The 129,339-nt window shown below is 31.2% G+C and overlaps 9 protein-coding genes and 1 pseudogene across 12 annotated transcripts; 6 read left to right on the top strand and 4 right to left on the bottom strand.

Moving 5' to 3' along the window:
* Positions 1-9,857: 9,857 nt before the first annotated feature.
* On the bottom strand, positions 9,858-12,138 carry LOC129903303 (U3 small nucleolar RNA-associated protein 18 homolog; annotated as a pseudogene).
* A 9,975-nt stretch (positions 12,139-22,113) lies between these two features.
* LOC129903939 (probable WRKY transcription factor 7) lies at positions 22,114-23,876 on the top strand. The gene is made up of 3 exons (XM_055979461.1): positions 22,114-23,037; positions 23,140-23,265; positions 23,401-23,876. The coding sequence occupies exons 1-3, from the start codon at positions 22,295-22,297 to the stop codon at positions 23,561-23,563; spliced, it is 1,032 nt and encodes a 343-aa protein (XP_055835436.1). The 5' UTR covers positions 22,114-22,294; the 3' UTR covers positions 23,564-23,876.
* A 3,961-nt stretch (positions 23,877-27,837) lies between these two features.
* LOC129903220 (uncharacterized protein At4g06744) lies at positions 27,838-29,297 on the top strand. Its single transcript, XM_055978729.1, has one exon. It carries the CDS (start codon positions 27,953-27,955, stop codon positions 29,105-29,107), a length of 1,155 nt encoding a protein of 384 aa, XP_055834704.1. The 5' UTR covers positions 27,838-27,952; the 3' UTR covers positions 29,108-29,297.
* A 9,105-nt stretch (positions 29,298-38,402) lies between these two features.
* On the top strand, positions 38,403-41,840 carry LOC129904461 (probable inactive receptor kinase At5g67200). Its single transcript, XM_055980032.1, has 2 exons — positions 38,403-40,003; positions 41,009-41,840. Exons 1-2 carry the CDS (start codon positions 38,593-38,595, stop codon positions 41,626-41,628), a joined length of 2,031 nt encoding a protein of 676 aa, XP_055836007.1. The 5' UTR covers positions 38,403-38,592; the 3' UTR covers positions 41,629-41,840.
* A 1,924-nt stretch (positions 41,841-43,764) lies between these two features.
* LOC129902733 (uncharacterized) lies at positions 43,765-48,417 on the top strand. Its single transcript, XM_055978109.1, has 2 exons — positions 43,765-44,183; positions 47,733-48,417. Exons 1-2 carry the CDS (start codon positions 43,998-44,000, stop codon positions 48,096-48,098), a joined length of 552 nt encoding a protein of 183 aa, XP_055834084.1. The 5' UTR covers positions 43,765-43,997; the 3' UTR covers positions 48,099-48,417.
* A 345-nt stretch (positions 48,418-48,762) lies between these two features.
* LOC129902732 (kinesin-like protein KIN-4A) lies at positions 48,763-60,184 on the bottom strand. 2 transcript variants are annotated; one of them, XM_055978107.1, is made up of 26 exons: positions 59,618-60,184; positions 58,572-58,718; positions 58,322-58,471; positions 57,294-57,547; positions 56,443-56,621; positions 56,243-56,367; positions 55,395-55,431; positions 54,676-54,767; positions 54,481-54,591; positions 54,245-54,358; positions 53,879-53,966; positions 53,592-53,704; positions 53,229-53,327; positions 53,024-53,137; positions 52,826-52,942; positions 52,671-52,751; positions 52,417-52,488; positions 51,810-51,903; positions 51,616-51,647; positions 51,428-51,525; positions 51,227-51,325; positions 50,857-51,078; positions 50,416-50,569; positions 49,717-49,863; positions 49,299-49,610; positions 48,763-49,205 (listed from the first exon to the last, which is right to left on the bottom strand). In XM_055978107.1, the coding sequence occupies exons 1-25, from the start codon at positions 59,738-59,740 to the stop codon at positions 49,383-49,385; spliced, it is 3,090 nt and encodes a 1,029-aa protein (XP_055834082.1). In that variant the 5' UTR covers positions 59,741-60,184; the 3' UTR covers positions 48,763-49,205; positions 49,299-49,382. The 2 variants fall into 2 exon arrangements, with proteins under 2 accessions (XP_055834082.1, XP_055834083.1); XM_055978108.1 differs by having other exon boundaries at positions 51,825-51,903.
* Positions 60,185-78,966: 18,782 nt separating this feature from the next.
* LOC129904215 (SUMO-conjugating enzyme SCE1-like) lies at positions 78,967-83,155 on the top strand. Of its 2 annotated transcripts, none has more exons than XM_055979757.1 (5): positions 78,967-79,144; positions 79,242-79,325; positions 81,940-82,092; positions 82,199-82,312; positions 82,856-83,155. In XM_055979757.1, the coding sequence occupies exons 2-5, from the start codon at positions 79,290-79,292 to the stop codon at positions 82,916-82,918; spliced, it is 366 nt and encodes a 121-aa protein (XP_055835732.1). In that variant the 5' UTR covers positions 78,967-79,144; positions 79,242-79,289; the 3' UTR covers positions 82,919-83,155. The 2 variants fall into 2 exon arrangements, with proteins under 2 accessions (XP_055835732.1, XP_055835731.1); XM_055979756.1 differs by having other exon boundaries at positions 78,968-79,161.
* A 2,416-nt stretch (positions 83,156-85,571) lies between these two features.
* Positions 85,572-88,696, bottom strand: LOC129904526 (protein SSH4). 2 transcript variants are annotated; one of them, XM_055980088.1, is made up of 3 exons: positions 88,280-88,358; positions 87,523-87,698; positions 85,572-86,353 (listed from the first exon to the last, which is right to left on the bottom strand). In XM_055980088.1, the coding sequence occupies exons 1-3, from the start codon at positions 88,333-88,335 to the stop codon at positions 85,848-85,850; spliced, it is 738 nt and encodes a 245-aa protein (XP_055836063.1). In that variant the 5' UTR covers positions 88,336-88,358; the 3' UTR covers positions 85,572-85,847. The 2 variants fall into 2 exon arrangements, with proteins under 2 accessions (XP_055836063.1, XP_055836062.1); XM_055980087.1 differs by having other exon boundaries at positions 87,523-88,696.
* Positions 88,697-110,075: 21,379 nt separating this feature from the next.
* LOC129902817 (ethylene-responsive transcription factor ERF010-like) lies at positions 110,076-110,917 on the top strand. Its single transcript, XM_055978227.1, has one exon. It carries the CDS (start codon positions 110,270-110,272, stop codon positions 110,717-110,719), a length of 450 nt encoding a protein of 149 aa, XP_055834202.1. The 5' UTR covers positions 110,076-110,269; the 3' UTR covers positions 110,720-110,917.
* Positions 110,918-126,587: 15,670 nt separating this feature from the next.
* On the bottom strand, positions 126,588-128,449 carry LOC129902769 (WUSCHEL-related homeobox 4). The gene is made up of 3 exons (XM_055978161.1): positions 128,128-128,449; positions 127,408-127,695; positions 126,588-127,065 (listed from the first exon to the last, which is right to left on the bottom strand). The coding sequence occupies exons 1-3, from the start codon at positions 128,389-128,391 to the stop codon at positions 126,892-126,894; spliced, it is 726 nt and encodes a 241-aa protein (XP_055834136.1). The 5' UTR covers positions 128,392-128,449; the 3' UTR covers positions 126,588-126,891.
* Between the last annotated feature and the right edge of the window lie 890 nt (positions 128,450-129,339).

The following is a 129,339-nucleotide window of genomic DNA, read 5'->3' as shown; positions in this document are numbered from 1 at the left end:
AAAGTTGAACAAATAAACACACGCGTCCTATGTGGCATCCTACATGGCAATTTGAGTCATATGTGGCGTTCTACATGTATTATGTCACGTATGATTCATGTGTCTACTTGTTCAATTTTATACAAGTTTAAGTGCTTATTTATGCATACCCAAAGTTGAAGAATATAAATGTAAAATAGTTCTAAGTTAAAGGCATATTTATATATTATGTCATTTTTGTTAATGTGCAGAGATTTATTACCACTAAAAATTATTTTATCGTGATGAATTGATATATCTCTTTAATTTGCTTTTCAAGTAATTGGGCATGTTCTTATATCATATTTAATTATAAAGCCATGACATCAAATAATAGGAAAAAAAACACAAAAAAGGAGAGTTAGAAAAAGAAAGATGACAAAAGCCATGCTTTACCTATATGATTGTTGGATTCCATTTTATTCCATTATTAAATTCTCCAATATAAAATGTTATATTGTTAAATATTACTCCATAAAAGAAGAAAAACCTTGATCAACTTAAAATTGGGTATAGTGGTTTGACATTTTTTACCATTTAAAAGACTGACTCAAATTCAATGTTAAATATATATAGTCGAAGAAAAGTACCTATAAAAGATAAGCCTATGATTTTTTGCTAATAATAGACCACGGCTAGTGCCTGGAGATGAAAGAGAAATTGAAGGATATGGGAGCCTGGGATAGTAGTGGGAATGCGAACAATATGTGAGATAGGACAGCTAGTTGTATTAGGGTTGTAGCAAGAGAAGTGTTGGGAGTCTCAATAGGTAGTCGTAGTTGGCATCGAGGAGACTGGTGGTGGAATGGAGAAGTACAAGGGAAGTTGAAAGCAAAATAAGATGGCGTATGCGAAGTTGATAAAAAGCAAGGATGAGGTAGAGAAGTGGTCGAATAGGGAACTTTATAAGATAGCAAGGAAGGAGGCGAAGTTGGCAGTTTCAACGGCAAAAACTACAGCTTTTGAACATCTTTATGCTAAACTAGAAGAGAAAGGCAGGGATAGGAAATTGTTTAGGCTAGCTAGGGCATGGGAGAGAAGGGCACGCAATATGGATCAAGTGAAGTGCATTAAGGACGAGCATGAAAAAGTATTGGTAGAGGATACCCTCATTAAACAGAGATGTCAGTCATACTTCCATAAACTTTTGAATGAAGAAGGGGACATAGAGATTGTGTTGGGATATTTAGAACATACAGGGAGGCGTCATGATTTTGGGTGTTGCAGAAGTATTACGGTCGAAGAGGTTAAGGGTTCTGTGCGTAGGATGCACTGGGGAAGAACGATCAGACCTGACGATATTCCTGGGGAATTTTGGAAGAGCGCGAGCTCAGTAGGTTTGGAGTGGATGACTAGGTTATTTAATGTCATCATTAAGACGGCAACGATGTCCGAAGAATGGAGGTCGAGCATAATGATCCATCTATACAAAAATAAGGGGGATATCTAGAGCTGCAACAACTATAGAGGTATCAAGCTTCTAAGTTATACTATAAAAGTATGGGAAAGAGTGGTGGAGATGAGGATGAGGAGAGGCGTGTCTATTTTAGAGAACCAGTTCGAATTTATGTCGGGACCCTCAACTACAGAAGCCATCCATCTTATGAGGAGACTGGTGGAGCAGTATAGGAAGAGAAAGAGGGACTTGCATATGGTATTCATCGACCTAGAAAAGGCTTACGATAAAGTTCCACAAGAGATACTATAGAGATGTTTAGAGGCTAAAGGTGTACCTGTGGTGTACATTAGGGTGATTAATGACATGTGTGAGGGTGCCAAAATTAGGATAAGGACATTAGGAGGGGACTTAGAGCACTTCCCAGTTATGATGGGATTACACCAAGGATCATTTCTTAGTCCATTTTTATTTGCCTTGGTGATGGATGGATTGACGCGACAAATTCAAGGTGAGGTGCCATGGTGTATGCTTTTTACGGACAAAATTTTTCTAATCGATAAGACTCGTAGCGGAGTTAATGCTAAGCTGAAGGATTGGAGACATGCCTTGGAGTCTAAAGAGTTTAAGCTGAGTAGGACCAAGACAGAGTACTTAGAGTGCAAGTTCAATGAGACACCTCAGAAGGTTGGCGCAAAAGTTAGGCTTGATGACCAGGCCATCCAAAAGAAAAGTAGTTTCAAATACCTTGGGTCTATCATGCAAGACAGCGGGGAGATTGACGATAATGTCACACATCGTATTGGGGAAGGGTGGATGAAATGGAGGCTCGCTTCCGGTGTGCTATGTGATAAGAAGGTGCCACTACAACTTAAGGGCAAGTTCTACAAAGTGATTGTTAGACCAGCTATGTTATATAGGGCGGAGTGTTGTCCAGTTAAGGTCTCTCACGTTCAAAAGATGAAAGTTGCCGAGATGAGAATGTTGAGATGGATGTGTGGGCATACCAGGAGCGACAGGATTAGAAATGAGGCTATTCGGGACAAGGTAGGACTGGTATCGATGGAAGACAAGATGTGGGAAATGCGACTGAGATGGTTTGGGCATGCGAAGAGGAGAGACACAGATGCCCTAGTGCGGAAGTGTGAGAAGTTGGCCATGGATGATTTCAAAAGAGGTAGGTATAGGCCAAAAAAATATTGGAAAGAGGTGATTAGACAGGACATGGCGTAGTTACAGCTTACCGAGGACATGACCTTAGATAGGAGAGTGTGGAGGACCTATATTAGGGTAGAGGACTAGTACATAATCTCGTTATTCTTCCTTAGTAGGCGCATTAGCGCACTATAATTTCTTGTGCTCTGATTTATGTTATTATCTATTTTATCTGTGTCACTTTCGTTATTTGCTTTCCCATATTGCTTTGAACTTTTTAGCCTTATCTGACATCTTTTTATGCTTCTATTGAGCCGAGGTTCTCTCAGAAACAGCCGTCCTACCTTGGTAAGAGTAAGTTCTGCTTACACTTTACCCTCCTCAGACCCACGTTGTGGGATTTCACTGGGTTGTTGTTGTCATAGATTTAAATTAGGTCCCTAAATCGTGCACTCCGTGACTTTCAAGAGCTTCACCACTTGAGAAATGAAAAGGATTAATAAACAATACATATAATCAATTAATTAATTCATCTTTGTCACATAATCAACTATCATTTGAGAAATGAAAAGGGTTAATAAGCAATACATATAATCAATTAATTAATTTGTCTTTGTCACATAATCAACTATCATTCCAAGAGTAAAATAAGACACTGCAGCGTAAGCAATGGAGTCGATATTTAAGTTAACAACCAAACAATATATTGAGTTTATTATTAGGCAGTGGAAGTAATAAACCATTAATCACACAATTCATCTATTTAATAAAAGGAAAAATTTGACAAAATAGTTGTTTTCCGATTCATGTAAAATGCTATCCGTTCAAAAATCATTAAAAATATGATATTTTTAAAAAATATATGACATTGTTATTGATTTCAAACTTAAAAATGTAATGCTCCATCACGATATCTTGGACGAGAACAATAACACTGTCTTAGAGTTTCACATTCTTAAAGTTCGAATTTCAAAAATCATGACTCTCTTACAATATTTCTATATAAAAAAAAGTAAACTTTACCTAAATCACATACTTAAAAGGCTCAATTACAATGTATCCTTTATTTTTATGAATTACGCGATTTTCCTTTTTTTTTAAAATTTCTGATACATTACTTGCTGAGCTGATACATCAGTTTTTGGGTGTAAAACAATTAATGTTGTTGGGTTAATTATGGAAAGTAACGTAATTCAAGTTATGATTGATTGTTTCAATCAATTACCATGCTAATTAAGGCAAAGAATTCTTTAAAAAAAGAAACAGATCTTGACTATGAAAGAAAACTCAAAAACAGAGCATATCAATGGATGTCTTGTTGAAGCACGAGAGCTGCCTATAATTGACTTTTTAGAGCAAACGAGAATGTTATTTGGTGCTTGGAACTGCAAAAATAGGGAAATAACAGCTTATACAAAACATACTTTGGGTAGAAAATTTGAAGATATCCTAGTATCAAACACAATGAAGTGTTCGAGAATGAAGGTACACACCAGTTATTTTTTTTAAGTAATTTTGTCTGCACAACAGAGGATCGCAGCAGTTATCTCACCACACACCAAAAAAAGGCTAGTTAACTAAATAAAAGAGATCACAGTTAAATTGGAAAAGTTATCTACTTGATACATAGTGGCTTGATACATAGCTATAGGACACATCAGTTTTGTATTTTCTGTTATCAGTATTACCTGATACATCAGTTCTGATACATATCTGTGATAATTATTTAATGCAGATTGTTGCTTCATAAGAATATCTTTATTTTGTTTATGAGTCAGGTATAAGATACATTGTGTGTCTTGAAAGAAAAACATGCAATTGTGGCAGGTTTCAATTAGACGAGATACCATGTCCACACGCAATTGCAGTGTTGAAGAGCAAGAACATTACAGACATGCACCCATACTGTTCTGATTACTACAAGCCAGAGGCGTTGGCAATTACTTATGAATTTCCAATGGTTCCAATGCCAGATAAGAAAGATTGTTCTATTCTGAAAGAAATTTTGGAAGAATTTGTCTTGCCACCAAGATACAAAAGGATGCCAGGAAGACCAAAGAAAGGAAGAAAAAAGTACTCTAGTGAGAAGATAAGAACGAGCACAAATTCTTGTAGTCGTTGTGGCCATGAAGGCCATAACAGAAAGACTTGTAATTTCATTCTCAAAGAAAAATAATATTTTGTTATGCCAGGATACATTTTATTTGGATCATGTATTTACATTTACATAGTTTTTTTTACATTGTGGTTTGTATTTGATACATATATCAATTAATCAGAATAGTAATTGAATATCAATAATTGATATATGGATGGTTGGTAATTATGTTCATTGTAAGTTACTTGGTATTGATAGTAATTTCAAATCTGATACATATGAATAGCAGATACATAAACATTAGACGTATTAAGGTTGATACTTTAAAGGTTGTTGTATTAGTTTGTCAACTGGATTATGGTTGATACATAACATGTTGTATTGATATAGGTTGTAGATGTATCAGAAGTTGTAAAGATTGATGCATGAGATTCTGATACATAAACGTAGATGTATTAGAATCATTAAATCTTGATACATTACAATCTGATACATAAACAATATGTATCAGAAGCTGTAAAGATTGATGCATGAATTATGATACATAAATATAGATGTATTAGAATTATTAAATCTTGATACATTACAATCTGATACATTAACAATATGTATCAGAAGCTGTAAAGATTGATGTATGAGATTCTGATACATAAATGTAGATGTATTAGAATTATTAAATCTTCATACATTACAATCTGATACATAAACAATATGTATCAGAAGCTGTAAATATTGATGCATGAGATTTTGATACAAAAATATAGATGTATCAGAATCATTAAATCTTGATATATTACAATGTGATACATGAAGTAGATGTATCGGAAGCATTCAAGTTTGATAAATCAAAATATGATACATAAATATTAGAAAAACTTAAAAGTCTACTAAATTGTTGAATAGCCAAAAAAAAATGTTTACTATTGGTGCAAAAATATAATTGTACATTCTATTACTATAAAATTAAAAAAAACTACTCGACGTCCATCGGTTCTTCTTGACCAGGATGTATGAAATCTCTCTTAGGTTTTTTTGGATCATCATTGTCGCTAACATAACCATCCTTGGCCTTCCAGACATTACAGACATGCACTCATACTGTGCAATTCCTCTCTGTTTTTTTGTTCGACCTCAAAAAATAAGAGGCATTTGATGATTTGCCCTTGAAAATTGCACTGTGGCATATCTAGATAGTGACCAAGTATGGTTTGTCGAAATAATTGTATAGCTTCATCACTTATTTATGATTTGAAATCATCAATAAAATTAGTCGTATATGCAGTGTCGAATCTTAGGGAGTGTGAGGGGATCTTCTTGATGACGTACTTCATTCCCTGCATTGACATGGAAACTGATTAAATACAACTTAATTTTTATATTTAAACATGATGTATCAGAAGCATTATATCTTGATACATAAACAAGATGTATCAGGAGCATTAACGTTTGATACATGAGAATCCGATAAAAAAAATGATGTATCAAAAAAAAGATAAGAATCTGATACATAGAATAGATGTATCAGGAATCAGTAAAACTTTAGAAAAATGACATTTAAAAAAATTATATAAACAAGATGTATCAGATTCTCATTAAGCTTGATACTTGAGAATCTGATATATAAATAACATGTATCAGAAGCAGTAAATCCTGATATATGAGCATTTGATACAAAAAGACAATGTATCATGAAATAGATAAGAATCTGATACATAAAGTATATGTATCAGGAATTAGTAAAAATTTATAAAAATGACATTTAAAAAAAATATAAACAGGATGTATCAGATTCTCATGCAAGCTTGATACATACGAATCTGATACATAAAATTATATGTATCAGGAGCAGTAAAAAACCACATTAAAAAAAGGGCGTGCTGAAACTCCTTCAATCTTCTTGTTGGCTTCTTTGGGTGAATGTTGAACTTGAGATTTTAATTTCAATTTCTCACCAAGCTTATCCATCACTGATGGATCGTTACGATGTTTGGATCTAACCTTGTCCGGTGAATCAAGATTTTCTTGATTTTTATTCAACTGAGTGAGACCAACACTAAAAGATGGAGCGGATTCCATGTGAATCAGTGAACAATGTGAGAAAAAAATTACAGAAGAAAACAGAGGAAATCGAAGAAGGTGAGAATGAAGTGAGACACCATTAAAGGAAAAACTTGAATATACCTTACTTGGATTCTTGAAATTGAGTAATAGATGGACTGAAATTAAAAATAAGAAACTGCCATCAATGAGGCTAAAGAATAGGCGTAAATTTAGGTAACTGATATAAGGTAAAAGTGATGTATCAGTGAAATAGGGAGAGAGTTAAAAAAATAAGGATTTTTGATATTTTTCCAACTAGTTGGGAGTATTAGTAAATATGGTAATATAACATGTGTAAGTGGGTAATTTTCCCTAAAAAATGATTAGTTAACAAACTCTGAATATTCTACAAAAGTGAATTCGAAAGTGGCTAGCCGTACAATTCTTACAAACCATTAGGGTTTATAGATGTGAGTTCGCTAGCTAATAGTGAATATATGGGCCTTAAAGCTCATTCAGGAGATGTGCTAAAGTTGGAGAAAAATTACTTAACTATATACTCTTTTTTATGATATTTTTTTATTTTTTCTATCATTTTAAAAAATATCAAAAATTTCTTCCATCATCCCCTTTTTCAGATACATCAATTTAAAATATCATATACATAATATCTCCACAGTTATATTCATTAATCTAATTTTCAATTTCAAATATTTTCTCTTTCCAATTAATGATTTCAAGTTATTCAAGAGGTAGATTGTTTTACCATCACATAATTTATTTATTTTTATTATTTATTTTTTTAGTTTTTTCATCTTAAAAAATTGCTGATACATATGGATGAAGGTCGATTTTTGTTGTTCATCTTTTGATGATACATATAGGTTCACATTTTTAATGTATCTAATTGTTTTTGTTTCTTAAATTAATGTATAATGCCTTCGTTTCAACATTATGATACATTGCATTTGAATTGTATTTTCGAGATGGATAGATTTATCATGATACATACTATTTATGTACCTTATTTGAATTGTTAAGTACATTATTTCTACTAGATACATTAAATAGGTAATTATTGCCCATAAGATGTTATATTCGAGATAGATACATTACTGGTAGTCGTTATATATCAGATACATTTATTATAAATTCAAATTTATGTATCATGTTCAGATTCAAATGTATTAGAAAAAGATTAACAACAAAATATCAAAAATAAATCAACCAGTTGTTCTATCAATGTTGTGTCATATACATAACTATAAATATGATACAAACTGATATTATTATAAAAACATTAGTATTTATATATCAACAATTATATTTGATAATGTCTACAGATACATAACCTTCTAGTTGAATAAGTTAAGGTGTATGTATCTGATAGTAAAACATAATGAAATTTGTAATAGTTATGTATCAAAAAAATAACTATGAACATGATACATGCTAATTTGTGTTTTAATAAATTAAGGTTATGTATCAAAACTAATATTTGAACACAATATATTGTGCATTAAAAAAATATAATGTATCATAATATTGAAATGAAGGCATGATATATTAATTTAAGAAAGAAAAACAACTAGATACATTAAAAATCTGAACTTATATGTATCACAAAAAGATAAACAACAAAAAAATAGAAAAAAAATCATCAATCTGATTTGTTGAAAATAAAAAAAAGTGATGACGAAATCCTTTAACACATTCTTCTTTGCTCTGTACCAACTTTCATAATTTTTTTTCACTTTCAACAATGACGCTATCATGGATCTCGACTCAAAGCCCTTACCAGAGCCACCACCAACTCCCGTATTTTGACCAACAACAATTTCATCACTTTTGTTTCGTTCATACCTCACCTTAATTTTTCAGATTTCGGAATGTTTGAGCAAGATCGACATGTTCATGTTGTATCAGTATAATTTGTAGACAGTTTTGATTCAAAAATTGAGAGCTTTTTTGGAAGAATGGGAAGAAGAATTTTGAATTGTACTAGCATGTTTCAATTTGTCAGGGTTTGAATTCCATTGCCAATAAAGTTCTCCCATAATTTATACTCTCTTTATTTACTTTTTTTCTTTTTAGACGTAACCAAATATTCAATTAACAGATTTTTCATTAATTTCCTTTTTTACCGCAACGGCATTAAAGACATCACTATGTATCAGAAAGATGACTTATGTATCCGAATTTTTTGTAATTTAAAAAATAATAGGGATAGAATGTAATTGACTCTTAACACTATGAGATTTACGTAAATATACTAAAGTTGGCAAGAGTCCAAAGATGTTATTTGGGCCTATCAGTTAGTCCAATTAAGGAGTAATATAGATAGATGGGCCCATAAAAGCTTCATTTGGGCTAGTTATATGGGCCCAAAATATTCTCTAGAGAATGGGTTCAACTCTTGAAATGGTCCGTCATTTATTAGATTGATGAAATTTCAAAAACAGCTAAGATCATAAACATGATCATAAACATAATCAGACGTCTTGCCTATAGTTTGCTTAATTACGAGACAGGGAGAGGGAAGAAGGAGGCAAGCAAGAACTGAGAGAGAGAATAAAGACACAATTGATTTGTATATTTGATCGATAATTGTACCATGAATGCAATTGATACAATTGATTTGTATCAAAAAACCAGTTGCTAGAAGGAGAAGAGAGGCGAACGAGATTGGGAAAGGGAGAAGAGGCGAGCAAGATCTGAGAGAGAGAGGAGAATAGTGAGAGCGATACAATTGATTTGTATATCTGATCGATAATTATATATCTGACTGATGATTGTATCACGAATACAATTATATACAATTGTATCATTGTTGTAATTCGTAACAAATTATATTTATATTCATTTGTTGCTTTGTGTATTATATTTATGTGTTACCATATGTGTTTGTCTTACCATTTCTATTTATACCATTGACTATTACTATTTGTATTTATATTTGGCCAAACAAAAATAGAGGAAAGAAGCAAAAGTTGAAACGATATAAATTCAGAAAGGCGGAAATTGATAATAGCTTCTCAGTTGTTCCAACCAATACAACAAAAAGTATTTTTTCAAACAGTAAATCTCACTCATTGTCGCAAATCCCTGTAGCTGAGAAAGAATGGAGAAGCTCCAAATTCAGTTCACGGACAACAATATATCATGCATAAGAAAAACTAAGGTCAAATAGCAACATATAGCACCCCAAAAAAACCCAAATTCAGTTGGCAAACACAACTACATTTCATGCAGAAGAAAGACGAAGGTCATCACGCCCAAAAAAACAGAGCAAGTCCTAAGCAAAGCACTGCAAGAGACAACCAGAGAACAAATTTGATGAAGACGCTGCAAAATGTTAATGGAGTTCGTATGGGAGAAGCACCATCTTAAGCAACATCGGCATGAAAGCCACGTATAACTGCACTTGAAATGACCAATTTACCGCAGACATGTTGATGACAACTCATCTGCTTCTAGCCGGCTTCTAATAAGAAGTAATATGCATGTGTAGTATAAAGTATATTCAAAGAGGGAATGGCCGAAGAATTCTTTGTAAAAAGTAAAGAGGAGAAAGTCCTTTACCAAATAATCTTGCCATACACTGGAAAATACTGTTGCATCAGAAAACTTGGAAGGGAAAAAATAGAGCATGCCTTTGAATGTCTCATACTAAGCTAGCAAAAACATTTGTGGCTCATAATGCCAACAGTATCCAAACTACCATGATGCAACTTGTACAGTAACACTTTTCCTTCAGCATTTCCCATAGCCATGAATTCTCCGTGAGGACTAAAATCCAAGCACCAAGGATAGTGCACGCCTCGATTAGGAGAGGGCCAGTTTGAAAATACTGTAAATGATGGAACGTGAATTAGCTTTGAGCTGTTCTTCCTCATGCTACAACTGATGGCTAATATTTGAGCATCATGATTAAATTTCATAAAATCCACTTTCGTGGTCAGATTCTCTATTGCCTTGATAGGTTTTCTCTTTCCCCCTAAAACTCTGGTCTGTTATAAATACTTACGATCCCACTATCTGAACCAGAAGCAAACAAACTTCCGTTTGGCGAAGTGCAAAGAGCTGTACCATTTATCGACCCTTCATCAACACCTTTATGAATGCAAGTCCTTGTTCTCAAATCCCAATGGTAAATCTGGCCATCCCAATGGTGAATGCCACTGAGCGGACAGTTCCATTCATTTTTAGTGTCCCAATTAGCTCCTTTGTTTTGGAGGAAACTAGCATAATATAACCTTCGTTACCAAGAAAAGCAATTGCATCTGAATCAGGAGAAACCTCAAAACTTTCCAGGCTCTTTTCTTCCCTGCCGACTAGAGGACCTACTTTATCTACACTTGCTTTGACCAAGTCTAAGACATGGAAGATCTTTCTTCTTCCTGATATAATTACTTGAGACCCATTGGGTAAGAAAAATGCCTTTTTAATTGGAAAGTCTTCAAGAAAGATGTTTTGGATCTTAGTATTTCGTTTCCCGTCAATCTGGAAAAATCTGAGTTTTTTATCCAATCCACCAACAAGAAGCAACTGAGAATTCCTGTGGAACTGAACAGAATTTATCGGTGCTTTGAAAGATCAACTGCATTAGCATCAACCAGTCTTGAATATTCAAGAAGCCTCGGCAACAATTTCATGTGACTTTTGACAATAAGATCTTCGTTTGATTGAAGAATATCATCCACCAACTTGACATCCTTGGAACCATATCCATCAATATGTTTACCTTCCTCGTCAGAATCTTCATCATCAGAACTGTAGCTTCTGCCTTGAGAATCAATTTGGCCCATACAGTGCTTGGATTAAGTTTAGCATGTTGAGCCCTTAGTCTTTCCACGTACGTAGAACCAGATATCACATCCCTCAGCTTCCTCAATCTGTTCACACTTGTTATATTTATACTAGTCTTCTCTTCTTCATCATCTACCCACACAGGTTTCCGCTCCTTCTCCACTTCTATGATGCCTTCTTGCACCAGCTGTGCATCTCCCTCATAAACAGACAATGCACTATCAGCAAACCGGTCCACAAAGAACATAGCAGAATCATTTCCGCCATCATCTTGCTTTTCATCTTCATCATCCTTCCCGAAACCAACAGGGTTGTACAAGGATCCAAACAATAATTTCTCAAGCTTCTCCATCTCCCTCTTATCCTCGATTTCTACTTCTTTATTCTCTTCATTATACTCTTTCTTTCTCTTCCTGTTAATTTTTTTCTCACTTTCTTCCTTCCCTTCACCTATAGTCTTCCTTTTAGACTTTTCATCCCCGATTGAATGAGTAACATTCTGTGATATTAAGCTCGCCATTTCCAAAAAATACTCACTGCAAATACAGGGAGAATCCAAATTATTACACTCAAATTGAACCTAACAAAGGCAACACAAGTACTTGGCAGCAATTCATTTGAACCGACAAAATGGACTAAACAATGGGTCCTAACCCCACTCGCCCAACTTGATCCAACTCTATATTCTCAATTTTTAAAACAAATCAAAGCCCAATATTTTTAAATTTCAGCTTTAGATATTCAAAAAATAAACCGACAGGAATACATATCATTTTTTTTTTCTTTTCCAACTTGCAGCAACTACAACAAAGAAAACAATTGGATTGAATATAATAAACAAGAAGATTGTCAAATTATGCCGTTCAAGCACTGCACATAACAGTGAACCAGCAATTTATGGAGTATAAATATCGAATATACATGAGCAAATAATAGTTGGGTAGTTGCAACATAGCAAATTTCAGTTCAATTCTAGGATTAGATTGTATTATACAGGATATCAATCAATTATGATTTTATATCAAAAATTAAGTATCAGGATGACATGATTATAACCTTGCCCACTGCGATTTTATTGAATCATCGTTTAGCTGGATTCTGGAGGTTGCTCTACTGATTAATCTAATGAAGATATGCTTAATCCCCGAAACAATCAAAAAGGCCCAAATTCAGTTAAATTAGGAACACATATATACACATCGGAAGAGGCCAAATCGCATAGAAAAAGAAATAAATTCGACCAAGAGGCTGGATTAAACAACCCAAAAACATAATAAGAGACAACTGATGAAGGCGGCGATGTAAAAATGTTAACTGTGAGAAACACAATAGCAGAAGCGACGCCTGTGCATGCTTCTAAGGACCAAAATACAGTTGCGTCTGCTTTAGTTAGCTCTTGTACCAAGTTGAATATAAATAATTATGTATTATTGTTACTATTAAATAATATTTTCTTCAATTATTACTACTTGTCACAATTAAAATTGACATAAAGAAAATAATAATTGACATAATTATTTTACTACACTATCCCTATTAACTAATATTAAGTATTAGGTTTTGAAAAATAATTTGAAGAAATAAGTAACTAATGCTAAGGATAACATATAGAAAATAATTTTTTTTTCTTGATATGTTAAAAGTGATAAATAAAAATTAAAATTTATTATTGCATGAGTGGGTAAATAAAAGTGAACAGATGGAGTAGTATGTTAGTAATATCTTATTAATTATTATGCACATATTTTCAAAATTTTACTAGTTTCAAAAAATACTATTAACGTAATTATAATTAAAAAATCATAGACAACTAAATTTGCAGTTACAGTTACTCACTATTTTTCTAACGTATCTAATTCACTTCAATTTGAATCAATCATGTTTTAATATTGGTTTTGTAAAGTTATTTTTCAATTCTTTAATATGTCTTGTCAAACATTTCAAACTCAAACTACTTAGATTATCAAATAATTAATTTTTCAAAAATTATTGTCTTAACTTTGAATATCTTCTAAAGGCAACAAATCACTATAATATTAGTAATCTAGACCTATTTTTGTAATTAAAAAGTAATTTTTTTAGGAATCACATATCTAAGGAGCTAATTACTATTTGTCCGTACATTTTTTGAATATTACACAATTCCCTTAAAAAATAGTCCATCCGAATACAACTGGATGTATCCAGATACACGGATACATTAATTCAGATATATTAATTCACAAATCAATTGAGCTAACACAGAAATTATGTATTCGGATATATTAATTCGAATACATTAATTAACAAATTAGTTAAGCTAAAAAAAGGAAAAGAGAGTAGCAATTATTCGGATGCATTAATTCGGAAAAATAGTCCATCCGGATATATTAATTAACAAATCAATTGAGCTCAACAAAGAAACGAGAGCAGCAATTATGTATCCGCAAAAATGGGTTTTGGATATAAATGAAGGAATTTTTGAAATATTTTGAAAAGGTAGAAAATATTTTTAAAAATAATAAATAAAGTAGTGTATATAGTTGTAATTTTTTCTTAAATAGTATAAAATATTATACAAGCAAAAAAAGTCACTCTAATTTTAATACAAAAGAAACAGCGAAAGCAACGCATATTTGGGCCTATCAGTTAGTCCAATTAAGGAGTAGTATAGATAGATGGGCCCATGAAAACTCCATTTGGGCTAGTTATATGGGCCCAAAATATTCTCTAAAAGATGGGTTCAAGTCTTAAAAGTGTCTGTCGTTTATTGGATTGTGTCAGCACTCGGATCAGTATAAATCTGACAAGTCTAAAAAGACAAGGCTTTTTGGATCTCTCATCATTTTCTTTTGGAAAAAATTACAGATATATACTATTCAATTAACTAGTTTATCAGAAGTATCAAAATATACACAATATATAGATTATAGGTATGTACCTTATAGTATATGCATATATAGTATAATATATACACAAGTTATATACTTTGTACTAGATGGCTGAATGGTTTAGGTTCGTAATTTTGCAAGGAACGATCTTTACCTAAATAATCGACAAAATTTACTGTTTACAATTTTAATAGACTATACACATTTGTTTTTATACATGTAAAAGAATTTTTTTAATTTGTTTTCGTCTTTCTTTCTAAGCAGTTTCTTCAAAATCAGAAAAAAGAATTGTATTTGTTCTAGAAAGACATTTGATGTGATTCCCTTTGATAAGCATAAAGAGTCTTCCAATGATTATTTTGTCTCTAAAACTAAACAATAAGCATTAATTAAATCGTTAAAATATAACAACATGGCCTCTCATTTCTTATGAGTTTATTGATCTACAAAGAGGTAATTTGACATAGAATTATGCTTGCTTAACTATGCGGATCCTTTGTTTATGAGAAATATATAATATAATACCTCTAAGAAAGTCAACTTCATATTACAATTTTGACCAACGTAATGCTTTTCACGTCTCCTCTTTGTTTTATATTCTATTTTTGGACATTTAATTTATATACACACGTGTGTTATCTATGTATATTGTCAACCCAAGAGGAAAAAAAAAGACAGAAGTTGTAAATGCACGTTGGTCTCTTTCCTTCTATTTTATTTATACCCCGAGTGAAATTAAAGTGTTGGAGTAATTTATAATTATGCGAGGTGAGAAGAGTTGAAATTTTGGGGGTAAAAAGTCTCAATCGGCTCCGCGCATCCAATTGTCATCCCTATTTATATGGATTCAACTATCAAGCTAAGAGTTAAATCTTCGAACAACCAACTAGGTTAATTTTTACACTTTGGCATATTAAAGCACACATCAATAATCTACCTCTAAGTTCATAAGGCTAGTTCAAGTGGTTGAGTACATCCATCATCAATCGATAGGTTGAATGTTCGAACTTCGAGTCACGTATGCAACAGATAAGTGAAGGGATAAGTAAACACGCTATTGAGATCTGCGGTGGGGCAAAAAGAAAAAGCTTTGTAAGTTGTAGTAATTAAAACAACTAACATTGAAAGATTTGAGATAATGTGGGAGACCCATTTCAACTCATTGTAGGACACCAAACATTTTATCCAGGATCCAGCTTTTGACAATTTGGCACAGTTTTGGCCAGCTAGAACAAGTTTGGTTGACATTGACTTGCAAAATACAAGTAGGCGAGCCCAAACCCCTACCTTAACAACCATTAATCAGGTAAAATTTAGGTATAGTTATTTTTCATCCCCTATAATTAAGAAATAATCATTATTACGGAGTTTCACTAGAACTTAACAGCTTGTGTAATACGCTCACCTTTATTTCTAAAGGGGCTTTAACACTCTACTCGATGTCTACTAAACGAGTGTTAGAGGAAATAAGCAAATCTTTCAATTTAGTTAATTGGATGCTCAGGACCTGTAATCCGTCCTAGGAACAACTTTTGCGATGATAGACAATGGCATGATTAGTTCCAAATCTCAATGACAGATAGACAATGGCTAATTTTAAACACGAGGATCCAAAAATCATCGACTAAAGATATTTTCAGTCACTAATAATACTTCACTACGACATTTTATCTATTTATTTATTATTATCATTATTATTTCGAGTTGAAAAGTTTATTTATTTTTTAATAGTTTTTTCAATTATTTTCCAACCAAACAACATTAGAGAAAAGTTTCTTTATGCAAAAACTGAAATCACCTCTTGTAACTATTTTTTAAAATGTTGAAATAAGTGAATAAATTGTCTCTGGTGATATTGAATGTGACTATCCACTATATGTCATGTTAATATTCTACTCTCAGGGGTATATGAGGGATATCACTTTCTTATACATGCACGGACAGATGAATTTATGATTTAAAATTTAATGAGTTTAACTTAAGATTTTCGAAACTTAATTTATTGTATTGTTTTGAAGTTGTGAATTAAGATCTTATATTTGTTAAAAAGTTAGTAAATTTTCAATTTAAATCTATATGTCGAATCGGACAATCGTTTATAAGAAAAAGATGAATTGTTTAAAGAATTTGTGGCACTCTATTCTCCATTTTTTAGCCGTAATGCAGAAACCGAAGAACATTTTTGAGTCCAGATGAAGGCCAAACTTATTACATTAATTTCTTCGTACTTACAAATTACAATTTATAATACCAACTTCTGTTTCAACCCCAAAAGACAAGTTAGATATTTAAATAATTACGGCCTATATGTGAAAACATTAATCCTATAATCTGCAAATTTCTCAAACACGTTTTTTTTTTCTTTTGCATCTTTAACCTTGTCACAATCAGCAAAACCCCAAGTCCTTTTTTTAAATTTTATTTTTTAATGAAATAAACTGGAAGCACTAAAATATACATAATTGATGCTATGAAGTAGGCTATATTTTAAGTTTACGCGGATTTGACTCATTTAAAATTATAGTGAACCCCAAATACTAATGGAAAATCACAATCCATACAGAAGTTTCCAAAATATGAAACGACTTATTCATTATAAGAGTGTTTTGACCACTTATTTTCCATGGTCCTTTTCATAAAGTAGATATACATTTGGGCTCGTTTGGTTAGTTATCAAGTTATTTCGAAATTAGTTATTATACGATTATTATTTTATTTTAAATATTAAATAAAAATAATACTATAATCTCAAAATAAATTATTTTGCAATTTTATCTTATCCAAATAAAGAATAAATTAATTTCGGGATTTGTATTCCTTATCCCTCAACCAAATGAACCCTGAAGTAATTAGGTTAACTATTACTGTCCATTTAGGTTAATTTATTCTCGGTCAATGACTTCACATTCTGGTTAAATGCTAATTAATTCCCTTATTTTACTACACCAAAAATAAACTTGTCGAATTCCCATTTGTCATCATATTTTTACTCTGTCAAACTCCAACTGGGTTGTGTCATCTTTTTATTTTATTTTTTGTCATTTACTATTTTTTCATCTGAATTTATGTGTTAATTTTTTTTATCATTCTTTAAATATATGTCATACTTTTTTACTAAAAAATAATATCATGTTAAATTAGAACAAGAATCCCAGACTTCACTTAATAGAATTTTATTGATATAGACCATTATGGTCGGGCCTTTTCTGGATCCTGCGCATAGCGGGAGCTTTAATGCACCGGATTGACTTTTTTATTGTTATTGTAAATTAGAACAAGAAGTAATAGTTAAAAAGATGTCCACTTTTGCAAACTAGAGAGGCGCTATAAGATTGTGTCAGCGGAAAATAATAGAGATATCATATGAAATAGTAAAAGTGTACACAAATTAACCTATCGTTGTAATAGATACTTTATTTTTTATATTATTTTCTCTGTTCCGTAATACTTTGTCACACTTTTTTTTTAGAGTAAAAAGATATGAATTTTGAACTCTACCTGAAAATGAGACAGAAATGAATGCAACTCTATATAAAATTAATTTAAGATTTTCAAAAATATAATATATATATATATATATATATATATATTCATCATAAATGTTGGGGGGATACAATTTATAGTACTTTTCATATAGTTTTTGAAAATTTAAATTTAATTTTAAAATATCGAATTAATCTAATTTAATTTATCTTTGAAATTTAATCAAATTGACTCTTAAAAAACAAAACGCGACAACTATTTTGGAATGGAGGAGTAGTTGTTTTATCATTAACCAAGAATCGAGAGAAAAGATAGACTATTGCTTTCGGCAAAATAAATACTTTTGGGATTGTGAAGAAGAAACCTACGACAGAAAAGCATTTCTCAACCAAAAAAAAAAAGAAAGATAAAAGAAGTAGATTGACTTTGAAGAAATGTTTTTGGAGTGTAAAAATTCCCTCATAATTATTGAAACCCCAACTCTTAATAAGCAAGCCAACAGAAAGTGGGATCCAGCTTCCAAGTCAATGCTTCATTGCTTTATTTTATGGCTTTTTTTGATGGAGTGATTCTGGTTAGTTTTGTGGGATAACTAAGTAGAATACTTTTCATCTTTAATAAGTGAGTTTGAGTTTGAGTTTTTAGGAATAGAAAAAATTCCGACCGGAAACACTTTTCCCCTTCCCTCTCTATCGAACCCTAAGTAGCGCTAGCACGAACTTGATTAATTAGTCAAATTTTAAAGTAAATATAGAATATCGAATGGAAAATAAAAGAAAATAAAATTTATTGGCTACAAATAATATTTTCTTATGTAATTACTTATATTGATTATTTGGTCATTAATTTTTGAAATTTTGATAAAAAATACATTTAAGGGCTCTTAAAATGGTCGACTGTGAAATCTATCAAGATTCAAAAATTATATACTATTATAACGTTATCGATTAACGATCGTTCAATTTTTTTAAATATACATCTCATATCAAATAATGACTTTTAGTAACAATTATTTAAGAAATTATCCAAGTAAATTCATATCTAAATACAGTTTCGAATTTAATTCAAAAAAAAATCCCCTTTATTTTCAAGTTCAAGGTTGACAATCCACCCAACTACTTCTACAACACCCCTCCCAAAATCTTCACCTTTGTCAACTTTAACTTTTCTTTTTCCGTTTTAAAATCCCTTCTCTTCTCCTCGAGATACGTTACCTTATTATTACATCACTCATTTTTTGCTTTTCCTTCCCTTTTTCTTTCTTTTTAAAGACAATTTAAGCCCCCAATAATTCATAGGTTTGAACTACTACAATTATTTAATCAACAAAAAAATCAACTTGACCAATTAAAGAGATAAAAAAAAGTAATTCTAACTAAAATAAAGATAGTATACGCAAATCTAACATAAAATTATGTCTTTCACTTGTTGACAATTTGTTGAAATGATCCTCAAGTAGATTTGAGAATATTGTGTCTAATAGGAAAGGGGTCCTACAATGTTCATTTGGTGTAGGACAACAATTATTTTTGAAATATATTTTTTAATATTCTGATTAATATTTTGTCAAGATTCACAAGAGGAAATTTTTAACAAGAGTACAAAAAACGAAAGTCACCCTTCACAAAGGAAAGATACAAAAGGGAAAGAAGAAAAAAGAATCCCATGTGAGTTGTGACCTAGCTAGGTGTGATTTTGTGTGGTTTCAATTTCAAGTTTGACGAAGTTGAGCATCCAGTGTACAGTAAAGAAGACACCAAGTAGGTCCCTAAGCTTTCCAACTTATAATAATTATAATTATAGGGTGTTTGTGATGGTCGAAATTCCTTCGATACTCATAATTGATAGCTGAAAGTTAAACTTGGTATTTGTGATGGTCGGGATCCCTCCGTACTCATAACTGATAGTTGAAAGGTAAACTTGAGAGGAAATCTACATAAATTTACTAGCGATGCATGTTTAGAACCAAAATGGAGGACAATGTTATTCCACTTCTCATAGTTGAGGGAGAAATATGATATCAATTCATTAATGATAAAAGGACATAATTAGGACCAAATTTAAATGGGCCCCATAGTTATTGTATATTTCATAATTGAGGGGCAAATGTAAGTCAATCCACTAATAATAAGGGCACATTTTAGACTAAATTCAAATGGAGGATAAAGTTATTTTATTTCCCATTCACTAATGGTAAGGGGTATATTTTGGATCAAATTCAAAATGAGGATAAGGTTATTATGTTTCTTATAGTTGAGGGATTAATATGAGTCAATCTACTAATAATAAAGGCGTACTTACAATCAAATTCAAATGGAGGACAAAGTTATTCTGTTTCTCATAGTTGTGGGTCATCTTTGACCCTATTTTCATGAATTTAATTGAACTTAACCTTTTGAAATATAACATGAATATGTATATGTTAAAAATTATTTATTGTATTATAATTTATGTGATATTATTTGATTGAATATAGATTTTAATGAATTTATTAATTGATGTTTAGTTATATGTCTTGAAAAATGACTAAAAGGGACAAAATATATTGTTAGTATAATGAATACAGAAAAAAGGTTAAAAATATCCTTAAATTAAGTAAAATTGAACAAAAATGCCTTCAGTTAATATTGGTCTAAAAATATTTTTATAGTTATTTAATGGGTTAAAAGAGTTTTTTTTCAAATAAATATGTTGTTTCTTTTTTCCTTTTTAAAATATTCTTTTCCTAATTTCAATTTTTTATAAGCAAAATATTTATTCTGCTTCAATTTGAAAATAATTAAAAAATTAAAATATTTCCTATTTTATTGTGGTACTTTTTTCATCACTATCTTAATAAAAATTAATAATGAAGTTACTATTGTCTTATATATATGACATATATCATTAGTTAAAAAGGTACATGAAGTTATTTCAATTTAAATTGATAAAATGAAATTAAAAAAGAATACAAATTATTTTCTATATTTTTATTAGTTAAAAGTAATTTTAAAAGAAAGAAAATTAGAATAAGGTTCTTTAAAGATAATATTTTTAGGAATATGATGTGCTAAAAAAAAAGAAATAATATATTTATTAAAAAAAAGTATTTTTGACCCATAATATTTCTAAACCTAATTATTAGCAATAAGGATATTTTTAATGTTTTAAAATAATGAGTAAGTAATAATAAATGTACAAGAGTAGATTTTTAAATATCATATGGCTATAAAAGAAAGAAGAAAAGAAAGAAAAAAGACTTGTCTATGCCCCATATGGACTTTTGCATTAAAAGATGTTAAAGAGTCAACTCTACCTTACTGGCTCCAACCTAACTCCCATTTTACCCTATTCATTCATCCAACGGCTCATTACTTCCTTTTGACTTTCTGCCTCTTGCCCCCCCACCCCTTGTCATCTTCCATTTTCCACTGTTTTACCCTTTAACTGGTCTCCCACACACCCTAAAAAAAGATAAATTAGTCAATGCCCCCTTTTTCTCTCCTTCAAAGAAATGAATAATCAACGTGGACACATATCATTGGCTTAATCCTTTAGTGGTAGTTTAATAAATGGCTTTGAGGTGAGCTAGGTAGATATTAAATTTTGTGTTTATAGTATCATGTTTAATACTCCCTCGGTTCTGTGATTTAATTTGAAGATAAAAGAAAATATTTTTGAAATTTATAGATTTAAATAAGTCATAAATGTCGTATGATTCTAAATCATTTTGTTAAAGATAGATTGATATTTCAAACGTAAATTGTTACTAAATAATGAAAAGTGTTAATTTAATTTATTTTTTTAAATGAATCATGTAAATTGGAACAGAGTGAATATTTGATTAGAAAATGAGTTATTCATGTATCGAATTAATTTAATGTTAGATTTGCAATTTATAAAGTAAAGTAATTAATACACGTATAAATTATTCGAGATTTTATATAAAATAAAAAAGGAAGAAACTAAATTATATATTAGTAATATCTATATAACTTTAATGAAATAACAAACAATCACTTCATGAGTTATAGGGTCATAGTTCATTCATTTACTATTTAGATTAATAAAGATTGTAGTATAACAAATTAAAAGTCTTAAAGTTTGAGTTTCAATATGAAAAAATCTTTGTATATATTGAATTTTGTTAATTAAAACCTCGATTTAAAACTCGAACGTCCGGTCAAAAACCAAAAAAAAACAAACTCATTCACATAGAGAAAGCTACCAAATAAAAGGAGAGAGAAAAAAACAAAAGAAAAAGAGAAAAAGGGGCATCATAAGTTTGACTCTCTCCCCCGTTGATTAAAATAAAAATTTTCCCCCATTTTCTCTCTCTCTTTATTTCTCTATATCTTCCCTGCCTTTCATTATCTTCTACCCCTCTCCTCACTCTTCCCATCAACTTTCTTTTTCTCCTTCTCTCTGTTCTATGGTGTTGTAAAAATGGCTGTAGAGTTAATGACCAGTGGTTATAGAAGCGATAATTTTTCATCAAAAATGGAGGAAACCGCCGTTCAAGAAGCTGCCGCCGCCGGCCTTCAAAGCGTTGAGAAATTAATCCGATTGCTATCTCAATCCCATCAACAACAACATCAACAAAAGTCGAATTTTCAAGGTTCGTCTGTTTCTGCAGATTATCAAGCTGTAGCTGATACTGCTGTAAACAAATTCAAAAAGTTCATTTCTTTACTCGACAAAAACAGAACTGGTCATGCCAGATTCCGTCGAGGACCAATTACTTCTCCTCCACCACCAAAACCCCAGCAAAACAAGCTTCAATCACAACAACCCATTAAGAATCAGAGCCCCCAAATAGAAGAAATCGAAAAGCCTACCAAAGTCTACTGTCCGACCCCAATTCAAAGATTGCCTCCGTTACCACATAACCATCTTCAATTAGTGAAAAATGGGTCGAATGAGAGGAAAGAAGCATCAACCACCATCAATTTTGCTTCTGCATCGCCGGCGACTTCGTTCATGTCATCGTTAACAGGGGAATCAGAGAGTTTGCAGCAGTCTTTATCTTCTGGGTTTCAAATAACAAATCTTTCTCAGGTTTCATCCGCCGGCCGGCCACCTCTTTCTACTTCTTCATTCAAAAGAAAGTGTAGTTCCATGGACGATACTGCCCTCAAGTGCAACAGCGCCGGTGGGTCCTCCGGCCGTTGCCACTGTCCAAAGAAAAGGTAAAAATTAACCCCAAGATTTCATTTTTATCACTTAAAATCCATATTTGTACAATAAAAATCTGATTTTTTAACTGATTTGTGTTTGTTTTAATGATTCAGGAAATCAAGAGTGAAAAGAGAAGTTAGAGTCCCTGCTATTAGCATGAAAATGGCTGATATTCCACCTGATGATTATTCTTGGAGAAAATATGGTCAAAAACCCATTAAGGGTTCTCCTCATCCTAGGTTAGTTTTGAGCATTTCCTCTTTCTTGATAACTAGAACCCATAATTTCATATTAGAATTATAGAATACTTAGCATTTGAGTAACCCCATCTAATTTAGTTTTAGAATCTAATTGTGTATCTTGAAAATTTTCAGGGGATATTACAAATGTAGCAGTGTACGAGGATGTCCAGCACGTAAACATGTTGAAAGAGCATTAGATGATCCAGCTATGTTGATTGTTACATATGAAGGAGAACACAATCATTCCCATTCCATTACAGAAACACCAGCAGCTCATGTTCTTGAATCTTCTTAAATCTTAATGATAATCAAAATCCTCCTATTGATCTACTCAACGGCTCAGATCTTCTTTAGAAACGTGAAAGAGTAAATCAGCACTGTCGATCTAATGGTCAACGCCTAAAGAAAAAAAGAGGCAACATTTGTTTAATTTTTATTCTCTCTATGTATTTGTCGTTGAAAAACTTTTGATTATGCGTGGAAAAAATTGAAAGGAGATAGAGAGCAAATTGTGGATTTGGTGGGAATTGAATCATGCAACATTTAGTGGGTACTTTTTTTTAAATTATTTTTTTCCTTTTTTTAATACTATACATATCTTGTTGGAAGATTTTTTTTTTCTTTGTTTAATTTGTGATTTGACGTTTAATTGTTTATACACGTTAGGTTGGTTCTAGCAAGGAAGTCCACTTATTCCATCTTCCACTAAAAAACAATAAAGAAAGAGTTTTGGTTCTCACCGTAATTGTTAGTCAATGGGAATTAAGATTAAAGAATTTAATCAAGTTGGGATTAGTCTATTCAAGAACGTGTCGTAAGTGGGACGTTTGACAAACTTTAAGTTATATTTTTCTATAAAGAATAAATATTTCAGTAATGGGAAAATGGGTTGGTGTTACGTCAGTTTGGACTTTTTTAAGGTAGTGTTGTTTTTATATATTATTCAAATGTATGGTCCAGCTAGTTGTCTATAAATTATTTTTGGCTAATTTGGAATAATAATTGAGGGGAAGATGTTGGTTCGAGATGAATCTTTGGAAATTAATATTTGTGGATTGACCCAAATACAGATAAAGGCTTGGGTGGTGTGCGTGGGTCACAACTTGCACAACTTATAATGTGTGTATATATTGCAAAGTCAATATGGAAACACAATAATTAATGAGGTGCTATAAAAATCACGATAATTAAATAGAGATAAAAAAACATTAGGTTGCTTTACATCCTTAAAAAAATTGATAGATAGTTATTTGGTGTTTATGCTGACTGCTGATGAACGGAAGGAATCGAGATTTGAATTGAATTCTGTGTTTATGATGATTGTCAAATGATTGAGATGTGCCTAAATTTGGTTTTATAAAACAATATTTAATAAAAAAGAGAGAATGATATGTTATTTGAAATAATATATAAATATATCTTTTAATGTGATTTTATCTGATATTTATATCCATTTTATTTTGAGTGTATGCACAGGTATATCATGATATAAATTTTTTTGATCATACTCTTTCATTTCATATTTTATATAAATTTACGTAGAACCAAAGTCTAATTTTGTTTTGATCCGATAAATTGATAAATGGATAATTAATATGAAATGGAGGAGTATGATCATAAAAATATTTACTGGACCTTTGACAAATTTAAGAATTAATATAGAAATACTAGTTTGTAGATGTAGAAGATGGATAACATGTGGAGAGATGAACGTGCCCTATACCCAATTAGATAACTTTCTTTTCTTTGTTTGTCTGGTCAAATTACGAGAACCCTCCTTGGGGTGGTACTCTATTTGGTATCCTATGCTATATTTTGGACTCTTATATGACTTTTCTGAAATTATGTTGAAAATAAGAAGATAATAGTCAATTAAATTTTATGTTTTTAAGCTCAAAATATTGAAATGTTTGAATTAGTTTATTTTAGACGTTTTAAAGTAATTTTGCAATGTTCAGGTAAAATAAAAAAGTGTTTTACAATTAATGATGTACCCTCCTATTAGAGGTCTCATTTGGTTGAACCTACCATGTCCACTCTAGATATACCAAGCACATAAAGTGCGCGACTCAATAACTAATTATCACACTCATAGTTAGGCTAATATGTATTGAAAGGTTTAAACTATAAATAAAATATTTTTTAATAACGTAACCTCATTTTTCTTAGGTTATAAGTTCATCCTAACAAGAATGTTTGAAAGTGAAAGTTAATATTGAAAATTTGTGAGTCAGAATGAAAACAGTATTTTTACATTGGTTAGTCAAATTTGGGCTATAGTGGTGTCCTCTTTCATTGTCGGGACTGGCGATGGGTCAATTTTTTTTTATAACCTTAAAATGAATTTAAATATCTGATCGGTGGCTACACTGTAATTTTCAATTTGACTACTTCGCCGCACAACAAGGAAGTTAGAAATTTCATCAAGATAGTTTAAGGATACTTTTAAGATTACAAATAAATTACATTTGACTTATATATTTATTGCATTATTTTTCGATAAAGAGTTTCAACTAATCAATCTTCACCGTTATTATGCCGCTGCTGGAGAATCCCAGATTCTTAAGAGTCTTGCAATTGGTCTAGTCAATTTATTAACCAAACTTTTCTAACTTAATTCAACATTTTTAACATGTGTCTCATCATACTGTTGCTTTTTATCTATTTGGATGAATTAGCCCATAAATAAGAGATTCATACAAGTGAGATGAACCAGTTTATGCTTGAAGAATTAATAATTAATTATTATTGTTGTTGGGCTTGTCCAATTTACGAGCAGATTAAATTGCTCATTCATAATAAAAGGAAAATTATGCGGTATGACAAATTTTTCTACTATATTATGCGGTATGGATATAGTTTAAAATAATTACGGCTCATTTACTTCTTATGGCAAATCTCGCTACCAGATAAACAATATATATGTATATTAGTTATCATTATACATTTTTCTGACAAATATACATATATAATTCGACAGATATACATATACAATTCGACACTCTCCTCCCTATCTCGATCTCGTTTGCCTATCTCCTCCCTCTCTCGATCTCGTTTGCCTCGCTCCTCCTCTCTCAATCTCGCTTGCCTTATATACATATATAATTTGACAGATATACATATACAATTCACCTCTCGCTCGCCTCTCTCCTCCATCTCTCGATCTCGCTCGCCTCTCTCCTCCATCTCTCGATCTCGCTCGCCTCTCTCCTTCTCTGTCTCAATCTCGCTTTCCAGATATACAAATACATATATATACCAGTGTTTGTATATTTTGGTATACAAATCATTCGTGAGTATAGCGATTGTATAATTCATGAGTATAGCGATTGTATAATTCATGAGTATAGCGATTGTATAATTCATGAGTATAGCGATTGTATAATTCACTACAACATTTATGTAATGATAAAATTTATGTTTTCCATTATAAATAATTAGAAAAACTATACCATATAAAAGTAATTATGCTTTAAAAGTTACCATATCAGAAAATTCCCCTTCATAAAAGTTCGTATTTTAGTCGATGGTCTAGAAATAGTTCGAAACTGAAACTCAAGGCCCATTATCTAAGTACGGGAATTGTTTGAAGTGGATCACAAATCAAACACAAAAAGCCTTCTAATTGATTTTCTCATATGTCATTAAGTCCATCTACTCCAAAAAATGTAGAACCATATGATTAGCTAAGGATTCTCATGGAAACACGTCATCTCCTGCTGACAAAATCTTGGTTAATCCTAAAATCTAAGAATTAATGTCCATTTAATTTGTTGAATGCTCTGGTTGGACCCTACCATAATTCTAAAACCTAATGGGGGAGGGGTAGAGCTATAGACTATAGTATTATGTATGGATTCGGATGAATTTAATTGCTTATATTAGGAAATCTATTAAATATGCATAGATATTCAGTAACTAAAGTGAATTATCAGTTCAATCGCAAATTCAATTCAAATCTTGACTCCACCTTTTCTAATAGATTGGGTGGGTTACAACAAAATCTGATAGTTACGGCCTACAGGAACAAATATTGACTGGAACTTGTAAAGACTTAGGAGGTCCCGGAAAATAATCCTGCTTATACGTGATTAACATTATATTTTATATATATATATTAAATGTTGAAATCCTATTTAATTTTTATTTATTTTTTATATTTTGAACTCCTTTAATAAAAATTATGGCTCTACCAACCAATTTTCAGGCGTTCGAGTTAGTATTTAGTACAAAAGATTTTAGTATATAAATATTGAAATCTGGTACTAGTGGGCAAACAGATAACAAAAAATGTCAAAAAGTGAACATGACATCTTCTTTATGTGCGAGTTTTAATAATGAAAAGCGTTATGTTCCCTGGCCACAACCAAAGAGTGTTTAAAAAAACACTCAGGATTGGTTGGTAAATCAAGTTGTGCGAAGAAAATAAATCATTTCAAGAACTTTTTTTGTGACCAATCACAGGCAGGGGCAGAGCCAGAGTTCATCCTAGATAAAAATTTTTTTTATCTATATACAGCAAATATTTAATTAACTTGAGTTCCTCCTGTATTTATCACTTCCTTAACAAAAATTTTGGCTCTTCGCCACTCATCCGAGGAAAAGCAATTTATCGAGACTATATATATATAGTATTGATGATTTGTTGGTTTGTTCTCTGCTTTCATTTTCTTAGTTTTGAGAGATGATGAATAGTACTATCAAATTTCTAATATTTTTCTTGAGTGTTACAGCAGCACAACCACTAAAAGGACAATACCAATTGATTTTTGCAGATCAAAGGCTTGCTATAGTATACCCCATTATCCAAAAATTCAAGAGTATCATCTCTGCTGATCCTCTGGGTGTTACAAAATCTTGGGTTGGTCCAAACATATGTAATTATACTGGTTTTTATTGTGAAAGTCCCCCAGACAACAACTCAGCAATTGCTCTTGCTTCTATTGATTTCAATGGATTTCAACTTAGCGCGTCTACGCTTGATGGCTTCCTCGATCAGCTTCCAGATATAGCCATTTTTCATGCTAATTCCAACAATTTTGGTGGGACTCTGTCTCCAAAAATCGCGAATCTTCCTTATCTCTATGAACTTGATATTAGTAACAACCAATTTTTCGGACCATTTCCTAGTCCAATTTTGGGCATGAATAGCCTAAATTTATTGGATATAAGATTCAATTCTTTCACTGGATCAGTCCCACCTCAATTATTCACTAAAGATCAATTAGACGCGCTCTTCATCAACAACAACAATTTCATGCAGATGCTTCCTGATAACATCGCAACCAGCCATGTTACATATCTTACCTTAGCCAACAATAGATTTTTCGGTCCTATCCCACGTAGTATTTCCAAAATCTTGTCGAGTTTGTCTGAAATCTTGCTACTTAACAACTTGTTAAGTGGATGTCTCCCTTATGAACTTGGATTCTTGAACGAAGCAGTAGTTTTCGATGCTGGCAATAATAGACTCACCGGTCCACTTCCGTTTTCATTAGGGTGCTTGGAAAATGTCGAAATTTTGAATTTTGCGGGAAATCAGTTGTATGGGATAGTGCCTGATGTGATTTGTGCCCTGGGGAATTTGGCCAATTTATCCTTGTCCGATAACTATTTTACAGGATTCGGGCCAATTTGTTTGAGATTAATAGAAAATGGTGTGCTTGATTTGAGGAATAATTGTATTCCTGGTCTTCCATTTCAAAGATCAATTGCTGAATGTGTTGCATTTTTTGCTTACCCAAGGTACTGTCCACACATGGCTACATATACTTATATTCCTTGTTGGCTTTCCAATTTCAAAACACCTCCTTTGGATCTCTCTCAATTGGCTCCGTAAAAGGGCAATCCGGTGCATAAAGCATCTAACGTTGGCAGTTCGGGAAAGGCTCCTTAGCATTTCTGGTATTGATCATAAACATACATTTCCCTTCTTCGAGATATTTTTGTTTTAAATTAAGCTTGTATTTTCCATTGAACAGAGTGTGATCATTCATGACTTGTAAGTTGTAATCTCTCTATTTGGAGTATGGCTCAGTAGTAAATTTACGTTACTTTATATGGAAAGTCGAATGTAAATAAACTGATCTATTTACCAACATGTCGACTCTATATATAGGACACATTAATTGAGTCCTAAAATGCTTATATATTATGCTGTTGATTGAATAGCAAAGATGGACAGACAGCAGACGTCTCAGTATTGACTAATTTCTTATGTAGTTAAATTACAGATCGATACCATAATAACTCTTAAGAATTAATATTCTTAATTATTTCCTTCATATGTAAAGTTATCGCAAGCAAAATTATCATGAAACAAGAGTTTTAGCAAAGGTCAACACCAACGCATATTCAATAAGACAGGTTCATGATATACTGACACTTCAGAGTTCTAGCACATGTTGATATCACGTTAAAAAGGTTGTTTGATTGGAGAGATAATAGACGTAAGATTTGCATATATTCTATATTGCCTAAACCCTTACTCCTTAGGATTATTAGGGATATATTTAGTGGTTGTAGTCTTGTAGAATAAAATGTGGGATTGTTTTGTCCACCTAATTATAAATATTCTCGAAAGAGCAAGCTATCACATTAAGTTCTACTTGGAGAATTCTGGAAAATACGAAAGTGTCTAAACTAAATTATATTTAATGCACCGCCGACCTACTATTGCCATGGCGCTGGTGGATACCCAGCTCTGAACAGTCCGTCAGATACAATAACTTAAATCATTTGATTATGTATAATAATTAAACGGCTTTGTCATACAATCACTCCTCCTTTGTTTTCAATCGTTTTATTTATTTGGTTAATGGACATATAATATAAAGTTATAAACTACCCAGCGAGAGCCAGAATCTTCTTATCTATATGATCTCACATTTTTTGTTTTTTGAGAATTAATTTAATTAATTTTTAAAATTAAATTAATTCAAATATTCTATCTTATACTATACTTTAACGTTTACTAAGGCTTAATTAGTTATTAGAAGGCCCATTTTGGTTTGAGGAACAAAGCAAATTGAAAATTTCTTAAAAGCTTCCTTGTCCAGTTATTAATCACAGTCATTAAGTTGAACTAATCTTTTGGGAATGCTGCTACTGTTGAATCTCTAGAGCAACTTTATAGAACGCATCCGTTGTTTAATAATTGTAAACATAGGTAGAGCCACCATTTGATATGATTTACTTGAGTCGAGAGTTCATTGAAAAACAATATTTTTATCTTCGTAAATCAGGGGTAAAGCTGTATATATGCTACCGTCCCTAAGTATCTCAATTATTCAAGTAATGTTTCGTTTCTTTTTGAGTAAATGCATCAAATAACTATTAAACTTCGAAACAGAACTTACTTTAGTACTTTAACTATACAGACGTTTATTTACCATCGCTAACAACTTTCAAGTGAATTAAATATCATCCTCAATACCACCTTCACCCGTCACGTCATTAAAATTTTTTTATTTCTTTCTGCTTATTCACGATTTTCTTTGTTTCTTTAAATATATTTTTAGGACTTATGTAACCTAATTAATTAATGTCTAAAATTATGTGGGCTCATTTATTTAACAAAAAGCTTCATCATTAGCTCCAAATTGGAGGTAAACTCTTTAAACACTGGAGTCAAAAATTGAAACTAAAATTTTCCAACAATGCCAACCGAAAATTGAAGCTAATTTCTTTCAACAATGGTTTATTTAGTTATAGCCTCGAGCTTCATATTTGTCAACAAGATTTGTGGCTAAATGATAAGTAAAATCTTGATTCGAGTTTCTACTCTTCATTTCATTGGTGAGATTAAAGCTGCCAGAACATTAATTGAAAATTTGGATCTTTGAATAAGTCTTCCTAATGGGTATTGTGAAATCCATGTGGATTTTGTGATTATTTAAAAATATGTATTCATCATCACTTCATTCTTCTCCATTATTATTGTTATTGGTGGTGGATGTTGTGAAATTAATGGATGTAACCATGATGTTAGTGTTGAGTTTTGTGAAATGGATGTCAACAATAATAAAATGATGTGAAATAGAATAGTGAATTGCTAAAGGGTTGGTAGAATGAAAGTAATGGGAAAAGATATGGATATCTATTGGAGAAGACAACAAAATAAAGAGACAAAAAATTAAAATTTTATTTAAAAATGGGACACACAAATTTCATTATCTATAAATAAGAAAATTCACATTTTAAAAAAAAATTAATATGCCATGAAGTTTTTTTTAAAAAAAAATTATGTATATATTGACCAATAAAAAAATGTCATGTGTATAATTCTAGGGGTCGTTTGGTTTGAAAACAAGTTATGATGGAATTAGTTATGATGAGAAAAGTTATGTTGAGTGTAGTTATAATAGAATAAGTTATGCTGAGATTATTTTGAGTGTTTGGTTTGTTGTGTTCACAATAATATGTATTGCATAAATTTTAAGAATAGGTTGTTGTTTACAAGAATGCCCTTCACTTTATTTAGTTTTTTATATTTTCTTTGCAAACTTTAATTATTCAATATTCATTCTTAAAATAAAACTTTCATCTTCTTTACCTTAAATATTTTTATATGTGCGTTTCCATGATGTCCGTATGTATTTAAAAATAAAATTTTCTTCTTATTTAATTTAAAAATAGAATTTTTATTTTAAGTTTGTTAAAGTAAAAAAGAATTTATGAGAAATCAAAATATAAATAAACATAAGAATTAGCCAAATAAATTTATAAATAAAAATTATATTATATAGTGTAATTTTTTAATAGAAAAAATATGAAAAATTATCATAAAAATAAGGAATGAATGTTGTTATATATTATATTAAAAATAATATAAATATATATGAATGTGAAAAGTGAGGTAAAAAATTATTTAAAGAGATATATTTGTCATTTACCTATTTTATCCCGGGATAAGTTATTCCGACATTAGTATACGACCCAAGAGGAGGGGTAATTTATCCCGATATAAGTTATTTCGGACTTGACAACCAAACACCAACTTAAGTGCTACTATAGTTTAATCCCAAAATTAATTGGTGTTATCCTTCAACCAAACCCCTTATAGTTTTAGTTTTTCATTTTTGCTTCTTCACATGCCCTTAGGAGAGTGAGTTTACTCTGTTGGTCACGTCACCCTTTAGATGGTATTTAGTTCATTTAAAAATTATTAAGGAGATAAATAAATATCCATGTAATTAAATGTTAAAGTAAATTTTATTGCCCAGAGTGATTTGATGTATTTTTTCTTTCTTTTTTAATTTTCAACAAGTAAAATGATTTAGGAAAAATTATACCATACATGTATTTTACAAGTCAATATTTCAAGTTTTAAATATAGTTTTAAGTATGTTTAACTTATAACATTTTATTCTTAGATCTTAACATATCTCTATTTATTTAAAATTAGTTTAAATTAAATTTCTTATAATTTTTTCATTTAGATCATAATTAATAAGAGATAATTATGTAGAGAAAGATGAATACAATCTCACAACGCTTTAATGAGATCAAATCAAATCACTATAATCTTATTTTTTTACTTTCTTTCTTCAACTTAATTCAAAACACTTTCTAATCAAAATCCTACAGCAAATCATTGTTCTGTCGCATGGATTGCTTCACTAGTAAAATTGCTTCCTGTATTTTCAATGACTTTGATTGATCCACCAAAATAATTGATTGTGTGACCAATGAGCATGATGTGTTCATCCCAGGTCATCAATTGACCTTTACCGGTAGTGCCACCAACAAGCACACCCTCAACGCCATTTACAATTTGCAAATTTACTAAGGTGTCATAAGCCTCAAGATCGAATCTTCCATCTGGTAGATATGGGGTTTTGATTGCAGTAATAAATCGAAGAGCTTTAATGTCCTCGGTAATCATCTTATTTTTAACTTCATTACTGTGCATTAGAAGGTGAAAACTTGAAATTACTGCTGCTCTTGATTTAATTTTTGTATGAATACCCTATTATCAAAGTTAATATGAAATTATTATGAATTTAATATATTCTAATTCTTTTAGTCCAAACTTATATATTGGCATGAGAATGGTATTTTTATTTGAATATAAATGTGAAAAATGTGTACAGATTTAGTTTGATTCTTTTTTTTTGTAGTTGTCATGAATTTGATATGAATTTTGTAGTTGTTACAAACTGATACGCAATGTATTTTTGTATATATAAATGGCATTTAATTGACATAATGTGGTATGATTTTGATTTTCTTTACAATTTATACTAAGTTGATATGATATGATTCATAATCAGCGTGAAATTTGTATTTAATTAATACTTAATCTCTAATTCATCTACATTTATGATTTGATATAGTTATAAAATATGTTATTATTTTTTTCGATATCTATTTCAGAGATATATGTGGTATTAAAATGGTATGAAAATTTGATATACTGTATAATTATATAGGTATTTTCACAGTTTGTATGAAATTGGTATGACTTTGTTATAAAAAGTATACATATTTGCGTGAATCTGCTATAAAATGTGTATAAAAGTTGTTTCTATTTGGTATTATGTAATACATTAAATTTATAATGGAACAGGAAAGTATGTTGATTTCCAAATAGAAGAAATTATATATTACGTGTAGCACATGTCGTTGGGAGGGACAAAACAGGAAGACATATTCAAATTATCTTGCTGAAAATTAGTCATAATTTATTTTAATTTTAATTTAGTTATTTAATTGTGACAAACACATATTTTGATGTTTTTGGTCTTTTAACTCAATGAATTCTGATTTCAAAATATTTATTATGTGTAATACTTAATCCTTTGTGTATGCATTATTTTACAAATGTATACTCAAAAACTAAAACTGGTTAATGCTGATAACCATTTGCTATTCACATGGCATCCAATTTGCATCCATTTGAAAAATTAAGTCTATCAATGTATGCAATTGGTATCCAACTGGAAAAGTCTAATCATGTTTGAAATTGGTATCTAATTGGTATCCACTAGAAAATACAACATATAATTAAGATTTCAATCGAGTAAGCCAAACTAAAATTAGTTAATGCTGTATCAAATTGATATCCATATGGATAGCTTAAGTGTAACAAAATATGCAATTGGTATCTGAATTGAATTTCAAAATATTTAATTCTTACTACTTTGTGTATGTAGTATTTTTCAAAACTAAAATTCCAATTTAAATACTTATTTTAATTAAGATTTCATATTATTATCTCCTTATTGAATCAAGATTGAATGAATGTTACCATACTGAATTTTTTTTTATGTTACTTTATATAATTTATATAAAAATAAATTAATTTAAAATCATGGATGAAAACATAAAATTTTGTATTGAAGATAAATAGGGAAGAAAAAGAAAAAAAGCGTGCATGAAAAAGTTAAAGAAAAAATAACTAACTTTGGTACATTAAAGGAGAAAATTGTGTGAGAATATTAAGGAGAGATTAAAAAAATAAAACAAATTTAAATAATAAGAATACTAAATAAAAAAAATGATATCAATTTTTAAAACAATAAAAAATCGTGTAAAGAAGAAGGAAAAAGAAACTAATATAATAGATTGATATTATTAATTATGATATTAATTAGTAGATAGATAATAACCAAAATAGAGTCCAACTAAATGGATCTGGTCATTTATTAAACTCTATATTTAAGGAATTGAGTAATTTAAGAACAGTAAATTCGTTTTACAGTTACAACAAATCAATTGATTGAGGAAATTAAGACTTTTAATATTTATGATTGATGGAAATCCCAAGCAACTAAATAAAATGTCATTTTTTATTCTTTTTTTAATAAATATTTATATTTCATTTTTAATACTTTAATTAATGCATATTATTTTCAAATCTGTTATAACTTAAAAGCTTTTTATTGCTACAATCTAAAAATTTCACAATGATTTATTGAGTGAAAAGAGAAGAGAACCCATGTCATGGCATCTCCAAATTCCATATCATATTTATCCCTTTATAATATTTGGTGTCGTTGTTACTCTCTTGTTATTGTTATTTAACGTGAATATTATTTTGAGTGAGATTATCATTTTTCAACATTATTAGCATCTCTCCTGCAACTTTTGGTGTCTCTCCGGCGATTTTCGCCTTCGACCATAGTAAGCTAGATTAGGGCTCTTACATACTCGCCGACACCATCGCTTCTCTGCTCTTCTCTTCTACTTAGAAGAAGACATGAGTTTTTGTCTTTTTGATTAGCATATCCAATGTGTGTCTTCGGTGGTAGCGGAATTGATCGGGTGTTGGAAGTTGGAACAGTAAGTTGGTTTTCTCGTTTCATTGTTCCACTGATCTCTCCTGTGATTTTCTTCTGCTGGTTCGTTGCTCGGATGCTTCTGCTGCATATTTCCCAAAGAGCTTTTGGGTTGGCGATAGCCAATTCAAATTTTCCAAAGAAGGAGGACCACTTGGTAACCTTCCGGAGTACGGTGGCTAAGACTCAGATAATTTTTTTACTCCTTAGGAAGGATGATAAAGGTCTGTGCAAAGACTGTAAGGTCATTCCAATCGACAACCTTACGACCCGACATAAGTTCTTAGTGATGGATTTAGAGATCAAGATGACGAGAAAGAAGAGGGTCGGAGAAGACCGACCTAGGATCAGATAGGGGAGTTTGATCACGGCTAGAGCCCATGAGATGGGAGAGAAATCGAAGGATATGGGGCCTAGGATAGTAGTGGGGATGTGAATACTATGTGGGATAGGACAGCTAGTTGTATTAGGATTGTAGTAAGGGAAGTATTGGGAGTCTCGACATGTAGCCGTGGCCGGCATCGAGGGGACTGGTGGTGAAATGGGGAAGTGCAAGAGAAGGTGAAAGCAAAGAAGATAGCCTATGCGAAGCTGATAAAAAGCAAGAATGAGGTGGAGAATTGGATGAATAGGGAACTTTATAAGATATCGAGGAATGAGGCGAAGTCGGCGATTTCGACGGCAAAAACGAAAGTTTTTGAACTCCTTTATGCTGAACTAGAAGAGAAAGGCGGGGATAAAAAATTATTCATGCTAGCTAGGGTGCGGGAGAGAAGGGCACGCGATGTGGATCAAGTGAAGTGCATTAAGGACGAGCATGAAAAAGTATTGGTAGATGAGACCCTCATTAAACAGAGATGACAGTCGTACTTCCATAAACTCTTGAATGAAGAAGGGGACAGAGAGATTGTGTTGGGAGATTTGGAACATACAGGGAGGCTTCATGATTTTGGGTGTTGCAGGAGTATTACGGTCGAAGAGGTTAAGGGTGTTGTGCGTAGGATTCGCTTGAAGAGAGCGACCGACCCTAACGAGATTTTAGGGAATTTTAGAAGAGCGAGAGCTCGGTAGGTTTGGAGTGGCTGACTATGTTATTTAATATCATATTTAAGATGGCAACGATGCCCGAAGAATGAAGGTCGAGCGTAATGATCCCTCTATACAAAAACAATGGGGGATATCCTGAGCTGCAATAACTACAGATGTATCAAGCTTTTAAGCCATACTATGAAAGTGTTGGAAAGAGTGGTGGAGATGAGGGTTAGGAGAGATGTGTCTTTTTCAAAGAACCAATTTGGATTTATGCCGGAACGCTCAACTACAGAAGCCATCCGTCTTATGAGGAGACTGGTGGAGCAGTATAGGGAGAGGAAAAGGGACTTGCATATGATATTCATCAATCTAGAAAAGGCTTATGATAAAGTTCCACGAGAGATACTATGAAGATGTTTGGAGGTTAAAGGTGTACCTGTGGCGTACATTAGGGTGATCAAGGACATGTATGAGGGTGCTAAAACCAGGATAAGGACATTAGGAGGGGACTCAGAGCACTTTCCAGTTCTGATGGGGTTGCATCAAGGATCAGCCCTTAGTCCATTTCTATTTACCTTGGTGATGTATGGATTGATGCGACAAATTCAAGGTGAGGTGACATGGTGTATGCTTTTTGCGAATGACATAGTCCTGATCGATGAGACTCGTAGCGGAGTTAACGCTAAGCTGGAGAATTAGAGACATATCTTGGAGTCTAAAGGGTTTAAGCTGAGTAGGACTAAGACAGAGTACTTACAATGCAAGTTCAGTGAGACACCACAGGAGGATGGCGCGGAAGTTAGGCTTGGTGACTAGGCCATCCAAAAGAAAAGTAGTTTCAAGTACCTTGGGTCTATCATGCAAGGCAGCAGAGAGATTGACGAGGATGTCACACATCGTATTGGAGCAGGGTAGATAAAATGGAGGCTCGCTTTTGATGTGTTATGTGACAAGAAGGTGCCACCACAACTTAAGAGCAAGATCTACAAAGTGGTGGTTAGACCGGCTATGTTATTTGTGGCAGAGTGTTGGCCAGTTAAGGTCTCTCACGTTCAAAAGATGAAAGTAGCGAGATAAGAATGTTGAGATGGATGTGTAGGCATATCAGGAGTGACAAGATTAGAAATGAGGCTATTCGGGATAAGGCAGAAGTAGCTTCGATGGAAGACAAGATGCGGGAAATGCGACTGAGATGGTTTGGACATGTGAAGAGGAGAGACACAGACGCCCTAGTGCAGAGGTGTGAGAAGTTGGCCATGGATGGTTTTAAAAGAGGTAGGGGTAGGCCGAAGAAATATTGGGGAGAGGTGATTAGACAAGACATGACACAGTTACAGCTTAACGAGGACATGCTCTTAGATAGGAGGGTGTGGAAGACCCATATTAGGGTAGAAGGCTAGTACATAGTCTCGTTATTCTTCCATATTAGTAGGCGCATTAGCGGACTATAATTTCTTGTGCTCTGACTTCTGTTATTATCTTTCTATTACTTTCTGTATTTTGATTACTCTATTTTATCTGTGTCGCTTTCGTTATTTGCGTTATTCGTTATTTGATTTTCCATATCCTTTTGAACCTCCTAGGCTTATCTGACCTTTTTTTATGTTTCTTTTGAGCCGAGGGTCTTTCGGAAACAGCCGTCCTATCTTAGTAGAAGTAAAATCTGCATATACTTTACCTTATCCAGACCCCACGTTATGAAATTTTATTGAGCTGTTGTTGTTGTATTTTTAATATAGTGAAAAACTAAAAACGGATTTATTTGGAAACGACCCTTGAGTACTGACCTAGTGAGCACTATTAACAATTTCCAGAAACATTATGGCCATGGCTGACACAGAAACCGAGAGAGAAATGGCCCCCACTTCCTTTTTTCTTTCTCAAAAATCTTCACGTGAATCTGACTCTACCTTTTCCATATCTTCCAAGACAGCTTCTGCTCCCTTCACTCTTCCACCTCTTTTGTCATGTATTGCACAACGATTCAATCTGAAAACATTTGTGAAAGAAGATGAAAATACATCAATTCTTAGTAGTTACCATTTTTCTGTTTTTGTCTATTTCTTCTCATTCCAATTGTTCCTTGTTGATTCCTTCAGATGCATCAGCATTGTTAGCATTCAAATATAAAGCTGATTTGAAGAACAAACTTGAGTTTTCTGCTAATACAAGTTTCAGATTCTGCAAATGGAAAGGAGTTCAATGTGCTGAGAAGAAAGTGGTTCGTGTTGTTATTGAAGGTTTAGGCCTACGAGGTACATTTCCTGCAAATACATTGTCTATGCTTGATCAACTGAGAGTATTGAGTCTACAAAACAACTCACTTACCGGTCCGATTCCTGATCTTTCTTCACTTGTTAATCTCAAAGTTCTCTTCCTTGATCATAACTTGTTCACCGGTTCGATTCCAGCTTCCATTTTCACTCTTCACAGGCTTAAAACCCTTGATCTCTCCTACAATAATCTCACCGGTTCAATACCCGTTTCAATCAACGGGTTGAACCGGTTGTACTATCTCCGGCTTGACTCGAACCGGATAAACGGATCAATCCCACCGCTGAACCAATCTACCCTCCACGTCTTCAACATTTCTCGCAATGCCCTTTCTGGTCCTATTCCGGTAACTAAAACACTATCCCAGTTTAAAGCGGCGTCGTTTTCAGCTAATAAAGGACTTTGTGGTGAGATCGTACACAAAGAATGCAGTCCAATACAACCGTTTTTCAGTCCATCCACCGCTGCCGCCACCAAAATTACGCCGCCGCCGTCTAAAACTCCGGCAGAACTCGGCCAAAACGAAGATTCACGAAGGGGGAGCCCTTTAAACCATAAAGAAAAGAAAAACCATAAAAGTTTTTTACTCATTATTGGGGTTTCCACAGCTTGTTTAGTACTTTTGTGTTCAGTTATACTATTAGCATTAGCGTCGAAGAAGCACAGAAACTCGAAGAAATTGGGAGAAACTAAGAAATCCGCATTCGACCCAAGTGTTACTGGCAATGCAGAAGCAGTAATGAGGATTGAGGAAGACAACAATGAGTTGGAAGAGAAGGTGAAGAGAGTACAACAAGGAATGCAGCAAGTGATAGGGAAAAGTGGGAACTTAGTATTCTGTGCAGGTGAGGTGCAGGTGTATACCCTGGAGCAGCTGATGAGAGCTTCTGCTGAGCTTTTAGGTAGAGGGACAATGGGGACCACTTATAAAGCAGTGCTTGATAACCGTTTGATTGTATGTGTGAAGAGATTAGACGGTGGGAGATTGGCGGGTACAAGTCAAGAAGAGTTTGAGCAGCATATGGAATCAGTGGGCGGGCTTAGGCACCCGAATTTGGTTCCTTTTCGGGCTTATTTTCAGGCCCGGCAAGAAAGGCTTTTGGTGTATGATTATCAACCCAATGGCAGCCTATTTTCTCTTATTCATGGTACGGTCCTTATCCATTTTTTCCTTAAAAATATTCTACACATTTGTAGCAGTAGTTAACTTGGTAGAAGAAAAAAGAAGAAGTTCATATCACACCATTATAAATTATTGAGATGTGTATAAGCTAATTCAAACACGATTATAGAAATAAAAAGTTTACTTGAAATTTAAAGATTTACATTAAGTTAAAATTTTAATAATACGTGGTATATCGCATTGATAGAAAAAATGATACTCCATTATTAGTACTCATGATATCGAACCGCTAATTTTATGTACTGTTAAAGCTGCATGCCCCATTGATGAAAGCATTGTTCCAAAGCCTTGCTTGTTTATTTATCATAGACCTATCCAAAAAATAATGTAATTAAAGAGGTGAGTTTATATATACTCAATAAATAAATAATTTTAATATTTTTTTCGTTCATTTTTACTTGTCACGTTTATTTTTTAAAAATCAATTTAATTAATTTTTAAAGCTAAATTAAATTAGATTAATTTAATATTATATAAAAAATATTAAAATTGTCATTCCTTTCATATTAATACGACGGAAAACTAATCTGATTTGACCTAAAATGAACGGAATATTTTGAATATATTGTCCAATCAAATAGGATCCATTCTCCATACCCCCCCCCCGCCAGTATTGTTGTAGTTCCTCAACCCCAAGGTGTTCACAAACACAGAGAATCTTGCAGCTGACTCTGACGACATTGGACACAGATTTCTGTCATCCTAAAATACTTGTATGTTTGTTTAGTGTCCTTATCATAGATTAGTAGCATTATTAAAGTTAATTCTGTCTGAGCTACGAATGTTATTTTTATCCTGTTTCACGTGTGGTTGCGTAACGTGAAGTTAACAAGTATAGTGGTTAGCATTCATAATTCATAAAGTAATATAAAGAATAGTGTTATTGCATATTTAATTCCACGGCGGTACTGAATTTTTGGGTGGTGGCATCTGAAATATAATTTGACTGGTCAACGTGCCACGTATACAGGTTCCAAGTCATCAAGAGCAAAGCCACTTCACTGGACTTCATGTTTGAAAATAGCAGAGGACGTAGCTCAAGGACTTTCCTACATCCACCAAGCATGGAGGCTAGTCCATGGCAATCTCAAGTCCTCTAACATCCTCCTCGGCTCCGACTTCGAGGCGTGCATAACCGACTACTGTCTCTCCGTCCTCTCCGTCCCTTCGGACGATGAGGAACCCGATTCTGTAGCCTACCAGGCTCCAGAAATTCGGAAGTTGAATCACAACAGCCATCACTATCGCCAAGCCAGTACTAAGGCCGATGTCTATTCGTTTGGCGTTCTTTTGCTTGAGCTTCTAACAGGGAAACATCCTTCGGAACATCCATATCTTATGCCAGATGATATGATACATTGGGTGAAGTCTACTAGAGAGGAACATGATGGTAGTATTGGAGAAGATAGTAAATTGGAGATGCTTCTTGAAGTGGCTATGGCTTGTAGAGTGAGCTCACCAGAGCAAAGACCAACAATGTGGCAAGTGTTAAAGATGATACAAGAGATTAAAGAAGCTGTTGTAATGGAAGATAGTCATGAAATGGACCTTCTCACTGGCCCTCCTAATTCTTCGTTAAATCTTAGTTAGTATAAAACTAAAATATATTATATTCACTACAGACTTTTCAATAGTAGTAATTGCAGAAGAAAGTTTCAAAAGGGGGAAAGACTATACTTTTGTTAGCATGTTGATAAGTAGTAGCAGTTTATATTGTCCCCTTATTGGATATCCCTAAATTCTTCATCATCAGTCGAATTGAGTTTGAATTATTTTCTCTATAATAATATATACAATAACTATGTCTCACTTCCATACAAATTGGGATCAACCGTATGGTTCTCACTTCATCATTTGAGCTCATAACCCTTCTTTTTTATTCGGTTTTAAGATCAGCATGTTGCTGGCGGTGCTTTTTTTCCTTTTAAGATCAGGATATCCTTTTAAATTCTTTAAGATGTTAAAATTAGATTGAATCTTGGTAGACAGTAAAGTAATGCAGTATTTACTATGCATCTACTCAAGTTCAAGAAAAAAGAAAAACAGCCAGCTATCTGGTTAGCTGTTGGCTGGTTAGCTACTTTTAGTTCAGTACTTGAATGTTGAATTTCTTTATGTGTTAGGAAGGTTGAAATCATAAAAATAGGGTGCCTTTTACAGTTGGAGGGCGTACATCTTCACTTTGCCCCTATTATTTTGTGGCTTTGACAGAGGTGAGTAGGTGTAACATTTTGTAGGTTAGTTGAACAATTTAATACTATAGCTAATAGCATTGCTGGATGCTTTAATTTCGTATTGAACCATTATTTCCTCCTTATAAATATGAGACTGAATTTAGGTTTGGGACATTTGTGTTCTTTATTGTAAATAGTACTAATACTTCATGGCATATGCTTCAACAATTAACCTAACAACCACGAGATCAAGAATGTGGAATGCTCATTTTTAATTTGAGGTCTCGGGTTAAAACTTTGGATATTGAAAATCCTTGGTAGGAAGCGTGTCCCTATGCCGCACAAATTTGGATTGATCGAATTTCAATGTGATACTTTTCGGATAAAAAAAAAACAATTAACCTAACAATTAAAAGAAAAGAAACCCGTTCACATTCAAATGGTCCCTCTGCCACAAAATTATTATTAACGTGCTTGTAGTTTCTTCGCTTATTATACCTTTGAACAGATTTTGATGTATGCCTGCAAGTAAACAACAGTCGAAATCAGTGTCATTCCTTTTATTTGTACAGAAAAAGAAAAATTGGACCACAAACACCAAACACAACCATTCATCTGCTAAAAACTGGAAACGAGGTGCTTTGACTACTGTTCATTATTAATTTCTAAATATCGTGAGTCAACAAATGTAAATATCCTGACTTGTTTGAATTATGATCAACCTTCGGCGGCCAGAAGTCACGACTCACGAGTTCAAAACTAGCTAGCAGCCACCTCAAACTTTTTTCAAAAAAGTGTTGATAATCATACTATTAATTCTATCTAATTAGTGAGCAAACATGTACGCCTCAATTAGATTAATATATACCTATGGATAGATATGTTTCTTTTTGTCTACTTGACCTTGGGCAAGCAGCCCATAACTTTAATCAAACAAATGTCTTTATATTAGGGTATGGGCCTTTTATTTGTAGCAAGAAACCAAGATAGAGTTTTGAAACTCATTGAAATGGAATACGAGCACTCAAATTTGGTGGGATGACCAATTTTCAGGCGCTTTTACCCTCTGTTTGAATTGCCACACTTTAATGCAAAAATGAAATATCCTTGCTAAATACACAAAAGAAATAATAAAGTTGGTTTTGGAACTTCAAACAAAATTTTGAACCACATTAATTGTTTCTTGGCTTTGTCCAACAATTTTTTGAACAACACGAATCGTTCATTGGGTTCCACTTATCATTCCTTCGAATTCCTGCATCATGTGCTAGAGTTGTACCATACTTTAGTTAGAGGTATTTTTCGTTCAAAACCTTTTTCCATGTCAAAAGATTGGCTAAGTATTAATAAAAACTTTTAAAATAGCGGTTAATATTTGATAAGCAGTGGTTTAAATACCCACTCCTTAGTTAGACATATTGGTCCTTCCATCAATGGGCTTTATGCACTCGCACACACAAATGGATTAATGGGTCATTATTGGACTGTATTTACTTTGGGCCAAGGTGCTAAAAGCCCATTAATTGAAGGCCCAATATTTCTAACTATCGGCCGAGGGGACGATGATAGAAGAGCCAGAAAGGAAAGATGAATGTTGAGGGGGTGGGAAGGGGCAAATATTCCAGAAATTGCTAGAAACGTCTGGTTGTCTCTTCGCCATTTCTCTTTATCTTCATCTTTCCCTAGTATCTCCAATCAAATACTAACCCTTGATTAGTAGAAGAGTCTCAGAAATAGGAAAACACCGGCGACGAAAGTACAGATCGCAACTGTAACTGAAATGCCATGGACAGTACAGATGCTGACATGATGGAGGCGGAGTCCACGGCGGCGGCGCCACCGGTACCTCCACCTCCACCGTCACCTTCACTACTGCATTCAGGTCCAGACCATGACGGCGCTGTTAGAGGAATGCTCACTGTGGCTCGCCAGCTGATCGATCAAGGCAAACCTTCTCAAGCTCTTCAAGCGGTAATCTCATTTCTGAAATTTTTTTAATTTGATTTTGAGTTCTTCGTTTAACTGAACATGAATGATATTTTTTACTAGTTTACCTATTGACTCAGCGGCGAACTCTTATTTAAATGCTACTCTAGCTTTTTTGTGGTTGTTTTTGGATTAAATCCATGAATACCAGATTCTGTGTTCTCTCCTATCAACCTCTTTTCGTTTGCTCTGCCATATCAGCTCGGAACTGATTACACATCAAAAGATGAAGATTCTGGCATAGTAGATGTGTGAATATCACTAGAATCAAGGACCTGTTTTACTTGGAAATTTTTGCCAGATTTAGAGGCCGTTTGGATTGCTGCTTATAAGCTGTTTTCAGCTTCTTCCTTCTTTTTTTTAAGTGTTTGATTTTGTGCTTAAAATAAGTCTCAATAAATAATTGAGTTTATTTGGATGAACTTATTTTAAGCCGTTGAAAACAGCTAAGTCAAAAAAAAGTTGGCCTGCAACTAATTTTTTTTAAACTTATAAGCAGGTTTCAACTGCTTAAAAATAAATCAATCCAAACAGGCTATTAGTTTCAGTTTTTGATTACACTAATTTTTGTGATCACAACAACTATTCTGTTATTTAACAAAAAATTTACCTGTTAGCTAATAATTAACAATCGTCATACGGAAGCTGATGTAGTCCTAATCATAATTCAATAGTCACCAATCTAAATAATGTCAGATACTTAAATAATCCAAACCAGGATGATAAGTACACTGTGATAAATTGGATTTAAAGGACAATTCATTTTCAAGGTACTGTTACAAAGTCATCCTTGATCTGATCAGACTATTTTTAAGGGTTTGGAATTGAGGTCAGATTTATTGTCTTGGGGAAAGTGCAATACTTTCTCTATGGTAACATATAGGACTATTTTGTTCTTAATTGTACTTTCTATTTGTTACACAAGGTGTCGGTAAGAGACTTATATCTTATTATATGTATAGGAATCTATCTGATAATTCTTTTCCTTGTGTTTTTTTTTGGGGGGATAAAAAATTCTACTTTGTGTTTTATGTATGTCTTTTGTTCGTAATTACATAAGCTTTGAGTTTGCATGTATGATGGTTATATCCAAATTCTAGGCTACACATTCTGACGTTCATAGATCACACAGGCAGTCTCATTATAAAGTTCTATAAATTTTGCAAGAGTATTTTGGAAAATGTCGCAGAGATTTACACCTACCTATCGTGGGATGTAAGAAACACTGTCCTCTAATAATTGTCAGTGAAAACTCGCTAAGAGCATCTCTCTCGATGGATACAAATAGATTGCTAGATGTGATAGTCACTTCATGGATAAGTTTCTAGAGTTTAGCTGATTTAACGGGCACTGGGTGAATGTGGTCAACGTACTGCAATACAGGTAGCGCAATGGTAAGACACCCTATCATTGGTACTTCACATTGCCTGTCAATTCCATTGCTTATGGCAATGAAGGATGAATACGTGTTTAGTGGAGGAAGAAATATAGATGACATTTAATATATCATTAAACATTTTTAGTACCGCATATCTGCCACTCCAATACTTTTTTTATGACAAGGTAACAGATTGTATATATAAATCATCAGCACTGAGGCTGGTATCCAAAAATTTACAGCACTGAAACTACATTCAGAGGGAAATCAAAGACTATCCCTAAATCCTTTCTCATCTTATATGGATCCTAGGATGTCTACAATAGAAACTGGGTCATTTATATACTCTGAACTGTATCAATAACAAAAACTTAGAATGCAATTCATTTTAATCCTTTTGTATTGAGCTACTGTTGCCTTCAAAACACCTAGATTTTCTCTCCTCCCAAGTGATCCACCATATTACTGTTGGGACAATTCATCTGTCTTTGTTTGTGCTGTCACCACCCTCAGTATTCCGGCTTATTAGAGCCTGTCCTTTTCTTTCAAGCATACCCACCATATATCTATGCCTCTGTAGCTGGTAAACAGCTTCCATAGCTGGCTAACCACTTTACAATGCAGAAACAAATGGTTAATCGTCTTTGCATTTTGCTCACAAGAGTAGCATCTTGGACACATATGTATGACCCTCTTCATGAGATTCTCTTGAATTAGAACAGCTTCTTTCGCAACCAGTCAAGTGAAAATAGCCACTTTATTAGGAATTTTGACTTTCCAGATAAGCTTCCAAGGCAGAAAGCTGATTTGAGATCCCATTTGATTGATATCCTTATAGGCCTTCCTCTCCATACTCTTTTCTGGAAAATATAAGAAAGTGTATTGGACTCTCTGTTTCACTGTCTTGAGGTTTAAGAACAAAAAGGTTTTGTAGTGATGTTATTGGTAACAATATTCAGTAGTGCACCTCCTTGTGTTTTGAGGCCTACTCGGTATGTAACTATGTTTCATCTAAAATATCTGATAAGTGGTATGGATTTTCTACATTTTTCTATTTTAGCGGATAAGTGACATGTATTGTCCCCATTGGCCCATTGTTTTTATGGATCAGTTAAGCAGCATGTATCATGTAAAATTACACTTATAACTATTTTATCGATAGAAATTGCCATTAGATGAGTGATAAGAAAATGAATCTTTTCCTTCTATAAATAATTAGTTATTTATGAAAGTGCATTCAAATATGTAAAAGCAATCATCTTATGTCAGTTTTTTGTTGATTATACCTGTTGCCATCCGGGAATCACTTCTAGTCTTTTAACATCTCCTTTCAACAATTTATCATTTGTGTTAACTATAAATAATCAGTTGTTATGGAAAATGCATGCAAGTATGTAGCAATCATCTTATGTCAGTTTTAGCTGATTATACCTATAGCTATCCTGGAAACAGATCTAGTCTTTTAACTTTCCCTTTTAACAACTTAGCATTGTGTTAAATATGAATAATTAGTTACTTATGTAACATGCATCCAAATATGTAAAAGCAATCATCTTATGTCAGTTTTAGCTGATAACATCCATAGCCTTCCGGAATCAGATTTAGTCTTTTGGCTTTTCCTTTCACCAATTGAGCATTGTGTTATAACTTGTAACTACTTGTGGATTTTAGCGACGAAGCACCAATCAGGCTAAGAAGAACAGAAAATTCTGACTAAAACAGCTAAATAAACAAAACCAAACAGGCCGTTTAAATTCATTTCTCAGAAAATTTTCCAAGAATTTGGTGTTTGGTGGAACAGTAGAAGTGGATAATTATGTGTAAATCAGTCCAGGAAGATGAGCTTGATGGAATGGATGGCAGGTTGGCACAGTTGCTATCTTTTTCCTTCAATTTGTCCTCTTTTATTCTTTTGGAGGATTTTTTACTGGGGAGGGAGGAATGAAGCTTCGGTTTGTAATCTTGTATCTGTAAGCTTAATCTCATGCAATGGTGCCTGTAGCAGTTATATTGATCTCATGACTCTGCTTGCAAATTCTAGAGGAGCATACATACTATTGTTGCATTGTGATCAGTTCAAGTGTCATATATTCTTGGATTTCTTAGCATTTTCTCCGTGTTCATGTTAATCTCATACTAATCAAATAAGGCAACAGGTGGTGACGGCCATGAGAACCAAAGGCGGTGAGCAGGCGGTATTTCAAGCCCTTAATCGTGCCCAGGAGCTGTACAGAAATAAAGTACAGGCAAGTGTGGCTGCAGATGAGCTGGCTTCTTTGTTTGCTGAGTGTGCTATTGCTGAGGCCATTCCAACCATATCCCAACCTTCTGAACATAATACAGTGGATAAACCAATTGAAGTAGATGCTCATGGAACTTCAATACTATCTGAAACTGGCAGGAAACAGATAATGTTTGATGCATTCTCTGACGGAAGCAGCTTTGTTTGCTTACAATGTGGGGGTCTGGTCAGCACCCATCGCAAAGATGAACACTACTCATTCTGGTGTTGCAAAAACTGAATTAGCTTGCGACTTGAATGGAATACATTTCCTCACCAAGTTATTGGGCTTAGTGCTGCATTTTTAATGTCACTACTCATCATGAAATGCATTATAGCCGGTGGGTTCTAGTATACATAATTTGCTCTTGGCTCCAGACCTATGTTCTTACTAAGCATTACATGGCCGATTTGGTGGCTGGAGTTATGAATGCCTAGGTCGCACCAAAAGTCATATGGTTATAGATATTGACAATAGAAAATATATTCAGTTTTTTGAGTATGTTGTGCATTTTGTACTATCTTAAGATGTTTTGAAATAATTGAAGCATGTCCCCCTAGTGAGCTTGTAAATGATGGTTTCCCTCTGTGAATTAGCAGCATAATTACTGTTTGTACCAATTGATAATGAAAGTGGAGGTCATAAAGGGTTCTAGTAGCATGACAAGTGACTTCCAAAACATATCATCACCAAAAGAAAAGCAAAACAGTATCTGGACTTCCAAAACATACATTTGTGGAAATTTCTCTCGTACTTTGCCAAAACAATAAATCTGTTGAACAGGCATATCAAGTTCGTTTTGCTTGCTAGGCCCAGGTAAACAAATTTATCTGCAGCTGGAATATATTTTCAAGTCGTACATTCACAATGGAGATATGAAAAGGATCAAAGAAATAGGCTCAGCTGCCATGGAAACTGCTGCATTTATCATTACTTTAAACAAAATCAATGTTGTGCTTACACACAATGTACATTACACAAACTTATCAAGAATGACACAAAAAAATTCAAGGCAAAGGATCTTTTAACATTGCTTATGTGACCAGACGGAAGAATTCCTTTTAAGTTGATTGTTATTTGCCAAAATGTATACACAAATCTTAGCCTTGTCCTATAATCAATCTACTAGCGACTATATCATCCACCTTCTAAGTATTGTTCTGCAATTACTCAGGCAATCCTATGTAGCTTCAACATATTCACAAGATGCTGCTGACGAATAACCACGGTTTGAAAATTCAAAAATCTAAACAATTCCCAACTAAAATCCACTCCTGTAAGAACACCTAAAACGAAAATCCCCTTCACGGCTCCCACCACTTGAACTGCAACCTGCATATATAATACCTGTATTGGAAATGGCATTAACCCTTGAAAATAAATTAGGCAGTTGAAATCCTAACAGAAGAAGTGAAAGAAAATTACAACACTATTACTTACCAGCACTTATTTCCAGATTCTTCCTGTACCATGTATAAGGGCTCAAAAGAGATCAGAATAGAATATACAGTTGGCACGAATAAGCTAGCGACCATTTCTGCATATAATATCTGGCAGTGCCTGGGTACGAGGTCGTGACCTCATGATTGTTTCATCACTGTGTCTAATCCACTCAGAGAGTTTCCAGGGTTTTTGCCATTTCCATTTGAACTGTAATAGCCACTGATGATGACTTCTCTTCCACCTCCACAGCTTCCCACCTTGTCCTGCTACTGTTAATTTCTTCATCGTCAATTGGCCTAGTGGTACCATCTGCATCATTAGAGCTTATTGTCAGCAGCCATTTTTGTTAATAATGCTACCTTAGAGTTAGGCAACTGTCAAACAGTAAGAAGAAAAAGTAAAATGTTCAAGCAACCTTTCGTGTTTGATCCATAAAGGCTGCTGCCTCTCTGACTGAAGCATTAGCAATGCCAGCTGAATATTTGAGTTGTTTTTGTGCTGGTACGGGGATTGGAGACGGTGGACCGCCTATTTCGTCAGCGAACTGCTTGTTAGAGTTACCCTGTTTCACATTGCAACATCATCAGTATAAGAAAAATGCAAAATACAAGATACCACTAAAAGTAACAGCTCTAAAAAGGAAACTAACAACAACAACAACAAGCCCAGTATAGTCCCACCATGTGGGGTCTGGGGAGGGTAGAGTGTACGCAGACCTAACCCCCACCTTGAAAGGTAGGGCGGCTGTTTCCGAAAGACCCTCGGCTGAAGTTGATTGCGCACTTGATCCAGCTTAAATCCATTTTGATTTTGTCAACAGATATATTAACCCAAGTGACAGTTCAAGAGTATGCATAAACAACAACAAATAAGGTTCTTTTTCAGAATGGTAATAGAAAAAAAATAAAAAATTGACAGATGAGGATCTGAACATGAGCATACTTAAAATGGAAGTAAATAACCAGATAGATAGAACACAGAAAGTCTTGATCAGCCATGTATTTCAAACTCACGATGCATTATTTAAAACCCTTGCATGCTTCCCAAAAAGAAAGATAAAGCACTTGATATATGATATTGAGACTAAAGAAAATACAAGCAAGTATGATCCTACCGAAGCTGGGGAAGCCAATGCAACTGAAACAGTTTGCCTAAGCTCCTTCTCAACTTCCTTTCTCCTAATTTCACTCTGCCGCAATAGACCAATGAGTTCTTTCATCTGCTCTTTCATTTCCTTGATCTCAAGCTCCTTCTCCCAAAGTTGGCATCTGGATGAAATAATGAGAGTTAAAGGCAAAGAATATTCCGCAGGCTGCGGCAAGATAGAACTAAATGAGATTTCGTGTCTACAAATGTCCTTAGTTAATAGCTAGACATCATGTCAGAAATCTTCCAGAATTCTTATGAACTGTGAGGTGGTGACCATTATCACAAGTACCATATGAAGTAGTTGTAAGCTGGAGTATCGTATACACTCATTCTAGATATCTCTACATATGAAGCTTCAGACCATAACAATTCATACTACAAGATACAAAACACATCAGTACAATACCTTGCATCTCCAAGAGAATTGAACATATACTGGAGTAAACTTTTTGCGTCCCCCATTGAGCGTAGTTGGTTCCAACGTCCACGACTGCTAAAGGCACGCTCCCGTTCTTCTGCTTCTGAAAGTTGTGAAGCCATTGCAACTAGAGAATTGGATGAAATGCCTAACATATTCTCTAGAGAAGCAATTCGTGCCATTCTAGCATTTGGCGACATTAAAGATGCCCTGAACAGATAACAATGAATAGAAATCCATTAGACTGAACTTTCTTTAGTAATTTAACATAATCCTTTAATGCTACTTAGGCTGCATTTTGGAGAACTACTGAATCTATTATTGGCTGATAGAACAGAGATGCATTTAGTATACGTACCTAGAGAAGCCATTTTTACCCCTTGGAGGACTCAGTCCTTTTGAAGCAAATTCATCAACTTGTTTCAAAACTGCTAGCTCTTCACCCAGTGCAGCTCGTCTGAGATGAAAAGAAACCATATTAAAAATGCAACCAAGAACATGCTGAGTGTGCACACATTAAGAGAAGATTAATTTAGGTAAAACAAATTTTACTACATACACTTGACTTTGCTTCTCATACTCATGACGAACTTCATGAACATTCACCATCACTTCAAGCTCATGATCAAGCCAACGTTGCAATGATTTCTCATTGCTCTGAATGCACAAGATACTTGACTAAATAATTTGATCAAATAGGTAGAGAAACAAAGTTCGTTACAGTCCAAAAGAGAACAAGATTAGTACCTGTCCATTTGTTACATGGCCATTGCTTGTAACTGCATGTTAAACAGAACATTAGTAAGTTGAACAAGTTAAAAAGGCAAAAATTAGCATAAATTCAGTGGAACCTTCTATGAGAGAATATATTTTAATAGAAACAGAATTGCACCAGTAATCCACAAACAAGGCATCAGATAAAAGATAAATGTAGAGCAAACCTGAGTTTTCACGACCTGAAGATTTACGCGCTTCTAGCAATTCTTTTAGTCTCTTGGTTGCCATTGCAGCCTCCTCTGTCTTTCTTTGAAGAACCTGAAATAATTCCATGATGCCATATAATATTCAGATATTGACTCTGATCACCACCTTACATGAGCTTGACTCTTGTGCACGTTATTCTAGTAAGACATCAATTTGTCACCCATTTAACAAAAGTTGTCAAAGGTACAACAGCTACAATATGGGCAGGAGGTGTACTATTTCCTCTCTAATACACACTGCATTTTGTTTGAGCTAGGTCTTCAAGAAATACAAGTTCTGTTCTGAACTAATGATCACAGTAAAGCCTTCTAAGAAATAGGCTGTCTTCTACTCTGGTATAAATAGACGTGCAAGTGACTGAATTTTTCTTGAAGGATCAACTCGAATGCCCACTTACACATATCCATTTCATGAAGTAGAATGGTAGCATTTAAGTTAAGACTTTAAACAGCTTGATTTTTTGGAAGTCACAACTAGAATATACATCAACTTTCTCTTCATTAAAACAGTTGGAGAAGAATGAAAGACAATGCAAAGACATAGAGAGGAACGTAAAATGCTCACCATCTTTTGTCGTTGATTTAAAGCTAGCAATTTGTGTCTCTCATACTCATTCCTTCTCCCTTCCTTCTTCAACTGCATTCCAAAGAAATTATTGTTGGTTAACAACATAAAGTAGAATTTCCATCAGAATGAATTGCATTTGCATCATCAGTAATGTGCATAAAGAGAAGACTGTTATGAAAACATGTATAGCACTGAAATAGTAGGCACGTCATCCCTTTCAGTTGGTGAAAAAAGTAATAGTAGGAAACTACCTGCAGTAACTCTTTCTCCCGAGATGCCTTCCACTGACGAAATTGTTCAGCCTCTTGTTTAATTTTATGCTGCAACTGTACCTATAAAAGGAAAGAATATAAGTTGCATCTAAGTGGTACGAATGGCGTTAATCAATGCAGAAAAGTAAACCAACCTTCTGTGCCTTGATTGATTGTATTTCATCTTGCAAGCGCTTTGCTGCGTCATCACTCTTTTGTTTTTGCTTTAAAAGCTGAACCTGGTTCTCTTGTTTTTTCTTAAGTTCTTGTATCTACCAGACAACATGTTTTAGATATTAGAGTTAATCATGACACTGACATCTATACAATGAACATGGTACAGTAGGGCAGACCTGTGCTTCAAGGGACTTTAGTTTCTGGGAATGTGTGTCTTGCAATTTTATTGCTTGTCCATCATTATTGGCTGCAAGGTTTTCAACCTCAGCTAATAATCTATCTCTTTCTTGCTGCATCAAAAGGTCAGTTTAAAAAAGGGAATATCAGTTTGGCAAAGCTCAGATGACAATGTGTGATAATATTTTCATTGCTTTTTAGTACCTGCACCGCTCTTTTCTCCTCTTCAAGTTCCAAAAGTTTCTTTCCAAAATGTTGCTTCAGCGTCATGGTATCAAAGCCTCCATAAAGTTTCATTTCAGACTGAATTATTGATACACAGAAATATACATCAAATCACCACATGCATCAAAGTTAGGAAAACGAGCAACCTGAGAAGGTTATCATCTAACAGCATTGCACAACCAAGACTGCTACCCTATGTTTAAATTCCATATTCACAATTAATATTTGTTATGAATAACTACATTCATAATTAACTGCAAGTATACCAAATAATAAACATCTAAATATGAGTTTATTACAGCAAAAGACAATGTATGTTCTAAGCACAAGAGTCTGCCTTACCTCCTTCTGTTCTAAGCGCCTATTTAGTTCGTTCAATTCTTTGTCCATTGAGTCTTGCAGAAGGGTATGTTCCCACTCTTTTGCTGATTCGTCATCCATATCTCCTGAATCACCTGGCAGTACAGAGATTGGCTCCGAATCAGAATATCTGAACTGCTTAGATATTTAGGTTTCAAATTCTTAAGACAATGAAAATGGCTTTCTTATCCTGAAAACATCCCAGTCCCAAACATACTAATCGTGATATAAATCTCATTGACAATTACCAAAAGTTGAGAGTGGCATACCATTTTCACTCATTGGATAGTCAGACGAATCTATACTTTGCAATCCCCTTTTGAGACCTTCGCTTTTTACTGAAAAGACACCATTAACCTGAAATCAAGATGAAGATTCTGTTATGCAACTAAGTTGGAATAGAAGTCCTCTTTTTTTTTTTTTTTTATAACCAAGAAATCTCCAATGACCAGTGCCCCCCCCCCTTCTCAAATTAAATACAAATTACCAAGCTTTTGTCTGCAACAGGGTTCGACCGTGATGCGCCTACCCACACATCACAAGCTGAACTCTTACCACTAGACCAAAGCCCTGGAGGCATGATAAATCTTCTTTCTTAAAATGGGTTCTATGAATGTGAGGAGCTCAATATATACCTTCACTTCTGCCCCACATTGCTCAGTGCCAGAGCCTCTTCTGCGGTACTCATGCAATTCTCTACTGAGCTCCTCATTATTAGCTTCAAGCCATGATATCCTATCCTTGAGTACCTACACGAGAAATTTCCAATTACATTGTCATATAGTGAAGACTGAAGACTATCAACAGCTTGATTGAATATTTAAAAAGGTTTTCTGCGGACATCTACACCAGGAGCACAACAAAAAGTTACCTGAATTTCATCAGAGGAAGTACCTCCCCCACGGGCGCAGAGTTCTGCCTGCAAGAACTCTAGCTGTTGCCGCATCTTCAGCATCTCACTAGATACAGGATCTCGATTGATCTGGACATTGTGGAGAACTACTTAGTATTCTTGATCCAGAAATGACAAGAAGATACATGAAATAAGGTTTGTCATTGGACTTACAACTGGCTTGTTCTGAATATTGCGAGCCCGATTTGCATATTTAAGTGTGTTCAGAGTTTCTTCAGCATTTATATCAGCAGGACTAATGCATGCTGGAAAACACATAAACCAGAACATAAGCAAGAACTAGAAGAAATCTGCTTGCCGCCAGAAAAAGACATCGCAACATCTCAAAGGCCGTCAAGAAGAAGGATAACAATTCTAATTAAATTCAAAGATACAACTACATATTTTTAACTTGGATAAGCTTTATTTCATTCTGTCACAGACCACTTTTATTTAATTGGTTTTTCTCCTTTAATTGACAATGGAAGATGTATGCAATAAAAATTGTGCCCTCATGTGACAGATAAATACACCTCATGAGGTGTCCCAAAACAACAGTACTTTGACTTGCTAAAACCACGCCTATTACCCACCCACGGCCTGACAGGCTCAAAAGCATGGAGTTATATGTTCATTATATAACATCACTACAAGAGTAACAAACTACCTACTAACAAAACTTTGCACTTGTGCATTTGGCTGTTTAGAATGGTTTATTCTAGGTCCAGAAGAAAGAATATAACCCGTATCACTATATCATGGTCACAGTGCTTTCATTGGCATGATCCAAGTGTAGAGAAGTTCAGTGAAAATAAGACACATAAAAAAAGTTCCTCCACTGTGATATTCAATCCATTCAAAATAGAAAGAATAAGGTGTTAAACTGGAATTACCTATCATGACTGTCCGACTGTTGCCGCCAAGGGAATCCTGTCATTTTCCAGAAACTCTTAATTTAAAAAATCAACAAATAACTCAATTAACATTCTAGAAATAATTCAACAAGGGAAAAACAGAAACGAAGCCACTTAAAAAAATGAAGATATTGCCAAATCCCAAAATATCAAGCGCCCTAATAGGGTATTATGGAAAAACTCACTCCACAGTTTTTTGTTCATTTTCCAATTTAATTCCTCTCCACTGGGATGACTTCTTCTTTCATGTGACAGATTCTCCAGTGAGAAAACTTATAACTAAGGTCAAATTGAAAAAAGTAGAGGGTGGGACTTATTCAGATTGGCCGTTGGAAAGACTTTAAAGAAACCATTTCAGGTTGGAAAGACTTATTCAGATTGGCCGTTGGACTTACACAATAAAGAGTATCAAGGATTTCAGGAGCACCTTTCAATATTAAAAGTCACATTACAGCACTGGAAAAGGGTTGGACTTATTCAGATTAGCCGTTGGAAAGACTTTAAAGAAACCATTTATTAAAAATATTGCATCATAACTATTGACAAATTGAAAAAAGAATAGGTGCCCCTGATGTCAATGACCATTTTAAGAACAAAAAGGTGCAAAGAGAATTCATTTCATCAAACGAATCAAGAGGTGGTTTTACATTATTTTGATCAAATGAGTTGTCATCACACTTGTTCACGCTTCAGCATACAGTACATAAATGAAGAGATGATCAGACAGAAATGACATATTTTTCACATTTCTTAGAACTGGTTCTTCTTGTGCTCAGTATATTAATGACATGATGTAATATTGAAATAACCTAAAACATGAAACCAACCTGCAATAGCCGAGTAAGTTTACTGTCTCGATATGGAACATGGACGCCTTCTTTCCTCTTTTTCTCATCTCCAAGCGCACTAATAACATTTCCAAGTGCAAGAAGGCCTCTATTAATGTGAACTCCTGCAATGAAAAATAGGTCAACAACCATCATGCAAGAGAAACTTTCAAAAACAGATAGAATGTCAAAACAAGAACCTTCTTTAAAACGGAGGCCATCTGATCCCGTTCTTTTTGCTCGCTCTGAACCAGCAAGATCTACCAAATGCAGCTTGGCACAAAGATATTCTTCAGTCATGCATTCATTGCTATTGCCATCATTAGAACCGGTCTTGCGCATCTGCTCCATTGTAATGGTGAATATGGCATGAGAGCGACTGAAACGTGAAAGCAATAGGGAGATAAATTATCTTATCATGTAATGTAAATGTTTATAAATAATTCAGCAGAACTCAATCCTTTCAGGATACAAGCAACAAAAACTGGATTAGTAACTCTTGCTATTAGTTTGCATGTACTGTTAACATTAGATTTTACAAATTCATGTGTCAAAGTATTACTCGTTGAAATATTTTCTTTCTTAACAAATGATAAAGTCCATTAGCAAATTATTGGAACATTAGAAATTTGAATCAAATCATGTGATACACAACAGAGGTTTAGTTAAAGGTCATGGAAACATGGAATTAAAGAAGCTAAAAGACGTGTTTTCCTGTATTTCTTCAGTTTAATAACTTTATTGACATGCAACCACAAAGAAATAAACTTAGATTAATTAATTTGCAGAACAAATTTCAATGTAGTAAGAGCAAATGTGCAATAAAGAACCATGTTCGCTTCAATGGATTTTACTATTCTTAAGTTAATTTCCTGCCTAATATTCTATGAATTAACACTTTAAAAAGAGAAATATAACTATAAAAAGAAAAACTTTAATGTCAACCTTTATTCTTTCTAAGTTTTGGAGTTCAATGTGAGAATCTATCATATTTGAGACCAAAATAAGCAAAGGAGAAACAGCACACACTATACAATTAACTAGTTCCAACCTTGATTGGTTATTCATGTTTGTACTGCCTGTGGCTCTGCTAAGTGAACCTTGCTCCAGACAGTCCGCCATTTCTTTGAGTGTTCTAACACTGCGTTCAGTGGATCCTGCCAATGTAATAACACCATTTGAAGATTCACGAATTTGTATTGGGGGTTTCCCAGGTACAGCTACTTTTCCATTGTGTCCATTTGCTGTCTCTGATTTGTTAACAGAAATAGAATCCAGCAAATCTCGTACTTCTTCTTTGTGTATCTGAAAAAGGAATTATCTTAGTAAAAATGCTACATAATTACTATCACAAAGTATGCATAATGTTATTCAACTGAAAAGCATGCCCAGAGGAGTTTTGTACAAAGAACCACATGATAGGGGGAAAAAGTTAACATCTAAAACAGTTTGATCAATGTGTAGAAACAATGTTTGATCAGTCTGTACGTTCAAAGTGATGAGAACTGAAAGCAGACTATACTGTGATGCTGCATTGACCGGAAACTTCACATTGGAAGAATTAACACGAACTCCAGTATCGTCTAACTAAAAGGAGTCGGGAAAATGCATAACCCATGTGCAAAGTCGATCATGTGCAGAGTTGCCACCACGTTATTTCATCCATCTATTTCAATTAAGGATAAGAGCATATAAATGCAGCTAGAATTTGAACTTGATGTATACTTTAAGTCCATCATGCAAGTATAATCCTACTATGGCTAAAAGAAGACCACATGTTCAATTAACAAAGTCACTCAGTTTTCTTATATGATCAATTACTCCTCTAGTGATCTCAACTACACCAGAAAGAAATAGTGCAGCAATTTAGGGAACATCAGTGCCATCTAGTAAAATATTGAGGATGCTTTGGTTTCAATAGCAATTTGCTTGGATAAAATACTCACCAGTAACTAAAAACAAATGCTTACAGCCTCAACAAAATGAAACGGGATTCACAGGAAAACTTATAAGGGCATGCGTAAGTTAAGATTTCAGTAAACTTAAATACAACAGAGAAAAATAAATGAGTAAGTAAACCTCAATGAAAGACACATGCAACTGGAACTCTGCTTGATCCTTCGAGGTCTCAATCTTGTTGAACAAAGAATTCATAACATGGGGAATTAGTCCAGTTTGGAAACCATCTTTGAAACCAGTTCCCATGGTGTATGTTTTTCCTGAACCTGTCTGCATTTTCTTGAAATGTTAATTGAAAGAATATAGAAACAAATCTTAACTGTAGCCTTTATTACAGACCCACACTTCTAGTATTACCAAAATGATTTACCTGGCCATAAGCAAGAACAGTGGCATTATAACCTTGGAACAAACCATCAACAAGAGGAGCCACACACTCTTGATACATGGCGGCTGAGGGAGAAGCTGTGCTCCCGTAAACATGATCAAAAGTAAAGGAATGTGTACCAATTTGCACCTGCAAGCCCACCAATTATCAACCTTGAAGTCAATAGAAAACAGCAACAACAACAACAACATACCTAGTGTAATCCCACAAAGTGGGGTCTAGGGAGGTAGATTGTACGCAGACCTTACCCCTACCTTGGATGTAGAGAGGGTATTTCTGATAGACCCTCAGCTCAAGGGAAAAATTACGGAAATGAAGAAGCCATGGCTCAATAGAAAACAGGGCCACATTAAACAAGAAGAAAATAACTTCCAGGACTTAAAAGGAGGAGGATTTTGGAGAAAGTGGAATCTACAGTTTACGAGCTACGACTAAATAAATAAGTAACCTTTTTACAATTAAAAAAAATTAGCTCCATAAGGGAATTAGTTTACATGCATGATTCATTTTGGAAACAATAATCTTTAATCAGGTGAATTATATTGCATTTGCTATACAATGGAAAACTACAAAATCATGAAGAAAAGGTCAATCACAGATCTAAATGAAACACAAAATTTCAGAGAAAGCAAATTAAGATTCTAGTGTTTGTATGAACCCCAAATAGCACCAAAGAAATTCTTTTTCCCCAATTTTAATTCTCAAACAAAAATTCTTCTTCCCCAGAACCAAACACAATAAAATAAATCCAATGAAAATGGATTAGCTTTCAGCAATCAGGCTGATTAACAATTGGATTCTTCACCATTGGGCTATCAATAAAATCAGAGTAAAAACTCCGATCACACCAACATGCAGCAGCCATTAATTTAAAGCTTTGAGAGCTTCAGTATCACACAATAGGATCCAGATCTCCACAAAAAAATAGCCAATTCAGAAATAAAAAGCTAAAAAACAAAGGTTGCCGAATAAGACCCAGAACACTAAAGAGTCCAAAAATGGTGAATCCCATAATCACATTACAGTACCTGTGGTTTTCCATGGACCACAGAAACACAATCTTTACAACCCTGAAGCTTCTCATCTCCAATGAGTGGCCTTATATGAACTGCCACTTTAACACAACAATCCTCCCCAGGAGAAGTTTCCATAACAAATCCTCAACAACAAAAACACAAAGTAGTAATGAGGGGTTGTGGGTAGGAAAAAAAAACAGTTAACTTAGAAGATTTTTTTCACGGAATTGGAAAGGAAGTTTTAAGGGACCAGAAAGTGATGCAGCAGCAGCAGCAAAAACAACAGCTATATGAGTCGGTGACAAAGAAAATAGAAAAAAACAGAGAGAAATCAAGAAAGCTAGTTTCACACACACAGAGAGAGAGAAAGATTGAGAAAGAGAAAGAGAGAGAATGGAGAAAAGGGTAGTTGAGGGAAATGGAGAAGAGAGAGCGAGGGGGTGGGGGGCAATGGAGGAGTATTTCACAAGATGGAGATTGCGACTGTGGCTGTGGGTGTTAGTAGTGTAACTACAAGGACAGCAACAATGACAACAACAACCAACATAAAGATGTTTTTTTTTATATATTTTTTGTTTGTTGCCTTACTTTTGAGATTGATTCACATACCAAAAATTAACAATCTAAAATATTTCACTATGGGATGTATTGTTTATCATAATATATATTGCAATTGATTTACAATCTAAGATCTTTCACTATGGTATGTATTTTTTATCATAATATGTATTCAGATTACAAAATCTGATACTTATATATTGAAAAAAAAGTACTCAGCTTTGTCTTATTTTATGTGTCACTTCTTTCTTTTTAGTTCGTTCCCAAAAAAAATACTCTTTCCGTCCTAGTTTAGATGTTGTATTGCGCGTCAATTTGATTAATTTTTAAAATTAAATTATATTACTTTAATTCAATATTATAAAATAAAAAATTAGATATTCAAAAATTATACGAAAAGTACTATAAGTTACAATTTTTTTCATATTAATATAATAAAAAATATATTTTAAAATATTAGTCAAAGTTCATATAGTTTGACTCTCGAAAAGAAAATTATGACAACTAAAATAGGACGGATGGAGTATTATTTTACTATAATTGAAATCCATTTAACTTTAAAATTCCTCTTTTACCTTTAATTAAATGATTCTACGGAAAAGGATCAAATATACCCCTGTACTATTGGAAATAGTTTAAATATACTCTTCGTTTTACTTTTGGACTAAATATACCCTTTCAGTTATACTTTCGGTTCAAATATACCTCTTTCATTATACTTTAGTACAAATTCGCCCTTAATTTTAACGAAATAACACTTGAAAAGTTCAAAATTAAATAATTCATTCCAATTTTAAATATCTGATATTTTTAGGAATAAATAATTTTTTTCAAGTACTAATTTGAGTTTTTTCTTAGAAATAACAATACAAAATGCATTACATAATTTTAAGTACTAATACATGAAATTTTTAAATACTATTTTGAGTCTTTTTTTTAAATAAAATAATAAAACAGAAAATTAAACGATGTCAAATAAAATAAAACCAAAAAAATATATATTTTTACTGATCTATTAAATAATTAAATTCATCACATATAATATATCATATTGCATTCGTGGCTTTTATGGGTGGTTGGAGTCTTGGTCTGCACTACTACTAGAAAGAGTGCACTGTGCACAGGAGCCCAGACGGTTACACAGGAAGAGTAATGGCTTTAATGCTTACATGTCAGAACGCCAGAAGACTTATAAAGTGATCTTTCCTAAAATACCCTTGGCGGCTTCCGCAACGGCCTCTTACTGATTTCCCGTCAAAAACAGTTGTCCCTTCCACTTTTGGTCGTTATTCTACTTACAACTCTGCCCCTTTTTTCTTTCTTATTTTTCTTCTTTATTAAATTATTTCATGACTATAACTTACGAGTATATATATATATATCACGTCACAATTGAGATAATGTAATAAGTATTTATTCGTATTTAATTAAAAATTCTGAATTTAAATTTTAAGCGCAAAATACTTTTAATTTATTTCATAATATAATATTTTTTTACGATGAATCTAAATTGATCCGAAACGAAATACATGAAGTATAGTGAAATTGGAGAAAAGGTGCAGCACAGCGCAAGCCACGTGATATATGGAATCGTATAGGATTACAAGGAAGATGTTGTTTTCATTTTCTTTGGCACGAGCATGCCAAGTGGGTACGTGTTTCTTATATTCTATACTTTACTTTATTATTTTCTTTCATTACTCTTATATTTTTTATTATAATAATATGTTCCTCTACCATCCTATTAATTAAGTGGGGCTTAAAAATTATATTAGCTAGGATCAGTAGGGGCGAGGGGGCAAAGAAGTTCAAGGGTGATTAGTTAAATGATTAACCAAAATATTGTGTTTTGCATATATTAGATAAATATTGTTTTGTCCGTTTTATTTGATGTGTCTTAGTTTAATTAGGCATAAAATTTAAGAAAAAAAAATAAAAAAAATTAATAAAGTTATTAAATATTAAAAGTGATATACTTATTTTAATTGAGCATTTAAATATATGATAAAGTGTTTATATATATTTAAAAAAATGGAATTAAATTTAATTAAGTTAATCACATAAAATATTTGATTTTATGAGTTACTGAGGCTAATTAGAGAAAGATGACATATTTTAAGTAGTTACTTTATTTATGTAATTTACACTTCATAACACGCCAAAATTTTATTTTTTTTCCAAAATTTGAGACGAAAATATCAAATGGAAACATTTTATATGTATTCAGATGTTCAACTTAAACAAATCATAATTCAAGATTCTAAATAAATTTTATTTGTTAATTTAAGAGTTTGTCTAGATATTAAGTTGGGTCGCCGGGGGGGGGGGGGCGGGGGCGTTGGAAGGAATTTTTTTTTTTGTGAAATGAACAACATGGCAGACTGGCAGTAATAGTTTTAAGGATTTACCTTATGCATACTGATAGTCTAGTAATTTACGTTATTATTGTACTTTAACTAGTTAAAGCAGATAATTTATTTTCTAAATTATCAATTAGGCTTACTAACTGTAGATAATAAGATAAATACCTATTTTTTCAAGTACTTTAAATTTCATGATATAAACAAATTATATTGTTAATGTATTGTACTATATTTTAACATTTGCTTGTAACAAGGTTAAATTGACTTTAGCAGTTTAAACTGGATTATAAATCATTTTGCTTGTTGTTTAGTACAAGTACAATATTTTTGTAGGGACGAGAGAGGAGAAAGGTCAATTGCACTAAAATTAAACTAGAAATAGTATAATGGACCCATACTATTAATAGATATTAAATTGAACTTCAACCACCCAACTAATACAGATCAAATGATGGTAGAAAGAGGTTTCACAACTTCACAATATATACAAGCAAAAACTGTATACGAACTCAACAATAATAATATATGCAGTATAATTCTAATATTATTCCATAAATAGAATATAATTGAAGAAAATAGTGTATACGCAAAATTTTCACTATCTTAAAAAAATAAAAGAATTATTTTCAAAAAAATCCTCAACTCAAGAAAACCAGAATAAATCATATATGAAGAAGAAATACAATAGTAATGAGGCTAGGTTGAAAACAATAACCAAAAAAAAGTAGAAAATTGTTTATACTTGTTCTAACAAAAGCCGTATATATATTAAAAATAATTAATTACACTCAATATTTGCATTATTTTCATTTGTATGATACAATCAGACTGTTCCATATATAATAAAACATGTTATTATAATAGCCAATTTTTTGTTAGAATCAATGTTTGCTCAATATCATATATATATATATATTTATTATTATTATTTTTATTTTATTTTAATAATTGATTTAAAATACATTCAGATTGTTAGAATCAATGTTTGCTCAATATCATATATATATATATTTTATTATTATTATTATTATTATTTTTAATAATTGATTTAAAATACATTCAGATAAATAAAGTTGTTATAAAAAGATTTAGGGTTCGTTCGATACAAAAATGAATAACGCAGAGATTAGTAATGTAAAGATTATTTTTTATCAAGTGTTTGGTTCATTGCTTCCCACATAATCTTGTATTTGGTTTAAAACTCTATAAAAAGCTTCTTTCCAATAACATCCTTGAAATATTATGGGATTTTTTATTTCGTGTAATTGGATCAAGGTAGATAATTTTCGGACAATATTTTTTTTTGTGGCATTCTAATTAACTAGCTAAGAGAACAACAATTCTGTCACCATTTTTACTATTTTCTCACTTGAATTATTTGAGATAAATAATTGTCATCTTTCACTCATAAAACGTCAATTTTCAATTTAATAAAAATAGACCATTTATTTTTAAAATCGAATAGACGGTAAACAATAATAAAAGCGAATAAATCATCTACGTTTACACATAAAAATTTGCAAGTTGTAGTTTTAATATGGTGTTAATATTTTAAAAGGTCATTCAACTTTGAGATTTTATCTTGTTAAGTCAATGAACTTTGTTTTGTATCAGTAAAATCACTCAATTAGACTTTTATATCAATAAAACTACTCAAAAAAATATTTTTTATATTATATAAATATGAACCCACAAGTAAATAAAATTTAAAAAATTGTCCTGAAAATTTATATATATATATTAATGTAAATATGAACTCACAAATAAATAAAATATGCAACCTAATTTATTTAAATAAATTTATTAGTACAAAACTAAAAATATAGAACATAAAATCAAGAAAATAAATAAAATGACTAAAAAAATTTGAAGGATATTTTTGTTTTTACACATTTAATCCCATAATATTAAATTCTATGTATTACTAATACCACCAAATAAAAATTATTAGTAATACATCATATAATACCATATAAAATGTATAATTAATACATTATTTCTATCAAATATAATACTAAATAATATCATACATAAATATATAGACTGTTTCTTCTTATCCACGTCAAAGGAACGTTAGAGCAAAATGATTCTACTGATGTTGCTACTTTATTCACCAATCACCACAATAAATTAGGGGTACACGCAGTAGATTTGTTTTTAGACTTCCTATATAGTGATAGGTCATTATCTCTTGGAGATGTAATGCACGTGGTTTTGTAATCAATACGTTTTATAAAACCAAAAAGATTAAAATAAAGTGAGATATTTTAAGGGGGGGAAGGGGGGGGGGGGGTGGAAGGGGTATTTGTGTTTAATCTCATTTTTGGGTCACTTACATTTCACTAACTAAAAACATACTTAGTGAGCAAAATCAAGAAAGGGAGAAATGTAGGTTTGATAGACACGTCTTTCAAGTATGCCAATTGATTGAATCAATTCTACGATTTGTATAGTGTGTTTTTGGAGTCTACCAAAAGGATATATAGAAGAGACTTGAAGGGAAGTCCCGTGATCAAAGAAAGACAAGTCCTTTGGAAAGGGACAATTGTTTTGTGCGTTGTTTGGGATCAAAATATTTTTAATTTTTTTTTTTTTTATGTTTGATCGATCAAAATTTGTAAAATCTATTTTTTAGAAAATTAACTTTTTTAAAAATGAGGAAAATGATTTTCATCACTAAGAAAAATAAATTTTATAAATATCATTTTAAGATGATTGTCTCTTCTCCACCCTTTAACACACGTTTCTCCTCACTCTCGCTTAGAGTGTATTTTCACTTCTAGTGTCTACGTAGATTATTTATTGATACTTTTTTTTACATATTTACTAAAAAATAAAATATAAGTAAAATATTTATTTATTTTATATATACATATAAATGTATGTATACACACTTAAAAATATACATATTTTTTTTTATTCGTTTTAATTTATTAATTCTATATATGAAATCGTCAGCGTGGAGATTTTGTGAAGAGGAAGTAAAGGGAAAGGTGAGGGAAAAAGAGGCCCACAAAAACAAGACATAGCCAGCTGGTGGTCTCCTACCTCACATGGCATATTTAGGCTAATATCATTGGAGCCCACATTCCACTTATAAGTCAGAAAAGCAAAGGCTCCTCATAAATGGTATATTGGTCCTCTTAGTTTTCATCATTTCTTTTTTGCAACTTACTTATTTTATTTATTTATTATTAGTAGTACTACTTATATTTATTGGATGGATAGGGTGACCAGCGAATTGTGATTCTGAAGAAATAATGATAAAAGATAAAATATGACTTTTGATCGAATTAAAACTTTACAAGAAACCTTTGATCAAATTAAAACCTTACACTTCATTGGAGTTGCTATTACAACTCTAACACGAAACATTTGATTGAATTAAAACCTTACACTTAATCATTAGACTTATACCTATGATTCGAATTTATTAGTTTCTTCTTTTCTTATGAGAAGGTTATAGGGATATCTTCAAATTGATAAAAAAAAATTGCTCCATAAGTTCAAGTTACCGAGGAAATAAAAAGTTTTTAGAGAACTCTTAGGGAAAGAAAAAAAGAATACCTTCCAACCAATTTTCAGTTTTCACACAATTCTAGGCTTCTTTTATAATTAATCCAATTCAAAATACTCCATTCATTTTAATTTATGTGAAATTGTTTCTAACCATAAAAATATGACATTGTTTTTAGATGAAATAAAAAAAAAGTGTGTCATATAAATTAGTTATTAGCACACATTTTTTGTTTTTTTTCCACAAACTTATCTAAAACAAACTAATTTATCAAAGTGATTAATATTTAAATTCCGAAAGAATATCCAATTAGAAGAAAAGCAGTCGGCGTGTTAATTGCTAGAAAATGCAACCATGCATGGGCTTTGATTGTGTTCTCTCTAATTTATATTAAATGGATTATTGATGCATGAAAATTCTTTTGGATATTAAATACTTCAGTTATTTTAAACTAGAGAAAATTCCTAATAATTTTTTTGGACATTAAATAATTTAATTATTTTAAACTATCAAAAGTTTGAGTATTTTACTTAATATGAAGCAAAGAAAATATTGTAGTATGTTTTATCGTGAACATGCATGAAGTTGTACAAATGTACAATCTTACCAAAACCAGCTCAGATCTTTGACAATTGAGCTCAATGGCACATTACCCATTGCATACAACATTAAAATTTTCCAAACACAAGCATGGTTCATCACTGACTCATATTCTTTAATTTATTTTTAATGGGATCTCCTTTTTACCGTACATATTATTGGCATCTTCTTCTTCTTTCTTGGAATTTAGTGCTGTGTGTTGCCTTCCTAGCACATTCCCTAGATTCCTATACTACTTATTTATTCTTCTAAGTTAGCTTTTTGTTTTTATTACGTTTAGATACTTTTTTTAAAAAAAAATTCATTACTTATACTGAGGTTTGATTAAGCCTCATTCGAATCGAATAATCTCACATTGAAAATAAATAATTTCATATACAAGACTCGAGCTCGAATATTTTCTTAGTTAAACACGAATTATAACATCGAGGGTAGCAAAAGTACCATAGCTATATCCTACGGTGTGTTTTAGTACCAGAGCTATAACATTGAGGGTGGCGAATAAATTATTCTTAACTGCTTCAAGATGATTCGTTAACTAACAAAAAAAAAAAAAAAGTCATCTACTTTTGAGCAAAATGAGCCTTTTGTCAGTAATAATTGTTAACCTAACATAATTAATTCGTCTTTTAATTTGGTTTTTAGGTACACAGTGAAGCTATTTTAGGTATCAACTTATAATAATCAATTTGTTATTGAGATAGCTAAACTATAGTAGTAACAGTTACCATAACACAACACGCGTTTAGGCGTTAATTAGTGTTTTAGTTTTCTTCATAGACATGCACAAATAGCTAAATGCTCCATTATTTATGGCACAAAATAAGCACATGCCAATTTAATTAATAGGTTGCTAATTATACGTCATTACTCATTAGGCTTAAATTCTGTCGTTAGGAAGAACTACTTAACTTAATTAGCCGTTTACGTTTGAGTTGTTAGATTAACAAAGATATAATTATAGCTCGTTTCAGTAAAGAATGTATGTTACATTAAATAATTAATCATCAAAAAGTTTGAGATGACTTAATCCCTTACCTAATTAAACAACTTAGAATGGTACATGCTAAAGCATTTTCATGACAAGATTAACATGTTAGCTGTTTTTACGAATATGGCTGTTTAGTGGTCCACATAACGTGGTTAAAAGTTAATTAAAAGCACTTTTCTGGACCTAATTAGCATGTACTAACCAAGTTCTTAGTACCTGATTATTGGATATTGACATCTAACCCTATATTTAATTATAGTTCTATTGGCAATAAATCCAGTTCGCTAAATGTTAAATTTAATTAGGTACTGATCAGATCAGATTGGAGAAGTCGGCATTTGATCGTTCAACATATTTTTGGATTTCCACCTTGTGTCCGATATCGCATTGTGGTCCGATCAAATTTGAAATCATTTCTGGGGGTTTGTAAGGGTTCGAAACACAAAAGCTTTAGAAAATTATGAAAAAATCTCAATCATTTCACCTCGATAACATTGATAATACCTCACGTTACTGTTATAACGCAGTGTAGATGAAAAGTAATATGAATATTGTGAATCCACATATCGAAAAAGAGTGTATTTGACACGAAGAAAAATATTTTTTTATATATTTGTAAAATATTTTGAAAGATTATCCGTAGAGTAACGAGTTTTTTAAAAATAAAAAAATGTCTTCCTAATTAATAAAAAAAAAAAAAAAAATTCATAAGTGAAATTTTACGTTGATTGTCACCCTTCAACCCCACCTCCACGTCCAAACTCCATGCCCCACTCTGAGCACACCCTTGACCCCTACTCCCCCACCCCTCATTCCCCTCCACCGTCCACTCCCCACTGACCTCAACCCTACCCTCACAGTTGTGCCTAAATTATCTATATATATTTATTTATTTATCAAATATCATAAAATAAATAAGAATATCATTTATTTATCAAAAAATATTTTGTAGGAAAAGATTTTTCTTCATATACCAAACAATTCAAAATTCATACTACTTGAAATTGGTAGTTACATTAATCAAATGAATATATGATACATATCTTCAAATACACTCTTATCACTAAAATATAATTAACTAATATATATTCCCACATTAACATTAAATTTGTAATATATTTCTTGATAAATTAGTATGATTTGATATAAATATTGAGTACGAATAAATTTTTATCATATAAAATTCTCAAAATATACCGTGAGTGTAGAGTGTATTAAATTCAAAATTGGTGTTGGACATAAGAAAAAAATTAAAATAATCAATTTAATATTCGCCCCTTAATAAATCAAAGTTACTTCCATCTTAGTAGCCATCAAATTCCCAATGGAGGTGGGAATGGAAAGAAATATACTAATAATTTAGACCAAAATGGTTGAAGTTGCCTTTCATATTAGGTTCCATGTTCAATATATCCCTCCTTTTACCTTCTTTTTTTTTATATATTTTTTTTATGGCTTTTTCTTGTTATAGTAGAGGTGGACTTGAAGTAAAGCAATGTTCCATCTCCATTCCCACTCACAAGAAATAATTTGTCCAAAATCTGATCCAGAATTTTAACTCGATGAATTTGAATTTTAAAATTTTTAATATTATATTTATTATATCAAAATTATTGAGATTTTACATTTGTAATATTCGGTGAATCTCAAAATTATCAAATTTCTAATAAATCCTTTGGGGAAGGACTAATAAATTTAATCAGATTTATGTGAACTCAATTGATTTTATTCAAATCCTCTATATATACCAAAGATTTCAACAAATATTTGATAGTAAATTCAGTTATTAATATTGTATACTTATTCACTTAAAAATGTAAGAAAAAAAGTTATAAATTATAAATTCTAAATCCGTCTCGAATATTTGTCTTCATTCGCCGACATCTTCATCCACAAGAAAGAATTTGTAGAATAGTAAAGGCAAAAAAACTGACAGAAATGATCCTAATTCTCATTTCTCACCCTAACTTTCCTTTTCTCAAACCTAACTTCTTTTTTTTCATTTTGATTTCTTCAATCCTACCGTTACTTGGACATTAACCAAGTACCTAAAAACTGTTTTTTTCCACTTTTGGTCCCACTTTATTCTTAAAAGATTATTTATTATGCTTTCTGTCTAATTTATGTGTCTATTTTGGTAGTTAATTATGTTTATTTTTTGCTAGATATATATTTGACCTAACTTTAGATTAAACCTTGCCACCTCATATATATATATATATATATATATATATAGGTTGTTAATTTGTTACTTATCATGCTATTTGTAATTAATTACTTTAGGATAGTAAATCTTCCTCAGTTCAAAGAAAGGAAAAACGTAACTTACCTACCAGAAGTCCAGAAGTTTGGTTAAATTCAAATGACTGTATGTTTTGGTAGATTATGTCCATCAGTTAAGTTCAGTTTTACATTTCTTGAGAGGGTTATTTTTCCGCATATCAACAGTGCAATTTAATGACATTTCTTTTAATGAATTTCATTTTTATACATTGACGATTTTTACCCTATAAAGTAGTAGGGAATTAAAAGAACACAAATTTACATAGTTAGTGGAAAAGCTGAATAATCAATAGAGGCGGAGCCTGGCTTTTTTCATTTATGTGTCTTGAATCGATTTTGTTTATTTGAGTTCTGAATAGATTATTTGTACATATAAAATATATTTTTTAATCATGAATATAGAATTTGAGACAAAGTTATTAGGTTTTGTCGATTTCGTGACAATCACTCGTAGAGCTATGTTCCTTACTATCAAGGAGATTCAACTATTTACATATATCCAAAAGAGTTTTCGATGATGAGGATTTAACTGAACACCATCCAACACACTTGACCCTGCCTTATAATTAGATTATTGAAAAGATAATTATAGATAATTGTCCATTCATAAAAAGTGAACAATAACCTAAAAAATAAAATATAATGATTGTTATAACGAATGATATATATATTTACGTTAAATTCTTTTACATTATCAAATATATGGAGTACTATAAGTTAAATCCTTCTCAAATTCATGAACCAAAATCAAGTTTATACAGCTTAGTGGGTAGTGATGCCGTTGAAGTTTTCTAAGCCAAATTGAAGGCGTAGAACCAAAGATTTTTCAATTGGAAGTTAGAAATTATTATTGTAACCATTTACAAGCAATAAATCAACTCACCTACTAGCCAAATAAAATATTAATATTCTTATAAGTTAGAATGTTTATACACATTAATTATTTTTCGAGAGGTCTTATTCAATTGGATTAAATTGTCAAAATTTAAAAAAAAAAGTATTACATCAAACACTTAAGTTGTTTTTTTTTCTTTAGGTCGGTCATATTTTGTTTAATTAGTTTTCTCATTTGTCCCAAAAAATTGGTCATTGGTGGTTGAGTTGTTCCATCATCCTAACTCTTATATATTGACCAATCACACAGTCTTAAATTATAAAGTGGCATCCCAGAAGCTAGTCCTAACATGATGTTCAAATAAACAATTGTTTAATTAGTATATATTTTATCCAATTTTAAATAAATTTCTATTAATTATACAAAGCTTTGAGATGCATATGATCAACTTTATTTTCATTAAGATAGTAGTCAAGACATTCTGGACTCGGAGAAAATTTGATCTAATAATATATTTTAAGTAAAAGTAAAAAAAAAGATAAAAGTGATTATTTTTCATATGCTCAAAGTTTAGTGTGTAGAGTTATTTGATGTCGAAATTTTTAATTTTGATGAAATAATTGAGGTTGTCAAATCGAATGGATTTGGCTGAATTGGACGGATCAAAATGATTGTATTAATAAATAAATGAATTAATGACAATAACTCAAGTTGTTCAACTCTACCATGTTAGATTTGTTGTTTGTTTTCTTATAATTTACTTAATTAGGTAAAAAAATTGTCAAAGTTCTCGATCATGTATTAATCTGAGTTATATATCAGCTTAACTTTTAAATAGTTTAAATTGAAAGATCAAAAATAAACTGACTAGTCCAAAATTGGTGAGTTGTGATTTTATGTGCAAATTAAATTTTGTCATTTCTTGATACGATTAAGCTAGCCTGGACAACATCGATATGTGTAAAAAAAGAAAAAAAATCTAATATTCCAATCCATCTATATATAAGAATCTCTATTGTAGTGCCAAGTCTGCTACTGCTACTTTTTTTTAACCATTTCTCTTTTTCACCTTTCTAGTTGGCATTGACATGTTTACAGCTTTATGGCAATAATTACTGCAAAGCCAACACAACATTCTCATTAGCACACAAGAGGACATGAACCACGTAAATATATTGATCCCAAAACTTATATTCCTCTTTTCTTTTTTTATTTTACAACCAATGAAGTTGCCTTTTTTCCTCACTAAATCCCATACTTAAAGATGCCACAATACTCACTATTTTGTGCAATGTTTTATGGATATTTAGTTACTTTATTCCTACAACTGGCAGCTACATAGAACGAAGATTGATCGGTTGAACATTTTTTTTCGAAAAAGTATATTTTGTATAGGGAAAATTATATTACATATATAAGTCAAAAATTAATTTCTATACATACATATTAAATCATGAATATTTTTGATGAAGTTTCTGATTTCGCCACTATTCCTAACCCCAAGCCCCACACCATTTTTTTGCTTTCACTTTTGATCTTTTCAACCCATGTGGAACTTTGGATCACATGCTCCCACCTCCTTTTCAATACAAGCATTATTCTTATCCTTCTTTTTTACACACATAATGTTCCCTCTCATTAGATCAATCCCATGACAAAACTCTCAATTAGTCTCTACCCCTTTTTGTTTATTTATTATTTAAAAAGAATTTGAATCATTAGTAACATAATGAAGACTAGCTTAAATAGATTTCCTTTAGGTCCAATAGGGCAGTTTTCTTTGTTAATCAGTGCATTGGCCACTCATTTTAATTAAGTACATTATTAAAGATATAAGAGATTATGGCTTCATAGAAAGGATATGATTCCTTGGGCAAAAGTAATGATGATATTGATATTTTTGGCCCCTTGGACTTTCTATTAAAGCATAATGCTATCTGATTGTGGTTCTTTTTATTTTTTGTCTACCATAATTCATTGTCTTGTATCAAAATTGCTATGCTTTTCATCTAGGGTTATAGGTTCGTTATGACTCTCTTAATTGCATGGAAATACTATAACAAATCGTGTGCAATTCTACTATGCTAGAAAAGAATTGGTGCCAACTCAAATTAGTCAGATTAATAGTTTCAGATACCTAATGGTTAAACGAGAAAAAAGGTACACTATGCAATTATAATCAATTACTTTGGAGCCTAAAGCCTATACAAAGTAACCTTGGGCCCAATTACTTGTTTGAACGATAGCCCTCGTCTTGAGGAACATAACTGAAAGCCCATAAGGTCCAATACATCTAAAACCCATAATATGGAAAATGGCCTTTTTTCTAGGAATTTTTACATAAATAAATTATTTTATATTAATAAATACTTTTTTTAGGGTACTTTTTTTAAATTACGATCTATAACATATTATCTTAATTAATAACTAAAATCATTTCATTACTACCCCTCTCTCTCGCGCGCTGGGTGACTCTTTTTTTTTCCTATTTCTTCACTCTTTCTCTTTATCTTTCTACTTCTCTTTCTCCCTCTTTTAATTATCCTAATTTAAAACTAATTTAAATAGTATCAAAATATTTGAAATTCACACATAATACTTATAATATATTTGTATTAATTATATTTTAATTATATATTCACCACATTTTAATTATCATATATTGAATTCAAAATCTATTATAATTATTTTTTATTTCTCTTATTAACGGAATATATTATTGTATTAAAAATATTTTAGTTATATATTCATCACATGCATTGAAACATGCCTATAATATGTATAATATGTTAAATTCAAAATGTATTACAATTCGAATTCAATATTATACATTATTATGAATTCGATTGTTGTTATTTCAACAAATATAATATATTTCTAACAACGTAAATTAATTTGAATAGTGCTGAAATTTTTGAAATTCACACATAATACTTATAATACATTTGTATTAAAAATATTTTAGTTGTATATTCACCACGTGCATTGAAACACGCCTATAATATGTATAATATATTGAATTAAAAAATATTATAATTATTTTTAATTTTTTCTCTTATTAATGGTGCTAAAATATATTATTGTATTAAAAATGTTTTAGTTATGTATTCACCACGTGCATTGAAACACGCCTATAATATAGTATATTGAATTCAAAAGCTATTATAATTATTTTTTTATTTTTTACTCTAATTAACGGAATATATTGTTGTATTGAAAATATTTTAGTTATATATTCACCATATGCATTGAAACATGCCTATAATATGTATAATATATCGAATTCAAAATGTATTACAATTATTGTTTATATTTATATTCCTTTATTATGTTAGAAATGCATTATATATGTATTTACATAAAAAAAAATATTATCTAATTTAAAAAGTAGTAAAATCATCATTTTCATAATATTAAATTTAAAATTAAGTTTAAATTAGGATAATTAATTATTATTTTTAAAAGAGGAAGAAAGAGAAAGATAAAGATAAGGAGACAGAGAGAGATATTTTTATTCTTATTTTACCATTTCGGATAAAAAAAAGGTATAACCATTTTTGATAAAGATAAAATATGTATTAAAATTCATAATTAATGCTATATACTAAATTATTTAAGTAAATGACCCCTTTTTCTAACTACCTCTGTCACGACCCAAAATGGACCGTGAGTGACACCCACACTTAACCCCTAGGTGGGAGAACCAACGATACAAATCCCAACTAATAACTATGATAATAACGTGGAAGCTCAATTAAATATATTTTCCCAAAATCTGAAAGTCATCACATTAAGGACATCTAATTTCTAAAACTAAGTTTGGAAGTATCAAACACTAAAATAAATAAATAACAAAATGTGTCCGAAAACTAAAGACACCATGCCGTACTCGAGAAAATCTATCATGAGCTAGAAGGATAGCTCACCCTGAAATCTGATGATCTTGAGACTGACTAGAGCTGAGGTCAAGTCGAAGTCTGTGGAACACTCGCTGCACTCCACAAAATAAAACAAGAAAGATACAAGTAGGGGTCAGTACAGGACAACACGTACTGAGTAGGTATCATCGGTCGACTCAAAATAGAAATCAATATACATAAAATAATAGTGGGAAATCAACAACAACACTTAACAGGTGGCAACCAACGAACAATTACATAACCGGTCAACAATATCAAGATCACACATGAGGACTCATGTCTCCACACCACACTATTTGAAATATGAGTTTTTGGAGATTGGGTAGCATTAAGTAATTTTAATTTATTTTCCTTTAATATTACCGTGCCGGAACGTGACACCCGATCCAAATATACCGTGTCGGAATGTGACACCCGATCCAAATATACCGTGTCGGAACGTGACACCCGATCCAAATGTACCGTGTCGGAACGTGACACCCGATCCAAATGTAATTAATTTATCATTCCTTATGATTATATTCCCCTTCATTAACAATATTTCATCACGCCTTCTTTATTCAAGGCACCATTTTTGATAAGACAAGTTCAAGATTATGGATTTCATGGCCTCGGAATTTTAGACCAATCACAATAACATATCAACCATCCAAACCACAACAATTAAATGCGTAGTAAACTTCACACATATTACTCCATGAATATCAATCACTATTAAGAGTCTATCTCTGATGTAGAATAAAAACCATAACCTACCTCAATCGAAGAACCAAAGTCAAGCAAGCTAATCCACCAATGTCTTTCCTTTCTTTGGAGCCTCAGAACGTTTTCAATCTATCAAATATATAATATTAATAAGTACACGAGTCTGTAGACACCCATATTACTATATAACTATCCTAGACTCAATATCCCATCCAAATCTATAATCAAATTCCTAATTTTTTTTAATACCCACTAATATCTCAAGTCGTATATTCTTAAATCTTAAGCAAGGGTTAAGTTTCAATTCCTCCAAACATCATAAAATTGATGGTATTAATATAATACAATACACCTAATACTCAATTACCTATCTTAATATATCGAAACATAATTTATAATCTAATAACAAAATAATAATAGTTAAAATTGAAGCCGAGTCATGTAAACTAAGACTTATCCACATAAATCATGAACTAAGCCACAACAACATACAGAAGATTGCCTTATAAATAACTCATTCTTATCACCTCAACCCCAATGGTTAATCTATAATAATTTCCCAACGATTTGCCCTATAATGAACACTAATGCCTTATTGAGAATTTCACTCTAATACTCCAACATACAGTAAAAAAAAAAACATTCATAATTTTCTCTAGAGATTGCATTTGCCATGCAATCTTTATCAATCATTAACCAATTCAGTGATTTGCTATTTACATTGTTGATAAGAAGAGAAAAGAAATTAAAATGGCAAACCTGCAGTTGTTGCCTTCGATGTTGCGGCGTTCCGTTCTTTTTTTTTTTTTTTTCTTTTCTAATTAATTAAGTACTAAAAGTGATAGCCCTACTAGTTATTTTAAATAAATAAGGAGTATAGGGTATTAAATATATTACCACTTTAACCCATTAATTAAATAAGTTATTTAAATTCACCCCTAAATTAAATAACTTTAGTTATCAATTAGTCCAAAGTACCCATTAAAAATTTACGGGGTGAGTCTTTTATGAAATAAAAAGGCCCTAGTACTCAAAACGACCTAATGGATCGTTACAACCTCTTGGGCCAAATTTAACACAAACTCATTTATTGAGAAATTTATGTAGACGTCTAACTCACCAAAAGTAGCCTAGTTAATTCTTAGGCAATTTAATTTAGAAAATTACTCAAATAAGTAAAGATATACTAGTTAATTAGTTAATATAATTATAGTTTAGCTAATTTACAATTCACCACTAATATTTAGCGTTAATTAAGGTTCGAGTTTGTATAATTCGCACGCTTGTATAATTTAAAATTTGTAGAACTTTTGTGTGATGTAATTTTGTATAATATAATTTGATAACTGTTTAAAGTTCAGATGTTTGTGATTGTATAAATTCATGATTTCGAGTTTATACAAAAATTGCTCAATTATACAAACTCACCCATGAATTATACAAACGAGACAGCTTAAACTATATCTACAGCCCGTAAATATGCTAGCTAAGGAACATAATTGAGATACTTGTAGTAGTTATTTATGAAATTCCCCGAATTTAATTTGCGTTGAAATCTCTTACCTTTTCCTTATCTCTATTATTTTGCTACAAATTACTAAATAATGGATTTTTCAATATTAAATATTAGGGAAAAAGCATCAATTCTCCTTTAAAGTTGTACCAAAAAGTCAGTTACACACTTAAACTATCATGGCTACCTATTATACACCTAAACTACCTAAAAGTGAAACTATTACCCCCTACAACTGACGTGGCAAAAAAAAAGAGCAGCGCGTCAGATACAAGTCAGTTAAAAAAATAAATTAAAAGACAAAATCACCCCACCCCATATCTTTTCTTCTTCACACCCACCTATCCTCTTTTTCTTCACCCATCTCCATTTATTCTCAGTTTGAATCTTGATTTTTTTTCTTTCAAAACCTATTAAAGTAAAAAAAATTAAAAAATAAAATCACCCCACCCCCATGTCCTTTCTTCTTTACACCCACCTACCTTCTTCTTCTTTACACCACCTCTATTTACTCCCCATTTTGAACCTTCATTTTTTTTTTCAAAACCCATTAAGAAGAAGAATTCTTCTCTCTATTTTGGTGGAGAAGACGATTGGGGTTTGGGGGGGGGGGGGGAATTAGTATAAAACATAGTTAATAAAAGAAAGGTTAATTAGTAAAGAAAAGAAAAGAAAAAAAATATAAAAAATCGGATGGGTAGTTAAAATTAATTAGGATTTAATTAGTATAAAATATAATTAATAAAAGAAAATTTAATTAATAAAAAAAATAAAAAAAATATAAAAAATCGGATGGGTGGTTAATAATTGATGGGTAGTTAATAATTAATTAGGATTTAATTAGTATAATATATAGTTAATAAAAGAAACGTTAATTAATAAAGAAAAGAAAAGAAATATAAAAATTGGATGGTGGTTAATAATTAATTCGGAGCTAATTAGTATAAAAATATAGTTAATAAAAGAAAAGTTAATTAAAAAAGGAAAGAAAAGAAAAAAATATAAAAAATCGGATGGATAGTTAATAATTAATTGAGAGTTAATTAGTATAAAATATAGTTAATAAAAGAAAAGTTAATTAAAAAAGAAAAGAAAAAAAAAGAAAAAATTATAATTTCTGACGTGACGATGACGTGGCTCAATGTGGCAGCGAGTGTAATATACCACATACTATGAGAGTGGTGTTAGTTTCACTTTTAGGTAGTTTAGGTGTGTAATAGGTCGCCATGATAGTTTAAGTGTGTAATTGACTTTTCGGTACAATTTCAGGGGAAATTTATGTCTTTTCCCTAAATATTATTATATTATAACTTCTTTGAAAACTATCTATTTTGTTCGATTTATAATGTAAGTTTGTCATGTATATTTGTATAAAAAGTGTATCGAGGTTGTATAAAAATGTTGATATAGTGTTTATACATTTTTTTATATACAATGTATAAATATATATAAACTCTAAACCCTGTACTATTATACGTTATGTTATATAAACTTGAAAAACAGAGAATTCCTAACCGAAGAGAGTTCTACGACGACTTGTCGAAGAAGCTTAAAAAGCAACATTAAAATAAGTTTAGCTTCGTGAAATTCAATTCAAACTTGGCTATTTCATATATAAAAAATAATTTGGCTATGCTTATTGCAAAATCGTTTATTTGGCCAGTACGTACATACATGTAAATATTCAACTTGCTCATTTATGACTCATGGTCGATGGTATTTAGATCAAATCAATTTGATTTTGAAAAAAGATAATGTTTTTATGATGTAATTAATTATTCATAACCAAAATTTGTATTTTTTTTTATATAAGATTTAAAAATATTCAAAATTATGAACATGTATCGTGGTAGGATGATTATTGATTTCTTTATTCATGTCAAGATATGATTTTAAAATATTGAGAATTATGATTATGTATTGTGACAGAATAGTTGATTTTTGACGAGTTCCAGAACCACGAGCAAGAAAACGGCATGGAAGAAATCATATATTCGGAGAACGCAAACGTTTTCATCCCTTCATTATTAAATAGAGATGTCGAGCTCGAATATTACACTCAAATCAAATAACACACAATTGAAAAAACTAAAAGTTATAACTTGATCCAATAGGAGTGTCTTGAATGAAATTACATAGAAAAGAGGGGTATGTATAAAAAGCCTTTGGTGATTCGTATTTTTCTTTGCAAGCTTAGGGAAAGATTCGGGCAGAATTGCGCGTGGTCGTCTGGCTGAGGAGAGGAAAGCATGACGTAAGAATCACCCTCATGTAAGATGTTTCTTCTAATCAATCATCTTTACTTGCGCTCTATTTTGGTGTATGTTAATTGTTGAGTTTGTTTTGGTTAGGGTTTTGTGGCAAAACCGGAGACTGGTCCTGATGGCTGTGTCAATTTGATGGTCTGGCAATGTTCTATCCCTGGTAAACCTTCGGTAAGTTTCTTTATCTGAATTTTTCTTAGTAAAGGTGAGAGGAGCCACTGTCATTGTGTTTCTTTTCAAATTTTTTTGCTAGTTTCTGTCCTTGTTCTCAAGGATTTGTGTTATTGTTCCTGTATTTGCTACTGGATTTGTGCTTCTATTACCTTGTTGTTCAGGTTTATGTGGTGGTTAAAGAAATGATTTTGGGCGGAATCACTAGTGCATAGCATTTTTCTCAAGTGTTGAGGGGTCGTTCTTGTTTTTTTTCTTTTTTCACTTGCTTCTACCTAATCTAATCTGCTGAGAACTTGTTACCGGGATTTCAAACCCTGGTCTTACATGGTCTATTTCAGCTTAATATTTTAGGCAAATATTAGTTGGGAGAGGAAAGAATTTGAGAACTTCAGGCTCTGTTTGGTTGGCTGAGACCTCTTGTTTCTTTATACAAGGTAAGTTTGACTGGTGGCAGATGGCAGTAGTCGTATGTCGTGGGTACTCATTGTTTCTGAAGCAACAGATGGGTCATTGCCCACTTCAAGATGATTGGATCTTTGTAATAGGGAAAAGAAGAAGAAAAGGGGAAGATTATTTTTCTTTCATTATGGAACCTGTTCTCCTTTTGATTTGAATTTGAATTTTCACCTTGAATATACTAACAGCTCCAGCTGGGCTATTACAACCACTGATTCCACGTCTGCTAGTCGCTTTCTTTTCAAGTGCCCAATCTAGTCCACCGTCCAGATGGAATAGGGGAAAAATAAAGAAAAGGAAGATTATTTTTCTTTCATTCACGGACCTGTTCCCTTTTGAAATGAATTTGAATTTTGGCCTTGAATATACTAATTGCTCCAGCTGGGCCATTACAACCACTGATACACTGTCTACTAATCATTCTCTTTGCAAGTGTCCAATGTGGTCCACCGTTTGTCCAGTATCTTTATTGCCTAAGCCTGGAAACAAGGAAGAAGCAAAAAATGGCAGATTAGGTTATGTTATCTTGTGACCTGAGTAACAATCAGGAACCTGGGAGAATTTTTTAGGACATTTGAGCGAACAACAAAATTAGGATTCATGGTCTTTGAAAGTAAATATTGTTTATTCAAGTTTGACCTGAAAGAGACGTGAGATGATGATAAAGAAGAAAGATGGATATAATAGATATCCAGGCACAACTTCTTGGAGTACAACAAAATGTAGGTCAGTCTTTGAATTATATGGGATGTTCCTAACAGACAAAAAGCCATTTTCTCACACATCTAAAGGAAGGCAACAAACAACCCCTTCTCAGATCTGTTCTGATATAAAATATGATTTTTATCACATTATTTCCTGGTTAAACACCTGAATGACTGAAATCTATCTGTTTGGTCAAGTTTGGAGGTGTAAACAGTGATATATGAATGAATTTATTAGCTTTGGACCATGTATATGTTAGCTATGGACCTAAATCAATTTTCTGTTCTTCTGTGGTAGTGATAGACACTTAAGTCCTTGAAAAAGATTTTGCATTTTGTGATTGAGAGAGCAGGAGAGAGATTTGCATTGCTCAAAACAAAGTAAGTCAATAGAGGATGTTCAGGAGGCATACATTCTACTCGATGGTTTCGCTTGCCGCAGATTGTTTTCCTTTCTTTTTCTGGGTTCCCTTGTTTTGGTACATTTCTCAGTTGATTATCTCCCTTTTTCTTAACCAAAAAATACTAATAATAATTCAATAGAGAGGAGCCTGGTAAGGTAGTTTCTTATATTAATTATTGCAACAAAAGTGATTTTCATGCTTTCCTGTGTTTATTATGGGGTGTAATAGCTTCATTTTTTAGGAGAAGCGTAAATGTATTTCTCAAGTGTTATAAGGTTTGAACTTTAATAGTTTCATAATGACTGAATGAGGAAAGGGAAGAATGCAGGTGATGTCATCACGACCCCTCTTTTTGTACCACTAAGGATGTTTAACGCTACTTCACCAATTGGTGTACAATGGGTTTACGTGGAGTAGCAAGGCTTACACTTATTCACATGAGTTCATTCAAAGTTCCTTATCCTTTCATATGAATTTTGGATAAGACATCTCTGAATCAAGGTTGAGTCAACAAAGCATCTCAACGTTGTGATTTGTATTTGGATTAAATTAGAGTTCATGTCGTCGTCCTCAAACAAATAATAAGTTTAAAGACACAGACTGCACATAAATGCCGTGTCACTAGAAAAAAATGTTGTCATGAAATGATTTTTGGAGGCCATAGGTAACTTCCTCAAAATGCTAATCATGGATCAAGCTGGCCCACATTTCATGTGGAAACTCTCTGTCTTTCTCTCAAATTTGCATTACCGACTCATTTCTTTTGAAATAGTTTACTTTTCACTGGTAGTTAATGTACCTGTGGAAGGAAGAATCATTTTCAGTAACTTTGAGTTAGTGAATACTGAATCATTTGCTTTCACACTTCACTTCTTGAGTTTCATTTTTGGATATTTAGTATTGGGTTAAGGCTAGATAGTTTAGGTTTTCCCTTTGAAGATATTATGCAAATATGTACTGTAATCAAAATCCCTTTCTTGCCTCTTTCTTCACCTTGTTCCCTCATTTGATGATTGTGAAGAATAATATATCTTATGACTGGTGTAGACTGACTGGGATGACGGTCACTATCCACTAACTATGCACTTCAGTGAAGACTATCCAAGCAAACCCCCGAAGTGCAAGTTTCCACCAGACTTCTTTCATCCAAATGTCTATCCTTCTGGAACTGTATATTTGTCTATTCTCAATGAGGATAGTGTAAGTACTTGTTGCTGCCATTGCATTATTTTATGTTTTGCTGGTTGGTATTTACAGCATTTAATTGAATCTATGGATTCTTACTCTTGCTATTACTTGTTCTTAGGGATGGAGGCCAGCCATTACAGTTAAGCAAATTTTGGTGGGTATCCAAGATTTGCTTGACCAGCCAAATCCCAATGATCCAGCACAAACTAATGGTTATCAGCTCTATATGCAGGTGCTCTACTTGAGTTTGACGTGTATTTGCTTGAGTTTCCTCAAGTTGGCATTTTTATTTTTGACATTCAACATTCTACCTAGATTATTCTTTATTAATCCTAATCCTTGTAAGGTTTCAATTGCCATATGTCAATTATATATGCGTAATACATAGTAACAAATAACTGTACAACGCACTTGAAATCCATAAAATTTGTCATTCTAGTCATTACTTGGTTGTAGGAGCAAAGTGACACGTAATTGATTTGTTCTAACTTCTAGTCAAACGATTCATAATTACCTTACTTGCAATCAAGATAAAAATATGCATTGGGAGATATGATGCTATATGGAAATAACTCATAGGGGTCATTTGGTTCAAAACAAGTTTATCCCCATTATAATCATGGGATTATCTTCCCACCTTCTATAGGGGATATATAATCCCAAGATTTTGGTATATCTTTATGCTAAGACCTACAACCAAACAGCCCCATAGTTCCTTGAATAGACCAAATCGACTTGACTGTCATTATGAATAATGTGGCATTTGCTTTTGCAGGATTCAGTTGTGTACAAGAGGCGAGTGAAGCAGCAGGATAAGCGATATCCAGCTCTCCTCTAGTTTTAGCTCTGCTTGACGACTCTGTAATTAAATTTGACTGAGCAACTTTCTCTTGATTCTTAGCAAAACCAATAGTCCTCATTGACATAGTCGCTCTGTGGCTAACTTTGGGTGCTTATCTTGTCTATGATTTTTCTCTTGATTCTTAGCAAAACCAATAGTCCTTGTTGACATAGTCGCTCTGTGCAACATGCATGCTTTCTCGTGTTTTTTGATTACATTCAGAATTGTACAAAATCATTTTTTTTTTTTTAAAAAAAATTTCTCCTCTTTACTTACTGAAGGCCCTTGAGAAGAGTTGGGTGAGGGGAGATGTAGGAGAGAGGAGAGTGTTAAAGGTCCTTTATTTATTCTGGTTTCTCTCCTTTCACTCATTAATCATATGGAGCTACTGTCAAACCTCTCTATAACGGTGTTGTTTGTTGGGATATATTTTGTGAAGTGGATGACAGTATTGACCTGACATCTCTTCTCCTCCTGCCCCTTCTGCAAATCCTTTTTCACTGGCTTGGCACTCATTCAGCCAATTAGTCATCATTTATAGTAGTTGTGTGTGCGTAGTTACGTAGTTTTTCAATCGCCATGAGACTAAGTATTCTCTTGGAGCGTTCTTCATCTGCTCTTTCTCTCTCTCTCTCTGTTGTTTCTCTTTCTTTGCTCCTTTTGTAAATAGTAAAATAGTAGACATCAAGTCTAGCAAAGGGGGCAACATTTTTGTTAATCATCCCGTACTACCATCAAAATGTAATTAATTCAGAATTCAAAGCCAATGACCAGTTTTTATCTGGTCAATTTTTATCCGTTAAAGTTGATAATGCTTGCATTTAAATTTATTTTACTCATCATTAGGGTCCATCACATATACCTCTTCAACGTCCCGCTAAGCAAGAACAACTACTAACACCAACTCTATCTTAACGACCGTTAAAGTCCCTTTCTAGTTGACTCAGTAACATTACTTTTCTAAAGCTAATTGTTTTAAACTACATTTTGGTGCATATTTCCACAAGCAAAGTAGTGCTCTCTTTTTGAAAAGGTAAAGAGTGTAATTAGAGAAATATTTTTTCTGTAAAATTGGGGGTAGGGGATGATGGGTGATTACAAGATGGGAATCGAATTCTCACCAATAAAGTGAAAGTTCGTATGGTCAATCAAATTGAGCTACTAAGATTCTCCATGTAATTAGAGATATTATCATAACATTGCTTCTTTTATTTTTCCCCCTAAAATTAAAAGGACATAAGTTGTCTTTGCGGTTCTCAAGTTAAACTGAAAACGTGCAAGACATACAAGAATTAGCTTAATTGAGCTTTGCAAGTAATTAGTTTAGCAACCCTTTTTAGAGTGTCAACCATTATATTAAGAAAATAATGTGATCAAATTCATGCATCTGAATTATACAAGTTTTGAAACACCGACACCATATATCCCCTTAGAGATTTCACAACTCATCAGTATCTTCACCTTCTTCCTTAATTAATTGAGCATGCCTTTATTTTGTTCCAACCTATAAAAAAATTCAAAACTTTATATTAATAGTTATCATAAATCATAATGATAATAGAGATAATATATACACCTAAAAAAAATTGATATCTCCCTCTCGCTTCTAGTTTATTCTAGTTTTTTCTTCTTCATTCAGTAATTAGTATCCACATTAAAATCTCAATTAATTAGAATTCGCACAACATAAGGCTTATTTTAGGGGAGAAGCACTCCGTAATATTTTTTTTTTACGTATTTAAGATTCAAATCGAAACCTCTGATAAAGAGTGAACGAATTAGTTTGTTCCTTAGACACACGTTTGATACAAATATGGGTTTTCCGAATTCTCTTCCCGGCCATGTTCCCACCGTCCCACGTATGGTTAAGTGATAATATGAAGCTAAGGTATTTAATGTTAATTTATTATAAACAATTGGTGAAAAAAATTAAATATAAATAACACATATTTTTTATTTATTTATTAATTTAATGTCAACATCAAAATTGAAGTGATGGATATGATTAACTTTTCTATAACAGAGTCAATAAACTAATTTCACATAGTGTATTCGTTTATATGTTTAAATAGTATAAAAGAGTACTGCAAATTATATTTTTTTATAGTTTAAAATATTTTTAAAATATTTAAAAAATCACAATCAAAAGAAAAACTGCTGGCTCCCGTAATTCAACAAATGTGATTCACCAAAAATAATAAATAAAAAAGAAGAATAAGAACTGATTCTTCAAATCTTTTTTGCTATCTTGTCATTTTTGTTCTTTTCATGACTTTAGTGTTGTCTTTCTACCTGATGTAACAAAGAAAAAGCAATAAAAACTAAAAAAGAAAAGGTTATTTATCTTTCCCAACTCATAACACGAACTCAACAACAATAATAAATTTAGTGTAATTTTATAAATAAGATCTGAAGAATATACACAAATTTTACTACTATCTTTATTGATAAATCAGCGCATATCAGAAATCCAAGTAGAAAACACAAAGATAACACAACAAACTGATAATGACTTCCTCCATTGACCAAAAAAAATAGTTTACAAAAAAATTCTGTTCAAGAATAACATCATTAATCAAATTACAACTCAATCATATACAATATCTTCTTAATCAGCGCATATCAGAAATCCAAGTAGAAAATACAAAGATAACACAACAAACTGATAATGACTTCTTCCATTGACCAAAAATATAGTTTACAAAAGAATTCTGTTCAAGAATAACATCATTAATCAAATTACAACGCAATTATATACAATATCTTCTTAATTTAGTGATTACAACGACTTACAAACAAATTAACAAATGAAATGAAATTAATATCTTCTTTAATGCCCTTGATGGTCTACAATGTCTCATACAACCAAAAAAAAGGTACAAAATTATGATATTTCATTTGATTCTTTTTTTCTTTCTTCAATATGCTACAAAGGGTTAGGAGATCTTGAATAACTATTACTATTATCCAAGACAATTTCAAATAAATCACCTTCAGACTCCAAATCATAATCTAATACTTGTTTCAAACTATTAACAGTATTGTTATTGCTTCTTGTGTTACTTCTATTGAGCCATTGTGCATCAATTCTACCCATTGAGAAAAGTTCCTTGCTGTCTTCATATCCAAGAATTGGTGAATCATTTTCCATTAATGGGCCAATGAAGCAAGGATTTTGTGTCCTTTGTAGATTTGCTGGTGGATATTTAAATATACTTTGTCCAAGATTTACTAGTACTAATATGTCACCATTTGATGCTAAAGTTGGGTAAAGCGGGTTCCCAAATTCCTCTGTTTTGCAAAGAATTTCATGTACTAGCAATGAATTCACTGTGAAAAACACCTTCTTTTGGCTTGGATTGTAACCACAACCAATTACTTTTTCTGCTTTTCCCCACTCTTCTCTTTGTGATTCAAACACCAATTTCATTCCTGAAAAAAAATATTCAAATATTGTTACTAAACTTCAACAACAACAACATATTCCGTGTAGTCTCACTAGCGGGGTATAGTTACTAAACTTCATTCACTATAATAGTAAATTCACATTAAAGTAATTGAACTTTCGTAAGTGTAACCGTAAAGTCACTAAACGTTTAACCACAATAATAGTGAAGTTCCATGCCTATGCCGTGTCATGCTAAAGTACAACAACAACATATTATAATTCCACAAGTTGGGTTGGTGAGATTAATGTGTACCTTTTCAAGAGGTATGAATTGGAGATGTGGAAGATACATTAGTCGAAGCTTCTTGAAAGAAGTTTTCATTTCTCCAAGAACTTCACGGACACTATCACTAGTGGCTCATTATTGAATACTAAAATGATTTTACCTAGGAAATCTAAGGGAAAATGCAATGAAATTAAACTTTAGCCACTGTAATAATGTCACTAAACTTTACCATTACAACAAAATCGACGACTATTAAGGTAACTTTACTATTATAATGGGTAACGTTTTATGACTTTACTTTTTTAATGGGTAAAGTTCAGTTACTCCAACAATAAAAGATAATACAAGTGATTATTTGGTTATTGACTTGTTGTCAGAGTGTATGTTGACAAATTTTGTTTGTGGCGTTACGATTCCACAATGTTGATCATGGACAATTAAAAACACAAATGACTGTTCACTTATGTGACTTTTGGAAAAAGGAATGGTCTAGTAAATAAACTTTGTTATTGAATGCAAGAAATAAAATAAAATGCCCACTATGAAAAGTTTATGAAGTGCTTAAAATTTGACTTCTACTACTCTGTTTAGGCATTCTAGCTACTGCAAATGGACTAAAAATTACTCTCTCCATTTCAATTTCCTATGTTTTTTTAACTTATCTCCTTCTTTTAAGAACTCTTTAAATCTAAAGAGTAGCACGTCATGCATCGGACGGGGCAGTTGAGCAATTCAAGCGAACCGTCTTAACCTTATTCCAACATAGGGACAAAAGGGAGAAGTGTACCACGAGATTAAAGAGAATTTTGGTACATTCTACATAAAAGTCTTCCTCACTTTCGACATTTTTAAATTCCATATCAAGTAAAAATCAGACAAACAAATTGAAACAGAAACAAAAAACGTATGAGTAAAAAGAGTAGTTACCATCAAGAAAAACAGAACCATTTGAGTTGAATCCAATAGAACCTGGATAGCTGCCTGGAAGCTTATGTGGAAGAGAACCACCACTTGATAGCCCAATTGACAACAGAATGAACTGATCACTCTCCTTTGATTCTTGAATTTTTTGATGTCCATTTACCCTATGATGATGATGACTACTACTTGTAACATGAAGCAAAGACTCTGAATTAGCCTTTGAATTAGAAGAGTCCTCTCTAATAAGCTTAATTTTCTCCAAATCTAATTTATCCTCTTTTGTCTTTCCCATAACTTCAAGATTATTACTACTACTATCTTGATTCCAAGGCAAAATAGTAATCTCAAAATAAGATTCTTGAGGAAATGATGAATTTCCCAAATGGGGTCCTGGTAAAGGCAAACAAGTTCTAACAACAGAGGAAGCTGACATAAATTTACAACTTTTGTTGAGTTTTCGAACACCAGAATTGAATCGAATTTTCTGCATAAAATCAGATGAATCTTGAAAAATTTCCCAACTCATATCAACCTCAAATACATTTTCACCAACACCACCACATGATCCTAAAAGGGACTTAGCTGATGATCTAACGGATGGAGATGGAGCATATGATGTGAAAGCAAATCTTGACCATCCATTTTCAACAACATCAGTTACTAGTGATGGATGATCAGACCAATTGAAATAGTTGTGTTTGAAAACATAATAATTATTAGTTTTCTTTGTACCATCTCTTTCAAGATGATGAATATTACTTACATGATGATGATGAAGTTTTGAAATCCCATTTTGCAAATTTTCTGAATTTGATTCATCTCTAGATTTTCTTGGACAACATCTTCTCTTAATAATTGTGATTAGAATTAAAACAAGAATCACACTTGAAACTGCTACAAAACTAATCTTTAACCATTCTTGCATCTTCAAATTCTTTTGGGCTTAATTGAGAGAAAGTTTTGGTTTTTATTTTTGGAACAGAGGAAAAACATCAAGGTGGCGGCAAGGGAAAGGAATGCTTCAAGAAAGACAGCAATAGAGACCAAAAAGAGAGAAAGTTGACAATTTTATTTTATATAAGTATATAAAAAAGGAATCAAGTAAAGGAAGACGAAGTAAATGGAAAGAATGGGAGTGGCGTGCTAGGCCAAGAAAGATAACATTTACACCTTTTCTTTTTTGACAAAAAACTGCTGGCACACTCATAAATACATATTAAGAGAATTGTTGAGTTTTTTTTCGGTATAAAAAAATTATTGAGATTTTTTTATATTTTTTTTTATTTAAGAAGTTTTTTAATTATTTTATATTTTTAAGTACACCAATTTATGAATAATCAAAAAGATAATAGTGAAAAATAGTTTTTGATTTATATTCTTAAATATTTTTCTTAAAGAGTGTATCAAACCTCAATAATTCACTTAATACGGACTCAAGGTTAATTTGACATCCCTTTTAAGTAACAATAAATAAATTGATAATTTTATTATATTATTAAATATAATAAGTTTAATATTTTGAAAAATGACTATAGATAATAACAAAGAAAAAATAAAAATTAGGTGATGAATTATCTTTTGAGTTTCTAAATTAAGCAATTAAAAGTGGATGAAAAAAGTATCTCTTATTAATTAATTTATGTAATATTATTTGCTTGATCACGAAATATTAAAAAGAAGAACTGATTTATTTTCTTATTGTGTTGTCATATCAGATTGCTCTCATCTTGATCAACCTAATAATATAAGTATATGTTATTTTCATCAATACATATATTGAGTAATTCAGGATTTTAATCAAATTGTTCCTTATTTATTTGTACTTCTGTTTTAATCTTTTAAATATGAGCATGAGCATCTTTAATCAATTAAATTTGTTACAATGAAAAACTCTTGATCTAACTAACAAAATGAATTTAAAAATAAATGGTTACAACCAAAGAATACTACTAAATACTCGATAAAAGTCAATGGAAAAAATATTGACCCACTTTTGAACCGACTAAAAATTTGACTAAACTCATCTACCTTTGCGTAATAAAAATAAAAATCTATCATAGTTCAATTGGTTCTTCAATCATTTTATTTTAAAAAATTAAATCAGATTTTTGATCAAAAAAACAATCTAGCTTAAACTGATTTTTTGAAATAATTTTTTTAAGTTTTAAATAATTCGATGTGAGGAAAGGAATGTTGCATCGGTCCAAACTAAAGCTTATGCAATTAAATCAGATATACACATGTAAAATAAAAATGAGAGCTTAGTCAATTATATTAAAAATATGTTTTTGTAATACTTAAACAGTCAAGCTTAATTATTTTTTTTGGGCAAAAACAATTAATTGAGCTCGTTGATTTTATTAAAATAATAATTTCTTTTGGATTAAACCGATCGAGTTAGTCATTTTTTCAATCGGTCGAAAAGTTCTCCATGTTCTTAGTAGTGTTTTTCAATAATCATCGTTAGTTTTTAAATCTATTCTATCAATTGGACCAAAAGTACTTTACTTTATTAAAATTAAGGGACTAAATTGAAGATGCCTAAAGTCATATTTAAACAGCCTAAATAGATCTCCTTCCATTAATAAAGGACAATTTTGGTCAAAAACTTTAAATAGTTTTGCAAAGCTTGGTCATATAACAAGAAATCACCTAATTTGTTTTAATTTGCCACTATAAGCTTCGATAAATAAAACAGACTTCTAAATTTCAGATAAAAAAAAGTTTTAAATTATTTAAATAAATTATTTTATTAAAAATAATAATATTTTAATTATTTCTTAACTTTAAAGAGTAATAATTTTCTGGAAACAAAATAAAAAAAATATCCTCATAAATTTTTGGGCATCGTTTGTTTTCATTTTATTTTCAAAGGACATCGAAAGGTAATTTTCTTGTGTTAGTGAAGCCTTCCAGAAAGAAACAATATTCTTGAATGGAGGTCAAGGATGCATGGTTTGACTTGTGTCAAATTTGCCTAAAACAAAATTAAAAGAATTCAAATAGTGAACCTTAGTGGAATAAAGATAGAGTTTAGACCTTATTAGTAGTAATGTTTAATTTGACATAAATTAATTTCTGACTTATTTGTATAGTAGATAAAACATAATGATTATACGTATTAATTTCTCATTTATTTCCCTCAAAAAGTTTATGAGCAATTGAGCATACGCAAGAATAAAAAGTATTGAATTCTTTTAACTATGCGAATAAAGTCTTATATTGATAGCTAAAAAAAAAAAAGAATTGCTTATAAGGTGTTTGATACTGTTAATGGATACGAGGCCTTTTGAAAAAATCGCACCAGCTATATCTAAAATTGACAATATTTCACTGCTTTAAGATTATTTTGGGGGAATTTTGACCCAACAACTCATACCTTCGATTTTCTCTAATTTTTCAGATTAAAGTCAAATATGAACAAACTAGCTAATGAGTTTAGACCAGAAAGTTAAGAGGAACTAGAAGAAAAGGCATAAATGTTGAAATCTACGAACTAGATTAGGATTATCTAAAGTTTTTGCCGTTTAAAGATATATTGGCAAATGTTTGATTTCACTACATCTGCTTTAACTTTTCCGTTATATATACATGGGTAGTCCAATTTCTTTTTTTTATTTTTTATGGACCAAATAAAGGTAGCTCAGTGTACTAATACGTTCGCTATGTGCGGGATTGGAGAAATGACCGGATCATAAAGGTTATTGTACACAATCTTATTTAATATTTCTTCAAAATGTTATTTTCATAGCTTGAACTTATGATTTCTTAATCACATTACCATAACTTTACAAGTTACAATTGCTTTAATTTATATGAAAGAAGTTTTAATTTGAGACATCACGAAGGAAAGTCTTAGATTCAAATAAATTTTACTAGTCAATTGTGATTACGAATTACTTGCATGAATTCTGCACAAGATATTATATGTTCTAAGGTTCTTTTGAGTACTTTTATCCAACTTTATCTTGGCGTTTAACTGTGTAGAAAAGTTAAAAATCAAAAGTGGGGAGCAAAATTACAAAAACGGGAAATTTAAGGAAAGAAACTGATGAGAAAAAGCTAGAAATATACAAAAAGTGAGAACCTGTTTTCACAGAACAAGGTGATGTTTCGTATTATTTGTTCATATTATTAAAGAATAGTTGTCTCAACTTACTTATCAATTTACAAAATCAAGATAGAATTAGATAATTTTTATCTATTTTCCCTTTAAAATTAATTCTTAAAGAGTAAATTAATAAAAATATCCTTCTTATTTATGATTTCTTAAAGGACGTGTAAATGAAAAAACGGACAAATAATATGAAATGAGAGTATCGATTATCACATTTTACTTTTCGAGAATTAAGCTATATGATTTTTAATCAACATCTTAAGATGCATTTTTATCACCATATTAATATGAAAAGAATTATAAGTTTACTAGTACACTCTACATAATCTCAGAATATCTAAATTTTAACTTTAAGATGTTGAACTAATTTAATTTTAAAAATTAGTTAAACTAGCTTTTAAAAACAAAATGTAACAATTCTTTTGGGAAGGAAGGAGTAGTTTTTTTTCTTCTTTTTTCGAAGCTTATAACTTATAATCAATTTACAATTCTTTAACGTAGGGATGCCATTGAAGTAATGATTTTGCATCATCCACTTTAATTTTGCTTTTACTTCTTTTTTTTTTCTCTTCATTTTCTTGGCTTCACTTTTCTTCTTATTTCTGTGGATTCATTAGTATGATCCTTAAAAGACCCAAAAAGAAGACAATTTCATGCCAAAAGCTGGTCCAATCTTCAGACTTTTCTTCTTCTTACACCGAATTTTTCTTTACAAAGGACTCAAAACTTTGAAAAAGTAAAAGATAGACAACGAAGGGCGGGCCAACAATTTTGTTAAATTAAAAATCTTCATTAAAAGCACTTTTTTTATTTGTCCATTCAGCTATAGACTATGACAATTTTGAAAAAAATAATTGAGCTACTTAATTATAAAAACTTTCAATAACTATCAGCTGAGCATATTGAAATTATAGCTCTATAGGCTTCATCTTCTTAAATAAAACATACATACATATGTATATATATATACATACATATACATATATATATATATATATATATATATTTGAATTCACACTAATTAAACAGTAGATAAGCTTCTTCTTCTTATATGAGCTGAATGTTGTATTTCTCGTGGCCCTTCATGGTTTAAAAAAATACTATGACCATCAATTAGGTCAACTCCTTTTTCCTTCTTTAAATTTGTCTTCGCATTCCCGTACAGGAGATAATCATGGAGGTCAAAGATTAAAGTAAATTATTAATAAGTAGTGTGGATTGGTAGAGCAAGGTTTTAGTTGAAAACTGTTAAATTAGGTCTTACCTCACACCCTATGCATGCGTGGACAATTTTAATTTTGGGGCCCAATATTGGGTGAGACAGATCCTGCTCTAATACCATGTTAAATTAGGTTTTAGGCCTAACTTACACCCCAAAAGTTAGGTCAAAGGAAGGAGGATTGTCCAAGACATATAAGAAATCCACCTATTTCTTTAATCACAAATATGAGACTTTTGTCATCTTCAACGAGAACATCTATCCGCTTATTAATATTACTATTATTATCAATGTCCTAGCAATAATTTATTTTTCAATTTTATTAATATTATTCTTCCTATTACTTTAATTACCATTACTATTTTTAGTGTCATGATTTTTCTTTTTTAATGTTTTCATCCATTTTTCTTTTACTCGTGCATTCTCTTTCAAACTTGTCCTGAAAAATAATTTTCTTGAGCTATGCGTCTATCGAAAATAATTTTTTTACCCTAAAAATTAAAAATAAAGTCTACATATGCCACACTTTTTTCAGACCCCAATTATAAAATTATGTTGATAATTGTTGTAGTATTCACAAATTTATTACGTACTTGACGATCCCAGGAAGAAGATAGCTAGTACATAACCAAGTTCTCCAAGTGTACTTGCAAAATTCATAGAATTATTAATTAACCTAACAAGCAGGAAACGGGAAGAGCTACTCTATCAACTTTCAATTTATGTTAACTCATTTGATTTGATACATAATTTTAAAAAGAAAGAAACATTTTAAAAATATGTAATTCTAGACATGTTATAACATTTGTATGACAATAAGATATTTGAAATTTGTGGTCTTAGACAAGCCATAATATTTGTATGGCTATAAAAATTTCTATTTAATAAAAAAATAAGAAATTTTAAATTATATTATTTTCAAATATAAAATATATAAATTTTTTAAATAAATTAATAAGGAAATCGTGTCATATATATATATAAACTGAATGGAGGGTACTTATTTTGTTTTATTATGTACCCAGCATAATAAAACAGGAACAATTAGTTCATGCTATAAACTAATATCACTCTTGTCAAAGTCATGTGTTAGATAAAAATTAATTATTGATTGGCAGATTAGGAAGAATAATGTGAAGATAATAGGCATCTATTAATCACAGGAAAGAATTTAGTTAAAGCTAATTATACATTCTTTTTCACGAAAAAAGATGCAAACAAGATAGTAGTTTGCTAGAGCTGCTTGTATAATTTATTCAAAATTTATTTACTCTATTAATTCAAATAGAATCGTATAAAATAAAAAATGTGTGCTTTCTATCAAAGTTTTTCAATTTCACATAGCATGAAAACTCGAGACTTCTACTCTTGACCAAAGAAATCTTCTTAATTACGTCATGACTTGCTCTTCTCAACTATGTTTTACTAATAAGAAACAAGAATCACCACAGATTACGCTGTGTGGTAAGATTTTCTTTCATTTTTAATCAGATATTTTAAATTTAAGATTTAAAATGAAATCATATTTGATAAGATATGAAGGAATATAGCACTAGAATGAAGTTTTTAAGCACGAACTTAGATTAATAGGAACGTAAAATAGATATCGAATACCATGTCCAACATTGATTCCTCCAAATGTAATCCCTTTATTCTATATTAACTGAATTTCTAAGGTAATGCACACGTATTAAGAAAAGCATTCAAGGACAAAATTTGAATCGTATTTTCCTGTCACGACCCAAAATGGGCCATGAGTGGCACCCACACTTAACCTCCTAGGTGGGAGAACCAACGATACAAACCCCAACTAATAAATATGACAATAACGCGGAAGCTCAAACAATACGTTTTTTCCCAAAATCTGAAAGTAATCACATGAAGGACATCTAAATTCTAAAACTAAGTCTGAAAATATCAACACCAGAATAAACAATTAACATAGTGTGTCCGAAAACTAAGGACACCATGCCATTACAAGAGATTCTATCGCCAGCTAGAAGGATAGCTCACCACGTAACCGATGAACTGGAGACTGACTAGAGCTGAGGTCGAGTCGAAGCCGATGGAAGACTCGCTGCACTCCACAAATAAAATAAAGAAAGATACAAGTAGGGGTCAGTACATGACAACATGTACTGAGTAGGTATCATCGGCCGACTCAAAATAGAAATCAATATGCATAAAGTAATAGCGGAAAATCAACAATAACACTTAACAAGTGGCAACCAATGAACAATTACATAACCAGTCAACAATATCAAGATCACACATGAGGAATCAAGCCTCCACATCACACTCTTTTGAAAAATGAGTTATTGGAGATAGGGTAGTATTAAGTCATATTAATTTATTTTTCTTTAATATTACCGTGCCGAAACGTGACACCCGATCCAAATATACCGTGTTAGAACGTGACACCCGATCCAAATATATCATGTCGGAACGTGACACCCGATCCAAATATACCGTGTCGGAACGTGCCACCCGATCCAAGTATAATTAATCTATCATTCTTTATGATTACATTCCACTTCATTAACAATATTTCATCAAGCCTTCTTTATTCAAGACACTATTTTTGATAGGGCAAGTTCAAGATTATGGATTTCATGACCTCGGAATTTCAGACCAATCATAATAACATATCAACCATCCAAACCACAACAATTAAATGCGTAGTAAACTTCACACATTACTCAATGAATATCAATCACTATTAAGAGTCTATCTATGATATCGAATAAAAATCATAACCTACCTCCACCGAAGAACCAAAGTCAAGCAAGCTAACTCACTGGTGATTTTCCTTTCTTCGATGCCTTAGAACATTCTCAATCTATCAAGTATGCAATATTCATAAGTAAATGAGTATGTAGACATCCATATTACTATACATCTAGCCTAGACCCAAAAGCTCACCCAAATCTATAATCAATTTTTAAATATCAAGTATAAGATTAAGTCTTAATTCCTCCAAGTAGCATAACTCTAATTGTGTTTATGTAATATACACATCTATTATTTAATTATCTATCTCAATATATCAAAACTTGAATCATAATTTGATAACCAAATAAATTAAAAATTAAATCGTCTAATTTATGCAATCAACACTGCAAACCCAATTGCAGCTTAACCACTTCCCAGATCTATTCAATATATATATACACAATAATTTTTATTACTCAATGATGGACATCACTAACCTGTACCCAATCCCAAATACACACATGGTCACTTCCCAAACCATTAATTCTCTTCACCAAGTCCAAAACATTACCAGGTACATTAGTTTTCATTATTTTTTTTATTTTTTTTCAATTAAAGTTCTATTATTTCACTTTCACAACATACATTATAATAATAATATATGGCCCAATACATATACACAAAGCAAGGATTGAGAGGCGTGGTTGATTTTACCTGAAGCACTTGCAGTTGCTCTTCACCAGCGGCGCAAGTAAGTTTCTTTTCTTTTCTAATCTTTATGTATTAAAATTCATAAATCCTATCCTTTTATTTTAATAATTGGTATAGAGTATTAAATAAATTATCCACTTAGCTCACTAATTAAATTAGTTATTTAAATTTACCCTTAACTAAATAACCATGGTTATCGAATAGTCCAAAATACCCATTAAAATTTACGGGGTGAATTTTTTATGAAATAAAAAGCCCTAGTTCTCAAAACGACATAATGGATCGTTACATTTCCTCTATTACCCTTTTGTTTAATCAGCCTCATAAAGATAATTAAATGTGAAATCATAAATACAAATAGTCTCTTATTGGAGTATAATTTTATAAGTAGTGTAGTTTAACTCCTAGAAAATTACAAAACTTCATTAATACAAAGGGTAAACATGTAAAAAGATTCAAACATTTCTTTTGAATTTTGAATAATTCAATTATTTTGAACAATAAAAGAATCTCTAAAAATTTAATTAATATAAAATAAAGGGAGTAACTAATAAGTATATAGGAATTAGGGAAGCAAGTATATCCGTTGAAAGCACGGCAAAGGACAAAGTGAGTAAAAAAAAAAGGCACAGACAAGAAAGAGTGGCACAAGAAAAGAGAAGATGGTAAAAACATTCCATAGGAGTCATAGGAAATACTACTAGTAGAGTAAACAAAAGCATGAAAGATACAGCTTTTGTCCCTTCATTCTGTTTCCTGCTTTGGAACAAAGATATCTTCCTTCTAATTATTATGATTGTAGGGTACATTTAGCAAGGAAGTTAAATTAATCTCGTACTTGGTCAATATTTTTTTTTGGGGTGCTTGATCAAAACATTACACTTGAAAAAGTAAATGATGAGGCCTTGATATATGTCACCCACACGTCAATTATGTGTCAGCAAGGGCTAACCCTAAAGGTTGGATTATATAAGTCATATAATTGAGTAACGTCAACATTCTGTCTATGATTAGGTAGGCTTAAGTGATATATATGGATCGGAATCAAATTGAGAGTTGATCATGACTCTTGTTTGATAGGCTTAGTTAAAAAATAAAGTTGCAGTACCGTTGCTATCGATTAATATTATAGCTTTTGACATGATAATAAATGTTTGACTCTAAGAAGTGATTGATACCAGAGTCAAGATCATGGATTCTACTCCAAAAAATGATATGATGCATGTGAAAGGTGTTGGGGAAGAGATTGTTGGGTAACACCAATATTTTGCCTAAAGCAAGGCTCATGTAATTAATCAGGAATGACCCAAGTCGAAGTCTATTCCGAATATAATACTTAGTTAAGAAATAAAGTTAGGTCCCTGCTCTCAACTATAGTTTTATTCATAATGATAAACGTTTGATGATCCTAACACATATAAGTTAGTTTTTTTGTTTGTTTAATTGTCCATTATCTGAAAAATTACTTGCCCATAATTCTCACAATGACAATGGGCCGAGAGAACTAGTGATCCCATACAATGAGACTAAGCTGTCCTCTAGTCCATGCCTAAGCCCATAAAAGTCCATCTCGTCATGATAGTTTAACAAAGCTTGAACTCTTATTTTCCATGTTAAATTTACAAAAAAATTATATGAAAATTGTCTAAATCTAGAATAATTTTGATGTTCCTTATATTTTACTATTCTATGTACACATGAGAAATACAATATTTGACACTCCCTCTATTTCACTTTATTTGACACTATTTATTTAACTTTATTTATTAGTCCCTTCCAAAATGAATGGTAAAGCTTTTATAGCAGCAAATATGAGAAGTCCAGTCCAGTCCGCATTGAATTTTGGGTTAGTTTAGGGAATAGGCCCATTTATGATAGTGGGCCTGAGGACTAGTTTGGACATTGTTTTCTAAGTTGGGTCTAGAGCCACGTCTCTTTTACTGAAGGGTTTATGTTCTTGCAACGGCAAATACAATTATAATACATAAATATGTCATTTAATTTGGTGTGAACTCACATTTATGCTTTCAAATTTTGGGAGTACACAAATATATTTAAATTTTTATAAAGTTGAACAAATAGACATGCGCGTCTTACGTAACATCTTACATGTCAATTTGCGTCCTACGTGATATCTTACGTGTATTATGCCATGTAGGACTCATGTGCCTACTTGTTCAAACTTCATATAAGTTTACGTCTACTTGTGTACATTCAAAGCTGGAGGCATAGATGTAAAATGAAGCCAAATTAAAAGACATATTATGTAATAAGTGATAATTAGATCATTTTAGGTAAGAAATTTACTTTATCTTATTTTTCCTTAAAGCATCCTTTTTCATAATTATATGTCATTTTATTTATTTTAACCAATCAAGATTCAACATGTCTAACTTTTTTTTTTTCCTTTTTAAGTTTTCCATTCAATTATATTCAGTATTTATATTAGAGCATGATTAAATTCAAACTATGGATTGCACTTTCAACATAATTATTCTCAGAGGCTCCCGAGACCTCGAAACATTAGGAAACACATATGTTCCCCTCGACTGAATACGAAAGATTTGTCGGAAGTCGGAACTATTGTTTGATTTTGGACAAGAGCTCTGGCCATTAACAAAATTGGTGCATAATGATTGTCATTTTGCATTCATTGTTAGTGTATCAACCTATTATATGTGTTTAATCACTTGAATACTATTTTGCATTTCTTCAATCCAAGTGTAGTCAAAATATTACTTACTAGATGCTATTAATTAAATCTTTTATTGTCCAATACAATTCTCTATCTAGTCAAAATGGTTCTCATTATATGTCAGATTAATTGTCAGTTTGAGGATTTCCAGAGTAGGTGGTGTGTTTTGATGTTAACTTTAATTCATACTTAATTACTTATTGCATCTCAATTGGCTATGCCGGAGCAAATATGACCTGCCCAATTTGTCTAAGTTTTGGGTGGGTTAACTTGTCCAAAAAATAACCCATCAATTTATTGTGACAATCTATTTGAACTCGTTAAATTCAGCTCATTTAAAAATTGTAATGATATCTAAGTTTAAATTAATTTATGAAAACGCATGTCAGTTTTATTTTAAAACTTTTTTTTCGCTATGTTAATATAGTCATAATAAAATAATTAATTATGTAATTAAATAACTTATAAAAAAACAATTTTTTTATAAGAATGAGGGGAAATGGGCTATTTCCATTATTTAACTCATTTTGACTTAATTTATTTTAATTGAAGTAGCATTAAGGTAGATTAATGACACTCATTTTTTTCTTTTTTGATAATCGTGGGTTTCTAGGCCACCTTGATTAATTCCACGAAATATCTTTTACCTTCCATTAGCAACAAGTATCGATTAGCACTGTCCACCTAAGTAAGAATCTATAGAAGAAAAACACATAGTGTTTTGTGTCTCCTCAGATTTAAACTATCACCTCAAGATGCTCAACCCACTAGGCCACACCTATAAATGCATTAATGACCCGCTTATTTAATTAATTCAATTCATTCTAACATGCCTAATTTCAGTACGACCAACACATTAACTCATTTTAGCCAAAGTAATATTTGAACAAATTAATAACTGTTTATTTTAACATGTCTAATCTCAGTCCAACTCGCATATTTAATGCCTCGTTAGTATAAAAGTTGAAGCTCGAAAACTGTTTAGCTCTTTGCTTATAGCAACAAAAAAACGCCACATACATACATTTTACGGGGAGTGGGGATTGCCTGTGGCTGTGAAGTCTCTTTCTATACCTAAAACGCAACGAATTTTATTCCAATATTTCTTGCATTTTACAATGATCCTCTGCTTTCCTCCCACGAATATACCAAATATTCAAGTCTTTATCAGCTTTTCTATTTATTTATTTTGATTAAACTAATTAGGGAGTACTATTTATCAATCGATCACTTAGGTGTCAATCCCATATTAGTTGAAGTTTATTATGTTAAATTATATCTAGAGATGTCAGTGAGAATAATTGTTGGGGAAAAAAAATTAAGTGTCATGCGAAAACTAGCAAAGTAAATTTCGAAAGACCATGAATAAAAAGACAAATGAGAAATATACCAAAAGAGACACAAATATTTAACGTGATTCAGTCAACCGACGTACATCCACAAGAACAGATATAACCAATCTACTATAAATATGAGAGTACACTATATCGAGAGAAGTAATCTCACACAATTCACTCGGAAGACAAAGAGGTTCACACAGCAGTTAACGTAATACTTGTATCTCACCATTTCTCCCCCTACACAAAACTCTCAAAGCCCCTAGAACTACATTATGAATGCTACTAAGTTAGAAGGAATGAACCTCTATTTATTGAGTTATAAGCATTTTCCTACAAGAAAAAAGACTAGCGAAACATAAAGACTTTGTGTTTTTATTTTAGGAAAAGAAAAACCCAATTATAATAAGAAAATCAAAACAAACACCCAACAATAATAACAAAAAATCCTATGAAAAATATGTTCATTAGCGAGTAGAAGATTTTCTACGTTCAATTAATCTACAAAGAGTGAAACGATAATAATTGTGAAGTGATGCTAATTTTGAAAGTTGATTAGGAATGTCTGCATTCTCAGCATGAAGAGTAATAAACGTGAGAATCATGAGGAGATGTTCTTCGTGTGAAACAATAAAGAGAGAAAAAACGAATAAAGTTACAAACTAATATAGTAAACAGATCATGAGTAGCAGCAAAACAAACTACTCTATTATGGAAAAAATCATATCGAAAGGCCGATCCTCAAAATAGTTTTAAATGCGCTATTTAAATTCAGTGGGAACTTCAATGCGACTCACAGCACTAAATGAGAAATAAATAAATAAAAAAACTACTGTATTAATTTGTCTGTAATTAGCAGCTGATTGTTTTTTTATTATTGCGGCGGATCCAAGCTAAATTGGCTTTTGTCCACAAAATTTAGGATCTCAAATTCTCTATTAAAAGAAGTAATCAAATTCAAATAATAATTTATTTTTTTGATATGAAATATGATTCATAAATTTATATTTTATAAAAAAAATTATATTCAACCGTGAAATTTAAACAATTGTACTAAATTTGTCTGTACTAAGCAGCCGATTGCTTTGTATTGCGGCGTACTCAAGCTAGTCTCAAAATAGGTGTCGGCAAAACCCCGCATGTCCCTATTTTCTTTGCTTTTAGCTCGGTGCGCATTTTCTGGATCGATCTTTATTTATTTATTTTTGATTTAACACACATTTTAAAAAATAATAAATAAAAAAATAATTTTATTATATTATTTCTAGTAATTATAAGTCCTTTAAATATTAAAAAATATATAATATTTAAAAGTAAATGTAAAATAGATATAAAATTATATATTATTTTTTAATTTTTTAAATTGAACAAATAAAGTTAGAAAATTATTTTTATTATATTAAATAAGTAAAGATGAACGGAAGTAATATTTACTGAAAGTGGCCAACATCTTCAATTCTCATCCTACAACGTTGAGGAATTCATTTTTTTAGTGTATAAAGTAATTAATAGGTTATAGATTAGTTATTTATATATATATACAATGAATTTATAAATATAAATACAGGATTTAGATTAAATCAACTATGTAACGTAAGAGCTAACTCCATCCATGTTCGACAGTCGATGTGAAAAATTCTGAGTATTTAATTCAAAATCTTTAGGTAATGAACAAAGTTACATGTGTAATAGACAGGGGCGGACCTAAGGCATGTTGAGGGGGTTCATCCGAACCCCCTTCGTTAAAAAATTACACTGTATAAATAAGATAAATATTTAATTTATGTGTATATATTTAACATTGAACCCCCTGAGCATAAGCCAAAGGACTAGCTCAGTGACAAATGGGGTTCAATATTTCGCTTTAGCTTGTCTCAGCTCGCGAGTTCGAATCCGAATAAACACATTTTTTTTCGATTAGCGTGTTTAATTTTTTTTGAACCCCCTTCATAAAATTCCTGGGTCCGCCACTGGTAATAGATTAGAACAATACACAAATACTCTTAATATACCGTATATTATTCGTATTTAATGAAATCCATATGATTTTCCTCAAAATCTCACAAGAGTAGTCAACCTTTAACTTTCTTTTTTTTTTTCGATTTTCTTAACGAAAATTTGTTTACACACATTAGTCGATAAAATCAATTAATCCTTACACAAACGATGATGTTTGTTTTAATATTTGAACATATTTATCACTAATCGATTAATAAAATGTTTGAGTCACGTAAAAAATAAATGAACATAAACTTAAAAGTCTGCCTCGTTTCTCAACGAACCTAGCTAGCTTGTCTATAAAAGGCATTAGTTAAAATATTAAAGTGGCGTATATAGGTCGATTTGATTTGATTTTTAATTAAAGAAAAAAATAAATTAATTATATCGGATTGTTAGATCTAAAAACCAAATCAAATCATATAAAGTTGGGTTTTTCGATTTCGGCTTTAGTAGATTCTTTCGGTATTTTCGGTTATTCAATTTTTTAATTTCTTTTACAATTATACGACGATCGAAAAAAGATCAAATTTCTTTTCACTTACTTGTGTTATAAACTAAGCATTAAAAACTTAAATGAATAAAAATCTTCAAAAAGATGGTAAAATTCACATGAGTACAAAATATTTTCATTGAAATATCAACGTTCATTATGTTAATTTTATAAGATTAAAGGTTACAGGCCCGAATTTGAAATAATATATCTAAACATTGAAAACTATAAACTAATTAAAAATATATTAACAAAGTAGATTATAATTAATATTTTTTATCTATAAAATAAAATAGTATAATAGCCAGTTTGGTTTGAATTCAATTTGACCTTTTTTTAATACCAAACCAAACTACTAGTGATCAGAATTTTTATTCAACGCCAAACGAACCAAATCAAACCACAAATCAATTTTTTTATTTGATTTGATTCATCGATTCAATTTGATCGATTTGACTAGTACATCCCTATATTATATTAGATTCAATTTGATCGATTTGACTAGTACATCCCTATATTATATTATTAGAAAAAAATAGTTCAATACACAAAATATTTTACGTTAGCAATTTTAAAGATTTTCAGTGGATTACTTAAAATCCAGTATCAAGCAATTTTTTTTAATTTTTTTTTTTTTAAAAAAAAAGTCATACTATATAGAAAAAAGAGTTTGGATTTGAAACGGAAGTAAGGTTATGTAAGCTGAAATCAGTGGCATGTACATGTGTTTAGAATTGGGTGTGCTAGAAATTTAATATGTCATTTGCGTGGACATATAAAAGTCACTTTTAAACGCCAATATATTCATCCACCACCGACTTACTTTCACACTTTGTTTTTGTTTTTTTTTCCATTTTGGTGATATAACCTATAGTTTTATTTGCAATTAAAATAATATTAATTACCGCCTCTCCTAAAACTTCCACCAATTTGTCAACAATATAATTAAAGTCATCCTCATCTTTAATTGTTAATCCATTTTAGTCAAAATTCATTGTATGTTTCTCGTTTGAGTTCTACCACTAGATTGTGTTGGAAAAGATTAGTTATACATATAGTAGAAAGGAAAAGAAAAGGAGGCTAAATAAGAAAGAAGAAATAAAAATGAATTGTGGAAATTATTCGTTTTTACTTCTTTTACATTATTCATTCCTGAACGTTTAAGCTATTAATAGTTATCCCTCCTGTATTAAGGTTAGTAAACCAAAAACAGTAAATATAAAAAGAGAAAAAAAAATAGTATCCGAGTCCACAGAATTCACTATGTGTCCTTAAGGAATTTAATCCTCTCACTGTACCCAAGGTTATAGATTATTTCCTCTCAGGATAAAACGGATAGATCAATAAAGAAGTAGCGGTACCTCAAACTTCTTCCATTTCAGCAAACTCAGAAAGTAGCAACGTAGCTCCTGAATCAAGCCATCATTTTTGGGGATATCCTACCAGGTTGCATTCAGTCATCATTGCACATAAGTTTTCAACATCTCCATATGTATCAACCATGTTGGCTTGACCTTTCTTCTTTTCCTTCTTGGGAGCACGCCATTCCACAGCTTTATGTCCAGTTTTTCCACAGTTATGGCAGTCTCCTTTGAGCTTCTTTTTGCTAGGATAGTTCTTTGGTCCAAAAAGTTTCTTCCTCTTTTTTGATTTATTTAGACCATCTTCAACAATATTTACTCCCATAATTGTTGAGTTTCCTCTAGCCTTCTTTTCGGCAGCCTTGTTGTCTTCCTCGATCCTGAGACGAACAATCGAGTCTTCAAGAGTCATCTCCTTTCGCTTGTGCTTCAAATAATTTTTGAAGTCTTTCCATGAAGGAGGTAGTTTCTCAATAAACGTTGCTACTTGAAATGTCCCATTTATGACCATACCTACAATGGATAATTTAAAATCACTACTATATTCAACAACTTTATCAATATAACTATTGAATTTGATCATACCTTCTGCCATGACATCATAAATAATGACTTGTAATTCTTGGACTTGAGACATAAGAGTTTTGCTATCAACCATCTTATAGTCCAAAAATTTTGCAGCGACAAACTTCTTTAAGCCTGCATCTTCAGTTTTGTATTTCTTCTCAAAAGCATATCAGAGTTCTTTAGATGTTTGACAAATACTAGAGACGTTATATAAGCCATCTTCCAATCCATTGAGTATGTTGTTCTTGCAAAGAAAATCAGAATGTGTCTATGCCGCAGTCACAATAAACTTTTCGTTGTCAGGAGTTCCTTCCTCTAACACAGGAATATCATCATTTATAAATCGTTGTAGACTGAGTGTAGTTAGATAGAAGAACATATTCTGCTGCCAATGTTTGAAGTCAATATCAGTAAACTTTTCAGACTTTTCTGCAGTAGCCATTGTTGTAGAAACTGGTGTTCTATTGGTTGAAGGCATTGTGTTTGCTTCAAAACTTGATACATTTTTATCACCTATTCTGTTTGATAAAACAAAAGTAGTGTTAAACAACAGAATAACCAAATAGTGATTTTTGTTCAACTCAATGAAGTTTTTATAGTCTTCAAACCGAAAAGAAAAATAAAAACTCAATTAACTTGATAAAGATTTTATTTCTTCGAACCAAATTAATCGCTGGAGTAGAAAGTTTTTCAACTTTAGTCTCTAGTCCCCCAAACAGAATATAAGATGAAGCAAAAATATAAAACTTGTTTCTAGTTTAATAAGAAGTTTTTATATGCTTCAAACCAAAGGAGTAGAAAATGAAACTATTTTAGTCTCCAAAAGTCAAACAAAATAATTCATGATAAGTCACAAATTTTCAAGTGATACCTTTACACGAAAAATAAAAACTTTAATACATGACCAATATCATCAAATCAATGGTCACTAGGGTCGATCGCGTAATGTATTTACTGATTTGATGTCACTTATGCTCTTACAAATGACATTATTTAAGTTCAAATTTGTAAATGTAATGAAAGTGACCATTTTCGTCGATAATATTTGGTTCCTTCATTTCATTTGTCCTCTTCAAATGAGAAGACAGTAACAAACAAAACCAAAAAATGCAAATAGTCACGTCACTGGAGTAAGTTTCCAAACCAAATTCGAACATTCAAAATTATACAGTAAATTTAAATTCATTAACATTGTTATTCCTCCTGTATTAAGGTTAGTAAACCAGAAACAGTAAATATAAAAAGAGAAAAAAAATAGTATTCGAGTCCACAGAATTCACTGTGTGTCCTTAAGGAATTTAATCCCTCACTGTATCCGAGGTTATAGATTATTTCCTCCCAGGATAAAACGGATAAATCATTAAAGAAGTAGCGGTACCTCTAACTTCTTCAGTTTTAGCAAACTCAGAAAGCAGCAATGTAATTACACAAAGACACAATTTTGTTTGTAAGAAAATATATGCAGAGAGAAGGAAAATTCAATCAAATAAAAATGAGAGAAAAATCCTCTATTTATAGACAACAAAGAGAAATGTGAACATGTGTTTATTGTGGCTTATCGAAAAAGTTACAATCCTTCACAAAAGTCACAGCCTTTCAGAAAAGTTGCAACTCTTTTAAAAAAGTTACAACTTTTTGAAACTGTCACAGTCCTTTTAATGAAAGGTCACAATCTTTCATTTTCCATTTACATCTTTAAAACCCAACATTAATCTCTTTATAAATTGTCTCAAGTTAAGTTAGGTCTAACGATCATTTAGTATTACTATTTTATTTTTCCCCAATAAGTTGTTATAGTAGCATATTTACCAATATCTTTAAATTAAATCATCAATTGGAAACCATAATCAGTCAGCTCTGAATTGTGATTTCTTGGCTTACATATACTTTCTAATTAAAATAATATGCTTAGACAAAAATGTTTCATTGAATTAAATGAAGATGTTTCAACATTTGTCGTTATTGTTTCAAGGAAAAAAAACGTAGTGTAATGATAGAAGTTAAAGGAAAAACTAAAAATTAAAAATTAAACAAGGACATATATATATATATATATATATATATTCATGTGATTACGATTGCCTAGTCACCAATCGAAATTGTCCGGTTAGAATACTTACATTCTTAATCATAATTTCATATTTAGATTTATGAAAATAAAAAATTATATAGAAAACGTTATGGTCACTTTAAAATATGACCACAATAACGTACAAACTTACATTTAATTAAATTTCAATATAAATAATTGAAGAGAAAGCCGTTCAATGTCCACATCGGCCGAATAGCGATTGATACCTCTTGACTTAATTTAATTTGAAGTCTACTTGCAATTGCAATTTATAACTAAAAGCAACCTAATTGTATCCTTTGCAACTCTTTCTTCATTTAGTGTTATTGATATCCTTTAATTAATTGAAGAAATTAATCCCTTTGTCACATTTTCTTTTTATATGTCCCTTAAAAAATTAAAATTAAAATTTGGGTAATAACTTTATATATATTGGGTAAGAAACCAAATTACTCCGAGGCCTGAGCTCTCTTTTTCATTTGGTGTTGTAATATCATTGCTTTTAAAGAAAATTCTTGAGTTTTATTTCATGTATATATTTTAATTGCACATTATAAGTGTATTTAGACAGGACCAAAAAACTATGACTAAACATATAAAATGCATTCCTATTCCAAAAAAATAAAAATAAAAATGACTAACATTATTATTAAAATTACTGTATTTAGCCTAATAAATTTTTAGAGGTGGTTTGGTTTGAAAATAAGTTATGCCACGATTAATTATGTTGGAATAAGTTATATACTGACATTAATTATAATAAGATTATTTATTTTTATCACTTTTATTATTTATACCAGGATAACTAATTTTGATACTATTATTTCATCCTTTGATACAAAAACTTATCCTAATTCTAATTAATAATTTTGAAAAAAAATATTTCAAATTAATAACTAAATAAAAAATAAGACAATATTAAATTTTTATCTCAAAACTATTTATGCTTATCCAACTTATATTTTGCTACTTCTTTTATCTTAATTTATATGATTCATTTTTCTTTTTTATTAACATAAAAAAAAGAATGACATATTAATATATTTAGTAATAATTTTATTTTTAAAATATTGATATTATTCTTAATAAAATTATATATATATATATATATATATCAAAATTTATTATTATTATTTTTTAATTTCATGCCAGTCAAATTATATAATATAAATTCGAACCAAAGAAGTAAATAAATATAAAGAAGAAAAATGTTACTCCGTAGAAGATTTGAAATATGGAAGGTGACCGAATAAAATGAAAGAGGGCAACGAGGTGACCATCAATCCGGACCTCTTACTGACCTCAATGATTATTCTGTACTTCTTTAGATAATTATTTAAATTTCAAGTTTCCTGTCTAGAAAAGCTATTTTTGGCGAAAGATGTGGAAGAATTGATACTCCCCCATTTTATATTAATGGTTTATTTTATTATAAATAATTGTTTAAAATTAACTAAAAAACTATATTTTATTTTATAATTAATTCTTCTTCTAAAGTGTAGATAAATTTGTTAGGTTCTAAAAAAAAAGTCATAACGGATAAATTATTAAAATTATTCATCTTATTTATAATATTTTAAAGAATATGTAAATGAAAAATTGGATAATTAATATTGGACCGAGAGAGTACCAGAAGATATTCAATGTGTTTTTATCGTTGGATTAAGATTTTGACAATAGCAAATTAAATAAAAAGGTCACCTATTATTTTGTACAACTCAATTACAATTAAGTTGTCTACATTATAAGATGGTCTATACCATGTGAACGGTGTAAATCCTTTACTTCTCCATTTCAATTTACGGCATAAAATTGAAGGTAAAAAATTAATAATTTAAATTTGTAAGTTTAAACATGCTATACTATAAACTCTTGAAACTTTTAATTGTAATATATTATAACATTTTTATAGTTACAATTTTTTAAATTAAAAATAACATAAGACCTTGTTAAATATTTTAAAATTTAAACTTACCATTCTTATAATAAGAAAGAAATTAATAAGGAAATAAAGTCACAAATTTAAAATAATATAAATCAATTCAATTTTTTATATATAGTTTGGTTATATGAAATTATATTATGATAATCAAATTAAACATCATATTTGATATATAGATTACTAACAAATCATCAAATATAATACTCAATTCGTCTTATATTAGTTGATCATTATACTAAAAATAGTTATCTATATTAGTTGTCCACCTTATTAAATCAAGAAAGTATTAATTAATTTTTTTTTATATTACTATTATATTTAATTCTTTTTGAAAGTGTTCACATTTGCTTATAAAATTTCTAAGAAGTTTTTTTAAAAGGTAAATTAATAAAATTATCTTCTTAATAATGAATTCTTAATACCGTACAAAATAAAAAGTGATCAACTAATATAGAACGGAGGAAATACTCTATCCATTTTAATTTATAAGAAATTTTTTATATTATTTTATATTGAATAACTAATACATATAAGAGATAAAAATAACTAAATTCTATAGAATTTATAACTATCTTATAACTAACCATGCATTACAACTATCTGCTTTAATTCTAATTGCCTACCAAATGACCCCGAAATATTTGAATTCAAGAATAAATTATTGTCCCCCCCTAATAAGTCCATGGGGTTTTGTTTAATCGAAAATAAGTTATTTAAAGATTAATTATTTCAGAATAAGTTATTTTTAATGCACTCATGCACACATCCACAATTTTATTATTATGATATAAATAATAAAAAAAATAATTTAAGAACTATCAAATGTCTTCAGTCAAATAAATAATAAAATATTTTTATATTATATTATGAAATTATTAGATTTTATACCTTATATCATATACCTCACTCTAAATTACTCATTCGTCTTTTTTTAATTGTAATGATAAAGTTTAACATAACTCTTAATTCTAAAATAATTAATATAAACAACAAAATTAAAAAAAAATAATTAAATTTCTTTTAATTATTTAAATTTAATATAGAGCTAAAAAGAAATGGAAGCGATGGAATATGTCGACCGAATTTGTACTTATCTTTTAAGGAAGATCAACGTGGCGGCCGTGCCTAGACGACAGACTAGCAGCCAAGCAAAGAAAACAAATTACTCCATCCTTATGCGTGCTCCATATGCTCTCTTCCCTCGATCATCCACACAAATACTCACATCATCATACACCACACCACCCACTCCTGGGGGTGTTACTTGTTTCTTCCTTCTTTTCTCTCTCTTTCTATCTATCTATCTATATATATATAAATACAAAATTTATCTCTATATTCCCACCTCCATATATATACGACACCTGTTTTAATAACAAACGTTCTTTCATATATCTGATTTTTTCTCTCTCGGATTTTCTCCTTCCCCATCTTCCTCTTTCTTTCACAAGTGTGTGTATCTTTTGGATATATTTTTTTTTTTGGGGGGAAAGAGAAACCAAAAGAGGATTCTCTTTTTTTCACGCAAGGATGATGGAAGGAGAAAAGAGAAAGCAAAGGCAACACCAACAAGATAAGCCATACAGAGGTATACGGATGAGGAAGTGGGGTAAATGGGTGGCTGAAATTAGAGAACCACACAAACGCTCTAGAATTTGGCTTGGTTCTTACTCTTCCCCTGTAGCTGCTGCCCGTGCTTACGACACGGCTGTATTTTACTTGCGAGGTCCTTCAGCTAGGCTTAATTTTCCTGAATGCATAGTTGACGACCATGAAATTCACGATCTATCTGCTGCTTCTATTAGGAAGAAAGCTACTGAGGTGGGTGCTAGAGTTGATGCCCTCCAAACAGCGATTCACAATTCTACTGCTAATCCTGCTGAATCCAACTGTAATTCGAATTCTAAACCCACAAGGGTCATGATGAAGCCGGATTTGAATGAATATCCTAGCCCAGAAAGTTGCGAGGAAGATAATTGAACTGAACCCCTTCAAATTAAATCCACAAACGGCGATTTACTGAGCGAAAAGGGAAAGGGGGAATTATTGTTATGGCGATTACATATTTTGAGGAATCCATGTTTGTATGAAATATAATCCGAAGGGATTATATGTTAATATTATCACTTATGGTAGTTGTTAAAGAAAATTAATCCCAAAATTACGATTAATATTTTTGATTGTTGGTTCTTGTTTTAATTTCAATTTTTTTTCTTCGTAATTCCCAATTTTGTTACTGTTCTATTGAAGATTGGAATGGAATCGTCACTCATCACTAATAATAGAAGATAAAAGCCAAAAAAAAAAAACAAGATATGGCCTACAAAAAAAGGAAAATTCAGTTGGCAAACAAATTCTCTTTATGTTAGAAGTAGATAAGAAGATAAGAGAAGAGGAGGAGAAAGATTAGATTGGGTTTGTGTGTAAACCCGTAAAATATGTGTGACGTTGATCGTCTGTGGAGACCAATACCGCCATACGATGGGAATCCCCACGCGAGAGCCATGGTTAATAACGTAATATAGGGAACTAAGAAAAAAGATACCCTTTCCATTTTAAAAATAATGATTTAATTTATAATTTTATTTTAAATGTATTAAAATATTTTTTTTAATTTATGATGTTAAACCATACTATTTGAAAAAATTAAAATTAAAGCGTCGTCAAACGAAGAAAAATGGTCACTCTTTTTAGGTAAAAAACTCGAAAAGGAGAAAAGTAGTAATCCTAATTAAGTCACTGTCAGGGGTGGGCATTATGATTGATTATGAAGCTGAGAAGGAAAGCTTTGTTCCATGTTTACTTGGGTACTGGATGATGCACACCTGGGCGGCCCTCGTATTTTTCCCTCTTATATCATTTCTTTTACATATTCATTATCTAAAGTATTGGGTGCGAATTTTCGAAAATCATTTTACTTTTATACAGCTTTGTTGACCTTACCTTAGGTCTTTTTTGAAATTGGCTTCAAATTTGAGTTCGTCTAATCTTATTTGATGGTTTGCAGAAATTTTGGGGGAATTTTGCGATCTCTAGTTCAAGAAAAATTGAAGTGAAACAATTCATGATGAAATTATAAGGTATGGAATATTTTGGATGGACTTTAATTACTTACACATGTTACTTATGTCACTTTTATTTAGTATGAGTTAAAAATAAAAATGAGACATCATGTGATCAATTATAAAGTGAGGAGTGTAATAAGATACTTGTAATTGATTTTAATCAATGTTTAGTTCGTGTAAAGCGTAAAAAATGTAAAATTATCACATCAACACAATGAATACGTGTAGGGATAATTCAGAAGTTTATCAAGTGTGGTTATTCTCAGCTCTTTAATAAAAGGAACAGGAATTTGTTCCTGCTAAGTGTTTAATCAAATATGATCGTTCAATCCTTATAAATTCTATCATTAAAATATCTTTAGAGAGCCTAATGAAATTTGTTCTATCAACAAGTGATTGTCTAATAATAAATAAAGAATATTTTTAAATTTTTCTACTAAGCCGGACTCATAATTCATTAAATGCTTTTAATCAATGTCTTTTAATCAATGTCAACTAAGTGTGTCATAAATAAATTGCTCTCAATTATTAGCTCATTAAGTTTGTCTCAAGCGTAAAGAATGTAAAATTATCATATCATATTATCATAGCAATGAATAATGTAATTTTTGTTATTGTAGTTGTCTTGGGGTTATGTGCTGAATTTTTATGGCTTTTTTGCTAATTATCATATCTGTTTGAGTGGTGGAGCCAAGTGCCAACCGATATTTTTCATTGGCTTTTTACAAATCATAGAATCACTGAATATCTACATACATACATAGTTCAATGATAAGATTTAGATCCTTTTGGATTTATTTATAAGTTGCTTAAAATAGATTATAAGTTATTTTTAATTTTTTGAGTGTTTAACTGATTAGCTTGAATCATTTTATACTTAAAATAAGTTAAAAAAATAATTAAGTATATTTAATTTAATTTATTTAAAATAACTTATAAACTGCTGCTTTTAATTTATAAGCCAAAAAAATAAATTACTTTTAATTTATAAATTATTTTAAATAAACTAGGTGAAACATACACGTATATATTATTTTTTCCAAAGTGTTGGATGGGTTTCAGTTGTTTTCACATGAAGACCAGGAGTTGTCAGATGAAAGTACAGGATTCTGAAGCATATCTCAGATTCCTTAATGCTTTTTCTGATGCATAGTTGATTTAAACTAAAATAAATTAGTTGTACAATTTGTTTTAGTATTTAATTAGGTTGGAGATAAGTACGAGGCGGATATGATACTGTATCAAAAGGTCCCACTTTTTTAAAAAAACCAACAATTCCATTAATCTGTATGTATATTTTTTCTATTCAAAGTTGATATCCCTCGATTAATTTAAATTCGTCTCGAAAGTGTGACTTTAGTTTATAGGTAAGACGCATTTTATCAAACTGATTTATTTTTTATTGTTCATATTCGAAATTTTTAATTAAAAATAAAAAAATACATATAAATCACTCCATCACAATCTGTATTTGTAAAATATATACATAATTAAGCCTGTCGTGCATGTAACTTGGCATGAAGAACATTTCTTAGTCAAATTTCCCCATGTCTGATGGTCATAATGTTTCGGAGATCACTTTCTATAGAAAAAAAAGTTCATTTGTATAGTTTCTTTAAGGCACCATAAAGTATAGCAGTTCAGTGAAGTCTAATAGTGTTATGATTTTTCACCAAATACAAGTTTTCTAACAATATCTTATATCTTTTTCGTTTATTTTTACTTGTTCATGTTTGATTTGACACACTTTTTAAGAAATAATAAATAGAGGATTAATTTTACTAAATCATCTTTATTAATTACTTATAAGTCATCTCAAAATTGAAAATGAATATAATTTCATAGCAAAGGTAAAATAAATACAAAATAATAAATTATCTCATTATTTTCTAAATTGAACAAATAAAGATTGACCAAACACCGTAATGGTGTTGCTATCTATGCTTGGTGTTTGGTGGTTGGAGGTTCAGTCATTACATGATTGTTTTTATTAGTTGCATAATCTAATACTCCAGAGTAAATCTTAAAATAAAGAGAGATCTTTGAGGATCTTTCCACTTGTCCAATGTTTTGGTCGGCTATTCCAATTTCTTAGTATTTATTTATAGTTGGAGTTTTATTGTATGGAGTGATGCAATGCGGTTGGCACGAGAAAGATTCAACCAATCAATATTAATTATAAACTTCTCCTGGAAAAAGATTAATCAAGCTAATTAATACTGTGGTCGGCTAAGCTCTATTCATTAATTTTAAAATTATTGGACCACATATTAAATTAATCAGAGTTTGGTCGAATCACTTTTTTTTAACTCCAAACATCAAAGTATAGGATAATTACGTATCTATTCTTTTAATTATTTGCCCCATTTTTCTTATTCAATACTCATAAATCTTGATGGACGGAATGTCAATAATTTTTTATTTCTAATTATTTATTCTAGTTATAGGAATTGGCGGAGAGAAAGAAATGATGGGAACAACAACAACAAATCCAGTATAGTCCCACCATGTGGGTCTGGAGTGGGTAGAATGTATGCAGATCTAACCCCCACTTTGAAAGGTAGGGCGGCTGTTTCCGAAAGACCCTCGGCTCAAGAGAGGAAAACAAGATAAAAGGTCAAATAAGGACAACAATATCGAAAACAAGATGAAAACAAGAAATAACAAAAGTGAGAAAGTCATGATAGAATAGTACGGGAAGAAAAATGCATTAACTACTATAAATAAATAAGATAATTAAAGTACAATGACCCCACACCTATAAACAGCAATACAATGCAGAAATCAAACGACAATAAATAATGAGCAGAATTACAACTACTATGGTGTAAGATTAAGTCACCTAGCATTTTATCCTAATCTGAGTCCTCCACAAAAGAAATTATAGTGCGTTTATGCGTCTACTAATAGGAAAGAATAACGAGACTATGTACTAGCCTTCTATCCTAATGTGAGAATTCTACACCCTCCTATCTAAGGTCATGTCTTCGATAAGCTGTAACTTAAATGGAATTGAAAGAGAACAAATACTTGCGAGAGAGAATTGACTATTACGAGCAACCCAATACACTAAAAAAATTTCTATACATAAGGTTCAGAAAAAAATCCAATTACAAAAGACTATTGTATGCAGTGTTATTTTTGCATTTCTTCGAAACGTTATATTTGATTTGGGTTCGCAAACTCCAATCGTTTGGCCTAAGATAGCTTTGACTATTCTCTACCGTTTCAATAATGACATAATTTAGGTCAATATAAAATTTACAAATTTACAATTTTTTATTTGAAATTTATAACTATAGATATGACATAATAATTTGTGATTATAAAATATTTTAAAATCGTGAATCTTAATATATATTTTTATAATATTTGACTGACTATAAAACTCTCCTAAAAAAAATACAGATTCATTTTGTTCAACAGACTAAGAAGATTTTATATATATATAATTAAATTCTCATGTTAGTTATTGTGATATTCGGCAAAACATATTTAATCTTCCATTAATAGAAATGTGAGTTTTTGGTTTCTTTTTGTAAAATTTATTATATTAGGATCATTTTAAAGATTATATTAGTGTCATATATGGAGTAATAATACAAAATTAATATAATACGAGTAATTAAGTGATGGAATAATTGATAATATAATAGTAATGATAAAGTTATGAATATTTACAAGCAATAGTTGAGTTTATTAATAATGGATGGACCAAAAATACTTTTAAGCCAATGAAAGGATAAAAACGACATAAAAGGGACCATAGTAGCTAAAAATAGAAAAAACACCGGACCGAGACGGAAATTTGGAATTCGAAGGCGATCTGTCATGGTCATGGACTCTTATCAATTAGAGCATAAAAATTTGTCTAGCAAAAATGTTTTGTTTTTTTTGATTGTCGTGGTCCAAATAAAAAATAATTGAATCATTGGACAGACCCCCAACTTTCTCAAGAATGCATTTGCTTCTTAATTTCTTATACTATATCAATATTCCACCACTTGTCATACAATATCATTGTTAGGCCATCCATAGAAAAAGGCGGAGTTAAATTTTTAGCTATGGGTCGAATAAATTCAGTAATTCTTGCTTAAAATTTATATTGTATTAGGAAAATCATCAAATATATATATAAATATTTAGTTGTGTATATAATAATTAAGATGAGTTATGAATTCACTTACAAGTTTAGAACTCATAAAATTCAAATTCTGATTATGAGTTAACCTTCAGAAATATCTTTTCATGGACGTTGATGTACTTGCAATTTGCAAATTTTATAGGAAAGTATACGATTGCTTTTTACCATTATTGTGTTATAAATAACGTAAGGTACAAATATATATATGAACATTGCTTAAGATATAAATTTTTGCTTTCCTGTTTGGGTTATGGAGAGGAGAGAAACTGTTGGGTTATTTATAGTGATGAACTACAATACATTGTGGAGCTTTATTAGCAACTTTTGCCTTTTTCCTAAGATGGATTGCTTTTCTTTTAACTTTGTGACTTAAAAGGTAATTTTTAGACTCCCTTTGCTACTACACTAGAAGCTTCTCTTATGTTAAGGTCAAGATTAATATATGTCAAAAAACTTATTTTATAAAGAGTTTGAACCTAGCTTAATGCGAAAAGCTAGCTAGCCCTAGAGACGAGGATTATTCAAGCCACATTAAAGAGACTATCCATTGTTTAAACGATCGTTGTGTTGGATTAAGTAAGATTTTTGAACATCTATAGAATGGACAATAAGAAAGGAAGGTGGAAATAATCAGTAGCGAAGCAAGAAATGTTAACAAGGGATTCAAAAATCTGAATCTAAAACCTAAAAGAAAATTTTGAATTATCTTTGCAACTATAATGAATGGGACTGTCACGATCCAAGTCTAGGGCCTAGACGTGACACCGCGAATGAGGAACCCAAAAATACCTCGTACAAGCCTCTTTGCATTCATTTAGCCTTTCATAGGTAATGATTAAAAAAAAAATAAGCGAAAACCATAATAGTAAATTTTCAACTTACATATGCCCAACAATACCTCAAACTTTTAGATTTACTGGGGCTAAGACAAGTCCCTAGCTCACCCTCAATCAAAATAGAATGAATTGTTATAGTTAGTGTCTAGAGGTCTCAACATATCATAAGCTAGAAAGACAAAGGAGTATTGTTCCCGAAACATGGGAACTCACCAAAAGTAGCCTTCAAACGAAATCTCAATTAGCCACGTGGAGGAGAAGGAGGAGGAGCACCGGTCCCTATATGGTGATATCATGTAGGCAAAAGAATATGCATTAGTACTTTGAATATACTAAGTATGAAGACATATATGAACATTAAGGAAACATTAAAATATTTATGTAATATTAAACACAATGCAATGCATGCATAGTTAATCGTATAGATATCCTTTAAAACATTCATTTTGTGGGAAGATGACCATAACCGATATTTAAGACCATGCGAGCTATTACATAGAATCCAACATAACCCCTACGTTGGCCGGGGAGACTACATGCCGGGTAGAACTCCGTCAACTTCATTCATTTCTTTAACTTTAACTTTAAGGGCTTTGATGGATCCATTAGCCTAAGCCTACAAGGGCTCCTATGTTGACACATAGTTAATGAGACAAGGGATTGCTACTAGGATTTCCATATCGAATCCCACCTCAATGCCCATTCGGTGCTAAGTCAATCCCATAGAATGGTTTAATACTTCAAAATAGTCATAGCATATATCTTGAGAATTCAAAACATCACATTCGGTGGAATAGTTCATTAAAACCTTTAGTGATTCAAATATGCAAGAATTGTCCTTATAGAATAAAGAATTCATCATTCATAGAATTTCATTATTCTTTTATTTCATAAGACTCCCTTTTGATCATAGACATTGCTTTCATAAATATTCATTTGGAGTCAAAGCTTTCAAGTCAAACTTCATTGAAAATATAGTAAAACTAGGTGGGTTTAACCCACTTCAACTTTCAAACATATATGTAAATGAAATTATGCATAAATACTTTGAAATACATTAGTTAAAAATCATGCTTTAAACAACTCATCATGAATTTCAAGAACTTTTAAAGAGATAAATAGAGAAAATACTTGTAAACCATCATTTCATACATATGAAATCATTTTGCATCAAAATAAATCAATAATCATTAGTTTAACCACGATTCATGCTATTAAGTAGAAATAAAAATTACTCATAAGAAAATCTTATTTGAAATCAAGAGATTTAGTTGAAAGAGTTTTTGACTACATGGGTGAAAGAACTCATAGATAAACACCCACATACCTTAGAGTAAACTTAAAAAGAATTGGGTAAATAAACATAATTTATAATATAATTAAAATACTTTAGGCATGAGAGTGGAAATAATACTCTCATTGAAGCCTTACATACGCTAATATAAGATAGGTAATTAAAAAACTTCAAATACTTAATAATCTATGCATTTTGAATCATGATATGAAAACCTATAAAGTTTCATACTTGAATTAAATAGAAGACTTTGATAATTCATTTGGGCTTCATAGATGAAAGGATCCATAAATCAATACCCACATACCTTGGATCCGAAGCTTTACCCAAAATCGAAAAACTTAATGAACACTCTTGAATCCTAGTCTTTCTCTTTGTCGGAGCATTTTGTGTACTACCCGGAGTATATGAATCACCAAAATGGTATTACTATACTACTAAAACCTAAAACTATATTTTGAGAATGAGTAAAGAAGTTTATAGAGAGAAGAGTTGCTTGAGAAAACTTGATGAACAAAATGATGAAATAAGGTGGATATTTATAGGTGTGGAGGAGGGACCTAACAATAATTAAAATAATTATAAAGAAAAATCTAAAAATTTAATGGAGGATTGTGATGTCATGGGTTATGTCAAATGGAGGACTATTGATGTCATGGGTGATGTCAAATGGATCTAGATCTTCCATGGTTGGTGAGATGAATCTTTTTTTACGGAATATCCTTTTTCGGAGCTACGTTTTAACAAGATAACTTCTTAATTAAGATTTGGTATTTACATATGAATTGTAGCTCTAGAAGTCTCATTTCATGTCGTTCAAGAATCAACTGATTTGAAATACCCTACCGTGAAATATGATTTTTTCCCTACAAACACTATATTTCATCACAGCACTAGGTCTTGCAAAGATTAATTTATTTGACCTACTTAACTTTCGAAACTTAAACTATTGTCTCACAAAAGTTGTAGGTAATGACGTTGGGGTTATTCAAAATTTTTAATCACTTAATTTAGACCAACCTATGAATAGTTATGCCCAAAATACAGAAGCAGTAGCATTTTCATCGAGAATTAAAATACCATATACAACTTTTTTAAGGGGTGTTACAGGGGCTCAAAGTTCTTTTGAAAAAAATTATTTTTATCCTATTTGTGCGGTATCCAATTAGAAGCATTCAATTGAACCCCCATTGGGTCTGCCATTGGTTTCAATATCTTTATAGATAGCATATAGTAGAAGTTTTTACTAAACAGCAAAAACATACTCAGTAAAATTTTACAAAGTGGAATCTGAGGAGGATAGAGTATATGCAGACAGTACCACTACCTCGAGGAGGTAGAAAGGTTATTTTCGAAAGACCCTCGGCTCAAGTGCATCAAATCCAAGTAAAGAAGAAGAAATAGTAAAGAAAGCATAGCCATTAGTAAGAAAGGTAGTGTAAAGTCTACAAGAAAAAAACAGTAACAACAAAAAAATAGTGTAATCATCAAAACATAATATACAACAAATGGCAAGAAAATACAAGGGTACGACTAGTACTACAACAGGTACTAACAAGCCTAAGCTTACGCACGACAAGACAACACTTCACCCCTACTAACCTTCTACCCTAATATGCGACCTCTACTCCTTTCTATCTAAAGTTATGTCCTCGGTAACATAAAGTTACGCCAAGTTCTATTAATCAGCTCTCTTCAATACTTTCTCGGCTTACCTCTGGGAGTTGTTACAATGAAGTACATGTGGATATACTTTTTCTAACTATATAGAAATATTGAAGTGCCAAAAAGTATAGGTGTATATATATATACACACACACTTAGCTTGCTGTAGGTCATATGGTCCCAACCCCTATTTAATATCTTCTGTTTTAATTCATTATGTCTCTGGAGTTCTGCATCACGTGAGTTGACCACTCCAAAAAAGGAAGAAAAAAAATATCAGTATTTTTGAAATTGTTGTCTAGGCAATTACGCAAAAGTTTGAGAAACGAAAGGCTCTCAAGAACGACAGAAAACATATCTTATCGTCTCAAGTCTCAACTTAATGTTAAAAGTATACAACATATTGAGAATTATGCTCATTCAACCACTACAACTTATCTCTATATATACTACTACCAACTAAACAACTAATTTATGTTTCTTTCACATTAAATGAATAAATGCAATTAGTTACTTGAACTTGGCCAAGTTATCCTCCGCATATGTAATTCACATCATAATTTGAATATCTATATATAGCATTTTCAATAAATCTCATAATATCCTATCTAGATGCTATAATTGTTCAATTATTAGTTGTTATTAAGAGGCAGGACGTACACCTACCAACCATGAAAAATGAAAATATGAGATGATTAAACAAGGGAGAATTAAGGAAAAACTTACAAGATTGCCAGTCAAAGATAAAAAGAAACACTCCCCATTTTATTTTTATTTTATGTGGGGGGGGGGGGGGGGGGGGGCAAGAAATTGACCAGTTTCCATTTGATTTGAGAGCTGCAAGTGATGGCATTGTTACATAATTGTAATTTATTACTGGGCTCATTTGGTAAAAGTGTATAAAAATAATGTTAAATAGAGTGTATTAATAATGCTTGTATTAGTTATACTTGCATTAATTATAGATAGAATATTTCTTATGCATTGTTTGGTGTAGTGCATTAAATATAGCATGCATTGCATAAAAATATTTATTTACAAAAATATCCTAGACAATTATGGTGGAAAAGATGTAAAAAGAATTTTGAGGGATAATTGGGTCTTTAATCATATTAATGCATACATTAAATTCCATTGCAATACATAACATGACAAAGGGTACCAAACATGGTACTACTAATATGTCCTTTACACGTCCTTTAAAAATCATAAATAAGAAGAGTATTTTTAGTAATTTATATTTAAACTCTTTTTAATACATTTTGTTTATGTGCCTCATCCATCAATACCAATATTAAAATTGGAGGAATTTCTTTGAAATTTACAATATTTGTACTTTCAAAAATAATTAATTTAAGGGTAAAATTGAAAAAATAATGATTTTTTCTACCTTGATTTTGTAAAATTGATAAGTAATTCGGACAAATATTTTCAGTCTCGTAGACAAGTAATATAGGACGGGGGAGTAACAAATTCTGCACCAAGAGGCAGATGAATTCAATCAACTATTAATATTTATAATTACTTATTCCGTTGAGTAGATCAGCTACTGGTATAACAATCAGATGCATTGATTCCACTTGGTGGCATATAGGCTCTCCAAGAAGTAACAAATAATTGTAATACGAAATTTGAGAAGATCCCCTACTAAAAGAAGTTTGGAATTATAGTTTGTTAGTGCAAATTAAATTAGTAATGGTGGCTTGACTTACTTGGGATTAAGGCCTAATTATTGTAATTATAGTAATGCAAATTAAACTGACATTAATGCATAAGGGTGTCGAATGGATGGTTTTAACTGTATTTGAATGTATCAAAATGAGTTGAATTAATAAACAAGTTTTTGTATAGCATATATGTATTTGAGCATGTGATTGGTCTTTAAATATTACTTTAGGTTGTTATTTTGTTGTGATAATAGGTTCTGTTTGCTTTACTAACAAGACATAATCTTTTTAATGCTAACGCGATACAAAGTCATATCAATCTTGAATAAGTTAAACTAAAGACGATGACAATTATGTAGAGTAAATAGAAAAAGTAAGAATAATGTATCATGAGTAAAAATTAGAAAACATGATGACAAGATAGAGTATGTAACTTATTCAATAAGATAGTTAGCTGAAATATATCTATGGCATAAAATTCTATCGATCTGTCATGATTTTCATGTCATCATTCTGAAATGTATTTTTCTTTTTTTTTTTTATATGTAGCTTTGAAACTTTGAAATTATCAATTTTTGTTTGCAATTTATAATGCCGTCTAGCCAAGTATCTAAAATATAGTTACCAAAAAAAACAAAAAAAAAACTGGCTCGCCCATGTGCCATTCATTTCATATATACATAAAAGAAGGAAATGCAAGAATGACTAGAGAAAAGACTTTGTAATTAAAAGCCATAAAAAAAAAAGTTGAATAAGTAACGATTGTATAAACAATGTATAGGGATGTATATACATCTTTGATATATAGTTATACATTATAATATACATTATTTATATAATATCGACACATTAAATATATATATAATTATTTTATTGAAAATTTTCTTTTGTCACCTGTATAGTTACGTAAGAAGCCCAATTTAAATACCATCACGAAAATAAGCATATTTGAGCAAATCATCCCAAAAAGTTTCTCATTGATAGTATCGGACGTGGACAATAACCTTTGGGCCTTAAAGCCCGCAGCAACACATCGCAAGATAAAATTATAAAAAAAAACATTTTTAACCTTATTTTTAATAGAAATATTCATTATCTTGAGTTTCAAATTTCGTAAGGAAATCTATTATGTATCAACATGGAATTTTGTGGTGGAATTCGATCTTTTTAAAAATTTATTACATAGCTAAAAAATGACTAGCCAGCATTAATACTATACTACCATATTTTCTGCCCTCCAACTGGGCCTAATTTGTCTATTGGGTGATATCCAAATTCCATATTTAACATTTGTATAGGAAAAAAAAGGATCATTTGCACTTTTGCTCCTATTTTGTGTTGGTCTTAAATTTTGTTCCTTGCAATAGATTACTTTTTATATGGGGCATAAATTTGCTAGGAAGATCTTTAAATGAGTGAAATAATGTTTTTAGGAAGCTAAAGTTTTGTATAGTACTACAGATAATCTAACTCTGGATTTTTATTCATCTGTCAATTTTGGGTACACGTTTTTTATGTTAATCTAAACTCCATTATCAATAATCAAACGACAACTTATAAATAAATCATATCTCCTTGTTGTGATGGTTATAAGTTATAGCTTATTTAAATCACATATATTGTTTTTGCTATTCCTCTAAACTCAATAATCAATTAAAGCCTCATTTATTTGTATTAAGAATAAAGTGTCAAACTGAATATATATCTGAATATTAAGATGTAAATTACGATTTAGATGTCTGAATTTGAAAACATATAATTTGAATATTAAAATCTGAATACTAAATAATTAAAACTGATTGTTCTCTCAACATCTGAATATATAAATTTGTCTACTTAAAAACTAATAAACATAAAACTATGAACAAAGTATTAATCTAATATTATATCAACAAAATATATTTTAAAAAGTATATGGCGGTTAGTGAGTGAGACACCTAAATATGGTGATGGTGTAAGTAAATTGGCAGTGATTCATGGTGGTGACAATTGATAATTGTGGTGAATAACAGTCATAACTAATGGTGAATGTTAATAATGACATCTTTTAACAATAAATAGAGGTGATTGATGATGGTGTTGTCACTAGTAATTGGTGGGTGAATATATATTAGTGGTTGGTGGTAATGAATGATTATAAATGATGACTAGTAATGGTGACACCTGATTGTGTTGATTGACGCTGATTATGATTGAGATTAAGATGGTGGTTGTGGGAGGTCGGAGAAAATGTATATAGTAGTGGTAAACTATTATCTTTTTAGAAATACTTGAATAGACATATTTAGCTAAGGCAAACTCCTTTTTTCTATGGACAGTTCCGCCATTTTTTGAAGTTGGGAAGTTGGAAGCAGATAAACTTTGAACTCTTTTTTCTAGGCATATGCAACCAAAAAGTCTCAGTAATTATTGTAATCAACTCATATCTTCCTCTGTATATTAGCAGAAGCAATGCTCCGCTACTCTCTTAGAATGATGCATACTTTGTTTTAATATAGTATCATCTTTTGTACCCAAAAAAAATAAAATAATAGACATCTTAATGATATTAAGATTTTGATTAATATTAATTATTTATATTTATTATGTAGTTATTAAAATAAAAAAAATAAAGGCGGTGTGAAATCTGATTGTTTTGATTAACGCTGATAGTGGCTGTGATGGGGCTGGATGCTGAGGGAGGTCGGTGAAAGTAGATAAAGTAATTGTAAACTGTCATCTTGTTAGAAATACTTGAATAAATATCTTAATAAAATTAAGATTTTGTCTAATATTAATCATTCAGATTCATCAATTAATTACTTTATAAAATAAGAAAAATAAACGCACTAAATATTCGTTTAAAAAATAATAAACAGTTACTCCCTCCGTCCCTTATTAGTTGATCATTATACTAAAAATAGTTATCTTATATTAGTTGTCCACCTAAAGCATTAATAAACTTTTCTATATTGCCCTTGCCAACTAATTCTTTTTAAAAGTGTTCACATTTTTTTGTTAAATTTCCAAAAGGTTTTTAAGAAGGTAAATTAGTAAAATTATTTTTTTACTTACGATTTCTCAAGAACCGTACAAAATAAAAATTAATCAACTAATATGAAACGAAACGAGTAATAATTAAAATAAGTTAGTTGTACTAAAAGAAAAAGGACAAAGATAATGCATCAATCTCCTTTTTCATTAATTAGCTACCTAATCGAAACTCCATCATTAAACATCAAAAATTATTTGATTAATTTTGCTCCAGCTGCACCCTACTCTCACACATATATATATATATATATATTTTCTCTTATATTTAAATCTATGTTTTATTTGTTTTCCCTCCAAAGTCGTATCTATTAAACTGATCTTCTACCCCACAATCCATTAGTCAACATTATAAAACAAAAAAGAAACTGAATGTCTTCTGATTGACATGCCATAGGCTAGCTACTTTATCAAAGTCTTCCAGAAATTTAATTTTTAAAAAAATCATACATCAAAGTACTATAGTATGAATCTATACTATATTAAAAACACGAATTTTAAAAATATTAATTAAATTTTTTATTTTTTATTTTAGATAAAATTGTCTTTTTACTATTTTTTAAATTATTATATCATTATTTAATAATATTTAATTTTAACTATAATAAACATAATAAATAGGCTAAAAATAATCAAAAAACCGTCAAAAAGATAAAGAAAAAAAAAATCCAAAAAGGAATATAGCCAGAAAAAACCCAAAAAAATAGAAAAAAGTTTTCAACACTTAAATTCCTAAAAATAGTCAAGAAAAAAGTCCTTATTCAATTAGAATTTTACCCTAAACAATCGACTTACATGTGTTATTAAAGTTTTAAAATCATACGTATCCAACATCAAATATATATTACCACCGTATTAAGAGGTTTATTATACACTCATCAATGCATGCACGGATAGAATTTTTTTCTCTTTAGTATCATATTTTGTTTTAATTATATGTGTGTTGGTTGATAGTTTTGATTATTCTTTTATGGTTATTAAGTTGACAATTTTTGTATTTACCTAGAAATGCTTGAAAGTTGGAAGGGAGATATGTTTGATTTTAAGATTGAATTTTGAGGGGACTAGCTCGGCCCTAAAGATTCAATATTTAATGTCAATTTAGTTTTAGAATGCTTTTTGTAATTAGTTTTACTTATGTTAGTTTTGTATTGTGTAGCTTAATTCTTTCGAGAGAAAATAATTTAAGCAGTCACCAAAAGACCCATTTTACATTTTTCATGGAAATTTACTATTGTGCTTGTATTATTCTTGAGGTGAGTGTTCTTGTTATTCATATTCCTTACTTAAATTTATACTTTATTTTATATTTTAATTTATATAAAGATGTTTGACTAGACACATAAATTAAGAAAAAATAAAATATTTTTACTTTTTTAATTTTGTTTCAATAGTACTTATTTATTTTATCTTTTGATGAAATGTATATACTTTATTTTTTTCACAATTTTATATATTGTCATGACATTACGCACGTACACTAAATTATTAATTATTAATTAATGTAAAGAAAGGTCAATCACTAACCCGCCCGGCCCCCCATCAATTTTGAAATTCTCAAATAACAACAAAAAAGAAGAATTAAGAAAAGATATGTGCGTGGACTTCAGCGTCTTGATCAGCCCTTTTGTCAATAATAACATATCACCATATAGCTATAAATTGGGTTACAAATTCACATGAATTTAATAACAATTTTTGCTCAAATTTTATATATAGTAGAGAAAACTTTTGAATATTCGTAAGTATATTTGATTGTAAACCTAATTTCTATATTATTATATTAATTTGATAGTATTGTAATTATAATAATTTTAATTTGATATTAATGTAATTATAACTATTTATAAAGTTCAAATCTTCAATTCAAATAAGAAAGCGTACCACCCCAAAAGGCTATTCTGAAAGGTATATAGAAGAATCCATTAATTTAGCCTATAAACCCGTTAATATTTTTCTTTTTCACCCTTTTTTTTTCACTCTTTCCTGAGAGCTGTCACCTTTTTGTTTCTTCAGTGAATCAAATACACAATCTTAGATTTGGAGACGGAGAGAGTTTACCATCTTACCAACCCTCTGTTATCGTTTTCATCTTTTAAACCGATGATGGACAATATAACCAGAGGAAAATAAATAAAAGGTAAAAAAAAAAGAGAAAAGAACAGATTATTTTTGCAGCATTTCCGATGAGACATAAGAGATAGGGTATTTTAGGTCAGGAATAAGTCACTAGAATGCCCAGAATCCAAGAGGAGGGATTTGGTACTACATAGATTTGATGATTCATATGTCTCTCTTTTCTCTTTTCTCTTTCCCAAAACAAGGAAAGAAAGAAAGAAAAGGAAACAAAGCATGCAAAATGAAGAAAGTAAAATTAAAGATAACGAAAATAAGAAAAAAGATTAGCTAGTCAGATCATAATTAAAAAAGAATATTCTTCTGATGAATTTATCATCTCATGCCTTCTGGATGCAATGGGAAGAGTTGAAGAGTCCTATCACCAGTTTCTCTACAATTTATATTTTCTTCTTCTTGTCGATGTTGTTGTTCTTCCTCCATGTATTCAAATGTCCATCCCCTGCACTTTCTCTTGTATGGACTATCTTCCTCCCTCACTACTTCTCCCTATTAACAACAAACAAAACTATCAGATCAACTAAAAGATAACTACAAATAATTGTCTATATATAAAAAGTCATCGAAATCAATAACCATGGGTAAATCTAGGGTCGCAAAGGGATCATCCCAAAATTTATTAAGTGTATATATATGGTAGATGTTGATTTGCCTAGACTTATTGGTGTGCTAGCTAAAACAACTTAAAATATATCGTTACGTGCTACAACATGTCAAAACTGATATTTAAGTTTATATTTATAAGATTTAAATTTATGTATACAAATAGTGCAAACGAATGTCATAAGCTACATGGATAAAAATTTATAGGAGATTATGAGACAGACATACCCTGGTGTCAAATGACAAAGGACTAGTGACGATGGCTGGTGGTGTTCTTGGACTTTGGCTAAGGCCAAGACTATTCCTCTTCTGCTTTTGTCTTTCACGGGCTTTATGGTTTTGAAACCAATAGAACACATTTTTTCCTTCTATTTTCCCATATTTCCCTAACTGTGCTGTAATTTGTTCGATTTGCTGCGCGTTTGGTGTGCGCATTCCGCCTCTATACAGCATTTCCAGTATCCCTATCTGTTCTTGTGTTGGATTCCATCTCGTTCCTCCTGGGTGCGACTCCACCTGCATATGTCAACAATTAAAAACATCAACAACGTAATCTCACGAACAAAAACTTTTTCAATTATGGACTTCGCGAGTCCCCTATAGGTCCTAGCTCCCAGTATGTCACTAGTGGAAGTAGGTTTATACTAGTAGGATCAATTAAAATTACTAGAGTTTTTCATTTTCCAACTAGAGAAACATGTTAGCTATAATATTCCCTCCATTTAATGTGACAAGTCCATGTCACTTCAGAATTTAAACTTTATAGATTCGAGATGAGTAATTATTCAATTCGAAATGTACTATTTGTACATATCCAATAAAGCTCGGTACCATCAATTATACATCGTCCACTATAGGACTAATTCTAACTGAATCAATTGCTTTCAGAACGAATCATGTATACATACATAAATATATAGAGAGAGAGTAAAAAGTATTTGAAATTACCTGAGAGGAATTCTTGTCTTCATTGAAAGCAAGTTTAGGAGGGCTAGTGCTACTTTCAGGCCTAATGAAACTCTTAAGATCAAAAGGAGGAGTAACAATGGTGGATGGGGTATCATTATTGGTTGTGTTAATCTTAGGAGCAAGTGGTCTTAAACGTTTACAACCAAGTGTAAGTGAAGGAGCAGCAGCTTCATGCTCTAAGAATCCACGTGTGAATTGATGCACCTTCATGCTTAAGCTACCTGATGATGATCCCATGTACATGGAGCTTGAGGGCTTTTAATATTCATACCACTAGAGGCCTCCCCATTATATAGAACTCAATTATCACTCCTAATAAAAAGGTGGAGTTTAACTACCATCATTCATTGACAGCTTAAAAGATTATTTTTACGGTGCAATCAAGTCACTTAAAAGATAACTATTCGTTATAATATATTAAAGTAATGTAAAAATTCTTTGCCCGTTATTATGTATTATGCCCTACAATTCAATTTATGTGACATCATTTAACTAGACAAAAAGTTTTAAAAAGAAAGACTCTTGAAAATAATAGTCTAACACAAATCTAATTAGATATTTATGTTGCTATAAATTACTTCATTAAAATTAAAAGAGGGAACTTGAAAGTTCATTTATTTCTAATTATACAAATGAGTCATAATTTTTTGGACATACTAAAAATAAAAATGTGATACCTAAATGGGACAAAGAGAGTTGTTAAGACATATCATCATGTCAAAAGTTATTAACTTATAGCAAGGGCACAATTTTTCACCAAGCAATTAAGCTTCATATTCAACGATAGATCCGACTCAAACCACTCCAATCCCATCTTGGATCTTATCATATACAGAATATTAACGTTACGTAACATGAGTAAAAAAAAAAAAAAGATGAAGAAAAAAGGTAAAAAAAAAATTAAAAGAAAGTGGGAAATGAGGTGGGTGCCTAGAAGAACCAAGACCAAATGATGAGGTGAGGTTGACTTAAGATTTCCATTTTAAAAAGTATGAGGAAAAAAGTGGATCTATAGAGAGCTAGCAATAGAGAGAGGGGAAAAAAATATTAAACACACCAAAAAAAAGCTGTAAAATTGCTATGAATGAATGAATGAATAGGTGAGCGTGTGGGTGAATGTATGCGTGTGTGTAGTTGGCTAGTCTAATCAAATGCAATGAGTAATTTTTGTTGTCTTTTTTCTCTCTATTT

The sequence above is a fragment of the Solanum dulcamara genome, chromosome 9 (assembly GCF_947179165.1).
Source record: "Solanum dulcamara chromosome 9, daSolDulc1.2, whole genome shotgun sequence".
Lineage (NCBI taxonomy): Eukaryota > Viridiplantae > Streptophyta > Magnoliopsida > Solanales > Solanaceae > Solanum > Solanum dulcamara.
This window is presented reverse-complemented; position numbering and strand designations above follow the sequence as displayed.

Bases quoted from the DNA above. Each gene is read 5' to 3' on its own strand.
- LOC129903939 (XM_055979461.1), top strand. From the start codon at position 22,295: ATGGCTGTAGAGTTAATGACCAGTGGTTATAGAAGCGATAATTTTTCA. The intron at 23,038-23,139 runs GTAAAAATTAAC...TTAATGATTCAG, and splicing joins TGCCACTGTCCAAAGAAAAG to GAAATCAAGAGTGAAAAGAG. The intron at 23,266-23,400 runs GTTAGTTTTGAG...GAAAATTTTCAG, and splicing joins AAGGGTTCTCCTCATCCTAG to GGGATATTACAAATGTAGCA.
- LOC129903220 (XM_055978729.1), top strand. From the start codon at position 27,953: ATGATGAATAGTACTATCAAATTTCTAATATTTTTCTTGAGTGTTACA.
- LOC129904461 (XM_055980032.1), top strand. From the start codon at position 38,593: ATGAAAATACATCAATTCTTAGTAGTTACCATTTTTCTGTTTTTGTCT. The intron at 40,004-41,008 runs GTACGGTCCTTA...CCACGTATACAG, and splicing joins CCTATTTTCTCTTATTCATG to GTTCCAAGTCATCAAGAGCA.
- LOC129902733 (XM_055978109.1), top strand. From the start codon at position 43,998: ATGGACAGTACAGATGCTGACATGATGGAGGCGGAGTCCACGGCGGCG. The intron at 44,184-47,732 runs GTAATCTCATTT...ATAAGGCAACAG, and splicing joins CTTCTCAAGCTCTTCAAGCG to GTGGTGACGGCCATGAGAAC.
- LOC129902732 (XM_055978107.1), bottom strand. From the start codon at position 59,740: ATGGAAACTTCTCCTGGGGAGGATTGTTGTGTTAAAGTGGCAGTTCAT. The intron at 51,648-51,809 runs GTTTGCTCTACA...TTTAACATGCAG, and splicing joins TTCAGGTCGTGAAAACTCAG to TTACAAGCAATGGCCATGTA. The intron at 51,079-51,226 runs GTACGTATACTA...TTATCTGTTCAG, and splicing joins GGTAAAAATGGCTTCTCTAG to GGCATCTTTAATGTCGCCAA.
- LOC129904215 (XM_055979757.1), top strand. From the start codon at position 79,290: ATGGTCTGGCAATGTTCTATCCCTGGTAAACCTTCG. The intron at 82,093-82,198 runs GTAAGTACTTGT...ACTTGTTCTTAG, and splicing joins CTATTCTCAATGAGGATAGT to GGATGGAGGCCAGCCATTAC. The intron at 82,313-82,855 runs GTGCTCTACTTG...TTGCTTTTGCAG, and splicing joins GTTATCAGCTCTATATGCAG to GATTCAGTTGTGTACAAGAG.
- LOC129904526 (XM_055980087.1), bottom strand. From the start codon at position 88,441: ATGCAAGAATGGTTAAAGATTAGTTTTGTAGCAGTTTCAAGTGTGATT. The intron at 86,354-87,522 runs GTAACTACTCTT...ATTTTTTTTCAG, and splicing joins TGGTTCTGTTTTTCTTGATG to GAATGAAATTGGTGTTTGAA.
- LOC129902817 (XM_055978227.1), top strand. From the start codon at position 110,270: ATGATGGAAGGAGAAAAGAGAAAGCAAAGGCAACACCAACAAGATAAG.
- LOC129902769 (XM_055978161.1), bottom strand. From the start codon at position 128,391: ATGTACATGGGATCATCATCAGGTAGCTTAAGCATGAAGGTGCATCAA. The intron at 127,696-128,127 runs GTAATTTCAAAT...TGACATATGCAG, and splicing joins AAGACAAGAATTCCTCTCAG to GTGGAGTCGCACCCAGGAGG. The intron at 127,066-127,407 runs GTATGTCTGTCT...TGTTGTTAATAG, and splicing joins CTTTGTCATTTGACACCAGG to GGAGAAGTAGTGAGGGAGGA.